The sequence below is a fragment of the Balearica regulorum genome, chromosome 1 (genome assembly GCF_011004875.1).
Source record: "Balearica regulorum gibbericeps isolate bBalReg1 chromosome 1, bBalReg1.pri, whole genome shotgun sequence".
NCBI lineage: Eukaryota > Metazoa > Chordata > Aves > Gruiformes > Gruidae > Balearica > Balearica regulorum.
The window spans coordinates 116732549-116876285 of record NC_046184.1 but is presented as its reverse complement, the minus strand read 5'-3'; the positions used below and the strand labels follow the sequence as shown (position 1 = coordinate 116876285).

Sequence of the window (143737 nt, the reverse complement as noted above, 5' to 3'; positions counted from 1 at the left end):
CTGAGGGGGGGCAGAGGTTGAAGCCGGGAGTGAAGTTGAGCCTGGGAAGATGGGAGGGGTGGGGGGAGGTGGTTTAAGATTTGGTTTTATTTCTCATTCCTCTACTCTGTTTTGCTTAGTAATAAATAAGATGAATTCCCTCTCTAAGTTCGGTCTGTTTTGCTCGTGATGATAATTAGAGAATGATCTCTCCCTGTCCTTATCTCGACCCGTAAGTTTTTTTTCATTGTACCTTTTCTCCCCTGTCTAATGAAGGAGGGGAGTGATAGAGCGGCTCTGGTGGGCACCTGGCCCTCAGCCAGGGTCAACCCATCACAGATGCTAAAGGATGAGGTTCTCTCGCCATCACCAGCCATCTCAGATGTGGAGTTCTTATGGCAAAGAAAGCATCTGCAGCCTCACCAGTGCCTGTATTTGGTCTTGGTGTTAATATCATTACTCTAAGCAGATGACCTAAGACCTATGTATTCCTTCCAGATATCCAGTGGTTCAGATTTAAAAACAAAGCATACGGAAAGGTGACCTTAGAAGCAGGCTGAAATTTTTTGCTACTGCAATGTCTAAATAGTGACTTGTGTTGCTACCTGACCCTGTGTGTGGTTTCTTCTGTTTGCTTAGCTGTGAGGGTGTTTTCAACTTTGTTTTTGGGTGATGTATTCCTACCTTTGTAAATGTTTGCAAGATGATTTGACATTGATCTTAGTTTAAAAACAAAACAAAAAACTCACCCAAAGCCAACACAAAAAACAACTTTACGGAAGTGCAAAAATAACAAAAACTGCCTTTGACCAAATGTATGAAAGGTCATAGTCATCAGTTTTTCCTTCTGAGTACGGATGCTCCTGTCGTTAGCGAGGATGCTGCCGTGAGTTACCACACTGCTGTCTGGTGCCACTGGGAGCAGTGATGACAGAAGTGGCGGCACAGGGATCTCTGGATCGGGCAGAAGCGGGCAGGTGTGGGGCTCCCCTGAGCACTGAAAGACCTGGCAGTGCCTCTCCCTCGCTTCCCGTCTGAAGCCCTGCGTACGCTGGAGAGGAAGAGGAGGCAGAGCAGGTTTCCCAGCCTGTGAATCCACCCTTCAACCGTTGGGGTACCTAAGCCACCTCTGCTGATACCCAACTGCGCTGGTGCTGCCGCAGCAAGGAGGGGAGGTCTGGGCAGCCCTTGTTCACCAGGGGCATCAGGGCTGTGTTTTGCCGAGGGGAGAGACTCACGTGCGTGAGCAGAGTGTCTCGTGGGGCATCAGACGGGGTGCAGAGGATGGGCAGAATCACTGATTTTGTCAGCTGGGCGTTGGGGAAGGAGCTGTGGGGCTGCGGGGCACCCAGCTGAAGAGGACCCTGGTCCCACTTGAGGGTATGGATGTTGCAGCTTTGATTAAAGATGAAAGGGTTAATGTCTTGGTTATTTTTCCATATGCCAGATAGATATTTGCTCTTCATTTTTATTAGAAGGAACTGGGTCAATTTGAGTTTTGTTTCTTGTTACTTTTAAGCAGTTTTGATGTCCTGGTTTACTCACTGGTGTGATGCAGCAGCATTCAGATCATGAGCACCTATTGATATATTTGTATGCATGACTTTTGGGATGAGATTCAAAAGTAAACAAACCATGGGAACATTTTTCTCTTCTGCGGAAACATAGGTGGTTAATTTTGAACTTGAGATGTAGTGATGAGATGAAATCAGGTGCGATAGAGTAAGTAAAAATACTGCTTTCATGCTACTGCTTTGTCTTAGAAAGCTTTGCTTTAAGGTACACTTTTCTCTCTGACTTTTTTCAAGAGGCTGTCTTATCTCCAACAATTAAATCATGGCTTTCAACGTGCTTAATATAGTCACCATCAGAAGCATAATTACATTTTGTGAAGGATGAGAAACACTAAAGATCTTGAAGATCAGCTTTGCTAGAACAAAGCTGAGTGGGGGAGACTTACAAACAAACAGCAGCATCTATGCAAAGGATTCAAGTATTCATCCACCTCGCAGCCGTTGTCATGGCAAGCCCCTCATTATTCCTGACGCCGCAGAGTGTGTACGCAGTTAAGCCCAGACAGGCGAGGGGCAATGCACGGCAAATACCTGGCGACTTCTCGGCATCGCTGGGTGAGACCTGCTGCTTCTGGTGCTGGGCCAGGAGGGGCAAGGGCAGTCGCAGGGCCACCTGCCTCTGGTTGCACGCTGGTGATGGACTTAAGCCTTCAAGAGGGATGGTGGTGGCTGAGCTGGTGAGAGCCGCCGGCAGCCAGGTCTGGAAGCAGGGTGGCCACAGGGACCCCACGACACATGGCCTCGGGGGCAGCCTTGTCCGCCCCGTGCATCGGGGGGTGTGTGGTGCTTTCCAAATGCTCACTGGGGGGCAGATCTCAAATCACTTTGTTTTTTCCCATCAATGTGCTATAGAGGAATACCTCCCAGAGAAGTCAAGCTGCTGTTGGGACGGTGTAGGACGGGGATAGGCAGCTGGGGACTCAGCCTGCAGTGCTCTGCAATACTCAAACCAAATGCTTTTGGTTCAGATAAAACATCCTAGGCTAAGGTGCTAAAACATTTGAGTAGTTTCCAGTGGTCCTCACTGTCTAGAACGTTCCTGTGACGCTCGCAGGTAGCGAATTGCTGGTGGTTAAAGCTCCTGAACAGAAAAGAATCCCACTCATTGTTTTAAAAGCATTTGGGTTACAGGGTGATGCCAAGTGGAGCTTTTTGACATGAATGTATCTGGTCATAACACCAGAAAAAACATCCTCTTGGTGAGATCTACTGGAAACTATTTGGATGGTAAATTTGTTGCATTAATACAATTTGGGTAATGGATGGTCTTTGGAAACAAAACTTTCCAAACAAAAGGAAGAATGTACTATGTCTGGTGCAAGAGTTGAACAACAGGAATTCACATTTTCCATTTCCTAGTGTGGAACAAACAAAGTAGGCTTAAAATTAGCAAATCTGTTAGTCATTGCATTGTGAATGGCATGATCGAGTAATGCCACTGCTTGGGGAAAATGTTTGTATACAGTTTTCTGAATAAAATGGACCTGCTGCTTGGTACATGGATCTCACCTTTGCAAGATGGAGCATTTGGCATCTCACACTTGAGCATTTGCATTTGTGTGTGACGGAGGAGTTGGGCTCCGATGACCAACAGGGGTCAGCAACAAGGGGTCCCTGGACTTATCTGCAAAAGACACTGCGGGCTGAGCCCGGGGCAGCATGCTGCTGCCTGGGGCGGCTTGCTGGGAAACGAATAGAGCTCAGATGTATTGATGATTGGTGCTTCTGCCTTGATGACTTTTTCAAAACCCATGCGTTTTGTAGAAATTTGGGATTCCAATGAAAGAACTACTCTCCCATAGTAAATTTGGGTCTTCCAAAGCGTTTTTGTCCAGATCTGAAATTTTACTTTTAGCTATCAGCTTTTCATTTATTGGTACCCTGTTTTCTGAGGAGATTTGCTTTTCAATAATGAGAAGGCACAGGTTCAGCCAGGAATTTTTAAAAGCAGAAAGACTGAGTAGTTTGTTAAAACATCTCAGTAATGAAGTCCAACCCCTCTACAAACATTGTGATTAAGGTCACCTCAACATTTGCTTATGCTGGTGTTATCCCTCAACTGCGAGTATGGCTTATCGCAGGCAACGAGCAAAGTATGGGCAACAGAGGTTGCTTTTTCAGCCCTGACTGAGAACCAGCATGGGCTTCAGCCTTGCTTGTTGACCGAGAAAGAATGGAAATTATGAGTTTAGCAATAGTCCCTTATTTAAAGCAAGAAGAATGTGTGGCAGCCTGATTTAAGGAGGGACAGTTTCACTCTGTGTCTAGCCCATTGTTTTGAGTGGGAGGGAATTCAAAAAACTGGGAAGGCTCGTTTGCTTAGGAGGAAAAGAAATGCCTAAAGTAATGAAAATATGCTCTGTGTGGAGAAAATGTCCACGTGTGGATATTTAAACGTGTGTATACAAATATACACATAAAAAGCCTGGGTGAAGAGGAGGAGCGCCGAGGGAGGGATCTGGGCGAGCGGGAGCCCCGGTAGGCAGGGCTGGTGAGCGCGGTGGCAAGCACGTCGGGGGCAGCACCTTGTCTGCTGACCCACAGCATCCGCGCACGGCTGGCGGGTGCTGTAGAGGGGCAACGTTTCTGTTCCCTGCATGCACATCTTGACTTGGGTTTACTAGAATTTCTTTACAGAGTGAAATTTTATAGATGGTGCAAGCAGGACAGAGCTTTTATTGTCCAGCAGTTCCCCTCTTTAGAGACAGTAGCACAAGAAGATTCTTGCTTTCTTGCCAGTCTAGCAGATGATGGTGTAGAATAAAAATGTTTCACAGCTCTCAGAAAGCCATCAGATTATGGGGGGGGGAGTGCCTTTCATGATCACAACTGTCAGCCGGTCTTCTGAACTTCAGAGAGCTGGTTCCTTCTCCTGAGCTTTCTGCTAAACTTGCATGACTGATATATCTCTGTTTCCCTTTCTTTTATATCTGCACACAAAAACCCCCAAACAAACAAACAAACAAACAAAACCCCAATATGCTGAGGGGCTGGGTTTTAAGGCTGGCAGTGAATCATCAAGGCATTTATTTCAGTGGACTGGTACAAAACTCTTGGGCTAGGTTTCAATATTACTCTCCCCATTACTGCCTTTGACTACTAGCCACGTGAGCCATTAGTTGATATGTGAGCCATTAGTTGATACATTCTCTACCTCTGCCTTGGGCTCATGTCTCCAAATGACTGACAATAAAAGTTAGACTGGAGCACTGACAGACTATCTACCACAATTAATCTCTTCCAGCATGCGTCTGAGGTTCGCTTTTAGCAATGTCATTAGGTGGAGCTACAGTCTCTGGCACTTCTCAGCGGCTCTGTCTCTGTCGTTCATTCATTCAACGCATTGAAGACGGATGATAACTTCAAAATCAATTAATTATTATCATCATTGCCTCTAATTACATTACGCCTAAACTCTGTGAGAGGTTTTCTAGGTAAGCGAGAGACAAGGTCTCTGCCACGAGGAAGTTACAGTTAACACATGATGCTGATATAGATAAGGAAGAGAAGGACTTGCCTTGAAGAACGGAGCAGCCCAGCAGTGGATCCGATGTGTAAAGCTCTATTTCACTGCTCTCCTCCTCACCTTGGTATTACAGGCCCTGCTCTGAGGTAAGGAATTAAGTGCTGATCAATTGAATTTGCATAACCTCAGCCCAAGGCAAGTAGTTAAGCCTTATGCTTGCAGGCAGGCTGCTTCCCCCTCCAGACCAGCGCAGCCAGCTCCTAACCCCCACGCATGGCTGGGACACTCTCGTGCAGTCTGCAGGCAGCTTGGGACACTAACTCCAGGTAGGTATTAAACAAGAGCCATTTTATTTGAAAGAGAGGAGAATTAGTTACTGATTTTTGGTAAAAATGGGATTTCTTGTCCACCAGTTGAGCAGAGACTTGCTGCTCAAGCCTCTGCAGCGTGCATTTCTCCTTCAGACTGGAGAACAAACTGGGTAGCAGCCATGTTAGCGCAGCAGACGGTGCTCATGTGCAGCAGGGACAGGATGCACGGCGTGAGATCCTGTATGGGATGGATCTGAACTCAGTACCAGCTGCAATAGCGGTGCTGCCGTACAAAAATCTGTGGTCATGATCTTCTTGTTTTCAACGCGTTTACAGTCCAGAGGTACTGCGTGATCTGAATGAGTTGGCTCAGCACCACGGCAAAGCAGAAACTCCCAACCAGAGTTATACTCATCCAACGCTACCTCTGTGTTTGCTTTTTTACACATATTTTTGGTTAGGGAAATGCCTCAATCATTTTAATGTTTTCTTAATTCACATAGATCACTATTGTCTCTAATTTCAGCAAGACATCAGGAATTGTCTAAAAGCACGTGGTGCTGTGCAAGGAGTGCCTACGGCAGCCGTGGCTGCTGGTGGCTGAGAGGCTGTGCCAAAGGCCACTTAGCTTGATGCTGCTTTCTTACCGGTGTTCGCTAAACATGTGCTCTGGTCACTCAAAATATTGGGTTAAATGGAACCAACCAGTTACGGCTGTTTGCACGTAAGAGCTGGTCAACGTTTCCTGGAAGAAAAGGATCACAGCTTGTATCTCTGTTTCAAGGTGTTTCAGGTGCTGAGTGTCTTGTCTGATATTCACGTCCTCTGAGTCAGCTCACACACTTTTGCTTTTTCTCCCGTGAAATGTGTGTGTCAAAGCGAAGAGGAAGCTGGCAGAAAACACTGGCTCCAGGTGGAGTAAAACCACTCTTAGGCTGACTTTTCTGTACTTTCTGTTCCCAAGCCTCAGGATTTAATTTCTTTCTGCTTGGTTGTGATCGGAGAAGAAAGGTATCCTATATGTGCTAACCTCGTGTACTAACCAAGGAATGATCTTGCCCTTCAGTTTATAAAGCTATAAGCAAGTCGTTAGATAGCCTGAGCAGCTGTCTAATATACAGGGCCCTGCGGCATCACTTCTGTTGAAGAAAATATGGGCGATGTGGCTCACACTTGCCTTTGATATCTGGTTTAGTTTACAGACACAGAAAGCCTTTTGCTCCTTCGCAGAAGGATTGAGCAGCAGGCGGTTTTCTTGCTCACCACTTCCAAATCACAGGGATGAGGAAGCCGGAGCTGCGTCGTGAGAGGGGCCAATGGGCGGCGGGGTGCCAGGATGGCCAGAGGGTCAGGCTGTGCCCAGCACTCACCCAAGGCGGAGGAGGGCAGGACAGATGCCAGAGAGCAGGCGCTATGTGTTTCTGTTGTGCAGACCCTTGCTAGGGTGATGGCAGCCAGGTTCTGTGCTGGCCAGGCTGTTGGGGTGTGGTGATGGAGACCAGCTTCACTGCCTTGTCCTTGTTGGGCTGATCTGGTTCCTCTGCTGCTGTTCGGGAAGGTATTTCTGGAGCGAATGCAAAAGCTCTGGCTGTGCCCTTGAGGCAATATGTGAGGTCTGACTTCCCTTACACTGAACTGGGAGAAAATTTACTCATGCTAACAAGGTTAAATCCCTGAAAAATTTGGAGATGAGATGCTCAGTACAGTGCAAATCTGTGCCAGGGCTTCAGCAAAGGCTGCAGGGGTGTAGCTGCATGTCTGGAGAAAGCGCATCCCAGGGGCAGTCCTGGCCCTCTTGCTCTGCCATGGGTCAGTGGACCAGAAACACAAAGGATCTCAGAGGCTTCTGAAGGGTAGAAATTTGCTCATACTGCTCGCATCTGGTGTTTGCTCAAGGGGAAAAACAGCACAGCAGGAAGATATGTGCGGCTGCTTCTGGAGACAAGCTTGTCTGTACCTCGCTGTAAAACGTGCAGCTTCTTTAGAAAAAGAAAAGGGGGGGGCGGAATCAGGACTAGTGCTGCCTGTGAAACACTTCCTTGATAACGCAGGCAAGGTTGGACCATATGTGATGTGCAACTATGGGAAGCCGTGGGTTGTATGGGGAAGAGAGTGAGCATATAGCTTTCATTATCTTGCTAAATTAATGGAAAGGTGTTCTGTACTTTTGCTTCTCAGAATACAAGGTTTCCCTTCCCCCATGATCTGGCTCTTCTGAATGGGTGCATTTTTGAGAATATCCTTCCTAGTGCGTGGAGGGCCCTCCTCTCCCAACATTACCTAGCAATTTAGTGCAAATTCCTGGGAGATTAGAGGGAGCATTTGGACAGTTTGCTGCTTCTTTATCATTAGGGGATGTTTGATCTTTCTTTCTTCTGGCAATAGTGCCAGCGAAATTGGTTTCAGAGCATAAATCATCTCTGCTTCTTGGTGTATTGGGAGATCTGCTGATAAAAATGGGTATAAAACACTCTCTGAGGAGGTTGGATTCAGTGGAGGAAAAGCCAAATGTTCATTATTATTTTTGCCTAAGCAACATATTGCCAAAGGAGAACAATGCAAACCTGTCAAGTTTTCAATACTTTCAACACTGGGAGGATGACTAAACCTCCAGCAATGTGGTGATGCTGTGGTGACTTCCAAAAGCCCTTTCTGCTCGACGCCGTGGCTCTTAGTGGGTCATTGCGAGTACAAACCCTCTGCTGCCCACACAGGTTTTGGGGGATTGGGGTGGGGCTTTTTTGGAGATCCTATCCTTTAGCAGCTGTCTGCTCTTCAATACCGGGGGATCTAGTTTGATTAGACATACTTTGTGACTATAACCTTTGAGTTTTGCCACCTGATTGAGTTGGGATTGTGGTTTGTCAGGCCCACGGTTTTTCCCCCGAGGGGAGGGGAGCTGGGCGTCGCGGAGGGATGGAGTGGTGAAGGGGAGCATCATCTGGGTACCCCTTGCTCAACCAGGGGTGCTGCCATGCCATAGGGAGAGGGGGCACAAACCACTGACCGCTATTGCGTAGCATGGATATGCTGTGTCCTTTTGGGTGCTAAGCTCAGGTTGTGATGTGTACGGCGCAATATCTGACAACCTCCAGCTTACAGCTGGAGCAGAGGTTGCACAGTGACTTGTAGATACCACCTTAGATGTAAGCAGGGAGCAGGGTGTTGGGGTTTTTTTAGTACTGTCTTGTCCTTACGGGATTGAGTGGAACAAGCGACAACGAAACCTGCTGAGTCATATGCTGTCATTTGGTACTTTGTACATCCTGAAACCTGCTTCTCGAAGGTGTGTGCTCTCTGTGGAAAAATGCCGTTCTGGTTTCTTAATGGAATCAGACATGGGTTTTGACTTCTGCATACAGCAAAGGAGGAGAAAGTTTACAGTATTTTCCACTCAATAATTAGTGTTATCATGACTCCAGCATCAAAGTATGGAGGGGTCTGTGGTGCTTTTCCACTGCTCTGTTTTCATAGGCTTTTTTTCTCATAATGTTTTATTTTTATGAGTATGTAGCTTTTGGGATTCCACCTGGTTTAAGTGAGATCTTCGGACAGTATCCTTAAATCCTCACTCAAAATATGTCTGAAGTGCTATTTTAGCCATACTTTGCTCAAGATAACCCTTCCTTTTGAAAGATGCATGCAGCCTCACCTTTTTGTGAACCATGACAGCAAACAAGTACCTAATCCCCCTTAGACAACCTGGGGAAAAAGTGTGGAGAGACTCTTGAGCAGATGACTCCTTTTGGCTGTGCACAAGCCGTGCAGACCTCCATGATGCTCATCCTCACCTTCCTCCATAGAGGACATAGAGAACAGGACCTTCTAGTGAGCTCAACAAAAATGTTGATCTAAGTGAGTTCTGCCCGGCTCCTGCCGAGCTCTGGAGGTGCCCAGCCATGCTCAGCGGCTTCCCAAGGAGATCTGCTGCTGCAGGGCATGCCGGAGTGGGCCAGGAGATGTGCTCCTGGGGACAATATGTCTGAGCTTGGGATCCAGAGTCTCATCCATTCTCCTTCTGCCTAAATCCTGGAGGTACAAGTACAGTCCAGTAGGCATTTGCAGGATACACCTAACACAGGCCAGGTAGGATTGAACTTCTTGTAAAACGTATTTTTGCCTGCTTGCATTTAACTTGCTGGTGGTGGTGTCAACAGCAATTATACAGGAAATGAAAGACAAGGATTTTGCTGCATCTTCAAAAAGTTGCTGACCGTATCACCTGCTTCCCAGGGCAGTGCCTTGCAGCCTGATTTGGGTGTACCTCAGCAGCTCCATGCAAGCTCAGACTCATGTCACTCTACTGAATGCAAATTTGAAGCAAATGCCAGAATTCAAGTCTCTCCCCTCCCAGGACAGGGTCCTCATCCACAGCTTGCAGAGTAGAAGGCCCTCTTCACTCCCCTGTGGAGCCAGGGCAATGATGTGACCCAGCCTCGGGAGGAGAGCACCCCACGCACATGGCGACAGCAGAAGTCCGCTTTGTGGGGCTGTGTCTTAGGAGGTGGGTGGAGAAGGCTTCAAATGCTTTGGGCCAAGGAGACACTCGCCCCAGGGCCTCGCTCATTTCTAAAGCTTTGAGTGATGGAGGTCAGGGCAGCAGTGTGACCAACTCTCCCAGGTGTCCTCAAGCATGGTGGGCTAGTGGCCATGTGGAGGACATGGGTTGGGACCTCAGAGGCAAGCATGGCTCCAAGGGGCACTGCCAGCCAGGTGACTGGGGGCTGGCAGGAGCAAGGCACCCAACTGCTGCAGGCCATTCTGGGTGTGCAGACATGCCTCTGCTATGGCACGAACAGACCTGGCATGAACAAGCAGGTTAGCCTGGGCACCTCAGTGGTTAAGTAACATTTTTTTTGTTTAATTGCAATTTGAGTGGGTTTGGGCAACATGCAAAGATCACCTAGGAAACCTCTGAAGGGTTAAGGGGCGCTCAGTTCCAACCCAGTATTTTAAGGAGCAGAATATTCTGAAGGAGGTAGAACTGAATTATCTCGGCAAAGGACTTGGGTTTTTTTGTCTCCTAAATGGATGCAAGAGTGAAACAAAGAAATCCCTGCCTGCACATATGCAGTGGATGTGTCAGTGGTGTCATCTGGGTGGTAGGAAGGGGTCCCTTGCCATTGGTACTTGCAAGGTCTAAGACCTGTGTTGAGACAAGGTGAGCTGAAAATGGAGGTTCTGCAAGAGGGGAGTCCCAGACATCTCCTCCAATGGATACATACAGAGCGGAGATGAGTCAGACGCAGGCAACGCTGTCTCAGCTGTTTCTGGCTTGCTGCTGTAATGCTCCTGATCGGTGAGGATCTGACAGTACGAGCAAAGGCAGGCTGGCCTGATCTCCGAATCGCCCATGGAGCTGCTCTTTGCGAGGTACCACTGGGAAACGCCTGCCTCCGCTCTGCCCCATATCTTCCCTCACCTCGGCACATGCGCCTCTCCCGAGGAACAAGTGCCTCTGCGTCAGAAATGAATGGTCACGCCTTTGCAGACCTCTTAGGCAGCATCCATGCCTAACTGGAGCGGGGAACCAGCCCCTGGGCAGTGACCACTTGCCGGTGTAAGGTGCCCTGTGACCGGCATTTACAGGACTTGTGTGGGCACAGGGTGCGTGCCAGGGCAGGGGTGCTGTTAGCCGTTCAGGTACCTCTGTTAGTGCAGCCCAGGGCAGCACACGTGCCTGAGCCAGCTTCAGATGAGGGGGGAGATGCTCCAGAGCACTCAGCCCTTGATTTATCCCTGTGCAGAACAAAGCTGGAGAAAAGTGGAAAAAACAGTCCAAGCATACCTTAGAGCAAAAAAGCTGCCTGTTTCACTGTTCCGTCTCAAGGGAACACATGATAGTTATTCCTCCCCTTCGTTGATGTGGCTTTTTAATCCATGGAGACAGGGGCAGCAATGCACACAGGTGGGCTCTGTCCTCCTGGAAGAAGGAAGAAATGCAATAGCTCCATCATGAGCTGGGCTCCTGTTCAACTGCTTGGGGCAAAACTTGGTCTCCTCTCCTTGTGCTGGCTCCAGGTTGAAGGAAGGATTGGGAGATTGCTTCCCAAGTAAACAGCATCTTTAAAAAAATCTTTTTGCGGGACTGACTGTTTGTAGGGGAGTGTGGTGCCTTAAAAAAAAAAAAAAATCCTCTGTTGTTTACTTAGCAGACTGTACCCATTTGAGGAAAAATATTACCCACCATTTGTTAAAAAAGGGAATTAAATATTTTGTGAGCAATGCACCCGGCTGCCAGGTGCCAAGGGCCAGTGCTGCTGGTGGCTATTGAGCTGTGGCCACCTGCGCACCCAGCACCGACCTGAGACCATTTAACATGATGACTGTGCTCCTGTCCCAGGAAGTGCTTATTCCCTGGCAAGACCCAGGCAATTGTGAAATAACATTGCTAGCCAGTAGGAACGTGTCTGGAAATGTTATGGCCATCTTTATGTATCCGTGGAGCATAACTATGACTTTTTTAAATGAGGTTCTGCTTATTGTTAGGTAACCGTGCTGCTTTCCATGTGTGTTTGCAGCAGTGCCCAGGGGGAACCGAGCGGTGAGGGCAGTAGAGCTGCGCTGCATGGTGCTGAGAAAAGGAGTCGGTCCTTTCCCCACAGGCACCGTGCCGTGCAGATCACCTGAAATGAAAGGAGCAGGAGCCACAGAACAGGTACTGCGGGAGCTGATAACCGTGGCTTGCTCTCAGGAGACGTAGTGCGGAGTGGATATGAATTTGTAGCTAACGGTATAGCCTTCCCACAACACTCGGTGAACGGTCAGAAGAATAAACTGCAGCATCAGTCACCGTTAAACCGAATTTCCCCTGTCTGGTCATTAAAGCAATGAGTGCTTGCTGATTGCGGATGACTCATCTGGATCATCATAAAAGTATAACACTCCAGCTTTTGTGCCTCTGCCGGCATCTATGAATTACTCTTCAGTAAGGGAATTGCATTTAACCTTGTTATGAGGGTCAAAAGCATCTCCATTCAGTGTCTTTTCCAAACGCTGCAGGTGTCAGCACATTTTTAATTTAACATTGTGGTTTTTTACGGTCTAAACTGTATTTCGCTGGCAGGCTGCAAATGGCAAGCCAATTTCCCCAGCTGGTGTCAATCCACACAGCTCTGCTTACTTCGCTGCAGCTCCCCTGATCTGTGCCAGCTGCAGCTCTGACCTGTGGCATCACTCCTGCTGCTGCAGCCAAGTGAACCTTTATTTTGCTGTTTCATAATAGCAGAGGTTGTGCAAACATAGGGGAGCAGGTGGTGCACGTTCTTGCTTTTAGGAATTGGACGTGCTTGCGTTAGTGCTGGAATATCAGCAAGTGAATTAGTGTCACACTCTCGGCCAGGTTTGCGAAATGTTACATGTGATTCCAAGTACTTTTATTTTTTGCTATCTGACTTAGGCTGCATTTGCAGAAAGCCAGTGCTGTGGTTTTCCTGAAAGCCCATCCTTTGTAAGATGATTTGGATAACCCTCAAATCCAAAGTCACTTCTACAGCGTTTGGGCTGAATTGGAGGTCACGTCCCAAAGGGTCCAGCCGGGAGCTTTAGCAATAGAGCCATTTGGTGGGAAGTCATTCTTGAGATGGGGGACGGAGCTGGAGAAGGGTTTGAAGCCCCATTTGTTCCCACTGCCCTCGGCTCGGCCGTAAGGAAGCAGAGGTGAGCAGGCAGCCCCAGCCTGGTGCCTGCTATAAGCTGAGCCCAGCTCAGGTAACTGTGGAACCAGAGGAGACCAAAGGCACCTTATGAGTTATTTCTCCCTCCTCCTGGACTGCCCTGAGCAGACCTTTCATTTCTTGCTCCGGAACCCAGCAAAACTCTGTAAGTAAGGGTTTGCATAACTTCCTGGTGATTTCCCCTGACTTTGAGGGACTAACATGATATCTATGGGAAAGTGCCAAAGATAATGATCTCCTGGACAGAAATATGTTAGACTTAATCTATTTATGTGCAAGAGCCGTAGCAGCAACCTTTCTAAGAAAGAGCGATGATTCATTGACAGAGTAAACTATATTTCCAATTCCCCATACCTACTTCAGTATTTCTTTCCTCAAAACAGCACTAAGACCAATTTAAAAACAAAAGACCTCCACACCTCCACCAGGAATATGGTTTCAAGAGATCTGCAAACTCTCACCTTCCAGAGAAAACCTGCATTTGCTTTCTGAGGGATCCCATCACTCTGCATGTCATCATTGTACTGAAGAAAATTAAAACTTTGGCTACTGACAGATCCGGGAGGGCAAAGAAACTTCTTTCCCGGAATGGTATCGTAGCATTAAGCCTCGCCTTTGTATATTGACATTGCTGTATAAAAAAATAATCTCCCTTACAGATGTCCTTTCAGGTCCCACCAAAGTCAAATAGAAGTTACACAGATGCTTCTAAAGCAAAACAGAATCTTCTCTCATGTCATGAGGACATAATCCTCCTCTTGGCTGCAATGGAGCCATGCTGGTGTGATGGTGGGGCAAGTGAGGTCCCACACAGACCCTGAAATCTCTTAAAAATAATCCTTGCTTTGGTTTGCCCAGCCCCATGACTTAGCTCCCTCTGGAGCTGCATCGAATGGAGCAGCTTTGCCGGAGGATAGCCCAGTGCTCAGTGGTGCGAGGAGGCTATGGGGTGAGGGGTTAGTCACTGTATTCACACTTTTCTTCCCATTCACAGGATGTTAGCAGTGGGATCCTGTTCACAGATCTCCTGATTTTAGGAATATGACTGCATATGTCAATTCCCTGTGATATAACAAGAATAAAGTAAACCCCAGAGGTGCAATGGTATTTCTAAGGGGTTGCAAGGAGGCTCGTTCCTTGTCCCCCTGCAGAAGGGGTTCATTCCCTGCCAGGTGGCCATTGCACCCCTTATCGGGTTGGTAACCTTCCTGCTGTGCTTGGGATGGTAGGTTGACACCCCACCCTTCACTGGCCTGGGTGATGGCAGGGGACTTGTCAGCCACCAGCTTCTGCTCCCCATGATGAGCTCCTGCCTTCCCCAGGGAAAGTCTGCTTGCCTCTTTCAGCGTGGGTTTGGCAATGCTGCCCCAACTTGAGTTTGGTGATACTGCCCAGCATGGCTCAGGTGCTCTCCATGGCCCATCGTCCTTCCTGCCAGCAGAGTGCCCTGCCTTGGGGACAGGTGACAAGAAATGGGGTCATTGCCGCTCAGCCTTGGCTCAAAGTACCTTCCTTGGGCACTGTTGCCCAGCCTGCCGCATGTCCCAGCGGCTCCCTCCCCATGCCTGCCTCTCTCCCAAAGGGGGGTCATGGTCACCAGGTCCACACCAAAGCGATGCTCCTCTTTCCCAACACCATCCTGGGTACTCAGCCATGGGAAGAGGAAGGCTGGGCCAGGAAGTGATATGATCTAATTTGTCCCAAATTTCTCCCACAAGAAGGAAGCAGGGCCTGACTGTTCGCTCTCTGCTGTCAATGACCATGCACACTCTCCTTTTGACCTCTTCCTCTTCCTTCTCCTCCCTCATCCCCTCTTGGACTCTCTCCAGACTTGAGGCAGCACTTTTCAGCCTGCTCAAGCTGCCCCAAAGTGGAGTGGGGTGCAAGCCTTCATTGCCCTAGCCCTATTTTTGATCCTTCTGCATTTCCAGAAGATTTAATTTGATTTGATTTGATTTGATTTGTTTATCAAGCAGTGCACTGTTTTCCTAATTAGCTGCAGCCCATCCTTACAGCAGCATCTTTTCCCAGTAATGCTCTAGTGTTCAGTTAAACTCTCGGGACACCCTTCTGTGATTTGGATGAGATCACACACCTGGGCACATGATTTCTTTTTATTCCAGTATTTTTGGTCATGCTTGGCCTCAGGCTGGTGCCGCTGCTCTCCTGGGGAAGGGAAACGCTTTCCCCAGTGCTGGGGGAGCAGTCCCATGCTGTCACCAACTCCTCCTCTGAATGTGGGCCACCCCTTCAACTTCTCCAATTTTCTTGGCCCTACAAACACTGTGCCTCATGACAGGCATTAAAATGCAACTAAAAGATCTCAAAGGGGAATGCTATGTGGGTGCTAGGGGGTGCATGAAAGCAAGAAATATCAGATCTGCCTCAAGACTTCCCAGAAGCAAATTGAAATTTAATTTTGCTACCCTGGAGGAGAGAAACTGAGCCCCCAGCAGCATGCAGGAGCTGGACCAGAAGCAAGGCAGATTTTTCCAGGGCTTTGGGCACAGCTCAGGACAGTCACCAGCACTGCCCACCCTCTCCTCCAGTGAAGTCTGCTGTACTCGCAGGCATCTCCCTGCCTATAGCCAGCCTGGGAAATTATCCCATCTTGTTAACAGCCTGCTCCTTCATTTGGATGCAGCAATGTCACAGGCAATGAAAACATTGGCTACATCCCCCACCCCACCAAAAACACAGAATAAAGCTCCTGAAAGCAGGCATGCAAGAAAATATCAAGATACTGCTTTCATTCATTCATTTCAATACCTCAGTCATTGTCTAAATTCTCCTCTCTGGCAACTGTCCTAGCAACAGCCCCCGGTAAAGCTGAGGAGCATCAGCCAAGGAAGGGCCACCCCCACCCCTGCGTGCTGCAGGCTGTTGAGAGTCTCCCGGCAGGGAACTGCCAGGGGCCACACCACACACCAGTGCGGATCTGCCACAGCCCTGAGGATGCCAAGGTCATGTTATCCCACATCACCAGCATCCTCTGAATGAGCTTAAATGCAGCTGCCTTGCAAAGCTAAAAAACTCATTTTATAAGTTACAGATGGGCATTAATGAACCCTTCTTTTGGCTAACTGGTGACTACAGACACTTCTTTCTCTAATAGAAAATAGGGGTTTAGGTTTGGGGTGGAGGGGTTTTTTTATTTTTAGGTGATGGGTAGGAGTTAGCCAGCGCTAACCATGAGCTGTTTGTGTTGCGTTCAAGGAGCAGCCCTGGAAATGGCTGCCTCCTTCCTCCTCACACCCCAAAGGCTGTAATGTCACTGGAAGATGGACTTCACCTCACATCATAACAGCTCCTAATCTCCGGGGGATTTTGCTGACACTATTGCTGTTTCTAAAAATGCCTCTATATGTGCCTACCTGCACAGCTGTGGTCCCTTTTCTAGACCCAAGAGCACACGGAGCACAGTGTGTTTGTGCGCGTGAGGGTGCAGGGCGGTGAGGAGGCGAGTGTCGGGGGTGCGAGGGCAGCCGTGTGGGGTGAGCAGGGGTAGCCAGCCGGGGCAGCAGGGCTGGCGATGCCCCGACACCCCCCGGCATCCTCCTCCTGCTCCCCTTGTGCTGCCCCCGTGCCCCCTCAGCACCCCCCACCTGTGCGCCCAGGGCTGGAGCCAGCACCTGAGCCTGCAGCGGGAGGGCGGCTGACAGCACCCACGCCACGGGCTCCTGCCCTCCCCCAGCGTGGTGAGTCTGGGTGTTTTCCTGTTTGCCTCTTACCTTTTGCACTGATCCCGGGGACAGGGGCAGTGAGAGCCAGGCTGCTGTCCCTGCAGGAGCCAGCCTCTGCCCGCTCACAACCCCGGGGTATTACCACGGGGGCTTTCCAGGGCTGACATCTTCCTAATTCTCTTTCCCCAGGAGGGGCTGGAGCCCTGGACCCAGCCGTGCTTTGCTGCCAGGTCTGTACCGAAACTCGGCGCAGAGGGGCTGGGGACAAGAGCGGGGGGTGGTGGAGAACTGGGGGGCTGCAAGAGCCACGGAGCTGCTGAGCCGCAGAGCTGAACTGATGGAGGAGAAGAGGGAGCCGGGGCTCTGCCTGCCAGGTTTTGTTTGCTGTTACAGCCGTGCCAGTGTTTGCCTGCTCTTTTGGGCTGGGTGTGAGCCCAAAGCAGCTGCTTTATCCTCTGGGAGGATAAACTTGGTTGCATATTGTTTGGGGAGGTTGCTGGGTTTTCCACTTCAAAATAACATGATACATATATAGTGTGTGTGTAAGAGGACTAAATTTCTATCTTGTGATCAGATAAAGCTGGTGCTTTTGGGAAGAAACAAGCGTACCCCACTGCATGAGTGTTGCTTTTTGAGGTGGCACGAGGACCTGAAGTGTTGCTCAGGTGTGTAGGGATGGATGGCCATGGGACTGGTTGGGAGAGGCTTCAAATTTGCTAGAGAAAGGTGGAGGCTGCGGAAGGTGCGTGCATCTTGTGCATAACTGCAAATCTATCCATAGAACCCTGCTTGCTTCTGGGCTGCGCTGTTGTCCCATCTCTGATAGGATCGCAGTGTCCTGGATGTTGCACTGTTGCAAAATTTCGAGGAGCCGGCGGGACAAAAATGGGTCTATCTTGTGCAATGCTCTGGCCTCCAGAAAGTTGTCTGACTTACTCATCCCTGCAATGAACAGCCAGGGAAATGAGCCAGGGACGTCAGTAGATCCATTGCTTTAAGGTGGTGGTGAAGCATGTCATCGGCAGAAAATGTGGGGATGTGGGCAAGGTGCTGTGCTAACTTTTGCTACTGGCATAGCACAGGCTTCTTTTGTGTGTCATCAGGTCATTAGAAGTTGCTAGAGCTATGTATTTTCTGAAGCTATATATTCTCCTAGACTCCCTTCGTTCCTGGTGCTTGGTTACCAATGCTTTTGGCAGCAATATGAGATTGCTGGAAATGTTTGCATGATATAAATTAGGTCCTTTGATTTGTGAGAGCTGAGAAAATTGTAGTAGGAGATGAGCATCTGTCATTTAACATCCACCTCTGTCTATGTGATAAATATCACATTTTAACCTCGGCAGGGAAGAAAAGTACAGCTAGCCAAAGCACATCAGTTTGCCCATCTAATGCTCGAGGACAAAATTCCCATCGAGCTCCAAAGCCAAGTATCACATCCTCTAGGTACATTACATGACAGAAAATCGCCTCTTTTTAAACTTCAGTGGTCAGCTGGGACCCTACAACATCTCGCAGCATGTGCTTCACTGAAGCTCAGCTGTTGGAAACAAGCCCAACTCAGACAGGGTCAGAAAGGACCGTAACAGAGCTGGCAGCTCCAGCTGGGTTGGGTGCACTCCCCCGGCAGCGGCATCCAGGCTCAGGGAGCAGCCTCCAGCCTGCCTTTGAGCAGACAGAGCCATTCTGCTTTGCCTTTGCTGGGAACCAGCCAGGTGTAAGTCAGTTCTGACATTTATAATGTATACAGAAGTTATATTAAATGCCAGATCTCCGCAGCTGCAAATTGCTGTATTTGAACTCGAATGTCAATTTACAGCTCTGTAGTGATATCCCTGCTGCAGTCCTACCTCCTGAGCAGCAGCGGTGTGGGTGCCTCAGCACCCAGACAGGCACAGCGTGCTCTCCAGCGGCTCAGCCTGGCCTGTCTTCACACTCAAACAGGGGTCAGGCTCCGCATCGCACAGACAGTCTCATGGACTTACATTTTTGCAGCTCTAGCACTCCATAGCTGTAAGCATCTGGATGTTCAAGAGATTAAGAGTAGGTTTGTCATTGCATGGTCATACTGGAGAGACATGGCCTCAGCCACATTCAGGGACAGTTTCAGAGATGGCAGATAGACACGATGCACATGGAACCTATCCACACTTGCCTGTGCATCTCCATCCTCCAGTCCCACAGTCTGTCCTGCTTCATAGCTCCAGGAGTAACTGGTCTTCCCTTGAGCTTGACTGTCACAGCCCTCCATCACGTGCAGCCTTTTTAAACCAGGGGCCTTGGTGGCTTAAAGCTTTCTTCCCTAATTCCTCCTGTTAACTGTTAAAATGCAATCCTGAGAGATGCCCTCTGCCAGAGGCCCCTCAGCCCTCTCCATCAGGAGGCAGCTCTCACAGTCAGTGCTGGGCCAGCTTTCCTTCCACCCCTCAGGGAAGATGCCACCATGAACAAAGTGGCTGCCAGAGGTTTGGGGTTTTTTTCACTTTTCCTTCAAGAGAGCAGCTTTCCATCTCTAGTAGGTCTCCCCTCCCTTTTGCCCAAGCCACAGAGATTTGGGGGAGCAGCAGGTGCTCCTACAGGGACGGTGGGAGGTGCTGAGGAACAGACTCTGGTGTGCTTGGGAATAATCAGAGTAGGACTCATTCTTCTCTCTACAGGGACCTTTGGGGTGTATGAGGGAACGGGGTGGGGGGTTTGGGTTGTTTTTTTTCCCCACCAGTGGAGTGTGACCACTGCAAGGAACAGCTCACCTGTGTAAGTACATCCCTGGGGAAACTTTTGCATAGAGCAATGTTCAGGTTAAAGGCATCCCAAGCAATATGGGCCAGCAGACTGAGAAAGCAAACATTGTCTAGGATCCTCAGATCTTCACTGAAGTTAGATCAAATGCATGGTTTTACACCTACTGAGAACCTGTTCATCCCATTCATTTATAAGCAATATTTTAAAATGCTTTGGAAGGGGTGATTAAGCTGCCTTCAGATGCTTTTCCTCCCTCCACTGACTGCAGAAACTGTAGGCTGTACCCATCTGGCCACACAGGGACATTATGGTGTAGGTCTGTCTCCTAGAGTCCTGCTTTTGGCCATTCCCCAACTCTGGAAACCTGCCTGTGGCATCTTGCCTGTCATCCTAAATTCACCCTCTCCATGAAGACATCACTCAGAGGAGGTCCTTCTCTACCTCCCACAAGAAATCCATGGCATGAGAAGGAGAGGCCACACGGCAGGTAGCAGAGAGGACAGGGATAAGCCTCAGTGAGCAAGGGCCAGCTCCAGTGGTGCTGCTCAGCACCACAGACCACGACCGAAGGGGCAGCGGTTCAGGTCATCGTTGACACCTAATGAAAGATGAGCTTGGGCAATGCCAGCAGAAGACCTGCACTGCTGCGAAACCCGCGCATTGGGAAGCAACCTGCACTGAGCCTATTGCTTTTCTTTTGGAGATCTATGTCACCTGTATTCAGTGTAATGGACGGAGAAGCAGCAATGCACCTGAGAGCAGGATGTGGCCCAGGCTGCTGCCAACCTTAGGGAATTCCCTCTGAATCCCTGGCCAGCAAAAAAGTTGCTGAACTGTTAAATTTTGCCCCAGGTAATTTTTAACACAGGCAGTTCACTGCTTAGTGCTCGCCCTCTCAAAAGAAGTAGGAGGGGTGACCTCCCAGCACACAATGAAATCTCCTGTGGGATGGTGTGGGAAGGTGACTGCAACCCCAGGTGAGGTCCTGACTTATCAGGATGCAACTCAGGTAAACAGGGATGCTGATTTAGGGCTGGGCACGATTTAACTCAGAGGTCCGCAGGGGAGCCCCATGAGGGGACTGGGGCAGTGGTCGTGATCTGCAGCCCATCAGCAGTCATCTGGGGAGACCAGTGGGGAGCAGAAAACCACTTTGGTTGTGGTCAAAACAGAGTTTCTGGGACAGTGAGATGTGACCATCAGTCATGGAGCAGGCCAGTGACAGAGGTGGCTCTTCCCAGTCCTTCATACTCCATCTCTAAACCAGTCCCAGTATGGATTTCAGAGGAGTTCCACAGGGCTTCTGCAGTGGCAGATGAGGCCTTTAGGCTTGCTGAGATTTCAGGAGGAGATTTTCTGGGGAACAGGAGTGTGCTCTCTCCCTCCCTTAACCTCTCCTCTTATTGCCATCTGATGTGGTTACAGAGATGGGGCCACTCAGCTCCCTGCTGTCTTCCAGCCCCGCCAGCGTGCAAGCAACCCAGAAGTGGGCAACACTTTGGAACCCTCAGAAACCTCCCAAAAGAGTATAGGGAGATAGCTGAGGGTATTCAGCCTCAAAATGTCAATTCATCAGCACCAGAAGTGTTGTCAGTGCTACTGATAATTATTATGAGAAATGATTGCCTGTCGTTCCGGAAACAGTTGAGAGATCCAGTGAAATTCTTCTTTGTTTTGTCTGAAAGTTATTGCAATGATTTGCAAATGGTTTTACATTTTACAGTGTCGACACGTTCTACACGTTTAGGAGGAGTAATCTCAGATAAAGGTTTAAACTTCTTTTTTTCTTCCTTTCCTTCTTAAAGGATCTGAACACAGCTGTGAAATGTGAATAGATTTTAACTATTAAGCCCAAACTGCCAAGATGTTATTTCCTGTAGCTTTGACTCATGCAACTGAAGAAATAAATTGGATCAGAATATTGTTTCATACAGGGGATTTTTGTCTCCCTCTGCCACCCCCAGGCTCAGCTCTATTTAAAGCCAAAATACCAAGGCATAACTCTCATGGGCGCTTATTTTTCCTGCTGGCAAGGCGCCTCATGGAAGGAACTGCTTGCTCGCAGCAGGGTGGGTCTGAGCCCACAGGAGCCTGGTCTGGGCACCCAGTGGTCACCCACTCACCAGGAGGAGTCTGATGTCATCTGGTGCGGGCTGGTGCCACTCGTGTCCCTCGGGATGGCACGGGTGAGGAGGACAGGGCTTTCTCCATAGAATTTATCATCCTGGGCTGAGCGCCTGACTTTCGGTGAGACCCGGCACCAAATCCGTGACTGCACAGCTGGGAGGTCTAGCAAAAGGGTTTGGACTAAAAATCAGGACATGCAGTTGCAGTAGCTATTAATTTGCATGTATATGTTTGATCATATTCATGTCTGCATTAATTCTGTACTTTATTCGGCCACAACAGCACCTGCTGGCACAGAATGCGCCGGGTAAATAACTGCTCTTCATACAAGGGACAGCGGGTCATAAGATCAGTGTCCTCTTCTTGCTTCCTCTGTCTCAGCATCTCCTTTTACAGCATTTATGCCATAACGAGGTGCAGACAATTCAAAGAAGCCTCCAGATACATCTCATCTACTGCAGTGTCATTACCGGCAGCGGGAGGCTGTGTGCACAGCTAAACTCCCTCCCGTTGCAGAGGTCCTGCACAACATCTATGCATCATTAATGTTGCCTGTCACGGAGGGGTGTAATTGCTGCCTAGGCCTGTTAGTGGCTTTCTGCCCAAGGGTTCATTTCATTCTTGATATATTATAAATTATTACAATATAGGTCTTCTTAAAAAAAAATAAAACAACAAAAGGTAAGTATGCTGAAGAAGCTTTTGCTAACATGCTGGCCTGCTCTCACAGATTTAAAACTGTAGAAAGCACTAACAGCCATCTTACATGATTACAAGATTGCTGTCACAGAAGTCACCTTGAGTAACAGTACCTCATTCAGATGTGCTAAGGGCAAAAACAGAGGGAGACTGTTGTCTTATATTTTCTAGAGACATTTAAATTAGGCATTGTAGTGAGATTGTCAGTCATGTTACCTGGCTGCTGAGGCTTTGGCAATGCAGTGCTGATTGATAGGATTGCTCTTAATAACTGATTTACAGCTGACATTGGAAAGGGGAAAAGGACCCTTCAGCTTCTTGTGTAAGACTGTCAATGCAGAGTGTCAAAGTTAGGAAGCTTTGGACGTTCAGGTGCTTCTTGGTGTTACCATCTCCTGGCCTATTCCTGACCTGCAGGGATGCCAGTGGAAGTCCTCCTAACCAGACAATGAAACATTGGTTGCATAGCAGTTTAGTTTGGAGGAGAAAGTAGTGAACCACCTGGGGGAGAACTGCCAGTCTGTAGGAGGGAGGATGAAGGGAGATGCTTTTCCTTTCCACCGCTGGGCAGGCAGTTGCTATAAACTCCCTCTGTATCCGCTCCTTGGGCAAATGCCCGGTGGGACGTTGCATTAAATTAGTGTGGGATACATTTCTGTCAGATGTTTGATTGCTTAGTTTTCCATGGTGTATATCATTATGAGAGCTCCAGAAGAAAGGTAAGACTCCTCAACAGGGGTGGACATGAGGAGCTTTCTGCAGTGGTTTCAGGTACAGAAGTTTTGTTTCCAAATTCAATCCCTAAGCTGAAAGTAGAGGAAAGAGGACCAAGAGAAGCCATAATAACAATCTTCAAAGCCAGAAGCAGTTGCTGCCGAGTGGGAGTGAGACACTCCTCATGCCTGTGGGGGCTGGGGGGAGATGCCATGGGCTTTAAATAGCAGCATGGGAGTCCTGGCTGAGGTATCCATGTGAGTGGCCAACAGCTGCAACAGATTGTGTGTGAGGACTGAGGAGGCTTTGCAAGGCAAGCGTTTATGGGGGGTGGACTCAGCCGAGTTGGCCTGGCTTGGAAACAGGAGGTGAAGAGATCCCTCCAGGCTGGTCCAGCTACCCCGAGGTAGTTTCCTTGCTGAGGAGGGGAACCAGTAAAGGGAGATAGAGAGAATCGCACCTTTATCCAATGATTTATCTGGCATGTCCCTGATTTTTATGCTTTTCTAGAAAAAACTACAAATAAGGAAGAAAGAAGTGCCAAGGACAGAAGAACAAGATGTTGGTCCTGTCTAACAACACAGCCCTGAATTCACTCCTCTCCAAGCTGCTTCAAGACTACCTGGAGCAGATGAATAGCTCTGCACCTTCCCAGGTCCAAAGTGCCAGCAGCAACCTGGAAATCGTCTACGTGCTGCTGCTGGTCGGCCTCTTTGGCTTCTTCACAGTGGGAGTCATGCTGACCAACATCCTCAGCAGGAGGCTGGAGGACTCCCAAGACCCCTACAACACCTACATTGCCACAGACATTTGGCACAAGAAGGACAGGGAGTATTTTCAAGCCAAGCTCATAGAAAATTACAAGCTGTGCTGTGTCTTTGAAAACAGGCTGGCCGTGGAGCAGCCAAGCACGCAGATTCCTGAGGCGAAGTCTTCCTAGCAAAATGGGAGAAAGGATTGCACTTTGCACAGGGGAAACCTGAATGATACCCGGTATGAACCAGGCTAGCTGCTTGCCCGTCTGCAGAGCCGCAGGCGATGGCCTCAATCACGCTGAATAACCATGAACTGATGGTAAAGCTGATGGCTCTGGTGATGCAAAAGTGCCTGGCCGCTAGTACCTTGTTGGAATCACTCTCAGGTCAAGAAGGAGGGGACACAGCAGGAGTATCATGGACTCATCAGCTTCACCTAGTGAAATAAGCAAATGTTGGTGTTCATTGCCAGTGTGAACGCTTGCAGTAGTCCATGTAATTAAAACCAAATTGGATCAAACATACGCTAGAGGCATTAACAGCCAAGTATAGTTTGGGCAATAATTTTCAAGTAAGACCAGTTTCTTCCAAGAAAAAGTAGCTGAAATATTTCATTTGCATTTTTGTCCAGCATAGAATAATAATTTTATAAAGTGTACAATGTTGTGGATGACCTATTTCTTCCAGAATCATGCACCTCTTTGAGATAAAGTTTTAGAAAAAGATTACAGGTTTTTTGCTGAAAACCATTTCTGTGGAAAAATGCAGGCTTTGGAGAGAAATTTTTCTATGACTGTCCCAAATTCCTAGCAGGTAACCGAGACCTGTCTTGCCCCCTACTTTTGGTTTTCTTTCTCACGGATAGGGGTTCATTCTGGCAGCAAAACCCACCCTTGTACAAAGATTCAGCAGCCCACAGGGTCTATACCATGCAAGTGTGTAACATTTCAAGAGTTTCAATCACATTTGATTATTGCGCAAGACCCTTGGTTGGAAAGTGAATTTCCATTCTGTGAAGAGCAGTTCCACAAACTGTCTGATATTTAATCACCATCATAGCTTATGTCTGTGCTTAGCGTGAATCCTGTGAGCACTTGCTCCAGCTCCCAGGAGCAGTCTCCCTCGGTACAGCTGTTCATCTATCGTGGTACCCAACGTGAGGTCCGTGCCAGCAAGGTTTTCCTCCTCACTCCCTCCTTCGGCGGGGCAATGCCTGCCAAGCCGTGGGGGGAATGGCGGCAGCCGAACTCGTCTTCTGCGGCAGCAGCTATCAGCTGTCTCTGTCAAAAGGGAGAAATATGGCTCCCCTGGACATTGCGTTACTCAGAATAGCAACCTCGCCAGCTTGAAGCCTGTTTTCTTGTTTGGGATCAAAGAAGAAATGGTCTGGGTGGGAGCGGGGGTTTATTTCTGCTCTACAGATACACATCCCATTTTTAGTTTCTGGAGAGGAAAGAGGAGTGGGAAAGGCTTGAAAGTCATGCAGAGCAGCCGCTTCAAAGGAAAGGCGAGGGCAGAGCAGGGGCAGATAGATACCCACATATTTGGACGGACAAGCGATACAAGTCACAGAACATCCCCTTTCCATACATAAGTACTTTTTTAGCACTGCTCTTTCATTAAATATTCTAGCCATGTTTGTGCTCCCGGAATACTTAGAACAATTAAAAATGCAGGGTATTTTTTTTAAAATATATTTATATGGTGCCCACCATTAAGCTGAGGAGAAGATACATGTTTACAATGTCTTGAACAGCTTGGAAAATCTCCATCAGCTTAATTATCTGAGTCACTTTTTCCTCTAGAGGAATGTAAACCAAAGCCAGGCTTTGGAAAAATGTTGACTTCTCAGCTTGGGCACTGCTCTTTTGGGATCTCATTGTGTAGTCAGTTTATTACTTGCGTTTCCCTCCAGCTGTGAGAGTGCAAATGCTCTTGCTTGCCGGTTCTCCAGAGGCAGACCTGTGCAGCATTGCTGACAACGTTTAAACTTGCATCAAAAATGGCTTTTAATTACATTAAAACCTTTGAACATGAAGCTTGTCAAAAAGGCTCCCTCCTGCAGCTCCCCCTCCACCCCAAGTGTTTTCAGGTATTTTGGATCTAGGCACTTGCTGGTCACCTTATTTTAATAGCCTCAGTGTAGTTATTTGTGACAAGGGTGATTGTCAGCATTAGTTGGCTTCCACTTTTTTTTTTTTTTTTGAGCTCTGCTGTTTTATTTATTTAAAAAAGAGAGGAACCACTGTGTCTTAGTCATAACACTTTCCTGTGCCACCAGGCTACAAATCATTCTTCAGTGGCGGTTGTGGACTCCCACTGTGGCCTTTCACATAACTTTTTAGTCCTGTAGTTCTCCTTTTTCCCCTATTTTTTCACTTGTACAAAGCAATAAAATATGAATTACAAACTGTGCTGTTGGCTTCAGATGTTTTTTTCTCTTAAACTCTTTCACAAGCTTGCAGAAAGAGTGCTGATACTCCCCAACAGGCACCCACTCACCCGTCCCCTTTCTACACTCTATTAACCAGGGCCAGGCCTGGGTGCTGGGATATCTCTTGGTATACCTACATCTGGAGAAATATCAAAATGTCAGGAACAAATTCCTCACCTCAAGTAAACTCCCAGGGTTTGCAATACCCCAGGCAAGCTTGGCTCCAGCGTTTGTTGCAGCGATCCCAGCTGCAGCCTTCGAGCACACGTTGCACACAGCTTGCCACCGCAGCCCCAGCAGCACCTGTCCCATGGGGGCTCGGGTTTTGTTGCACACACACACACACACACACACACACCCCCCCCCGAAACAACACTGAGCCTGGCAAAAGGGGAGAAATAGCTGTGGGGTAGCAGTCCCCCCAGCAAAGGAAGAAGATCTTGTACCCAGCTGGCGCCAGTGACTCTGCACAAGGCATCGGTTGGGTAGCTAGCCTTCATGGACTGCTCTGTTGATGAGATTTTTTTAAGGCTGGAAAGGATCATTCTGATCACAAGAGATGTAGGAGTACATGTCATGAGATCTTAAGGTCAGCCAGGTCTCTTTGCATGCACTCCTTGAAAAAGGCTCTGAAATCCATTTCTATATAGCTCTGGATTATGTAATAACAGTTTGGGAGATGTAAAGTGTGAGTCAAGCTGCAGCCTGCCTTGCTGAGCATCCTCCAGGGCTTGTAAACACGTCTCCCATTTCCTCTGTCATTAGCACTGATTCATGAAGGATGGCTGACAAGGGACCCATCTCTGACTTCATGTAATAGGAGAAAGAGCATTCACTGGCCAAGGAGTGCCTAGAAATGTGTGATTAGTTCACTTGCTCGTCATCTTTGCCATACACCAAAGGCCAGCAACAAACCTCTCCTATAATTACCATCACACAGAGCTCACGTTTTCCGATTTCCTGCTTGTTGGGGAGATTGAAGAATCTTAGACTGATTAGGCAAGTGTTGGACTTTCTTTGGCCCAAACTTTAAAAGTCTTTTGCTCAGGAAACATAAAATAGCCAGGGAGACTCTCAGAGATTTATTTTTCTCTGTTCCCCAATAGCTAAAGTGCCTGGCTTCATCAGCTGTGGCTTATTCTAGTCTGTAGCCTTGCTGCCAGTTGGCCTAATGCGCATACCTCCAGGCACAGGTATTGCTCTCTGGCTACTTATGTTTTTTTAGAATAGAAATCACATTATATATAGAAATGCCAGCATTATATAGAAATGACATTTTGAATTTAAGCCCTACATTGTTAACAGCCATATAGTAGTAATGCACAAAGGTCTCAAGCAAAATCAAAGCCCAATATAGCAGGTTTTCTCCTGTATATATTTTGAGAGGTTCTGTTTTGTACAGTTGCAGACTAACCTGGAAGTTGTGTGGTGCAAAGCCACACAGATAAAATATTTATAAGTAAATCAGCAAGTTTGCTGACAGTACAAAACTGGAAGGAGTGGCCAACACACCAGAAGGTTGTGCTGCCATTCAGCAAGACCTGGACAGACTAGAGTTGGGCAGAGAGGAACCTAATGAAATTCAACAAGGGCAAGCATAGGGTCCTGCATCTAGGGAGGAATAACCCCATGCACCAGTACAGGTTAGGGGTTGGCCTGCTGGGGAGCAGTTCTGCAGAGAAGGACCTGGGAGTCCTGGTCAACAACAAGCTCTCCATGAGCCAGCAGTGTGCCCTCGTGGCCAAGAAGGCCAATGGTATCCTGGGGGCATTCAGAAGAGTGTGGCCAGGAGGTCGAGGGAGGTTATCCTCCCCCTCTACTCAGCGCTGGTGAGGCCACATCTGGAGTGCTGTGTCCATTTCTGGGCTCCCCAGTTGAAGAAAGACAGGGAACTACTGGAGAGAGTCCAGCGGAGGGCTACAGGGATGATGAGGGGACTGGAACATCTCCTGTAGGAGGAAAGGCTGAGAGAGCTGGGTCTGTTTAGCCTGGAGAAGAGAAGACCGAGAGGGGATCTCATCAATGCTCATAAGTATCTAAAGGATGGATGTCAAGAGGATGGGGCCAGACTCTTCAGTGGTGTCCAGCAACAGGACAAGGGGCAACAGGCACGAACTGGAACACAGGAAGTTCCATCTGAACATGAGGAAAAACTTCTTCACTGTGAGGGTGACCGAGCACTGGAACAGGCTGCCCAGAGAGGTTGTGGAGCCTCCTTCTCTGGAGTTACTCAGAACCCACCTGGATGTGATCCTGTGCAACCTGCTCTAGGTGATCCTGCTCTAGCAGGGGGGTTGGACTAGATGATCTCCAGAGGTCCCTTCCAACCCCTACCGTTCTGTGATTCTGTGGTACAGCACAAATGCGGACAAGATTCTGCATCGTACCTCTCGAAGGGGAAAGTCAGTCTTCACGCCTTGGGGGAAGAAGATCCAGCGAAGTTTTTCACAAGGTTATGTGGCCACTGACTCATGGGTAGATGAGGTCTCCCTCTTCTCCCCTTTCCTGCCTGCCCTGGAAACCTGTCTGGGTAGCCCAGACTCTGGGCAACTCTGTGACAGCTGCAGCTCCACAAACATAAAGCATGACTTTTCGGGCCATGCCTGCAAAGCTGTTGCAGGAATGTCATCTGCAATGCCTCTACCGGAGAAGACTTCCCCAGCCATGTGTGGAGCAGGGTGCAGCATGCAGCAGGGCACAGCTACCCTTCTCTGGCAGCACGCAGTCATTTGCTGGAGTGCGAGTGTGTTTACCTGAGGATACCTCTGCGTGGGCTCACACAGAGTGTATGGGTGGCCCAAGCTCAGCTTTAAGATGGCCAGATACCAGCTCTAGCTGTAAGAAAGCATGAGTGTAGTGCTGAGGTTCAGACCAATACGCCATAAGCAGTGGCTAGAAGTTGTTTACATCCAGGCAGCACAGAGCCCAGGGAAGCAAGTCTGTGCTGATCTGTAGCTGCTCTGTAGCCTGAAGTGCACAACCTTCCCATAGGAAGCCCAAACCGAGGGCTCATCCTTTGCCTTCACTGCAAAGCCTTCCCTCCCCTCTCGCCAGCCTAGACAGCTTCAGGCCCTGGTTCTTATTTCCCACCTCATGGAGAACTTGCATCTGCAGCAGCTGGCTTTTCATTATACCCAGTAGATATCCTTAGGGCTGCAGGTATGAGAGATCAAACCCCTAGTATTAAGTAGTCCATCTGGAAAATACTTTACAGTCAAAGGCAGCCCGAGTGTGCAAGTCTGAAGTGAGTTTTCCCCCCCTCCTCACTTTATAGTTATCAGTGTTATCTTTATTTGCAGTTGGTTGGGTCAGACCTGCTACACCGGGAAACGTGCACAAAGACAAGCAGAAGGAAACTGATAAAAATAGAAGATATGAGCAATCAGAAGCAAGCAGAACATTCTTTACAGGCGATAACTAGAATTATCTTATGTAATATTTCTATGGCATCCTGTTTCATTTTTACACGTTGTTATCACTATGCCAAACTCAATCCCTAATCTCCTTATCCAGCTGGAGCCATCAGCTACGCATGTGAAACCTCCATGAAGTCTTTCTCAAGAAATTGCTCAGGGGACCAGCACAAATACGATTGCTTGGCAGAGGAGGCTGCGAAAGGTCACGCTGCATTTCACTGGTGAGGTGGGCAGGAGGCTGCTCCCTGAGAGCGGAGCTGCCCGCGCAGCTGGCTTCATGGTCACCTTCAAGCAGAGAAATGGTCCCTGTCAACCACCTTCTAATGACAAGAAGCAAAGGCCCATACCATGCTGAAATAGGCAAGCAAAGTACTTAATTCTTGGTAGTTCTAGGGCAAGGCTTGCAAGGATAGCTGTTTTTAAAGCCAGCTTTCAACAGCACCCACGAGTGTCCTTCAGATCAAAGAAAAGGGAAGATGTACATAAATATTGATGGAAAATGCATGGATGCTAAATCCAGAAGTGAACATTGTGACCATCTGAGCTGACTTAGCAGAAGACAGGCCAAAGACTCTAATGCAGGCCCAGAGGTTCTGCTTGGGCTACAGTGCATTATTTTCAGAGGCACGCTCAGGCTTGCCAGAATAATTCCTCTGCTCAGTCCACAAACTCCATGCACTGGACCAGGGGCCACCAACCTTCCAAGACCAAAGGCCAAGCAAAATAAAATGTGACACCTTAATGTGAGAGCACCTTCTCTAAAAAATACTTCATTCAGTAGTGGGCTGATGAGTGTGATCGCAGTTTTACAACAGGTACACCAAACAACCCGAAACACAGCTGACCTTCACAGAAATACGCTGTATGATTTTGATCAACATTCAGTAAATGGATTCTCAGTATATGATAGCTCTGATTTTGTTTCTAGGTGCAGTAGCTTTCATACAAGAAAAGCATAGCTTGTTAGCCCAGCTGTGAGCATTCATTCTGATTTAATCCCGAGGATCAGGGATTGATCGCCAGCTGCTGTTTAGCCCCATCAGCAGTACCTCTTCTGCCTCCCCCCTCTGCAATATTCACCCCTGCTCCAGGTTTCCCTCCAAACCACAACCTCTGGCCTTCAGACCCCCAGCCTCCCCCTTGGGTCCACAGGTCCTCACTGAGCATAACACCTCAGCCGAAGGGGCCATATCAGCAGAGGATCTAACCCATTGTTCCCAAAGTCTGAGCTCCAATTTCCTTTTTCCTTGTGACCTCCAGCTTCAAGAGTCAGGGTAATTTGTCAGGGGAACAGTTGATTCAGCAGCTGTTCTGGTTCACTGTTGTGCACATAAGTCTCGAGCCTGTGGTCTTTATTCAGACCCATGGCAACAGCAGGCTTAGGGACCTCCAATTTGATGGGACTTTTTGCCCTGACAATATTTTCTCAAGCCTTTATTATCAGCTTCCCACCTAACAATGCAAAACGAATCTGGGAAAAGAGTGCAAACAATAATCTCATACCTACTCTGCACCTGCAGGCAAGATCCCTTCTATGGGCTGCTCGAGCCGGAGCTCGCCCCGCAGGTGCCTCTGCAGCTTCACCCCCAGCAGTCCACTTCCCGGGGACTCAGGGGTGGATCTGACCCTGAGCTGCATGCAGAGAGCAGAGGAATAAAACATCAAATCCTCCCCATACTTTTATTCATTTTTCACCTTAATATGCAAGAGTTACGGTGCAGGAATAGACAAACACACTCATCAGTCAGGCACTCTCTGCCAAGGAGCTACAGAGATTTACCCTCAGGCAGCCGTTGGTAGGACTGACACCTAAAATTAACACTCTGCTGTGCTTCTATTTATTTCCTCCCATCAAAAAAAAAGTGAGATCTCTCTCTCTTTAACAGCAACAGCCCAATAGCCTTTCCATCCAAACCCTGACCTTGCAAAAGGGATTGTAACAGAATAAAATGCAATTTGAATAAAAATAAGCAAATGAGAAACATAGTGGTTCATGCTAATCCAAATTCCCAGTGGTGCTGGCCAGCTTGCTGCAGAATACAGGCAGTAGAAATAGGGTCATCTTTGTTCACAACAAATTATTTAATCCAACATGTGCACATTAAACAGTCTCTTCTGGGTGTCTTTATGTGCATGTTGCTCCTTATATCTGTTCATAGAAGCCACTGAAATGCAGAAATTGCCAGCCCCTTTGCATCTACCACCAAGTATCTCAAGGGCAGACTACCCCGGCTCAGATTTCTGACCTATTTTTTTGTCATTTCCCATATCCCACCAGGGGAACATGACTATGTCAACCCTGGCTATGTGGGGTAGCTCTTCTCCCTGGAGACCCCCCTGGCTAGGCTTGGGCAGGAGTGGAGGTAATGATAATTTCTCTGCTGATGGCAGTGCTATCATTGACAGCAGTGGGAACGGGATCTCACCCTGATTTGGACTCACCATGGTCAAGGAAAAGGGCATCACCCTATAGTATAGGGCATTACCACATCCCAGCGTGTGGCCTGTGAGGGAAACGACCTGGTCTGGTCTGAAGAACAGTGTTATATGATGTAAACTGATACCTTGTGATCTGGCAGTGTAAAAAAATGAGCAAAACTACCTTGCCTTGGTGTGTTTGGCATTTTGTGGCATAGCATATGGAGGCCAAGGCATAACTGCAATAAGAGCAGAAGCACTTGTTGGGCAAGTTAAATGGCAACAAATCCATCCAGTAGCTGCTCACAGGGGCCAGCAGCCATGCCAAAACCCCAGACCTGCTTCCCAGCTCTCCCACTAAGACACCCAGGAACTGGGGTACTGGGGACATCATAGCCACACTGGTGGCACCAGCTTTTCCTTCCTTCGTCCAGCTCCAGGTAGCTTTCCTCTTCCCTCCCAAACTTCCTTCAGTGGGAAATGACACAGGCAGTGCATTACCCTGCATCCGGCTTCTCCTCTTTATTTATCCACAGGAGCAGTTGACACTTTTGGAGATTTGCAGATCTGTGAAATTTTAGAAATTTTTGTCTGTGAAATTTTAGAAAAGGAGAAAAGGCATGTTGCAACCTGATGTGTTTATCAGTTGTGTTTCTGGTTTTATTCCACGTTACAGTTTCCATTCAACGAGGAGGACAAACCTGCACCTACTGCAGGGACCAGATCAGTGTGCACCAGTCGGTGGCCAGCTCCTGGCCTCTGAGGAAACACGTTAAACCCCAGTGCAGGTGGTTCAGGCTAACACATTTTATCTGGAAATCTTCAGGGGAGGGGGAAGAGGAAACAGGCAATTACAGCGGTGGGGACAACATGGGGCAACATGTCAATCTGCCTGGCCCGCTGCCATCGTGTGTGGCCGTACCCGGGTGCCTCCCTAGATCATGGCCCTTCACAAATACTCCTCCTCTGCTGACATCTCCTTCTTCCATTTTTGGGACATCACGGGCAGATCCCAGACAGCTGTTCCCAGCTGCCCAGCCTATGGTTTCAGAAATGTACAACTCATGGTCAATGTCTGAGAAGCTCATCACAGTGATGGTCCAGAAAAGCAACACCCTGAAGAGTAATCACAGTGCCACAGCTGCATCTCTGCCACTGGCTGCAGTCGCAGGGCAGCAAACACAACTTCTCTTCCAACACTGTTAGCCCTCTCTGTGCCCTCCTCTTCCCCTACTCTGATGGCTGACTGCAGTCAGGAGTGACACACGGGAGAAAAAAAGGTCTTTGCGAAGTCTCACGGATGATGCCATTCTTCAGTGTCCCACTGCACTTGGTTTTTCTGCTCTAGCTCACCTCCTCCTGCGGGGAGGGCACCGCTCGTCCTCTGGTGTCACCAACAGCCAGCAGCCACCGCCGCAGGCTGGCTCAGGTTGTCCCAGGGTGATGTCGTCCTCAGCAAAATCTCCTTAATGTGTAGCCTGTGGTGGAAACAGGATGTGAAGCACAGGATGGGAGTGGCGATTACTTTTATTGCTGTCCTGAAGGTGATACTACTCAAATCGTATTACCATGTGTTTTGGACAGGAGCCAAAAACGTGAACATCAGACCACAATAAATGTGGATCTTTTTTGTTTCATAGGTACAATTAAAAGGCAATATCCAGAATTGTACTGTCAGTAGGTGAGTCACAAGTGGCAAAACCTGGATGTGGCTCTGAGACAACCACCTCCTGAAGCAGTTACATCTGTGCAGAGCCCGCACGTGAAATTAATCAAGTGATGAAGCATGGATGAGTCCACATTATTTGCCAATGCCTTTGTATGAAGCGCACTCTGTTGCGAGAGGATGAGCCCTGGTGCTGCCACAGCTGCCTCCTGGTGATGTGGGGTCGCAGCAGCACTTGCGCAGCATTAGAAAATGAAATTTCCTGGCAAAGGGAGATTCTGAGAATGGCTGGAAAGCAGCAAAAGCTGTGGAGGTCTGCTACACTGGAGTACTGAGAAAGCTAAATGCATTTAGAAGGATTAGTCAATAAAAGTTGAAAAAACTAGAAAAAAGGAAGAAAGTAAAGAAACAAAGAGGAGCCTAAGCTTAACTGCCTGACACTTATCGTCAGAATCACTCATAAGACAATCAGTCTAATAACATCATTTTTGCCATTTGACTCACACTGTATATCTCACAGAAGGCAGAAGCTCTTTTCTTTCATCTGATGTATATTCAGTGTGCAAGTAGCTATTCAGGGTTCACCCCTGTTGTTGGGGAGGAGTATAGGGAATATCTAAAGGTCCTGTAGGAAAAACCGGTGAAGAAGGAGCGAGCCATGTGACTGAAGTGCAGTGCATGGGCACAGAGCAGAGACCCCTGAGCAGGTATGCCAGCACCAGTGTACAATCAGGGCTGCAATAATGTTTTGCATAAATACTCAAGGATTTAGATGAGCTTTTTCTCACACCTACACTTGAGCATGGAGAGAGAGAAACAGGTCACCAGATAACCAGGACTAGCCCAAGGACTGTTATTGCAACAGCAAAATGAAAGCTCTGGCTCATTCTCAGCCACAGAAACTTGGGCAATGCAATTTGTGACACAGTCTGACCTGTGTGAGAGGCAATGTGCACTGCCTTGCACTGGGGCCATTACCTACAGCCCTCATGCTCAGCCACTGCGAGTGAGTGTCCCTCCTCAGCCTCTTCCAGGAAGCCAAGATGACTCAGCCACCACTAAGAGGAAGCCGGGAGAAGAACACAGCAGATTATCGCCCTGCCCAACCAGGGTCCTAGGAAGGGTTTTTCTGTATAAAATAGCTCTATACTCTAACAAACTCTCCACAGCACTTGCCTAACCCTCTGCAAACTCAATATATTTCTCCTCCAGTGCTGGCTGCTCCAGTTCCCTGCAGAGCTGGTCCCCTGTTGGCACTGCGGCAGCGTGCCAACCTCCTGGGCATCATGTCCCTGCCTCATGGGCAAGCCAGGCCTGCCTCTGAGATATCTTGGGGCTCTCCAGCCAACAGCAACCCCCATGAGGACTGCTGGGGAATGAGCAGCCCTCAGCATCCCTGTCTTGGGGATGGTTCATTCCTGGAGTAAATGCTTGTCAGGGCATGACCTAGATTTTTTTGTGGAAGTCACAGGGCTAGCATGCAAAGAACCACATGAGGTTGAGGTTCTCAGTACCCCACTGTCCCCAGTGACTGGTGTGGGCTGTTTGCAGGACTCAGCCACGTGAGGAATGCTCCGTCACTCATCTTAGATCCAGACATTCCTTCATCCCACTTCCTGCAAGGCAGGCAGGTCGTCCTGGCTCAACAGGAAAGATGGCTTGAAGACATAATCCATCCCATGGGGGTGAGAGCATGGAAAACAAGCTAGCATGCTGCAGAGGAAAGTGTGCATGGGAAATGCTTCAAGTCTGAAGCTCACCTGGGCTTGTCTGGGCGCTTCAATAGCATGATGAATTTTCCGTTCCTGGCTTATTATTTTAAAGACATGTCTGCCTGTCTTGGTCATGTCCTGCATGTGCTTCCAGGTGTCCTTGGCCCCGGAACAGGGGGAGCATGGAGACTAGTTCAATTTCCAGCAGCCCCTAAACCCTCCTCCAGGGCTTTGAGTCTCACTATAGAGTTGGCAACACTCTAAAATCCAACATTTATGCAAAAATATGACTAAAACAGCCTGCTGATGTGTATTGTTTCCTTATGTTACCTTTTTAAAAAAATGAAACTTCAGTAATAAGAGAATCAGATCCTCAGCTGATGTGTCCTGGCCTATCCCCTATGAAGCTAATGGAAACTTCCTAGCTTATTCTGGGGTCCATATGCCTTCAGTGAAAGACTCTAAGAATTACTTCTTCTGGGCCTGCTGTTATGTTTGTGTTCCAAACCCGTTCCCTCATCCTTCATTCCTTTTTCAAAGAAAGGTGCCACCTGGCACTGGCACAGACTTCCAGGGCTGTGGGTGGAGGAAGGAGCCTGTCACCATTAGGCAGGTGCTGAGTGCTTCTTCCTGGTCAAGGGACGTGGTTGTGGCTGCGTGCCTTTCTCCATCCACACTGCAATGGGATCTAGTCCTCTGACGCACTCCCACAATTTCCGCCCTCCCCCTCACCTGGATATCTTATGGTACCCCAGCTCCTTCTTTCTCTTTATCAGGAATGGCATCTGGATGCTTCCTCTGGGTGATGTGGGAACTTGCTGTCCTGCCTTGGGAAGGACAAGTAGGAATTCTATATCTTTTGCTTCGGTATGAGTGAGGGGGGAGTCCATCTCACAGCACTTTTACTGTCATCAGGATAGAGGCTGATGCTAATCACGGTCATTAGAAAGCAAGCTCCTCTGAGGGCATGGTGTGCTGAGAGATGGACTCATCACCATTTGGGGTTACCTGTCTCTCCCCATTGAATATGGAAGCTCCCCACAGGGTCGCAGGCAGTGAAACAAATCCCACCTTTGGTGTATGCTTGAGCCTGCCCCACTCATACTCCCACGTTGTGCAGGGGATCAGATGGCCATCATCACCAATGGGTTCGCTAGCAGTGTTTATACATTTATGTTTCCATTTGATTTTGTTTCCAAGAAAAAGGACCATCAAATCTAGGGAAGAGATATGCAAACAGGTGGGTTTTTCCATCTCCACAGCTAGGTCAAGGGATGGTGACAGGAGCCACAAAGGAGCTATACTTGATGGGGCAAAAGGAGAAGGTGTGAGCCTCACCTTTCCCTAGCTCTGACTGCACTTCCTCTAAAACTGGAAAGAAGATAGCAACTTCAGTACAATACTGGGTCTAATCTGACGAGCCCTACAGAGAAGCCAGCTAATTAGCAATGCTGCAGGACCACGCTGACCCAGCTACGCCGCTCCCTGGCTGTCACCGGCGTCTCCACCCGGCTCTGCACCCCATCCTGCCGGCTCAGTCGCAGCCAGCCCGGGTCTCCGGCTCTGCCCGGTGCAAGACCGGACAGACAGGCCTGCTGGTGTTTCGTGCTTTCTGCTGGGATTTGGCTCTTAGAGGGATGGTGGCTTTAAACCAGTAGCAATCTTTAGCACCACATTTTGCTCCAAGAGCTGGGGGTTAGCTGTAAAACAGCTCCGTCAGCCTGGCAGCAGTGGGGGTTATACATGAATGGGGAAGGTACATGCGGGAGGTTACCAAACCTCTCTTTCCCCATCGTCCTTGCTGCCTGGGAGACCTCAGGTCTCCTTTCCTCCAACCAGTAGCTCCCTGCTTCTGATTTTCTTCCTACTTCTGCATTTGTTAGCCAAAGGTGCAGCAAGCCTAACGAGCTGCTGGTACTTTCAAAGCACTGTGTGTTATCCAGTGAAGATTAGACATGAAAGAATGAGTAGTTTGAACTGAGTCCCACAGCAAGATTTATGAATCTGTCTGACTGCAATTTAATAGCAAGAGCTGCTGCTGCTTCCCGAAGGCAGACATACCCTGCTGCTGTGGGGCCCTACTCACCCTCGCCTTTAACAACCCTCCTCCCTCCTGCTTTCCACGGAAGGAAAACCAGCTGGCTTTAGCACGAGCTCTCCTCCTCCCTCGGCTGCTTTCGGTTGTTCTGGTTGCATGAAGTGACCCCACGCCAGCAGTCATCTGCGGCTCCCGTGGCCAAGTCTGAGTTCAATTAGAGATGTTGCAAGCCATGGCTGGTGTTATGTGTTGATCCTGAAAGGGTACTTGGCTGTGAAGGGATGTAACTCGTGCTGTTTTGCCATGGAGAGGGTGTATGAAGGGAATAAAACACCCATGCCCAGCTGGCAGAACAGGATTAAGAGGCTGGGGCAGGAGGATGCAAGATGAAAGATAGCAAGGTTGCTTCATCCAGCATCTTCTTTCCTATTCCTGTCTACTTTCTTTCCCCATCCTTTCACCAGAAGGGTAAAGCAGGATGAGCAGGGATGTAGGTGTGCACTGAACAAGGATGCACAACGGCGTAGCCTCTTTCCTCTGGCACGCCGAGGTGGCATCAGCCCAACGCATCTGGGGGGAACTAGAACACTGCTATTTTCTTTCCCACTTCAGAGATTCACTGACTTAAAAAATGGCAGATCTATGACAAATAACCAAAAATCACCCCAGGCCCACAATCTGCTCTTACATGGTCTCTGTCCAGCAGTGAGCACCCACCTGCCCAGACCCTTATGCTTTAATTTGCCCAGTACTGAGGCAACTGAGTCCTCATCCATGTTATTCTCATCCCCTGCACGATAAGGGGACACATATGGCCACTTGCCCGGAGCCCCCACGTTGTACAAGCCTCACAGGCCCATAGTATCCTGTTACCACATTGCTTTGCTGACACTCCCTCATGCATAATGTGCCTGTGATTACTTGCTAGAGGCGAGAAGCAGAGGCCACTCCTCTCCTATGCTCCTTAAATAGTTAAATGCATTGGTCAGCTGGGAGCAAGCCTGACAGCTGAAAGAGGTGCTGCTCCCAGGACAGAGCCAAGTCTGCATGTAAGTAAGCTCTTTGATAGGTACATTTCATCGCTGTTGTTATAGTGCCTGGGGTGTCTGTAATTTCCTCTACATAGTGATAAGTAGGCACTGGTTTAAATTTTCATTCCAATTTTTCCATTATTTTGGATACATTTACTCGATTTTTTTTTCCCCTAAAGTGCTGTTCTCTGAAAATCAGCTCTGTTTAACACTCAAGCGACTAGTCATTTTTTTAAAAAAATTAGCTAGATATGACATTATACATGTAGCTCTGTGCATGTTTTTATATTTTAGCATGTGTTTGTGTGTAGGGAGAGGAGACGTTCATGCACACATATCCGCATGCATGGACTTATGCCAGCTTATGAGACAGATGATAGTGATGTATATCTCTAGTTGGTGTGGGGGGCACACCTTTGCACACAGAAAATGGTCAAAATGGAAAAACAATCCTTAGGTTGTGGAAAAGCAGTGGAGAGGGGAGTTGTTAGAAAGGGGGTGAATCCTATCACAGAAAAAAAAAGGCTGATTTTCAACCTGTGTATCTAATGCGATGATGGGGAAAAAGTGGCAATACAGATGTTGGAACCCTGGAGGAGTGCTGATGTGGCATCCCAGTATCTTTCCAGCATTGTCTCTGGGGGGGGGGGGGGTTAGCGTGCACCTATACACAGACAAATGACACACAGCCTTATTTGTACAAAACCATCTGAAGCCTGTTTTCTCTCTCATAGAGGCCTGGTGTGGCACAACAGCAGCCGCTAATCCTTCCCCTAGCTGCCAGTAAAGGCAGATCCTGCCCTAGACTTCTTCTTTCTCATTTTGGCATGAAAACTCGGATTCTGCCTTTTGGTGGTGTCGCACTTGTGCTTGCCCCCTGCAGCCTGCTGGTTGAAAATCCCCAGTGTGCTGTGTGCCCGGACTAAGAAGAACTAGGCAGCCGTTAATGTTAACGGGCAATAGTCTGCCCTTTCGGCTTGTTATGTCATTTGCCTCAAGCCTCTCATTATTGTTTTCTGTGAATTGGTACGTGTCATGTCATCTTTCTCTTGCATTTTGTACGGGAGGGAAAACTGTTAGAAAAGCATAAATGCGTATTCCCCCCCCCCAAAAAAAAATGTTTTCTGTTCAGACAGGATGTTAATGTAGTGAAGTGGCACATGTCTCAGCGATACCCACACTTGCAGATATTTTAAGTGCCAGTCCAAAATTTAACTAGTTTCACTGTTCTAGAGCAGAAAACACTGTATTCCTTTGAAAGCAGTGTCTGAGGAAATGCACATCAAAACACTGTGCTGTATTCAATTTTTAAAACCCAACAATTTGTACACATGGCTAAAGGAGCAGCCCCACTCCAGTGGTGGCAGGAGTCGGGGAGCCCATGCCAAGAGACTCCAAGGGCATCATGGAGCTGTGGTTCCCAGAGATCATCTTCCCAAACATGATAGGGATGGTCAATCTAGCCACTATCCTGTCTCCAAACAGGGCCAATAGCAGAGGTCTGGAGAAAAGCTTGAGGTGACCCATAAAGCAATACAACGGGTGCAGAAGAAACCCCTCAACAATATGCGGGCAGCGGTAGGCACTGGGAGTAATAAACACGGATAAGAGCATTCAAAGCTTAGCCTCACTTTTATATGATAGCAAATTAATATAGTTGTGGCAACTAGGTACAGGATAGTCTGAGGATGGGCAGAGGGTGGGTTGTTTGGGGTTTTTTTGTGGTGGGATTGCAGAAAGTTAGGAAGTCCATTATCAAGAAGAGTAAGGACCATTGGTGTATCCCTGAACTTTGGTCCTCCACGACATGTTGTAGCTCATCATGGCATTAGCCACAAATCCCAGGGCAGTCAGTAAAACAGAATAGGCTGGAGAGGCAGGGAAGGGAAATGTGGGTTTGGGGAGCAACAGAGAAAATCTTGTTATCAGAAAGTCAATTTACTTTCAGTAATCTTTCTCAGAATCAAACTTTCAGCTAGTGTCCAGCCAAGGCACAGATCTTTTTTTTTTTTTTCACATTGCGCCCTCTGAAAGGGGAACACCAAGACAGATTTCACTTCTGCAAATATTATAATCACTGATTTCTACTGCAGCCAAGTAGATGTCACCAGATTGGGCTGGGGTGGAGAAAGGAGTTTTGTAATCTACGTTCAGTTTACTTGGATCTGGCTTGGAATCTGGAAGGAATCTTGCCTTTCTATTTTTCTGTATAAACCAGAAATTCATGGTTAGCTAAAATCTATATTCTACCTGAACCGTGTGGTCCCACACACCCACTGTTGCTGCAATTCATTATATTCCCTGGTACATCTCCATTTCCCTTGTTGCAGTTGTAAATCTCCGCATGCCTCTGCCAATGGGTCCCCCAGAAGCTCTGCACTCCACTCACGCAGCAGTGGTTATTTGGCTGTTAATAGATTCCAGGCAGACCAGTCACAACCCAGCCAGCAGGGTAAACACGTTCATTAAAAGGTAGTAGTTGCAAGAAGGAGGAAACCTAACCAGGAATAGCTAACCTTAATCATCCAGGATGTTCAGGCAATTTCAGACACCCAATCGGCACTTCAGTGGTCGGGTGATGGGCTCATCCTAGCTGGACCAAAGAGGAAATGCCTGACTTCCCTGAGTCAGGAGTAGTGAACATCCCCGTGCGAGGCACGAGGAGGGAAGATAAAACATCTCCTGCCACCAGTGCCTGCAAGCAGGATGAGAAAGGGAAGGAGGCTGCCAGCTGGGAATGCTGGCTGCCCTGACCTAGGGTTCAGGCCACTATCTTTTTCCAAGGAAAACCTTCTTTTTAGTACTGCCAAATGTCTCTGGGGTGACTGGCAGGCAGAGCTGCTCTGAGGGAGCTTTCTCTAGTCTCCATCGGAAATTTTTCAAAGCTTTTTATTCTGTTATTCGTACCTAGCTCTTTAAATGGTTTCTGGTATAAGATTTAAGGGAGCTGTCAAATCCTTAGGTATTGTAAATCACCGGAGCTCTTGCTCTGCAATACATGGGGTTGCAGCCTCAGTTTGTACAGACCTTTTGCAACAGGAGAGCTACACACGTTAATCAGCGCTGGCTGAAAAGCAAGGAAAACTGCTACAAGGAATGTGAATGACTTTAAATTAGCAGAAGTTGCACATTTGGGATGAAACTCTTGGCTTTTATTTACAGCTGGGCAAGACTTCATGGGCAGATTTGCACAAAGCTTTTCTAAGATTATCACATACTTCCCAAAGAAGGGGATTTCAGAAAACCAAAAATTACGCATAAATTTGTATCAAAATTGGAAAATTGTTGCTGCCAAAAGAAAAAGCTTATTTTTTGCATGTAGGATTGAGAGATGGAGTCAACACTTTTTGAGATTTTTCAGAATGGAAGGGTTTAATGGTTTGCTTAGAGGCAATAATTTAACTTTCTCTTATGCTAAAAATGCCTTTGAAAAAAAGCTCATAAACAAAAAGGAGACAACCTCAAGAACCCTAATTTGGCAGAAAATAATTTCTCTCCCAAGTTTTCCTTTTCAACATGGTAACAAACTTATATCGGTTTGGATTCATTTAGTTCCTTCCCACAGCTCTTTTCTCTTTTTCAATTCAGCAAGTTTTACCGTGGATGACTTAGCACAAGCGGCCCTTCCACTCCAGAGCCAGAGCTACAATACCAGTATTGTTCTCCTCTACCCTTAGCGGTGTTATTGTTTGAATTATGCTGGTACCTAAGAACGAGTCATCCTGTTTCCATTGAGATAGTCACTGCAATTGTCAGCGTTATTCCCACGTCCTGGTTCTGATGCTACGTCACCAGCAAAACAAAGTCAGCCTAAGGGAGTAGTATGTGCCCCTGCATGTACACGCAGGTCCTCCACGCAGAAAGCAACAGCTTCTGATTCTCTGAATTCTTGCACTAACTTGCCACCGACTTTCACCGTGGCTTTCTGCACGCAAGACGTGCAGCTAGAGGATAGCCGAGCGCAGTTAACCGCACAGCAGAGGACAGGAAACAGTGGGAAGGACCTGAGCTAGAAGATACAAAATTACAGGTGTGCATTAACCAGCTAAGTTGGTTCTTTTGTTTTGCTTTGTCTTGCTTAGCTTTTGCAGCCAGAGTGGAAGCGTAAGATGGCTTTCAGCAACCGCACAAACGGCAGTTTGGTCATGCCAAATTTACTCCACATGTTTGTGGAACAAAAGAAGACCCTTCGGTTCAATAATTTCAGCAACCCAGCCTTGGAGATGCAAGAGGAGATAATGGCCTCATTTTACATCCTCATCATCGTTGGGTTTTTTGGCTTTCTTCTCTTTGTCATGATGCTCAGCAATATTGTTTCCAGCAAGCCTGAAAACTACATTGACTATCTGTATTCTGGGAAGCTTAACCCTCAGAGAAGCAAGGTGGAGCTTCCAGGAAAGGAGAGCAAAGACACTTTCATTATCAACAGCACTGCCTTACTGGAGCTGCAAAGGCAGGACGGCAAAAACAACCCTGGATCTGAGGCACTGAGCACAGACGCAGTCCTGAGGAATGTATGAAAAAGATTTCTTTTTATTACCATTCTTGAGCAAAAGGAGCCTAATCAGGGATTTTTTCCATTCGTAAAAGCAAGAAATGAGGACCTGCGCCAGGACAGCTACAGACCGGTCTTGTACAAGCTTCCCACGTGCAGCTGTGAAGGTACCCGAGTGAAACCTGTGTTATTTCAGCCCCAGGCCTTTGGAGAAGAGGCTGGAAATCAAGTCTTTGATGGCCTAGCTCTTTCATGGCTGTTCCTATCATGTGTTTTTATAGCTTGCCTCTTGGGAGAATGGAAGGCCTCCCTTTGCCTGCTGTTGCTTCAAGCAGGGCTGGTACGTTTCCAGCGGGGGCACTGCTGGTATGCCTGTTTGCTGTTATTATTTATTCATTTATTTATTTATCTGGGGGGTCTGAGCTGCATGTGAGCCCATCAGGTGGGCACTCTGCAAGCAGAAACAGCTGTACAGCCTCTGCATCCACCTTCACCATCATGCTGGGCACCCAGAGGTGGAGGCAAGCTGACCCACATATGGCCCTTCTGGAAGGAAGGTTATTTCAAGGGTCCGGAAGCACATGTCAGACTTGAACTTGTTTGTTTGCTTGGCAGGCTTGGTCTGCAGCAGGTTTTTGACAGTGGTCATGCATTTCTCAGCAGCTTTCTTACTGCATGTCAGCCCTTTAGCAAAGCCCAGGACAATGAGGAGGACCACGACATCCTGACATCTCTCAGGGTTCCTCCCAGGGCCCACCTGGACAGCATCGGGGCTGAGAAGCCACAACTGTAGCCCTCAGGGTTGTGCCACCGTCGTGTTAATAATCCCCAACAAATTCCTTCAGTGTTTAGTGCCAACCCCCTCATCATGAAATCCCACCAAGCCCTTCTTAGCCCTTGCTTCTTCCTCAGGTGGTAGGCAGTAAGCAGAGGGGTTCCATGGAAGTCTTAGGGTGTCTTCTGCAGGACACCAGGCCTCAGCAGACATAAGAAGGAGGGATTTGCACACCACACGTCAAAGGGGTGTTCAATTTATGTCCTGTAGAGCCCTGGCATACAGGGGTCCAGGACAGGCAGCTATGGAGAGGCAAACGTTGGCAGTGGGCCTCAGCTTGCTATACTTGGTCCACACATTCATCAGAAAAAGCTCTGGAGTCTGCAAATCAAAATGATTGGAAAGTGGTGGGGCAGATACTCCAAGAACTTTAAGGCATTTTGTTACAGAAGCAAAAATCCTATGAAATCCTATAAAATTTTATGCCTGTGGGGTGGGTGTTGCTGGTTCCACTCAGCCTCCTTTATGTTGCTGTGTGTGTTTGCTTTTTGTTAGTTAGGGAAAAAGTTCTCAACCATTTGGCACCCTAGGAAACATTCCTTCCTAACTTTTCTTAAACAGGTTTTTACTCCATCTGTAGCTTCATGTTTTGCTACTGCAATTTTGTTCTTTTTTTTTTTTAATGTATCCTTTGCTGCTATGATATAGTGTTGTTATTATTATTATGGGGTTTTGCCACAGTTTGGTCCAAGTCAACTGCCTGGAAATGATTTACTTCGTGTGGGCCATATCCTTAAAGGGAATTTCCACAGCCTGATCTTGTAAGACACGTTCCAAGGATGATACTTCCAGCTGATAGCCAAGATGAAATCCACACCGCTCTCTTGGTTTTCCACAATTCTTCCTTGAATTCCAGAGATTCAGCTTTCCAACACAGACATCTCCTTTTTTGGACAGGTGCATATTCCCCAGACACTGTCTCTAGCAGAGGCCAATGAGACAGTTGAGTTAGTTTTGGACCCCATTGCCTTTGGCTTTGTTACCATGTCTGGTTTAATAACCGCTCGGTTTGAGCCAGGATCCACTATTTATGCTCACTGCTCCTGATGGCGCTCAGTAGCCGTGCTCCCATTGCTGCAGGTCAGCGATTCAGATCTGAAAAATGAGAGGTGTTTTGAAGGTAGAAAAAACATTTGCAGTTCCAGGTTTGTTCCTTCTACCTGGTGTGGGTGTTTTCCAGAAGGTGGTGAGGATTGCTGTCCATTTTGGAAAAGGATCAATTTCTGCCCAGTGCCAGCATTGAGGAGACTTTAGCCTGACTTCTAGCAGTACTGGCAATTCCTCCTGCTTTGCAGACCCAGTTTATCAATTTTCCCAGTCATGCAACAGTGTCAGGAAGCTGACTCAAATCTCTCTTTCCATCGTGAGTGTTAGATACAGGTTTCAGACATCCATCACCCACGACAGGTTCTGTGCAGTGAAATTTCACCTCCTGCAGCAGAGCTAAAACCAGACCTCAACCGCTCAGGTGATGCACTTAATGCCTCTGTCCCCTTCCCAGACCCAGGCACACCCATCAGCTCTATGCCAATCCCTTGGCCTTGAAACATTCCCTTCTCTTTTTCCTTCCCCACCTCAGGGAGACACATACATGTGTATGTACAGTTTCAACCACATCTGATTCTATGATAAAAAGCTTCAACTCCTAAAGATGCCCCATTCCTAGAGAGTCCGGGCAATAGATGGCCAAGCATTTCCACCTGAAACAGTGGCTGTGCTTAGGCAGAAGCCGTGACTGTGATGCCACCAAGGGGAAGGCTGATAAGCTCAACCTCGGCGGAGAGTCCCTAATGCTGGAAACCAAATTTCGTCAGTTTTCACAAGGTGCCTCATCAGTCTTTGCGGGAAACCACCAGCAGTTGTGCTAGCTCTGTTCTGAGAAGTTTACGGCTCTTACTTTAAGTATTGGCTTAATTTCTTTCTAAAGTTTCCATCTTTTTCTGTTTCCATCCTGAGGCTGCCTTTGATTTTTGGCAAGTGCTTCTCTTACTGGTTCCATCACGGATCAAGAGATAAAATTACATGCTCTTGGAAAGTCTCTGACACCAGAAATCCTACTTTGGCATGGGACTTCAGCTAGTGTTCAGGATTTTATCAGACAGCTAGGAGGGAAAATATATTATTTAAATTGGGCATGGTATTTGTTAGAAAAAGAATCCTAATTTTTCTCACTCCATTTCAGACTGGAAGAGAATCAAATTCCCTGTAGAATAATGTTCTCCAGGGTTGGTTTTGGAAAAAAATTTTCGAACTTACAAATAATTTTATTTAGATAAAAATAAAATGTTAAATTTCAAAATTAGCAACTTAATTTTAGCTGCTACCTGTAATATAATACAGCAGTAGAAACATCCACTGCTTGCCTAACATCATGCCTACTGTTTATGTGTAATTTATCATGTTCTGTATTTCATTATGTTTTTATTTGGCATTTTAAAATAAAAGGTTTGTGATGATTTTTAGGTTGCATGTAGAATGTGGTGACTGGTAACCTAATAACATAATTACTACTGAAATGGGTAATTGGTATGTAACTGATAATTGGTATTCTAATTGCTTCATTAATAGGGACTTTGTTCATGGGTAAGTGGTAAATTTGTTATTTAGCTAAGCGGTACAATGGAATTTGGTGAAGTACCAAAAAAGTGCATCAGGGTGTGGGGGATGTCACTGCTCAGCCCCCACTTGTGTACCCAGGCAGTGATGGAGGAGCTGGCAGCAAGCAGAGGCCAGGCCTCCCACCACCTTCCCAGGGGAAGCGGGAAGCTGCTGAGCCTGGGCCTCCCCGTGGAATGCTCCACGTGCCACTGAGCCTACTATCCCACACCCACAGACACCTGGGGGGCAGGTAACACCCATGGCCGGTGCCCTGTGTGTGGGTGCTGGGTGCAATGGCTGTGTGCACTGGGGGCGCTGGAGGCAGACGGGTGGTCCCAGCGCTGATGCCCAAACCGCAACCTTCAGGGCAATGCCTTATTGCCAGAGGCAGGTCTTGCTGAGGGTGTTGAGGTAGGGCAACAGGGTGAGAGCAGGAGACTCCGGTACAATGGCTGAAGGATAAGAGAGTGACTGGAAGTGCCTTTTCCCAAATCCCAAATGCACTTGTGAGGCAGGGGCTATGCCCAGAGATTTTGTCTGGCCTTGCTAAGGAATGTCAGAAGTCTAAAATTACAGAAGGAGGAAAAGTCGCTGCCCCAAAGTGCTCCCTGGCTACATAGATATGGGGTGGGAGGGAAAAGAGAGAAATGTAACACAGCAGACTAAAGGTAGTGTGGGAAATACAATGCATATTTCTGTGTCTCAGCCCAGTGCCTTATGTGTGCTGCCCAAGTTTTTTAAATGATATTGAGATGCTGGGACCATGAATATTTGGTTTTAAAGCAGGTTAACAGGTGGTTTTATGTCATTCATATATCTATATACATATGGTTGCACTCAAAGAGTTGCAGTCAATGGCTCAATGTCCAAGTGGAGAACGGTGACAAGTGGCATTCCTCAGGGGTCAGTACTGGGACCGGCACTGTTCAACATCTTTGTCGGCAACATGGACAGCGGGGTTGAGTGCACCCTCAGCAAGTTTGCCAGCGACACCAAGTTGTGTGGTGTGGTCGACATGCTGGAGGGAAGGGATGCCATCCAGAGGGACCTTGACAGGCTGGAGAGGTGGGCCCATGTGAACCGCATGAAGTTCAACAAGGACAAGTGCAAGGTCCTACACATGGGTCGGAGCAATCCCAAGCACGACTAGGGGCTGGGTGAGGAATGGATTGAAAGCAGCCCTGAGGAGAAGGACTTGGGGGTGCTGGTGGACAAAAACCTCAACATGACCCAGCAGTGTGCGCTTGCAGCCCAGAAAGCCAACCGTGTCCTGGGCTGCATCAAAAGAAGTGTGACCACCAGGTCGAGGGAGGTGATCCTGCCCCTCTACTCCGCTCTTGTGAGACCTGGAGTACTGCGTCCAGCTCTGGGGGCCCCAACATAAGAAGGACGTGGAGCTGTTGGAGCGAGTCCAGAGGAGGGCCACAAAGAAGATTGGAGGGCTGGAGCACCTCTCCTCTGAGGACAGGCTGAGAGAGTTGCAGTTGTTCAGCCTGGAGAAGAGAAGGCTCCAGGCATACCTAATTGCGGCTTACCAGTACCTGAATGGGGCCTACAGGAAAGATGGTGAGGGACTGTTTATCAGGGAGTGTAGTGATAGGACAAGGGGTAACAGCTTTAAACTAAAAGACGGTAGATTTAGGTTAGATATTAGGAAGATATTACTGTGAGGGTGGTGAGGCACTGGAACAGGTTGCCCAGAGAGATTGTAGATGCCCCCTCCCTGTAAGTGTTCAAGGCCAGGTTGGATGGGGCTTTGGGCAACCTGGTCTAGTGGAGGATGTCCCTGCCCATAGGATGATCTTTAAGGTGCCTTCAAACTCAAACCATTCTATGATTCTATAAAAATGGGATAGAGGAGAAACCACTTCTCAAATAGTTAATTGGAAAAGGGCATGAAAGCAGTCCATCCCTCCGGTCTCACTACGTATCAGCTGCATTTTCATTACTATTTTCATAACCAGTTAGGCTCAGACCAGTTCATCGCTTTTGAAGGAGCCATGTCCAGGTGGAGACAGCCTGACAGGCTAAAAGTGTCACCATATCCTTCTAGGACAGCACCACAATACAGTGACACAGACCTTGCCCATGCCTAGGGCCTCGCAAGCAGAAAGGCTGGTTTGTACCTCCTTCATCCACCTTGATAAGTCCCTTCATCAGCATGTGAAAGCACAGACAAGCACTCAGCCTACAGCATCGGGTCGTCTGTCACTCACCATTTCACTTGATGCTGCAAAACCACAAAAGCCTGGAGAGACAGAGGAACAGTTTCAGGATTGTTCCTTTTAGGGGGTTCAAACTGAGGAATATCAAACCTAGTTTTCCTGGGCAACCCCAGCTGTACCTACATGTGTGGTCCAGTTCAGATGAGGACTGGGCTTTTGAAGTGCATCTCCTGACTGCTGCTGCTGTGCTTTGGGTTGCCTCATGGAGCAGTCTCAGAGTGCACAATGGGCTGAGCACCATGGCTTTTCAGCACGGAGCTGCTGCTTGCCACCGGTGACTGCGGCAGGAGCAGGTCTGAGAGGGACAAGGCAGACAGCGCTAGAGCCATCCTTAGCCTGCCATGGCTGGGACACCTCAGGGACCAGCCTGGTGAGAGAGGAGAGGATGGGAAAGAGGAGGATTATCCCTGCCTCACTCTTGTACCCAGGGACCCTGATGCTACCACAGTTGTTCCCCCACCCTGTTTCCTACCGGTATCCACTCACAATTAAAAGATAGCTAAAAAGCAAGAGTAACAAAAGCAACATGCCCTTTTTGTGTCTATCTCAAGGATGGCATCCTCCAACTCTTGCACAATTTAGTAAATCCTCTCTGGAGAGGAGAGAGGGAAATGACACCTTCAATTTAGGTAACGGGGAATATGATCTGCCGTTCCAGTGGGTGTCACGGATGGGATGCTGATCACAGGCACCAAGGAAAATTTGAGAATAAGATTTCTTTACAGGTAGCTCTTTCGACACTTTACATCCACTTGCTGAACAGTGAGGTCCCTAAATAAGCATTTTTGGGGACCTCAGGCCCTAACCAGGCCTCTAAACATGTGCACTTTTCAAAACTAATAAGCACTCAATGATTCCAGTAGGACAATTTATGTCAGCTTATGCTCCTGGTGTCTATTTATTAAGGACAAAAGCTAATGCTAAAAGAGAAAGGTATACCACAGTGTGAAATGCTAATAAAGATGATGTATTGTCATATGAATATGTACTGCATATCTGTGTTGGTTTTGCGTGGCAAGGTTTTGGTAGTGGGGGGGCTACAGGGGTGGCTTCTGTGAGAAGCTGCTAGAAGCTTCCCCTGTGTCTGATAGAGCCAATGCCAGCTGGCTCCAAGACGGACCCGCTGCTGGCCAAGGCCAAGCCAATCAGTGCCTCTGTGATAACATATTTAAGAAAGAGAAAAAAAACAGTTAGAGAGCGCTTTTGCAGCTGGAGAGAGGAGTGAGAAGATGTAAGAACATCTGCAGACACCCAGGTCAGTGCAGAAGGAGGGGGAGGAGGTGCTCCAGGCGCCGGAGCAAGATTCCCCTGCAGCCCGTGGTGAAGACCATGGTGAGGCAGGCTGTCCCCCTGCAGCCCATGGAGGAAGGATGAGGGGGTGTAGAGATTCCACCTGCAGCCCATGGAGGAAGGATGAGGGGGTGTAGAGATTCCACCTGCAGCCCGTGGAGGACCCCACGCCGGAGCAGGTGGAGACACCTGAAGGAGGCTGTGACCCCGTGGGAAGCCTGCGCTGGAGCAAGCTCCTGGCAGGACCTGTGGCCCCGTGGAGAGAGGAGCCCACAGTGGAGCAGGTTTGCTGACAGGACTTGTGACCCCGTGGGGGACCCACGCTGGAGCAGTTTGCTCCTGAAGGTCTGCACCCCATGGAAGGGACCCACGCTGGAGCAGTTCATGAAGGACTGTAGCCCGTGGGAAGGACTCACGTTGGAGAAGGTCGTGAAGGACTGTAGCCCGTGAGAGGGACCCCACGCTGGAGCAGGGGAACAATGAGAGGAGTCCTCCCCCTGAGGATGAAGAAGCGGCAGAAACAATGTGTGATGAACTGACCGGAACCCCCACTCCCCGTCCCCCTGTGCCGCTGAAGGGGGGCGGAGGTTGAAGCCGGGAGTGAAGTTGAGCCTGGGAAGATGGGAGGGGTGGGGGGAGGTGGTTTAAGATTTGGTTTTATTTCTCATTCCTCTACTCTGTTTTGCTTAGTAATAAATAAGATGAATTCCCTCTGTAAGTTCAGTCTGGTTTGCTCGTGATGATAATTAGAGAATGATCTCTCCCTGTCCTTATCTCGACCCGTAAGTGGTTTTTTTTTTTCGTTGTACTTTTTCTCCCCTGTCTAATGAAGGAGGGGAGTGATAGAGTGGCTCTGGTGGGCACCTGGCCCTCAGCCAGGGTCAACCCACCACAATATCCAAGAGTTTTTCTTATGTGTTCAGTCTGAATTTGCCATCATTTTTCACCTGGCTAATGGTTAAACCATAAAGGCTTCTTTTTGGGGGGGTATACCCTTCTTCTTATATCCAGTTTCCACATTTCTGCTCTCCATGTGATGCTGTTAACATGATGTGCCCCATCACTCATCTGCCTCAGCAAGGAAAGCACCCAGACAGCTGAGTTAGACACCACCGGCCATATTCGTCTTCAGACATCTTTTGACTTCAATTTCCCACTGTGTTAGGGGGAAGGAAAACTGTTCCAGAGGGGATGACAGGGACTGTGGGGTATCTCAATTTCAAAGGTGGGCAAGCAAATGCATGCCCTCATCAGAGACCAACACGTTTGTCCTGTTCAGCCCCATCTGGCAGGCTGATGATGCTGCCAGCATTTCCTCCCAGCCTTGTAGGTACAGCTAAGTGTAGAGCAATTTAACAGTCTTGTACTGACAAGCTTGTTCCTGTGGTAAAATTCTGTGTGTGCATCTGCAGGGAGGAGGAGGGACAGGTAAGAAACCAGATGGGTCAAAAGAGTCATCACTTTCTGCTGCTCCACAACCTTCCCTGGCCGAACACTTGCTGCTCTCACTGCGCCTGTGCACACTTGCACACTTGCACACTTGCATACATGCTTGCACACGTCTTCCCCTGACTGTTCCCATCTCCCCAGGCCTGCTGCAGCCCTCACTTTGCCATGTGCTCCTGTGCCCCCATTTGCCTTGCCGTGGCAGCATGGTGGTACCTGTCCAGCCTTCTGCTCTGAGCTTCATTTCAGCCTGTGTGTTCACATAACACCACACGAGCAATTTTCTTTTTCCCTCATAATCCCTTCCATTTCTCTGAAGCTATTTCTCACCCTTGGAGGGGGTGATGGTGTTGGTGTTGGTCTCAACGCAGAACCCTCAGGCATTCATCAGTAGGGCCAGCACAAAAAGGGAGAAGTGGGTGCACAAAGTGGGAAGCTACAGGAACTCTAGAAAACAGATTACTCCTAAAAATACTTCATCCTGAAGTGACATTTGAGGGATCACTTGTTCCTTCCGCCCTCCAAGGCCTGGAGCTGGGCAGGCTGAGGATGGTCGACCTCACACCATGGGTGCCATGCACCAGGCAGCACCTTGCACGCTACCGGGATTGGGCCTGCCCATCAGAGAGGCTCATGTGGGGGTCCAGCGGTCCTCCTTCCCCACATAACCAGACACCTCGGGTTCAGCCCTCTCCTCCACCTGGGGGATTTGAAGTCCACCTCTTCCATGAGGCCACATGCTTCCAGGGAGGGGGGGAATGGTTTCTACCCCTGGTCTCAAAGCTCAGGCACTGGCTCACTCTCCACGCTGACTCTAGCAGCTCCTTCCTCCACATCCCCATCCCTCTGGACCCCTTTCAGCAGTGCCTGGATGGCCCACACATACACACAGTGCCCAAGCACCCACTCAGTGCTTTGAGAGAAGGAACCATGATGTTCAAGATGAGCAACATCCTGACCAGCAGCCGCTAGTGGCACAGTTGCAGCCTACCCAGCCTGATGGGACCTTTGTTTTCCATGATGCCTTTTGATCAGCCACCTGGAAGCCCCTGCTGGTGCTGCTGCTGACTGGGTGTGATACCACAGAGTAACACTGGGGCAACAGGCGCGTTGTGAGCTCTGCAAGGATCCTTCCTGAGTCTTGAGACACCAGCATGTAACGCTTTGCAAATCCGCCTCTCAGGCACGTAATTCTCAGGAGCTGCTTTGCTGCTGCTTCAAAGAGGCAGTGCCTGCAGTATTTAAGAACTCTGAGGACACTGCATCTTAACATCCTTTTTTTAGGGGAAACATATTACAGAAAGTCTTACAACAGGAGAAAAAATAGTCAAGGAGGCCAGCCTGCACTGGTCAGTATGGACACTTTTCTACACTGGCAGCAGACAAAGGCAGGTGCCCTAGAGGTACAAACTGCTCTTAAGAGGTGATTTGCCCATCCACCAGCAGAATGGTATCTTTCAGGAGTTGTGTGATTCTCTGACCACCTCCTATGGGAAGTGCGTAATTGTGGTGAGGGACAAAAGGCAGCCAATGCATGTAGGGGCAAAAGATGGCAAGGAGCTGGACACAGGAACCCTGCCACCAGTCCCACCAGCGATCTACATGTCTGACATTGAGTGTTGCCCTGAAGTTGCTAGAGCCAATGGCCATGACCTTCTTGTTGGGACTTTGTCCTACAACTATCTCTATCCTATGGACATTGCCAGGTCTTCTTTGAAATGATTTATTATGAACAACAGGAAGGACTTTACTCTGAGGTCTGTTGAGAGGACCCACTCCTATAGGTGTATCCTCTCCAGTGACTTGATTGTTAAAGGAATAGAGAAGATGACCCCAAACAAATGGAAGGTAGTGATTAACAGAATGAAGAGATGGAAGAACTGCTACCTTGACACAATTTCTTAAATGGTTCTTCCTGCTGTCAGGCTTCAAATGCGTTTTGATTCATGTTGCATGAGTTACCCTGCTCCAGCTCTGCTGAGCCCTTTCCTTCAAAGGGTGTAAACCTGAGAAACCATGTGTCAATAGCACTAATAAAAGAGATAATTTTAAATCCAAATGTTTCTTTTTAGGTGTATTGCAAGACTAGGTTGATATGCGCTATGCTTGCTCTGGGAAGGGATAATTTACCTTTTCACAAAAATGGGCCAAAGCACACCTGAGATCCAGTTTAGCCCGCCTTCTGCACAAATTCCTCTGTTATGCGAGTCATGAGACCATGCCTCAGATGTAAATGCCCTCAATTTTGAGAAAGACTGAGTTGCCAAATGAATTCTGTTGGTCAGGCCTGTCTTTGACCCGAATAGGAGATCTGCTGCTGAGCAGGGAATATGCTGGACCGTGACTGACACCAGAGTCCACAGCTTAAAGAAGGCTGAAGAATTTAACGCATTAACATCTGATATCAGATCAGTAGCTCATCATACTGAGTACCTCGCTTCCAACTGTGGTCTGAAATAAACATTCCAGTGACAGGTAAAACAAATCTTTCTAAAAGGGAAGTTCCTTTCTGAAGCCTAACAATTAGTAGTTGGTTCAGGCTTTAAATCATGAAGAGTTCAGTCTCTCAGGATAAAATATGTCACTCATCATTGGAGATATTCTTTATCCATGACATCCATTACTGAGATGTAATGATTTCTCACAGAATTGAGTTCAAAAGATTATTTATGAGTGATGCAAGGCAGTATTTCTTAACAGCAGTTTTAAATGTGCACCTTTTCAAGTTCATTGAACACTTTTTTTTTAAAGCAGCTCCCAATTTACATTCTCTGTGTTGCTCATGACTGTGTATGTATTTATTGTGTACTTCTAAGACAGAGAACTAAACCCATAAAAACATAAAAGAATTAAGTTATGATTCACAAGTTTACTAAAACACTTCAATACACTGAGGCAAATCTGCAGTTTTTCTCCTGTGTGTGGAAACCATCTAAAGGAGCATTGTAATTTGGTGTGGCAGAGAGATACCTAAAAAAGGGAGTCTCATCTACCTTCAGAAGAATCTGTGCATGTAATTCTCTAGAGCTGAGTTGTGAATATACAGAGAAAAATAACCATCTTTTCTCAGCTTCATATTCATCAGCAAAAACATCTGCTCATTTTTTACAAATATGGATGTAGTAGAGAATGGAAAATTAGGTGCTTCAAATGCAAGGCAGAAAGAGTGGGGGGGGGGGGGGAAGGGGAGAGACTGGAGAGGGGCAGGAATGTTTTTATTGTCCTGATATCATGTCCCTGAAGATAATTTCCCATTGGCTTGAAGCAACAATTGCTCCACTAAATATTGATGAAGTGGTGTGAAATCAGCATGAGGAAAGAGATAGTTCCAGTGCCTCTTTACTGCAAGGATAGGCAGTAATTGCACACTAGCTTGGTTTTCTTAGGAAAGAAATGATGCACACCCAATTTTCCCAATGACTGTTTACCTTCACCCGATGACACTGCACCATACTATTGGGGAGAAGTAACAGCGCGCTATAGTCAAACCAGCACAAGCCTGATGACTTCATTGCTGTGTTCTGGATTCACATGAAGAAGAACGAGACCAAACCTGAACGGAGCAGAGTCCTGGACTGCTGCCTCACCACAGCTCAGCTTTACCGGTCTCTGCTGCCATGGCTTACGCAGCTGTGGGTTTACGGCCACATTGCAACACTTCTTCATCAGTTGGGTGTGTCTTCTGCCATCCCTGATGCGCGGTGGAGTCCATGGGACCAGGTATAGAATCACCTGCTTTCCATCCATTTTAGCAACGAGGAAGTATCAAAAGGAAGTAATTTGTGTCACAGGAATTTATCAGTCTTTCCTGGTTGGTATTCTTTGGTAAAACAAGGGTGAAGCCTCCATGAGGGGTTTCATGGAAACAAGCATGAGGAAAGAGGAAGTGTTTGGTGCCACATCTCCCAGAGAGTGAGGGAAAAACATCCTTTCCCTGCAAAGGGCTGGGAAAGCCTCACTAAACACCTTCACTCTTCCCAGCCTGGGAGGTTGAGGCCTGGTGAAACTTTTCTATCCAGTCCTATTTCGTGTGTATGGAAACCTGTGGGCAGGAAAAAGAATGGAGTCTGAAATCAAATGTACTTTGGTATTTTATATAAAATCCTCTGAGACGAGTCATCGTCTTTCTTCCTCCCTCCCCCTTTGCTGCTGCATAAGGGTAATTACAACCCATGTTTTCTACAAAACGTTGTAACCCTCTGTACCAAAGAAAAATATTGTGGCTCATACAGTTCTGACTCAACTGGTAATTTAGGATGACAAGCAATTCCTTTAACATATGACTAAACAAGCTAATAGGAGGATGTTACCAAATAGCACGCACCTTATTCAAGAGCACTTGAAATAGCATGGATGAGTCCAGTACCTTCTTGGTAGGACTTTAAATACTCATTATTTTATTAGGTTCACTAGCAGTAGCTCTTGTAGTGAGGCTCAGTACACTTGACCATTGCAGGATGTCAAAGCAAATCTCTTTGTTCCCACTCACAACTCTCTCTATGTGACTGAAATGCACCACTAGAATAAAATGATTAAAGTATCTTTGCATAAAGAGGAGAGGCAGATGCAAATGCATATGTTGATGAAGAAGCTATAACAGATGTCTCTCTGCTCTAAGCTAGCTGGAATGCAAATCACCTGAATTTTCATGATGTCTCATTGACTAATTACTTCTAAGTGCTTTTCCAAGCCTTGTCTTCATGGAAAAAACCCATTTATTTTCCTCCAGCTTATGAAGCAGGCCTGTAATAATTGGCTCAACACATTTTTTCCCCCTATTTTCAAGTCCTCTGTCCTAATAGCATGCTGCAACCCAGGGTACAGGTGGGACAAATGCACTTGGGGCAAGAGCCTACAGAGACCCAAGCCAGGGACAAAATGATGGGACAGGAGGTGTGAACTTCTGGGATTGAGTAGGCAGAGCGGGGTCCATTTTGTGCCGTGCCTGAGAACTAGAAGGCTGGCCAGGTAGTGGAAAGGCAACCAACATTGCTCAAAGCCCAGCCTCTGTCTCTGTGAACTTGTTCCTTGATAGGAGCAGCCTCACGCTCACAAGCCCTGGTCCTTATGGGGGACTTCAACCACCAGCAGACGGGAGGGACAACACAGCTGAGTGTAAGCTATCCAGGAAGTTCCTGGAATGTGTCGATGACAACTGTCTCCTCCAAGTGATAGAGGAGCCCACGAAGAGAGGTGCCATGCTGGACCTTGTTCTCACCAATAAGGAGGGCCTGGTAGGGGGCGTCAAGCTCAAGGGCAGCCTTGGCTGCAGTGACCACAAAATGGTGGAATTCAGCATCCTCAGGGCAGCGAGGAGGGCGCACAGCAAGCTCACTGCCCTGGACTGCAGGAGAGCAGACTTTGGCCTCTTCAGGGATCTGCTTGGTAGAATACCATGGGACAAAGCCCTGGAAGGAAGAGGGGCCCAAGACAGCTGGCTAATATTCAAGGGTCACCTCCTCCAAGCTCAGGAGCGATGCATCCCAACAAAGAGGAAGTCAAGCAAAACCACCAAGAGGCCCCCATGGATGAACAAGGGCCTCCTGGGCAAAGTCAGACGAAAAAAGGAAGCCTACAGAGGGTGGAAGCAAGGGCAGGTAGCCTGGGAAGAATACATAGAAACTGTCTGAGCAGCCAGGGATCAGGTTAGGAAAGCCAAAGCCCTGATAGAAATTAGTCTGGCCAGGGATGTCAAGGACAACAAGAAAAGCTTCTATAGGTATGTTAGTGATAAGAGGAGGATGAGGGAAAATGTGGGTCCCCTCCAGAATGAATCGGGTGACCTGGTTACCCAGGACATGGAGAAGGCTGAGGTGCTCAACGACTTCTTTGCCTCAGTCTTCACTGGCAAATGCTTGAGCCACACTGCCCAGGTCACAAAAGGCAGGGACTGGGAGAATGCAGAACTGCCCACTGTAGGAGAAGATCAGGTCTGAGAATATCTAAGGAACCTGAAGGTGCACAAGTCCATGGGACCTGATGAGTTGTATCCGTGGGTCTTGAGGGAACTGGCAGATGAAGTGGCCAGACCACTCTCCATCATATTTGAGAAGTCCTGGCAGTCGGGCAAAGTTCCCACTGACTGGAAGAGGGGGAACATAACCCCCATTTTTAAGAAGGGAAAAAAGGAAGACCCAGGGAACTACAGGCCAGTCAGTCTCACCTCTGTGCCTGGCAAGATTATGGAGCAGACCCTGCTGGAGACTATGCTCAGGCACATGGAAAATAAGGAGGTGATTGGTGACAGCCAACACGGCTTCACTAAGGGCCTGACAAATCGTGCCTGACAAACTTGGTGGCCTTCTATGATGGGGTTACAGCATCGGTGGATGAGGGAAGGGCAGCTGATGTCATCTACCTGGACTTGTGCAAGGCATTTGACACTGTCCCGCACGACATCCTTGTCTCTAAATTGGAGAGACATGGATTCGATGGATGGAGCACTCGGTGGATAAGGAATTGGCTGGATGGTCACACTCAAAGAGTTGTGGTCAACGACTCAATGTCCAAGTGGAGAACGGTGACGAGCGGCATTCCTCAGGGGTCGGTACTGGGACCGGCACTGTTCAACATCTTTGTCGGCGACATGGACAGCGGGGTTGAGTGCACCCTCAGCAAGTTTGCCGACGACACCAAGTTGTGTGGTGTGGTCGACACACTGGAGGGAAGGGATGCCATCCAGAGGGACCTTGACAGGCTGGAGAGGTGGGCCCATGTGAACCTCATGAAGTTCAGCAAGGCCAAGTGCAAGGTCCTGCACGTGGGCCGGCACAATCCCAAGCACAGCTATAGGCTGGGCGAGGAATAGATTGAAAGCAGCCCTGAGGAGAAGGACTTGGGGGTGCTGGTGGACAAAAACCTCAACATGACCCAGCAGTGTGCGCTTGCAGCCCAGAAAGCCAACCGTGTCCTGGGCTGCATCAAAAGAGGTGTGACCACCAGGCTGAGGGAGGTGATCCTGCCCCTCTACTCCGCTCTTGTGAGACCCCACCCGGAGTACTGCGTCCAGCTCTGGGGGCCCCAACATAAGAAGGACGTGGAGCTGTTGGACTGAGTCCAGAGGAGGGCCATGAAGCTGATCAGAGGGCTGGAGCACCTCTCCTATGAGGACAGGCTTGGAGAGTTGGGATTGTTCAGCCTGGAGAAAAGAAGGTTCCGGGGAGACCTTGTAGCAGCCTTCCAGTACCTGAAGGGGGCCTACAGGAAAGATGGAGAGGGACTGTTTATCAGGGAGTGTAGTGACAGGACAAGGGGTAATGGGTTTAAGCTGAAGGAGGGTCGATTTAGATGAGATGTTAGGAAGAAATTCTTCACTGTGAGGATGGTGAGGCACTGGAACAGGTTGCCCAGAGAGGTTGTGGCTTCCCCCTCCCTGTTTAAGTGGAAATGTTTAAGACAAGGTTGGATGAGGCTTTGGGCAATGTGGTCTAGTGGAGGGTGTCCGTGCCCACAGCAGGGGGGGTTGGAACTAGATGATCTTTAAGGTCCCTTCCAACCCAAACCATTCTATGATTCTATGATTTCCTTCTCTTCCATGTGGAGGAAGTATGGAAAGAAATGCACAGAGGAGAGAAGGAGGGATATGGGAACAATGTTCTATGTAAGAAGTGCAAAATAAGAAAACTGTTTTAGAAAACAAATACATCTCAGGGCCAGACTCATTTATATGATTTCAACTGCACTTAAATGTCAGTGTCTGACATTTCTTGTTGGCTAGCTCCAAGCCTCCCGGGGGGGGGGGGGGGGGAACATAAACCCAGGTTTTAGAAATCTTACCTGATCTGTCTCCACACACTCATGCAGGTTGTACATTTGTTCATTTTGTATGTGATCAGGAGGATGTCAGACACAAGACTGTCACAGGGTAGTCAGCTCCTTCATGTGAGATCTATCAGTTTCTCATTAAACTTAATTTGAAGGCTGAGGTTAGTACACAGTTAATAAATAGGAAGAGGATTCAACAAGTTGATGGATCTTCGGAAGCAATTTTGCAAGGACTGCGAAGAACTGGTGAAGGCTGAAACAAGTGCGGTTTGTTGTAGCTTAGTCTACTGGTTTCTCCCATGGCAGAGCTGGAAAGGGGACTATGAGAGTTTGCCGCAGTGCTCCGCTTTGGCCAGAGCTGAGGCCAGGGGGGTCACAGTCAGCAAGTAAGCAGAGAGGCTCAGAGTGCCACAGGTTAGAGCTGGGATCTAGGAGAACGGTGAAGGACTCCAGCCCAGACAGAACATTTGCAGGGCCTTTACTGAGAAGAGAAAGAAAAAAAAACCTGGAATTGCTGATCCCCAAGAGGAAGAGTGAGGAAGGAAGTGTTGGAAATAGTTGTTTGCATGTGAGGCACTTGGAAGAGCTGAAAAATATTTATCTCCCTGACTTGCAGCATAACTGCTCAAGAGCAATCTCTCCTGCCCTGGGGTGCTGCTCAGGGAGCTCTCCCTTCCTCCAGCACCAGTGTCGTGTTTCTGCTAAAAGTCTCGTGGCCTTCACATTTAAAAGCATTCAGTAGTACTAAAATCAAGCTGAGTTCATTTCAGCCAAAGTCTAAAATGGGTAATGAGAAAACAGTCCTGTTGAATGCTTCTTCACTTATTTTTCTCTTTAAGGATCATGGATACCCCACAGCCACTGAGCTCCTTCAGGCTGGAAGAGCGCTATTCCAGCAACCACTTGTCTGTGAGAGTTTATTTTTTCCCCTTAAAATCCCAACAGCTCGTTTCTTTATTATTACATAAGGATTTTGGCTTTTGTTTAAAAACACACGGCCTTCGTGTCAGTAAAAGAAAGCCTAACACTAGAAGTTTAAAAGCCAGTAATCCTTTTATTTCCTCAGTCTTCAACACTTTGCACTGGCGATAATGACAACATCTGATAGTGAAAGACCTGTGCACGTGAGGTACTGCGCGAGGTTAAGCTGCCCATCTATACAGCATGAATGGTCTTTTTGAAAAGAGTAATTTTACAGAACGGATGAGAAGGAGACACTTTGTAGTTCTGTAGGCACCAGAAGAGTGTGACCTGGCTCGCCTTCTGGGATGGGAACATCTACAAGAGGATCCTGTGTAGATCCCCTGCTGTCTAACAAGCTGCACGCTCATATACACTGAGCACTTCAAGGCTCTCTACCCTCGCTGCCTCCTCTCGCTTGCAGAAACTCAATAGAATTGAATTCTCTATTCCTCTTTTAAATTTGCCAGGACTAATTGTATAACCTTTCTTTCAGTAAGAAACCAGACTTGGAGGTCCCCAGCTGTTTTCTCAACAAGAAACTGAAACAAATCTGAGCTGCTGTCTCCCCCCAGTGTCAGCATATTTTCTTGTTTAAGGCTGCAACTGTGGCACATAGGATGCCCAAGGGTAAAAAAAAAAACAAAAAACAAACGTGCCGTAACCTATCCAGCGATAGCATACATCAAAACTCTGCCCTGGTATGTAAGAGAGCAGATGTTGGTTCTCATTTGGGAATGGATAAGATCTCTCCTTATTTTGGAAACTCTAGGATCTCAGCCTGCTGTGACACCCATCACAGGCTCTAGGGGTTATCTATGCTGTAGTGCTACTCCGAAGTTAAGGAAAAAGGCAGCCAGGGTGGACCAGGTTTGAAGTTTTATATGTACAAAAAGGTGTTCTGATTTGGCCTTAGAGGCAAAAAGGTGGTGATGTGGAGGACTTCTGAGGAGACTCCTCACAGCTGCTTTCTCCCCTGTTCAAGCCAGGGACAAAAAGAGGCTCCTTGTGTTAATTCCCTTCTTCTACATGTTTGGCATGGTAGGGCCCCCAGGTTTTAAAGCCAGTCTTGATTGCTTTGGGTGCTAAATGGTGCCCATCGCTTCGATGCTAAATGACTTGCTGTAAAGTAAGAGCGTGTACCTTTTGATTATGCTTACAGAGCAACTGTATTGACATGGAGAATACCTCTGCTTTCAGTTTAAAAACAAACAAAAAAGCCTCATTGTTACTATTGGTCTGGAAACATCTACTCTTGGTTGAGTCTCAACAAATGTAGATTGGGACCAATATTCAAAGGCAACCGGTGACTACACAGACCCAAGACATGGGCATGTGGCTTAGCTAAGTACCTTGGTGCATTCTCAATAGCTGTTTAATGGAGGTGGTTAGCAGAGTCTGTTCTCATTGAACACCACAGAGCCATTTAATTAAATTACCATTCAATTCCACCTTTGCATAGACAGATGACTGCTGAGACCATAGAGGGAAACTGCTGCTTTACCAGTGGCACTACGAATTCCCTGGCCTGGCAGTCCTGGGGCTGCCATAGCAAGGATATTGCTCTATCCATGGGTTTCTGCAATACTTATATTCCCGTCACCAAGGTGACCGCACGAACAGCGAGATTTTAAAAATCACTGCAGTTCCTGGTGAGTAACTCCACCACAGTGAGAGCATCGCTGAGCTTCAGCCCTATCAGCTGCACGCAAACTTAGTCCAGTAACGCTTGAGAGGGATACTGCAGAAGTGCACTGCTGGCACAACCAGAGCAGGCACCTCAGCCCGCAGCTGCAGGGAGAGGGCAGGAGCAAGCCATCCCAGCGGCCTCCCACATCCTGCTGAGCTCCCGGCTTCTCCAAGGGCTTTCCACCTCTCTTCTTCCCTCCTGTCCCCTCTCCACTGTCACATTTCAGCTTCACCTTAACTTCCAGAAGATACAAGGATGTAGGAAGTGCTTTCTAATGGAAGCACGAAGGCAAACGTACCTGTTGGTACTGCCACATATGCCTAGCCCTATATTTCTGTGAAAAAACCCTACTCTGTTGATTAACCTACCATGACCAAGTTAGCTGATCCTCCAGGATTTGGTGTTACTGCACATGCAGGAATAGCTAGTAATGGTAATGAAAGCCCTCTCTGCTTCATAGGCCAAGTATTAAAGAGAGAGCTGTACACAGTTCTCAGATACCATGCATAGCAAAACAACGTAATAAACCTCCTAGCATGAAACTTCCTCAAAGGTGACACTGATTTGCATTAATCTAAGGAAGTCCTAGGCAGATTCAGAAAGTGGTTTGGAAAGGCTGCCTGGAACAGCTCCTCTCCTGGGTTTGCTCCTCTGGATTCAGCAAAGGGCCGACAAGTCTCAGATTTACACCCTTGCAGGAAGGAGTGGCTCTGAAGAAGCTGCACAGAGCCCCCTCCATTTCCTTCTGTCTATCCATGAACTTTGTACACACCCATGACGGATTCAGAGTGTTTTTCTCTTTAAAACCAGCCACCTCCTTACAGCTAATCTTTAAAAACTGCCTCCCCTGCAGATCTAACTGTAGCATTTGAGTAAGCAGCAACCAAGATCAGTACTTTTTTTTTTTTATACAAAGGATATTTTATTGCATAAATAGAGGCTTAGAGATTTTGCTGTAGGTATAAAAAGTTGAGATACAGTTTAAGCGAATGTTACTCTTGAGGGTTTTATTCCTTTGACACATCCTCCATCTACAGGAAGTCTTCGTTCTCCCAGGAAAGGAATCCAACGCAAGCTGCCAAGTGTCAGAAAATCTGCAGGGTGGGGAAACAGCAGTGAGAACAGCAGGCACGATATGCTGGCAGCACATGGGCTAAATCTGCCTGCCCACGTGGCACGCTGCAATCGGAGCTAATCACAGCTCTGCGGTGCTGACACCGGAGAGCGTTTTTAGGATAGGAGAATTCACCTCTTCTCGCAATCTCATTATAGAAAGACACGGCTGACAGTCCGAGAGATGGCAGAATTCAGGAAGGACTGGGCCTCTGGTGGGCAACACTGGGTGATTGGGCAACCAGGGTATTTTCTGTGAAATCAGAGATGCTTTAATCCCAGTCATTCAACAAGGTCAATGTCAGATGCTGGACACAGAGGCCTGGTGGGATGAGCTCGTTACCCTGGTGCAGCAGTCCCCTGGGCTATGGACTCTGCCAGGCAGAACTCCCTGTGTCCCAACACTGCACACACAGCACAGTGCGGTCTGCTCATTACAAGTAGGCGGCTTGCTCACTTGCAGGGCAGCCCATCTCTCATTTGTTTAGCAATAAAATTCCATATAAGTTTGTCTGACTTATTCTGTAAAAACGGAAAGAAGTGTTCTCACAGCATTTTCCAGAGGCTAGCTAAACTGATTTAAAACAAGAGTTTAAAATGGCACAAGTCTCCCCAGAGACAAGTCCTCAATCTGACGCAAACAGGAGACTGAAAAACACCTTTGGTTTTTGCTGTTTTCTCTATGCGAATGAACCACTTCATTCCCATGGTTATTTCCAGGGCCCCATTTCTAGTCACAATTTCCAAACCCTGTTGCACAAAATAAAACATTGATAGGTTTCAAATCAAAACTAGTAAAGGTTTCTAAAAACTGAAACTCTCTTCATATGTGAGGTGAAGACCTCGAAAGGGGAAAGTAAGGTTTTTTAGTTTAATAAAGAGTAACATTACATCAAACACCCACTGAGCTTACAAAGGGCAGGCAGGAATAGAATTCCCATTTTGCTGCAGAACAGAGAGATGTGAAATAAACTGATACAAAAATCACATACCAAACAAGTCAGGGAATATAATCTTAGCACTAGTCAGCACTCATTTTGCTAATGGACTTGATCCAATAAGGCAATGATTGCTTAAACTTTGAAAACACCGGGAAGGAATTCAGCACACAGGGAATGAAAACACAAAACTTTAAGAACTTTTGTAATGTTCATTTTGCTCTTTTACGCAGAAAGATGTCAATTTTTCTCAGTGAAGTATATATGGTGGATGTTACATAGCATAAGCTGTAGCATTTCTGTTACCTTGGGAAGCTCCATGGAATGAGATTTGGCACTTCCAGCTGAACTATCTACAACTTGTCAAGTATTTAACTAATATGGAATGGCTGATTCTTTTATATCTTAATTATGTGATTTAAGGCCAAGAAGTCTGACTGCATCATCCTGTCTGTCATGCCTCTCATGCATTTTTTGCCCATTTATCCATCTCTTTGTGTATCAGGCTTTCCTGTGTAATTGACTGGGCATAAAAATTCAGGGAGATTAAAAGCAGAGAAGGAATACTGTGCTACGATCTCCTAAATCACGAAATATGGCTGCCAAATTTTCTGGTGGCTACCACAGTTCGTACAAAGAATGGGCATGATACGGGTGTGCAAATACGCTGAAGCATCGCAGGAGACAAATATTACAAGAACTCAGATAATGGTGATAGTTCTAATTGCACAATCCAAATGTATCCAAGCCAAAACATAATGGGATTAATATGTCAATGCCATTATCAAACACCAGGATGTCAAATAAATTCTATACCTGAGAGACTCTTCAATCATCCTTCTTCTCTACTTCTGTTCTAAATTTCTCTTCACGTTCCCTCTTCAGTTTTTCTTCAATTTTTTTGCTCTGGTACATTTTTACTCCAGCAAATGCTAAGCAAAGAATCAATGTTTTAGCTGCCAAAATGTACATCAGCAATGGGAAATTCTCCAAAGCCTGCAATGCAAAACAATATATTTAAGCAGTTACTGGAACACTTGGACAATCAAAAATGAATCTACAGGGATGCTATACAGCTTCCTACAGCAACAGCATTATTTAAAGCAATGATAATGCTCCTCTGTTCATGCTGGGGTTTTTTTCTGCAGGAAACTTTAAACTAGGCAGAAAAACATCTCAGGGGGAAAGGATAAAAACAAGTTCACTTCAGTCAAGTTTGTATATGAAGCCCCTTTGAACAGGTCTTCATTGCTTTTGCTTGCTTTAGAGCAAATGGACTATTGGCATGATCTAGAGCTGAAAAAGGGGAGGAACTGAATATCTTAGGATAATTGTAAAAGTGGAAATGATTCTGAACACTCTCATATGAGTGATGAATCCATGCATATCAGCTATCAGATGTGATCCCCAAAGACAATTTTGTGCTCCTAGAAATTTTAATCCGTGGTAGTTTTGCAATTAACTTGCCCAGATCTAGAAGGTATAGATAAATGCCTTTCAACTGGAAGAAAAGTAAAAAACCACCACAGCCTCCAATGACTCAGTTTCAGGAGTATTTAATGCCTAGAACCACTGAAACCACACAACATATTTCAATGTTATGAAAGCATGCTACTGTAAACGTACATGAAGTGGAAAATAAAATGCAAATAGGTAGCACTGTGAACTCAGAATACAAATATAATAAGAGCAGCTCAGGCACTCAGTGAAAGATGTCAATTCCAGAAGGATATTGAAGGTTTCAAAGAGACCCCTGGCCAGCAGGATCAGTCCAGTGGTGCATTGTAGGCTCACAGTGCCAGCTCCGTATTATCAAGCCTCCCAGTACACCCCTGTACCCTTAGCAGGCCTTCCAGCACCTCATAAAGCTGTTTGGCCATTGTCAAACTACTGAATTATAAAAACGTTTTGTATCCATACGCCATTAGTGTGTCCCCTTAAAGTCCACAAATTAGAGGCTCAAGTGGGGTCTTTTATAACGCTGATCTCTACAAGCTGCACGATACCTTTGACATCAGCAACCCACTCCCCTCTAATTTTGCAAAAAACCATCATACTCTGTCAATCTTCCCACATATTAAAAATGGCAATCTCTTTAAACCACAGCAACACCAGAAAGGTAAAGCCAAGGCTTGGGGTTAGCATTGCTGTCTTGACAAATGGTTTGATTTAACATGTTAAAATTGTTAATGCATGAGGTACTTGCTCAAACATTTCTGTACCTTACAAAAAAGCTTTGAAAGAGGAAAGCCAGGAGGAGCAGAGGCAAGCAGCGCAGAGCACAGCTTGCCTACCAGCGCTGTGCTCATGTCTAAAGTGTGAGGCCCCAACAGCAAGTACTGGGGCCAGCCCACAAGGTGCAAGCATGTATGGCAAAAAAGGTCAACAACAACAACGAGTCCTCTATCCCTGGGGTGCAGAGAGTGTGGTGGTTAAACAATCTTCACCTAGGCAAGGATGCCATCTTTAAACACAGGATCCACCCAACCACATCTTACATACATCTGCCCGAAAGAGCAGAAATTCGCTGCTTTATGAATGTGAAACATCCTCACCTTCCAGTTAAATGCCACCATCTTGGCTGCGTGATGATATTGTCCGTCCTGCAGCAGGCTGCGCCCAGCACCGATGAGCGTCACACTTCTAAAGGCACTGACTGGGGCAGGAGCATCTTGAAGAAATGGAAATTAGAAAAGAATTAGCCAATCTGTTTCTACTCAGCATGTCCACCCTGCACCCCTCTGACAAGCTCATCTGCTGCACAGCGCCTGGCAGTGTACCATTGCCACACAGTTCAGGAATGACCTACATGGGCCTTTTTGGAGCTGAGTGACAGGAGCAACATCCGTGCTGCTGAAGGACAGGAGTTTGACAGGCCCCGGGCAGGTGCCAGGCTTGCGCAGAGCAGAGGCTGCGCTTCCACCGCACACAGCACATCCCGGCAGCTGCCCAACTGAAAACACAATGCTGGCTGCTTTCGAAAGCTTGACTCGTGTGCACATCACACCACCTCACTGATGTTTGAGATGCAGTGGACAGAAGCACACCCAGAAGTGCTGTCTTGTGGTTTTTAAGCTCACCTGCCCTGTTCAGAGCCTGAATGCCTAATGAATCCTAGTATCTAATATAATTTACCAGATCCCTCTGATTTACTAATAAATTAAATTCCCCACGCAGCCCATAAGAACACAGATGCGAACCAACCACTCACTGGAACCCCTGAGTGGTCAACGTACATTTCAGAACTGAACTTCGGGGCTAAGAAATGCCCAAGGGGATGCTGAAGGCTGCAGCACACAGCCACAACACTGCCCTCCGGTCTCTCCTTGCTGCTCCACCAGTGCTAACATGGTTTCAGCTGCTGGATTTCAAATTAAGCACATTTCCCTGCCTGACCCCCTGAAGGTGTTTCCTGTATGTGTAACAACAGTCACTATCAAAAAGCAGGAGGAAGTCCTATAGCTTAGTCCAAATTTTCACCAGCAGCTGGGCTGAATAAATCACCACCACACCACAATAGCTGCTGCTGACCTTTCTTCAGAAACAGGGAGTCAAGTAAATGTTCTTGTAGCTCCTGCACTGCTCACCCAGCTTCTTCACAGACGCCCTTATTTCTCCAGCTAGGGCGTCCTGTTCTCTCCTCTTCCCCCAGCTGCAAAATCCTCACCCTGCAGAGACCATCCTGGAAACATCCTCACAGAGAGACACCACCAGAGATCTCTGTTACCAAGATCAAACTATACCAAAGCAGTGGCGTGGCCAACTCATTTGTCATTTGGTATTTACTGTGTTGATGCTGAGTTGTGCGGCTCCCTTCTCCAGTTGATAAAATGTCAGGGCAGCTGTGAACTAATGAGTCAGTAGTATTTCACCTCCAGAAAAACAAGCATTTTAACTTCTGAGATTTCCTCCAGAATTTCAGAACCACTAAGATTTGAAGTCCCTTGCCAGATAGTCACAGGAAAAATCCTGCATCAGAGCAGAATCTAGTTCTCAGTGCACAGTTCAGATGGCTACATGGTTCTCAGTGAAACCCAAGCTACACAAGCCTGGCCTGATCGGAAGGGACTGCACTGCCCCACTGCGGTGTCCTCATCTCAGAACACTGACTTGGGTGAGGCCTTCATCAGACAGAGTCTTCACTCTTCTCCTAAATTGCTGTAAATTCTGTGCTTCAGTCGGAATCAATTTTGCAACATGTTGTAAAAAGTCAAGAATTCAGCCATTCAAAGACAAGCTAGCATCTGGCATATGATGCTGAAAATGGGGTTTTAGTAATTTTTTACGTACAGAAAAAGTTTTAGACTCAGCAAATGTTCTGCGAGCCCATCTGTGGGGTCTGATTGCAGGGTACTGTCCCACCAGCAAGAAGCAGCAGCGTATAATGTGTATCACAGTGTGCACTCCTGTGAATACTCTTTGCTGCAAGTCTATGATTTAAGCATTCAGTGCAACACTTCTGTAATACTTCCGCTCTGCTGAGACACGAGCCTGAATCTGCCTGAATTGTGTATCCACCAGGAGTAGCTGCACTGGTCACAAAGGACAGGAAGTAAAGAAACTCTTCCTTTGTTCTGAAGAGTGAGATTTTTATCCAAAATGTTTCCTGTGAGAGCTGACACTTTTGATGGTCTGTCCTCACAGTGCCTTCTGCGGTTGGAACTGAGCAGGGAAGTGGGGAAACCACCACTCTCTCCATGTTGAATCTCGCATCCCCTGTGCCACCAGCCTCCAGCGGTCAAGCACTCTCCCCATTTTGTCTTTTGACTCTTCCAGTCTCCATCTTAAATTATTAAGAGCAGTTGAAACCCCAGGACAGAAAAAAATGGGTGGAGGTGGGGTATGGAGCAGGGAGAAGAAGGTGGGAAGAGGAGAGAAAAAGGTAGGATTCACTTCACATTTGAAAAAACAGCATTTGTTAGCACTGAGGTCGTCAATTCAAAAGCAAAAAGCTCGGACACTGTACTTTCAAGGTTGTGGTATCTTAAAAGCAGGCAGGCAAATAAACAGCTGAAGTTTCATGTTTGCCTTTTCAGAGGCAGATAAGGCACAGATAGGAGTTCAGAACACATCTACAGTCAGGCATTGTTCGTTCCCCAGGAAAATGCAAGCTCCCTTAACAAACACAGCGCTACTGGGAACCAAGACTGGGCCCCACAGAAGGTCACTATTACCTTCACTCACAAGCAAGGAGGTCTTGTGTTGAGCCACGTGAGAAAGAAACAGGAGCACTAGGCTCTGCCTGAAGCCCTGCCAGAGACCCCATGACAGACACTCCATAAGCTATCCATCACGTACTTATAGACTCCTATGCAGGGTAGGGATAAAATGGTATCACTCTCACACGTATCAGTGGCCTTCTTCACTGTGATTGCAGGATGCCTATTTACACTCAGACTACCTCTGTGAAGCGGATCAAACTAACGCAGATGGGAAAGAATGAGAGGGTCTGCCCGTACCACGCACCTCAGCACTGTACCTCAGCTAACCTCTGTTAGCTCCAAATGCTGTAAGGTCTTCTGGGTCCAGAGCAGGTGGACAGACTCACCAATGCAGCCCTCGAGGCTCGTGTCCTCAGCAGGGCTAAAGAGCTCTCAGGGAGGGCTGCACCAAGTCCCAGAGCTAGACTTCGGCTGATAGGACCCCCAGGATCTCTGCACAACGCTGTGTTGTGCAACACAGACCACCCCAGACAAAGGAGTTGGGCCTCAGTCAGATGGGAAGTCTGTGGTGGAGTACAGAATTGAATCCAGGTCTCTCAGCCACTGAATTACAGCTCCAGTCCACCACAGCAACCACATCGCAGCCCAGCCACTCACACCATTGCTTGCTTATGAAGCAGCAGAGTATCGACTGGCCTGCATGCACCAGCAAATGTCCACACAGGCATCTGTGCACTCACAAACTCACTTGAGTTGTCTTGGCTGAAAGTCTTACTCAGTCTGCCAATAATGCCATCAACAAAATAGGACTCGAGATATTCTTTTATCTACTGGGGATTTCTGAGCATCTCCATTTTATCCACTTTGTGAAAAGCTATAAAAACCATCAGCCTTGGAAAGCAGCGACCTACTAGGGTGATATGACTGCATTTGAAACGGACTGACGGCTGAGTATGTCCTAAGCTAGAAAAGGGTTTCATTCCACCTGTCTCTTGTTGCTGCTTTCTTTAACGCACATATTTCAGGAAGCAAAACACACACTTCCCACCTGGACAGTCACTGGAGGGAGTACTCACTGCTGCACCTGACCTGCTGTGCCATGCCTCAGGCTTAGCATGTGCAAGACAAGCCTCCTCAAAAAAAAAAGACTACTGGGTCATGGTAATAACAAAGCAAAAACATAGTAATATGGCAAAGCCCAAAGGCTGCAGAGAAACACAGTGGAAGCAACTGTGAGCCAGAGCTGCTGCAGTAAGAATCCATTACAAAACACTGCCACAAGATGCAGTGGTTATATTAAGACATAAGTACTCAGGCCTATATACATTTACAGCCTTTATGTGTAGGTAGGTCAAGATACCACTCCATAAAAAGACCTGTGTAATCACTCAGTTTATATCAGTGTCACTGAAAAAGAAATTCCTAAACTAAAACCAACTCAAGGAACATAAAAACCCATAATGCCATATAGGTTCTTCATACCTGAAGAAGCAGAAGTGAAAATATTAGTGATTCTTCTGGCAGCTCCTCACATGCTCCAAACTCTTGAAAAACAAGAACAGAGCAGATGGGATGTATCAATCACGGCGGCTGGATTAAAATCAAATCAAATCAAAACCAAAAATGTCAGTGGCACATCAGACTGTTCTACCATGGGTCCCGGGGACACCATTTCAAGCTGCAGGTCCTCACTTGCTGCCCCCACCTTGCCCTAGGAGGGTCTGCTGGGCCGGCAGCCTCCACTGGCCCCATTCCGGCCCCAGCTCTGCCCTGTTCACCCTTCCTGCTCCCTGCAGCACCAGTGCCCAGCACAGCCAGCAACCCACACACGCACTTGAAGAAACCAAACTTTTTCAACAAATGGTAACTTCAGATCCTTCTTTCTTACTTATTTGCTTCATTTTTTCTTAAAAAAACCCAACAAAACTCGGCACATTCATACACAGTAAAGCCCACTTCCAGGCGGCTGTGCATCGTACCCTGCGGCACTATGCCGACAGACGGCCGAATCAGCCCGCCCGTGGTTTATAGCCAGCCAGCGTGTCTCCGGCAGCTTTTAAACTGCACCTCGGCCGAGAGACCGCAGGTTACTGCGACGGAGCTCCTGCTGCCGCCTCGCACTCCCGCGGCGCCAGGGCCCAGGGCGGGAGCCGGGCCTGTGCGGAGGTCAGGCAGGCAGGGCGGTGGGCAGGGTGGCGGGCAGGCAGCCAGGGGAGGGCAGGACGACAGGCAAGCGGGGTGGGCAGGCAGGAGAGCAAGGAACGGGGGCGGGAGAACGGGCAAAGGAAGGTATGCTGGTCAGGAGCGGGCAGGCAGGAGGACAGGCAGGGGAGGCAGGAAGACAGGCAGGAGGGCAGGAAAAGGCTTAGGGGAGCTGAGGGTACTGTGGCTGGCAGGCAGGGGAGCAGGCCGGAGGGCAAGCAGCAATGCAGGCAGGGCAGGCCGGGTCGGGGGGGAAAGGGGGTGCCCCGCTCCTGCCCGATCCCGCCCCCGCCGCCCCTGTCAGCTGCCTCCCCCGGCGCCGCGGTCGGCCGCGCCAAGGGGGAGTGTGGGGGAAGGCCCAGGAAACGCGTCTCCTACCTCACGGGGCGGCCATGGCTCTGGGCGGGAGGGCGCGACAAACTACATCTCCCAGGAGCGGCAGCGGCAGCGCCCGGCGGGGCAGGGACCGGCAGAGCGGCCGCGTTCCCCCGCCTGGCTTCGCCCCGGGCGCCTCTCCCGGAGGCCCGCCGTGCCCGGGCCGCCGCTTGAGGCCGGAGTAGAAAGTAGCCTCCTAAATAATAATTCTGAGGTAAAAATTCCCACATGTCCCAGGGGTGCAGATCCGGGGGCAAAGCAGGCCAGGTCCCCATCCTCAGCTTTGCGGTGCAGCCAGCCTCACAGCCGTCTGCCCGCCACCGGGAGCAGGGCCGGGCCAGAGGCAGGAGCCGCTGCCTGGTTCTGGCGGGGAGCAGGGCCTGAGCGGGCCGGTCAGCTGCTGGGGGTGCTGCTGCACCTGGATAAGTTCTCCAGGGGTGCTCCTTGCGCTGTACCTTGCCCAAGGGGGCTCTCCGTGACTGCAGCACGGCCGTAGCGCCAGGGACCCTCCACCCGCTCGGTGCAGCACATTACCTGGGCCCCCGGGGTAAGGGAAGTCCCGCAGCCTTGGCCTGGAGCACACCCACGGCAGGAGCGGGGGAGCTGGCTGATACCCACGGGCCACCCGGGGAGGTGGGGGGGAAAGGGGACATGCTGGGTGGGGAGAGGCTCACCAGAAGGCTGTGCTGCGACCCGGCAACCCTTCCCCAGCGCTCACGGCTTGAGATTATTCAAAGGCTTATTACTGTGCCATCAAAAGGCGCATCTGGAGCATGACAGCAGCTGCTGTGCCAAATCTCCAGACCAGTCTCCAAAAGAAGCCAAAGCTTCCCAACAAAAGAAGCCCTTTTTCATTTCTTTTTAACATGAGCAAAACAAAATTGTTGGAAATGCAGTGCCAGACATGGCTGAAGTGTTTCAGCCAAAACTTTCTAAAAACAAACAACAAGCCCACACGATAGACAGCCAGCATGGGAACTTTTAGCTTAAGCAATTTATGTCTGGCAACATGAATAGGAGCTAAACCCAGAGCCTTACAAAATGAAGCACGTTTTAATACTAAAAGTGTCACCAGTTCTGCTTCTAATTCTTCTCTGAGAGCCAGCGTTGTGATACTTCAGCAGCACAGGAGAAGATAAACCATCTTGAAAACCCATTTCCCAGCCAGTGGAAACCAGTACCCACCATGGGAGTCCCTTAGGAAGCATAGCAATGGGACAGCTTTGATAGCTGGATATAGAAATCCCTCCTCTGAAAGCCAGAAAGGAGGATCTCAGTGGTTTACACTGAGCCCTGGCTGGTGGGATGTAGCCTGTGCCTCCATCACCTAGCTTGCATCCCGGGTCAACAGATTGCTCTAGAGAACCAAGGAGCAGCAGAAGAGACAGCTTGGCCAGCTATGGACTTGAAAACAGATGATGAACCTCTGGAAGCTGCCCTGGACAACCAGGACATGCTCCTAGATGAGACTGCTAGTTTAGCAGCTCTTCTGCTATAGAACAGGCCTTGTCAGAAGGCCATGAGTCAATCTTTGCTGCCAATGAATAATGAAATCAAAATGGGAGCCAGATCATTAAAAAAAAGCAGTTTGGAATGAATGTGTGTAGGTATAGGTTACCTCCTGTGATTCAGATCATAACATGTTCAGTCAATAGATGGAGATTTTGATATTTTACTGTACATTTTCAACTTAAGATGGGCTTAAGTCATACAGTTTGCATCTAAATCAGCACTTTTGACCACTAATTCACAGTTATTCTGAAGTGGGAGCATCCAGATCTGCTTCTGGATTTACAAAACACTTAAAAATATCAAGTTATTAATTCTATTGGTTTTATTTTCCTGAAGAACAGAATATCAATGCAAAGCACAATCATGCATTTTTCTTGGGTGTTCCCCGAACAGCTGTGCCAAAGTCCTCATGAGAAACAGTAATGTTGATTTCCTCAGCACTCCGTTCCACATTGACCTGTCTGTTAATTTAATGAACACTTTCACAGCTATTTGTAATTCCAGTGAGTTCCCTACACGTGGCTTTGTGATTTCCTCATTGCTGGTGTTTCCAAAAAGTCAAGGTGATCCAGGGGTTTTGTCCCTTGCACCCGAGTTTTCATGGATCACACACTTGAGGTCTTCTCGATTCAGAACCTGGCTTTTATACTTCTCGCCCCAGTCCTCAACGATGTACTGATGATAGGGGTCGTTGGAGTGCTCTCGCCTCTTTGATTTCACAGTACTCACCAAGATCGCCACAATAATGAAGGAGAACATCCCGATCATCACCATCAAATAAAGGATAACATAGTCAAAGTTTTCAGCATCAACCTTGGCTTGCAGTTTATCCGCTGCTTCCGTCATGTTTTTTCTCCAGCCATTCATGTAAGTGAGAAAAGTTTCCTTGAAAATATCTTCCACCGCCCAAGTAAAGTTTCGCATTTCAGCCATCCTTGCAAGTTACAGCTACTAAAGACAACATGATACTCGTTTTAATCAAATATCTATACTAAAACAGTTACATTGGTTCATGACAATTAAATAATAACACCTGCCACTTGCTAGTGAAAATGTATGACCAATTTTAGATCAGCTGAGAATCCCCATCTCTGAGTGGTTCAGTATGTTCAGAGACCCAAGGAGGTCTTACTCTTCTCCTCAGTCAGGTCACTTTTGATCTGTGGGAAGCCAAATACCCTTTGGTGAAATCCAGTGAGTGTGGCCCCTCAGGACCTGCGTTACAGGGGTTGAGGCACACTGTCTTCCCTGCTGAGGCAGTAGCTCTCAAGAAACTCAGAGAAAAAACACTGTCCTTTTTTGCTTTTCCTATGTAAAGGGGAGGGTGTGACCGCATTGCAGCCTGCTAGCCTGCAAAAAGCAAAGATTCTGGTACAGGATTTCAGTCTGATGTTCCTGTACAACATCTGTTCTTCAGCGGTTCGGGTCAACCAAGCCCTACAACGTGTGGCAAAGCTTGCACAGAAAGTGACTCAGTGCAGTGTTCAAGCAGTGATGAGCTCACTGCAGCCTATGGTAAGAGGTGGTGAATTTTTATCACTAAGAAGAAATTGTGGTGTCTTTCGAACTTCAGTTCAGCAGTCTGCTTTCCTCTGCTTGTTGGAGTAGCCTTGTGATATCAGCGTGCACAGAACAGGCATGCACGCACACAAGGACACAGGTACACATGCATGTAGGTCTCTGCAATTATATATTCACACACATTCAGTCATAGGGGAGAAAGGTAATCTAATGAAAGTAAGCAAGCTATAAGCAAATCCAAATACAAACTGCTGTGAAACTTGTGTGTGTAAAATCTCTCTGCTTTTTCTTTGATTCAGAACAAAAAGTACTATGTTTTTTCAATAGGAAATAAAGAAATACCAGCAGAAACTTACCTTTCCTGTGCCCTTCTTTAATGAGAGTCACGATAATGCTCAGGATTTTAAAACTCCACTGGATAATATGATGATACTCTCAAAAGGAGCAGAGATACCTTAAGTAGCCTCCAGCCTGCCCAAAGCTATAAGCAATTGTCTTAAATAAGTGACTTGTACTGCACGCTTTATGTTTATATTAAATTAAATGCTAAATCTAATCTCACCTGGAAAGTCAAATATTGGCTGACAGCTTACATCAGTCATCCTGTCAGATGCTGAGTACTACTCTTTATGCTTATTACTGCGTTTTCATATATTGTAAAAGAGTGCTGCTGTGCTTTCCTTGGGGTAAACATTGATGCAGCTCGATCTTTGTTGACCCAGACAGAGGAAGACTAAAGATGAGCTCTGGAAAATGATGTTGATAATAATAATAATAATAATAATAATAATAATAATAATAATTCCTTTGACTGATATGGGCACGAGAGACTAAGCACTGAGCAGGCAGTGTGAAAGGCCTGCCAGCCTGTCAGGCTGCTTAGCGCCCACGGTTTGTCTTTCCTTTTCTTCCCCCAGGATCATGCTTGTTAGTGACCAACCCCTCCGTGAAGCCCTTGCTGTGAGAAGCAGGTCCTCATACACAGCCAGGACCAGCCTCTCTGAGCTCTGCTCTGTGTGCACCTCACTCGTGATCTGGAGCAGGGAAAGACAAAAACTTACTAAAAAAAAAAAAAAAACCAGAATTAATTAATGTTGATTTTATTTCTAGCAAATAGCACATGCTGACACCTAACTGAAAAGCTCTGAGTCACACCTTAGAAAATAGCAGCGTGCTCAGTGAAATGAGACAACTTTGGTTTTAGTCAGCAGCGGTTCCTGGCCATGATGGAGACATCGAAGGGAGGGGGATTAGGGTGGGATTGCGGTGCAAAGTGCTGCTCAAGCACATGGGCTGGGACAGGCTTTTTGTAAAAAATACTTTCATTTTACAGGTAGTCCTGCCTAAGCAATCTACAGAGAAAGCAATTTCTCAGGTAGCTCTGCTTTGAGGAAGATAAAGGAAACATGGACTACCACTGAATCAATGGCGCATGTCAGAAAAAGATACGCTTTTGGTACGCAACACTGTTAATCCCTGAGGAAGCCCTGCTAGTGCCGTGCTGCTGACATTGTCATGGTTACTGCTGTCATTTCTTCTGGATGATTTTCTGTGCATGAACACCTCCCAGCACGGGGGCGAGCTGCTGGCAGCATTTCCTCTATGATCCCCCGCTCCTCTCTGGCAGTTTCCCACATGACCTCGGCTCGACCCCTCGAAGTCGAGGTATCTGGCACGCTGCTTCTTTTTGCGTTGATGAAAGCCGTAAGGCAGAGGGACCACGGCAAAATCCAACCTCCTACATTGGGCAGCCAGAGATGCGCCCCGGTTGGTCCTGGCTAGATACAGTCAGTCGGAGCCACCGGCATGCTGTTAGCAGAGCTCCCAAATGCGGGGCTGTAAGCCTGGCTATGGAAATAAGAGAGGAGCCATAGCCCTGGAGGTTCCCAAGCAGAGCAGCTTGGGAACTGCTGCCCTGGACTGCCAGTTACCGGGTGAAAGGACTTTATCCCTCCTTCAACCAACCTCTTCTACCATCTGTTCCTGGCCAGTCCTGTTTGGCCAATACTTGCAGGCATATAGTCATGCACACATGCCGGCAGACCCACATATATAAAAGATGCATATGTTGTCAAGCAGACATGAAATTTAACTGCCAACTCTGGTCTCAGCCACACCAGAAGAGTCCTTGAATAATCCTGTTCTGCCACATGTCCCTCTGAAGGTCACATTTGCCCAAGGTTTGCTTAGTCTTTATAGCAATAAAGTGATCAAGGCAGCGTGGAACTGGTTAAAAAGAAGAAGGGGCAGCCAAATGTCTTGGGCAGGAAAGATGACTGCATTAATATTTGCTGCATTAATATTTTGCTTAATATTAGTCTCTCAAATGGAGAGCAAAATGCTTCTGATCTCAATGGACAGAGGTAGGAATGGCTGGCTGAGCCTCCTGTCTCTACCCCAAGAATGGCTAGGTCATGGCAATCAGGAAGAGTCCCTGGTGACTGGAAAAAAGCAAATGTCATGCTCATCCTTGAGAAATGCAGTGCAGACCCAGGGAGCTCAAGGATGATCAGCCACGCCTCAAACCATGTGACAAGGGACAAATCCTTCTGGAAGCCATTATCAGGCATGTGAAGAACAAAAGGTGATCGGAAACAGCCAGCATAGATTTACCAAGGGCAAACTGTGCCTGATCAAGCTGATTGCTTTCTATTGCAAGGTGGTGGGAGGACTGTTTCAGTGGATGAAAGCAGAGTAGTAGTGGTGGCTTACCTTCGCTTTAGCATGGTTTCAGCATGGTCTCTCATAATATCCTTGTAGACAGATTGGGGAGATAACAGACCAGATGTGTGGACTCCAGAACTAGCTGGACCACTGTCATGGACAAGAGAGTAAATGAGAACCCATAGCAGCTCTGGATGCTGGCCTTTATATAAGAACCAAGGAGATCAGTGCTTTTACACCCGTCTGCCAGCTTCATCGCAGCTACTGACCATTCACTGATGAGGCAGTGCTGTGGCAACATCTGCTCTGGCCTCCCAGATGTTGTGGAGCAGGTGGGTCTATCCCGTGACAGGGTATTGTCATCAGCAGGAGGTACACCACATGTAAACGTGCACAGTATTTAACAATTAGTATAAACATTACAATGGGAGCTATTTTCACATGTCACAGCCCTGTGGTCTTGAGGGCATCATTCAAGGAAAACGTTTTCTTTTTAGATGTACAGTAGGCTCAGAACTGAATGATACTCGATTGTTCATAACCTTCATGACTGATAACCCTTCAGTGACTGTTTAGTGATGTTTTCATTTGTTAACTATTTCACAAATCCCTTGTTAGTCTTACTGATGAGATGGTGAAGAAGGTAGCAGACATACTGAAGATCTTGTGACTAGACCCAGAGCTCATAGGAGGGTTTATGTGAGTTCATTAGTAATTCATTTCTCCCAACATTTTGCAATATCTACTGTAAACTCATAAAAGGATACTCATAAATAAACACAAATATGCATACACATAGCATACATAGATCAGTATCCATAGGATTGGAATGGGGTGCTCAATTTTCTGTCTTTCCTGTAGAAGATACAATTAACAGAAGATTGTTACTGATGGTGGTCTGTGTTCCCCAGACATTTCCCTTCATAGGAGCTTCCACTATACTCGGTCTTTTTTTTTTTTTTTTCAATCCTCAATCAGTTATTTCCTCGTATTCTCTACAATAAACAGACAATCTTTACACTTTATTTTAAACCACCAGCTGATATATTTATACACAGCTTTTGCCATCTTCTTTTTCTTTCCCTTTCTTTAAAGTAAGGAAGTTAACCATACATAATTAATGAATTATAGGGTTCATTACTTAGGATCATTAATTTTATAGGATCAGTTCTTAGAAACAAAAGAATATAGCTGTTAAGTGTGATTATTGGAAAGGTATGAGTATCCTCTGATATGTACCTATGTAATTTTCTTTCAATGTTTCTTCTGTTCTGGTTAAAACATGATATTGTACTATTCACTGTGCCTTTCAGACCTCAAACCTTTGTATACACAGACTTAACCCACAATCTTCTCAGCCTTTAACTACTGATATGCTATACTGCTAACTACTGATATTTAGAGTGCTGATAGCATTTAATTAGTTTCCCCACTGCTTTAAACTTTTTACCTTCTTGATAGCCCTCCTAGATTCCTTCCGGTATTTATACATTTGCTTAAAAGAACATTAGTGAAATCGACAGTTCTGTCCCTGGGTCTGGCTGCTGCCTTTCAAGTTGTTGTGTGTTAGTGGATCACCCTGTAAAACAAAAAGACCTACCATCCAAGGCCACTAGGTTTTTATAGTTTAGCTTTAACTGTGACTGCTGAAACCTTTCCTCTTAAGATTACTCAAGATTACATCCATTAATTAAGTTTGAACTGTTTCTTTATGTTGATTTTTCTTTATAATCCAATTTTTACTGCATCTGGGGACATTTTCCAGCTCCTTCTGGTTTCTCATAACAGTGTTGGTAATTAAAGATGCTGCCTCTTTATTTTTTGTTTTGCAGCTGTGCTTCTAGCTAGGTCTTTTACCTGTTTCTTGCATTCTTGCGCCGAGCCTCTGCAGTGGGTCAGCATGTGTAAGCTGCCACCTCTCCAGGAGCTTTGACTTCCACCTCTCGAACATTTAACTTTTCTGCCTCTATTTGCCATTCCTCTAAGTAAATCATCATGGTTTCATTTTCTTTCTGCATTCACCCTATGCATGATGAATGTTATTTTCTTTCCCAGGATTAGGGAGTTAGGATTTGTACCTTGTTTCCTCTCAAGGGTATGGTTTTCAGCACAACTGGGAGTTTTGATGCCTTGCTCTATACAGGTTGGGTTTTCTTTTTAAGTGAGGAAATCCTTTTGCAACTGTTTATTTCTTATTTAACTGTCCTTCCATCTTTCAGGGAGCAGTGTTTAGGGGTTTCATTCTTAGCCTATTTTCCTGAGCCTTTGTCTGCTAAATGGTAAATACATTTGGTGGTTCAACGGTTGGGGTATTCTGTTTTTCTGAGAGACCCTGAGACTTAATTGCATGTTGTACAGTTTGATCACCTATTGTAACACTTGGGGTACGTTTGCGGAAGAATTAACGCCCATCCTTTCCCATAGGATCTGGTATGGGTGCCAGCCGAGAGGAACAGCTGATCGGCTGGAAGGTTGGTTGCTATTCAGAGGGATTTTGACAGGCTGTCCCCAAAATGTTCATAGCTGGTAAAAACCTATCTCTAAATATTAGAGTAACTCCCTGTCTGAGGATCCGTCCCTCATCACATCAGAGACCCACATCAGGATGCACTGTCCTTAATACCTCGTATTAAAACAATGAAAACAGTGCAGGCAGTGGAGAGGAACACCTGGAATGCACCTTTTTGACTAAAAATATGTTTGACAAAGCAACATTTTCCAGTTGTCTCTGAAATGAGCGAAAAAGCATTCAGAAGGAAAGCAAATTTTAACCATATTTTGTTAAGCAGTACAAGCATAAGCAAGGTTGTGAGGAAGACCCTTTGTGGCTATGAGAAAAGAGTGTATCTATGCATTTGGCAGTGAGGGACTCCAGCCTAAGCAGTTTCTCAACCCTGAGTGCAAAAAAAAAACCAACCAGGCAGAAAAGTCAGGTCCCAAACTCAGTGCCGGGATTGCACTGCAACTGAGATACCGGCACCAGCCACCCTGCCAAGAAATGCACCGCTCCCCTCAGCCCAAGATGCAGGGATGGAGAAACCATGGCCAGGCGGAGACTGCAGTCACTCAGCTTTGTTGCTATGGTTTTATGTGTTGCTGTTGCAAAAGCTTTAGAGGATAAATAAGGGTGTTGCCTACACATAGCGTTTAAATGAAAAAGCAAACACTAATATTTCACCATGTCCGATGCTTAGCTTCTAGTGACTTAAGGAAATTCACTCCTCAGCCTCTTTGAGATCTCCCTTCTGAAAGCAAGATGGAAAATAAGCACCTTTCCAGACAATGACCACAGGGACAGCTTTTGCTGGGGACAGATAGCTCTGAGGGAAGCATTGTCCAGCATGCTGTAGGTAAAGGGCATCCCCACATCAGCCCTGGAGAACATGAGCTGCTGAGTGACCTCCCCTCCCAGCACGGGCAATGGTGATGGTGCCCACATGCACTGCTGGTGAACTGTGCAGCAGCAGGCAGCACTGTGCCCCTCCTGTCTCCTGACACCAGAGTAAGGCTAACGAGGGCTACCTGTTATGGCCATTAACACCTCAGTGTGTGCCTGGGCACAGGCTGATCACCTGGACATGGAAACCCCATCCTGACTGCAGCCCAGGCAGCCAAAAGGGGTCTTGAAAGGCAGATTGGTCTGTCAGCTCCCAGCCTGACCTCTTCACACCACCACAGCCTGAGGACAGCGTCCTTCTGGCTGGGAAGATAAGATGTGGCATGTATGTGTGTCCCTTGGAGAGGAAAAGAAATCTGAAGTACCCACACAGGTTCCCTCCTAAATATCGAGTGTATTTTCCCCATACTTTCAGCTGTAATTAAAATATTGCAGCCTGCAGCTAAACTGCAGCGCATCGCCTGCAGTTATCTGAAGGCAAGGTCCTGCTCAAGGCCAGTGTCATGAAAAGCAAAGTTAATGGTAATAACTGACAGCAGCAGTTTTGCTCCTAACAGAGTAAGCTGAATCTGTCCCTTGGATGGGAAGCTGCAGGTCAGTTGCTTGCTGGGTTGTAGGTAGGAACCACAAAGCTCTGCAGACATACACGCGCACCCCTCCTGCATGCACAAGCGCACTTGGTACTACCCAACATCGCTGCCCTCTGCTCCTCACCCACACTCTCCAGGCCGTTACGGAGAAATACAACCAGTAGCTCAGCCAGAGCAGTTAAAGAGTTGAAGAGAGGGTAGTAAAGAGTTGGATGGGGAGTACAAATGTCACCCAGGGCAGCACACACAGCGAGGTACTGGCTGTGCCCACCTGTCCTCTGCTTCCATAGAGTATCTCTGAAAACCACAGACCATTTGCCATCAGTGGTTTGAACTAGCACCAATGGTGATATTGAGGTACCACTGCCCCTCGTGCCAGGCCCTCTGCCCTGGGAGTCCCTGTACAGCTCTAATGCTTATACACTCGACAGCTACACTCCTTGTCCTGGAAATAAAATTGCATTGTGGTCCATCAGCCTCAAATGTTGGGGTTTTTTGTCCTGGCATTTGCACTTATAAACACTCTCTGTGTAGCTAAAGACTGACTGAAGAGGGGTGTGCCATGCACTTCAGTTAACAGGCAGAGTAAGACCTTCTGAGACATTAAGGGTAGTGACTGCTGTTCTCACATAGAAATGCTTGCCCTGTGCAGAGAGCCAGTCCAGCATGAGACATAGCTGTCATCTATACCTGCACCTCAGTGTGACTTCCAGTGATGTCCACATCTGAACATGATGACAGATGAGTGTTTCTTCCTTCTGAGTGTGTTGGCTCTTTAAGTGTCTGGGCTGGGGAAGCGAAACAGCTCTTTATATGTTCTCTCCACTTCCCCACGAGGCATCCAGAGACAGGCAAGGCAGACTCTAGGTGGTGTGAGAGGGCTGGAGGTATGTGCTTTGGCCCCAAGCTGACATGAGGTTTTGTTTGGGATCACATTGGGTAACAATTCACAGACATTGCAGCGCAGATGTACGATGGTAGCAGGCATCATGCCACACCTGCTTGCTAGCAAAAAGCCATTTCTCACAACCAGACTCCCTGCACCCTGGGGTCTCCTTAAGAGTGTGCTGCTAATGTCGAGGAGTTTCTGGGGAATGGAAAATGGGAGAGGCACCCTTGCTGAAACCACATTTTATTGCAAAGTCCTGTCCTCATAAAATGGAGGAGAGAGGAGTAGTTACAGCAACAGGCAGTGGGTTTGGCTGGAGATCGTCGCGCTGACGGAGGTCACTGATTGCAACAGCTTCTCTGGGCAGGGGCAGCTCTGATGGGGCTGAATGCCCACAGTAGCATGGGTGGCTTCAAGTCTTGTTCCTTCTCCTTTCATATCCTAACCGCTGAGGGTGGCTTGTAAGCTGGATCCAAATCCTGACTCTGAATCTTTACAAAAGCACCTTGGCCCCTTCTTTCTTCACACAGCGCACTGCTAAGCTGTGGACCTTCTTGCCACAGGACGCTGTAGATGCGAGTTGCTGGCAAGCGTTCAAAAGCGATTAGATTGATTCAGAGAAGAAAAATGTATCAAGAATGTTTGAGTAAAAAGGCATCATGCCCATCACAGCAGGCTGCTGAGGATTATTCTGGGGAAGCGTGACTACATGTTTGCCCCAGTTTTATGTTCGTTCTTAGGCTTCCAGGTTTGTCCATTCCCTTGACTGATTTCTTCACAAAACCTCCTCACCTTGTCTGGTAAAGGGAAGGGAGAGGCAGGAAAGAGGACGGTGGGAAAAGAAAAAAAAGCATGTAGGAATCAACCTGTCCAGTGGACACCAGAGAAAACAAAGGGAAGGATGTAAAGGTCGCCAGGATGCTTCCATCAAACCTCCCTCCCTTCTGGGGGCAAGGGTGCCATGACTTGATGGAGCTTCAGATGGGACAAGGTAACTAAAAAGGGGAGGGCAGGGGAGCAGCCAGAGCCTTTCTAGGAGGCTCTGCAGGGGTCAGAAGAGAGATCACAACCTGCCACCCTCAGGGTGCTTGTGTGCCAGGATGTCCTCCTTGCCACAGAAGGCTAGACGGACTTGTGGCTGACCCAGGATAGACACATCTTTATGCTGCTGTAGCCCACTGATGTTCCAGAGTGAGCTTCAGCCCCAAGTTTGAAGGCAGCAATGTAGAGTGACAGCTGAGAGGTAGATCAGGACAGAGGTGCAGGGGTACTTCGGCCAGCTTTGGTACCAGCCCTCCCATGGGCTGTCCCTCCAGCACGGCCCAGATCGTAAGCGAGCTGGTTCTGCACTCTTGGCTCAAGTGAAGTCCAGGGAAGCTGGTGGGGAATTTGGATGAATTGGAGCAAGGAGAGCCTTGAACTGGAGCTGGAGTTACTGCCAATACCCACTTTCGCAGGGCTTGATGTTGTTAGCTCACATGTCTGCAGATTTATGGACTTGTTGCTGAAAAGTGGCACGTATGAGTGAATCATCTGTGTTCATAACTCCGCAGCAAAACAAGTGGTCTGATTCACACGGGCAGGAGAGTTCAACCATTTCTCTAGGAGGGCTGCTGCGACTCCTTAGCAAGGATGCATTTAAAGACACATTTTAAAGCACTGCTGTTTAGAAGACAAAGAACTGAAGTCAGAGATTAAATTCTAGCCCCACTGGTCTCTGAAAAATTACAAGACACATTTCCTCATATTACCAAGCACTGCAGATCCTGACAGCAGATCTGTTACTCGTCCAGTGGATATATCTACACAGAAAACTTCACCTGCTCCAGAACAACAAGCCGTGCGTTAAACCAGCTTGCAGCCATGTGTGAAAGACTCTTCCTCACACTTGATCTCTCCCTTACCAGATGCATTCAGCCAGTGATCAAGACTTGCCTCCTGCATGGCCACGAGATGCTTCTGCTCAGGACAGGCCCCCTTTGAAAGTCTGGCAGGTAGCTAGCTACCACTGCTACATTTCTCAGAGGCTGTGAGAGGAAGCACTTTCAGAGCAGCATGTCTTCCCAGCAGGTACCCTTGGGAATCGGTGACTGACAGAAGCTGGGAATTAGAGTGCTTGCCAAAGAGCTGCTTGCCTCCCTCTATCCAGAGCCTAGTGCAAACCAGTCCATTTTGCACAGGAGCCAAATGTCAGTGCCTGCAAACAGCGCAGTCTCACGTTAAGCAACTTTGTGTTTAAAACTCCACCTTTGTCCGTATGCCTACATGCAAATGCATGCCTACGTACCACATACATGTTTATATATTTTAATCTCTTCCATTAGTAAAGGCTATATGAGTGCTTTACTAATGAGCCGGGGAGAAGAAATGGACTGGAGGCCCCAAGATACAGCCTGAGGCTTGCAGAGACTGAGCTTAAGCTGGAAAGTCTGATAAGGGAGCAAGTCAGGGTGCAAATCTGTGATATTTAATGCAGGAGCAGAACAGAGCTTAACTCACTGCTTCATCCACACCTGTGCAGATGCAGCCCTAAGTGCAAGCTCAGCTTTCACTGCACTTCCAGGAGTGCACCAAGGCCTCTTCTTACCCAGGTACTTGGTGGGCAAATGCTGCTGGTCTGCTGGAGCTGCCGCTGGACCTGAATCTCACACCAGAGGAAGGCTGCTAGCCCTATCTCTGCTACCTGGTAGGGCTCCGCGTTCAAAACCTTGGTGCTAGTGAGCAAGTGCGTTGCTTGAGCATAGCAACTGCCCCTCAGCCACACAAGCCCATGTGGCTCTGCCACCTGTATTGGGAAAGAAGAGATCTGAGAGGTGCTGCTCTTGTCTTGTGGCACTTGAGCAGCTTTGTTACTGGTGGGGTCCAGGCACCGGCAACCCATGTGGAGTGTCTGCACCATGTTATGCTGCACAGGTGGGAAGAGGAGGAAACCACTCAGCACAGGTCATGCCAGTATTAGCTGGTATGACCACATGGTCACTGTGGCTGGGTGCAACTTGCTGACAAGCTCAGCGTTTTGCAGAAATCTCAAGTTAGGTCTCAAGCTGCTATATATTTTGTGTTTAATGCACTCCATCGTTGCATATTTTAAAAAAAAAAAAAGTGCTGTTTATTTTTCCCAACCTGTAGACCTGGATACAACCTAGTAGAGATGCTCATTGCTCATACTTGGGACTTTTATGGAGTCCTGTGATCGGGGAACCAGTTGATACTGCTCACACAGTGACAGTGAAAGGGGAAGCAAAGGCCAGGTCAGGACATTTTCTCGAAATAGAAAACCAGAGCGAGCACCCTACACAACCTCATGCAATGGCATCTTCTGAGCCCAAACTCCACTGTCAGAGAAAGTTACATTACACTGAGATTTATTTTGGTGGAAAAAAAATCTATGTTTTACACACAACAACGCATAGAGGTCATTGAGGCCAAAATATATCCTGAGGCCGCACATAACCCTGAGAGTTCTAAAAAGTAAAGACAACTGATCGTTTCAAGCCCACTGACAAGGAAGGAAAACAAGTGTGTCAGCACATGAGTTAAGAAATAATTGCTCATTTAACCTGGTATATATTGCATAAGCACAGGCACATTTCTTATTTCCTCAGCCTTCCTTGACCTTGGGCCCATTTGCTTATATGGCCGCAATCCAGTTGCGCAAACTGGCCTTGCAGTCTGCCCGCGTTCAGCTCCCGCTTCAAGCAGAAAGCCCTCACCTCCGGAGTGGCAGACAGAGGCCATCCACACGTGCACGCCTTCCCCATGCCAGCGTCTTTCCTGCGCCTTCCCTGATACCCGGCCTTGGCGCCACGCCGCAGCTGCTGGCTCGGGGTGCGGGGCTGGTGGCATGCAGGGAGACCCGGCACCCCAGCACCAGCCTGCTCAGGATCCTGTGCTGACCCCGCTCCGAGTGGAGCTGTCTCCCCGCCATCGCCCATCTGGCCCCAGCTCTCCCAGGAAGGCGCTGGGAGCCAAGGCGAGCTCCTCGTGCTGATCCGCTGGGCCACACATCTTCACACACCCCCAGGACGGCTCCCAGGCTCAAAAAAATGTGTGATTTTTTAGACAAACGACGCACTGTGTAACTCTGTGAGTATTCCCATGGTCAAGAAGCGCAGTGAGTCTGTGGAGATGACAGCAGCCTCCTCCCAGCTTTCCGAAATCAGCTGGAATCTTCCCATTGACATTAATCTCAATTTAGGAAGGCAGCTAGGGTGCAATTAAGTACAGCCTTGTTGGAAGTGGCTCTTACGTACATTCCTAACTTTAAGCAAATGCTTAAGTGCTGTTCTGAATAAAGATGATTTCCTGAACTAGAGCCTCTGCTGGGAGCTGGAGTAGATCCAGAAGAAGGTTATTCTGGGTAAGCTGCCTGAGGGATTTCAACAGATAATTTTGTGCATCTATATAGCACCCTATCTGGAGAACAGGGAGTAATCTTTTAATTGGATTCCAACCGATTAATTACCCTCCTGGATCTGCTAATGTCCAGTGCTCTAGAAACCATATTCTGGTATCTCCTTCAGAGGCTCCAGTAAAAGCTACAGTAAAGAGCCATGGACTGTTGATTCACCCTAGATTTTGAAAACACTGTGAATGTGGTGGCCAGGAACATGTGCTGCAAGTATTGTGGCATGGCATGAACATTTATCCCACCAAGGTCATGGAAGTACATTTTGGTCCTGCTTTCTTTTAGTTCCAGGACTATAGAATGTGTGGTTCCTCAAAGTGCCTTCTTTGAGAAGGATGAGTTTAGCATTTCTGCTGCTGCTTTTCACTGGCCATTCCTGAGATGGAAGAAAGAGGAGAAATTACCATCTTCATAAAAATTCAGTCACTTTTAAAATAAATCAGATATTTCATAGTGCCCAAGAATGTCTGTGGACCTGCACAATTGGAGTACACACGACTTTTTGTGTGTATAAGTATGTTATTGTTGTGGTTCACATAAGAATATGTTCACAAAATTTCCATCTCGCGTTGGTACCTTACCCTGCTTTTGTATTGACCCACATCATGCAGAGGTCTCATCGGCTCAGTGGGATGACCACAGTCCCCATGCTGGTATCTTCTGGATGGGGATGAAGCTGCCCAGAGCGGCATGGAAGGCACCAGAGTACAGCAGTCAGTGTGCCGACTGCCGAGGGCAGGTCAGGGCTCAATACCATGAGCTCTCTAGGACAAGGGGTAGTTTCATATTCCAGTCTAACGTGTTGAATGAAACTTCTGTTTTGTGCTCTTCTGCAGGGATTGCCATACGCTTGCAGTGCAGAGATTTACTATTTACCACCACTCCTCCATCACCAGAGCTAGCTACAAGCCCAGTGTTAAATGCAGCCCTCCAGCCGAAAAGCAGCGCTGCACCTGAGCTTGGACCCTGGGACATTCAACAACACGCCAGGCCCACACAGTGGCCTGTGAACTAAGGGACTAGATGTATCAACCACCAAGGTATCTATGCTGGAGGAGAGGAGTCTTAAGACACTTGGGTGCAGTGTGACTATGCATTATCTAACTCTGTGGGGGTGATCCTGGGTCTTCATTTCAAAGTACTTACTGCTATTGTAATGGCAGAAAAAAAACCCGTACAAAGTTCCTAATGCATATTACCTATAATAGACACAATCAGATTCCAGCTAAAAGGAGTTTGGTCCCACAAACATTAAAGAGAATAGTCTGGAATCAAATGGGTGTTTGTCTGTTTGTCTCCTCCTCATCTGCCCCAGATGCTTTCAGAGCCGATGAACTTCAGCTTGCTGTTCTTGGGGAGCTGGGAATCAGTAGATCAGGGTAGACTGCTTGTCTAGTCTTGGGTGTATGTGTGTCTGCTGAAATTAGCCTGAAAGATATCCCAAGTAAGTAAACATCACTAATATCGCTTTTTCCTATCACTGAAGCTTTTCAGCCTGGAATTACATCTGCTAAACAAGGACCTTCTATGGGATATTTTTTAAAAGGGAAGTTGTCCATTTACTCAAAGGTGCTTTAAAGAAAAGCAGCATTGGAGGTAAGAGAAGAGCAGAGAGAAAGGCATACATAGGACCTATCTAAAATATGGAATCCATACAACGTAATGGACAATGTTTTGCCTCGTAAAGTATCTTTTACAGTAACGATGCAAGAAGCTGTATCTTTCAATGGCAATGAAAGAAAACAATTCTCAGGCAGAAGCACCATCTGCTGGTGGACACCAATTCTGTTACTTCGCTTAGAAAGTCTACAGTGAAACTAGCTTAAGCAACTGCCTCAGAGACTGTCAGAGGTGCTTAAGAGGCATCTTTGAGGCCTTAATCCACATCCTAAATGTGATATTTACTCATTTTTCACACCAAATCCCTCATGGCACTCTGTTACTCCAGCCCCTAGCTAAGTAGTTTCACAAGCAGATATTTGCTTTGACAGAAGCAAAAGGTTCCTTACGTTTAGAAAAGGATCAGGCTTTCAGCCTCCTCTCACTAAAGTCAATACACGAACTTTCACCGCCTCCCAAGTATCACAAGTGTTTCTTCAGTGACAGCAGGAGATGCTTTTCAGCACTGGGCTACAAAGGCTGTGTGTCTCCATTTTGTCGAGGTCTTGGCTTTCAGCAAATGGAGATTTCTCTCTCCTCAGAAACATGCATTAAGGGCAATGTATCCTGCAAGCTTTCAAGAAAAGCTTAAGATACGGGACTGCGAGGGTGACTACATTTCACCCAGTGGATATGCTGAATGATTAAAAATTTCCTTGGGTTTCAATCTGAAGGGAAGGTAAAAAATCCCGTGCTATATATTATCCAGGAAATGGTTAATGAGCTTACAAATACACTATGTTGAGTAAGTTTCCTATGTTTCTTCATTAAAACTTTACTCCAGTGACATAATTCAGGAGCTTTGCTTGACAAGGATACAAAGCTGACCTTTCTGACCTCAGTTCCCTCAACCCAAGCAGGGTTCAAAACATGAATCCAGACATGGATTCAAATGCTGCAGACCATTCATACATCTGTATATCTGTATAAGAAGCTGAACTTCAACTATGCATATTCTTCCATGTTAATACATTTACGTTTGACCTGAGACCTCGGTGCTGTGTCACGAGCTCACCTCTGATCCCAGCCTGCAGTGAAAAACGGAGACGTTCCTTATAGCAAACTGATCCTCCTCCAGAAGGACTCCAAACATTCAAAATCCAAATGTAATAATGTGTATGGGTTGGCTGAAGAAAAAGAGGCTTGAATTGGAGGGGTCCCTGTCTCTGGGGTTTGATTTTGCCAGCCCAAACTCAGAATTATCATAATCTGCATACTTAAAATAAAAACACAATTTCTATAGCTCAGGGCTCACGTAGAGTAATTTCATCTTCTCAGAAGAGAAGTCTCAAACCTCTCATCAAAGACAGACTTACTCTTGAAACTGATCTGTAAAACTTACTTAAGTTTTTCTGCTTTCTCTATTCAGATTTTACTTTTGATAAGTATTCCCCTCATTGCTGAGAATTACCATAAAGCTAATAAACCAGTGAAGTGCTCAAGAATGGGTTGAAAAGTGATGTGTCAGTTGTGTACGCACTTATCAGAGGGACCAAACCTGTGGGGAGAAGATTGCTCACATTTCTTATTTCAAAGGCTCCATATCAGCCTGCATTTGACACACAGCACAAAGCCAGTTTTTTGACCTACAACTCTGGCTAAACATCATGATAAGTGAAAAGGAACCTGATTAGATATAAAAATATCTGGGTCACTTTTGCCAGTGGAGCAAAAGTGGATTTAATTCCTTCCAGAGACATATTTTCCAATAAATCAGGACAATGGGATGTCCCTTGCTTTTTCTCTTGGAGCACATGGGACACCACTGAGGATGCATGTCCCACCAGCTCCAGCTGGCATCATTGCTCTAAATGCTATTTCCTATTTGACGATCCAACTGAGGTCTTATTAAAGAAGTGAAATGTTTATCTTTCCCTTCAGATATCAGTCCCGTAACTGAAGTCTGGGTCAGCACTCTATGGTGACCCACCATGGGTTCCTCCTGTTTTTTTATGTATGCAGCTGAAAACTATGAGACAAACAGGCAGGCCATGAAGAAATGGCCAAATAGGATGAAGTGATGCTCTAACCCATTCAGTTACTGGCAGTTTGCTTATTTGGCTTGTATGATAGATACACTTCTGTCTGGAAGTCTCAAAGGTGCTTTAACCACACCAGCTCAGTCTTATAGTGACCGCTATTTTTGCTGGCATCTTTTGACAACCTTAGTGTATTTTAAAGCTTACATGTTTTTAGAAGATATTTGCTGAAAACACAGATACAGTTTTGCTCGTGTAACTCTCAACAATCTGGAAGCTTCCAGACGCGCTGCGTGTGGTGTGAGATTTTCTTTAACAAGTTGGAACTTTGAAGGAAGCCTTATCTTGCCAGGCAGGAACAGCATGAACCGTACCCTGCAGCATCCCGCAGCTGATAGGAGTCTAAGAAAGGGTAAGAACATTGTTTCTGAAGGACACAGACGCATATTGCCCAGAGATAGAGCCTGGCTGCTGGCACGGAGCCGTCTCTAGGTATGCCATCCCAGGAGGTCTGTGTTTGCAGGACTGCATGCAGTGCTCCGTCCTAGTATCCGTGGGCCTTTTTCCGGTAACAGGACCACCATGGACTTGAGCAGTTGAAATGAAAACATTGATTTTTATGACTCTCTTTCAGGAGAGCAACTGAAAGCATAGACCTTCAAGGATACTGAAGCGTGTAATACCTGTTGAAATCAGTGGGAGCTAGGAACCAAAATAGCTTTGAGAAACTGAGTGGTTTGTCCAGTCACTGAATGACTCTGTGATGGTACAAGAGGCTGAATCTGGGTCTTCTGAGCTGTGGCTGTCTCTGCTGACCCACTGACTCCTGATACCTCTGATATAAAGACTGATTTATGAACCCCATCCTGCACAGATCAGGCATCAAAATTCTCATTCTTATACAAATCCCTACATTACACCTAACATTCATGCTACCTGCATGATGGAAGTCTGCTTGAGAGTCCCCACAAATCTGACAGTGTCCTAGAACTGCACTTGTTCTTTTAAACAAGGATCCCTATTATTAATTCATAGATGAGCAGTATTTTTAATTGGACATTAATATCACATCATAGGTGGCTGAAGCTCACATAATGAGATGAGTAAGGACCAAAGGCTCATCTGAACAGTCCTGCACTTTGTGGAACTGCAGATCAGATACCGTGTCAGGAATCATTAATAATGGATTGAAACCAACTATCCTGTTTAACAGGAGGAATTCAGGAGCTCAGAGCCATCTTTGGAATAGAACCTGGCTTTTCCTAGGTTAACCAGAACCCCAGAACAACATTCCTGGTAAATTTTATGGCATCTTCAACTCTAATCAGGGAAGCAAATGAAATGCGTGTGCAGGACTGAGATCAAGATTCACAGCCTGCACAGCATCACAGTGAGAACTAGGCAGGAAACAGTAATCCCCTTATGAAATGTAGTCACCTTCCACCCCGGACTAAAACTCAAACTTCTCATCTTCCTTTTGGAAAGGGAATGGAGTCTCAGGCAGGTGGGTGGGGGGGAGGAGGAGGAAGCCCAGGGGCAGTCTGCATGGTTCCACAGCATTGTGAGATGGGTCTGTCAAACCCTTGTCCAAACCTAAAACTTTTGACAAGACGGTGAACTCCTTGTTTTGTTGCTGTTTCTTCAGCCAGCTGTCATGGTGATGGATCCAGTCCACAGAGAGGGTGCTAACGAAGTGCTGCTGTTGTATTCTGGAGAGCACTGCACGCTCCAGCACAGCACTCTCCCTCTGCCCCTACCGCTGGTTTGACAGGAACACCTGGGTGTGCATATGAACAAGTTCAGAGACAGACTAATCCAGAGGTTAGCCCATGGACATCAAAACCATGTCCCTCCTCAGGGCTTGCTCTAATTCAGAAATCAGGATAGCAGCACCTGTAGCAGATGAGCACACATCTGAGCTTGGCCCATTTGAGTTAACGAATAATTACTTGCTGACACAGTAACACATGAGCATCCCTCCAGCTAGGTGATAAACCATAGGCAACAAGGAATCAGTTGTCGAACTTCAGTTTTGATGTATGTATTATCTATCAATGAGTGATCTATTGAAGATGCGGCCTGAATCTGGGAGTCCAATGGACTGAAGAAGTTCCCCTGGAAGGGCAACTGCAGCTGCACAAGCCTGCTGGGAACACTGCAGTATATGGAGGGGAGCAGCTTGTGTGGGAATGACTTTCCCAGTTAGGTTAATGCTCACAGAGATGCTTACACATATGGGATTGCTCTGGACGCAAATGCTGAGCCTAGGCTGGTATCATTTACAGACAGAGGCAGGCAGAAGGTGGCATGATTTACGCTGAGACGGACTTAGCCTTTCCTCTGAATCCAGCTGAGCAGATCGAGGGTGCAGTTACCAGGATTCAAAGTGCAGAAAACTGAATCAATATTTTTCCTCTTCACAAGCTGGTCAGCGTCGGAGCTTGGCCACCCAAAAGGCTGGCGGCAAGGGTCACGTAACCCTATGAGTTGGCACTTTGATTTACTCGCCCACAGTGACACGCAGATTGGTCTTCACTCTTCCTCTCTGCCTACATCCAGCTAAGGAGAAAGCAAGCCAAAAGCTCAGCTCATCCACGCTGGGTGCCGTTTTCGGAAGCGACCACACCGTGTCCCCACAGAGCTGTACTTCCATCCCTCCACCTACCAGCAGAAGTGCATCCAAATGGTAGCTCATCTGCATGCCCATAAATATACCCCCCTCCAGCGCTGCTCTAACTCCTACTTACATGGTTAGAGCTGGCAGGAAAATGATTCTGACCTTCAATTGCGACCAGTCCACTCAGTTCAGGCCTGGTGAGGCAAGTACAGAGAGTCATAAAAAAAACCCCCACCCAACAAAAATCCCCAACAACATGTAAAGGTCAAAATTCAAGGTCTGCTGCTCATTACTAAGAAATAACACCAGAAACCTTCCTTGTTTGCATAATACATTTCGTGCTGAGACCTGAAACGTCCTGAAAATAAAGGTAAGCACTGCTAGCCCCATTTCACAGATGGGCAAGCCGGTTGCCAAGCGCACGCAGAGGCGTGCGGCAGACCTGAACCCAATTAGGCTCCTGTCTGTTCAGCCTCACCCCGCTGGACCACACTCCCAAACTTGTGCGATTAGGTGACAATGTGGGGTTTTGTTTCCCTCTGCTCTTAAACGTAATGCCTCCCTGGCTGAGGGATGGAGGTGAGGCGGCTCCCACCTTGCCACAAGCCGTGCTGCTGTGCCCTGTCCAGCTGTCTCTGCAGGGTGGGAGCAAGCTGCCTCCCTCACCTGCCTGGGTGCACATGCCTGTGAGCACCCGAGCACGTACAGAATCAGAGGTTTCAGAAGCACCCAGCCCACTACAGCAACCTTTAGGACACCTCCATATCTGTGTGATCGGTTGTGCGCGTGGCGACAGCACTTCTGGAAGGCCAGAGTTTGCAAACGTGTATCTGGAAGGGCAGAGCGATGTGGGCCATGACACCTTACCCCCATCCCTTGTCCCTTCAAACACAGCATATCTCTTCAAATGCTGGGCACTGCAGGTAGGACATGGAGTCCTACCATCTACATGTCCGCAGCCAGGCGTGCCAACCATCTGACACCCAAGGGTGGGACCTCTGGGCCCACATAGTCCTCCCTAAATAGGGAGGAAGGGTTGAGGGGAATGGGGGAAAGAAATACATGCAGGACTATGATTTCACAGAGGGAAGCTCCAGTGGCCATGGGATACACAGAGATCCCGGGCCAGACCAGCTGCTTAGGGAAATGCAATATGGAGGGCTGTGCCAGGAAAAGGGGAAAGAGTTAAAGGACACCTTCAAGACCTAGAGCAGGAGCAACCACTTGAGATGGGGAAAGATACTTCTGCCTCAAGTATGAAGACTTTCAGGAAGCCCACAGACAGGAAAGCCCTTGGATAAAAGAAAGATAACCCCTCACCTGCCAGCAGGTTGCAGCAGATTTGAAGGAAAACTCACAGGTCTCATCAGAGAGGATGGCAGTGACGTGTCACCACATCCATGTGACAGTGGGCCTCATCTTGCTGTGGATGCACCACCAGCCTGGCAGTGATAGTCACTCTTTGGCTAGGATCATTGCTTCCTGGCAGCAAACTGTCTGCCCCTAGGGCCAGACCACCAGCTCAGCTAGGCACCCATGCCATGCCTCCACCTTCCAAGGTCACACCACCAGCCCTTCCATCAGTCAGTCCATTTAGCATCAAGGACTCTTCTGCCAAGGAGTCACCAGATGACACTACCAGTTTTGGTGCTCCAGAATAACTTGCTGGGAACTCCACTATTCCCCAGGACGACCCCCAAAAATATGTCCTAAGCAGCAAAAGAAGGGAACCAGTGAGTCTGGTTTTGAGCAACATAATTTTATATTGATGGATCATGGTGGAGGACCCCAAGAAAGAGCCATGGGACACAGCTCTGCATCCCTAGCTGCACAAGTGGAAAGCCAAAGGATGGGCTCCTGGGATCAGATCCAAACACAAATGTTCACTCCTTCCTTTACCACATAGGCTTAAAGTCATAGCAATACATGGACTCCTGCCCTGCACGTGCCATCCTAGTGGAAAAGACTGTCTTACTCAGGAAAATCATAGCTGCCCTAGCCTCCTTCACCATGTGCAGGCATTTTGTCTCACACAGTTTTACCATCGATGGCGCAGTCTGCTCGCTATGGGTAGTACATGTTCATCCAGGCCTGAATTGTGGAGAAACCCAGCATCCTACCCTCCCCAGCAGACCAGCAGGCAAAAGCTTGACCACCAGAAGGTCCGCAACTGCGTTAAGGGAGGTCATGGAGTAAATTAGGTGGAGCGAGCGGTCTGGAGGTCAAGTGGTACCTCATGCAGCAACAATGACCATACAGAGCTGGAGAACAGATATCACAGGAAATGCCTGCCAGAAGCTGAATAGCAGCACTGAAATTCCTCCCTGTAGAAGGCAAGGAGTGGGCTCTAGCTACCAAATCCAATGGGATTTTTTCTTTCAGGTCACCCCACTCCTCCACAGATCAGCCTATTTCTGCTTTGATTATGTCAGTCCAATAGCATGCTCCTTGAAAGCCCATGGCTCCAGGAAGTCAGCCAGGCAAAGTGGTAGGAGGCTGAACCCTATGTCCTCAACATCAAAGCTGAGCCCTTAAACCAGAGGCAGTCAGGCCATCAGGGTCAGGGATCTCCTTGAAATGGGGCCAGCAGGGTAACTGAGGACCATGGGGCTCTGTTTCAGCTCTATTTTTTTCTCAGTCCTCTTGATTTTTATCATCTTTAGGGGGGGATGCCTCCTGTACCCTCTTTTACAGGCTCTGATACCACAGACTTTAGAAGTGGAAGAGCGAATAGCCCTTAGGCCGGAGTCACTGCCATAAACAGCTGACAGAGGGATCTGAGCTCTGACTTACAACTTGTTTAAGAAAAAAGGCCAGGACAGCATGTGGCTTGTGATAATGCTCCCAGCCTTTCTCCCAGTGTGGTGACCCATCTCTTCTGGGTACAGTGAATATGAATGGCCTCCAGGATTGCACATTGCCCCAGCGATCAGTGAGGAACTTTCTTCCCTGCATGGTGCCCCATGTGAGCTGCCTTGGCCCCTTCCCTTCTGGTTAAGCAAGACCTGCGTGGTGTGTGTGATGTGGGGGGATCTCTATGGCAAGCCTGTCACTGCTGTCGGTCCTCTCTGCACTTTGTCCCTCCCCATACCAAGCCTGGACTACTATGCTTGCAGCTGGAGTTTCTCACCACTATGAGCTGGTCCTCAGCATAAGGGGAGGTGTAGTGGGGAGAGGGCTGACCAGTCTGCATATCTTCCCTGGGGTTGTGCTCCCAGACGTGTGATATAATTTCAGCTGGCTTTCAGGAATGACTTCTCATCAGAAGCTTCTCTGTGTGAGGCCGATGCAGATTGCTGGCCCTTGACCACAGGAAAAGGCTTTACACTTGTCAACCAGAAAGTATTTTTACAACACTTGCCTTCCTCTGGACTCGTTGACCTATAGGCGCGTCCTTACCTCTGTCCCTGGTGTCTCACCCCATGGACAAAGCATCCCCACCATGTCCCATCCCTGTCTCCAACTGAGCAGGACCAGCTGCTCACCCCTGGGGCAAGCTGGTGAGGAAGGTGCCCCAAGTTTGCACTCAGCTGATCTCCCAGGCAGCTCTCAGGCACCCAAAGACACATTTGGCAGGAGCTCAGGATGTGACTGAACTCCCCATGGTCATTTAGGTGGAGGCTACAGAGGGTCACACAGCACTGATAAAGATGAAAGTGGAGATAATTACATCATGGAGACTGATATCTCGTGTCAACAGTCTAGAGAGTAAACACTTGGCACGGGTGGCGGGCAGAGGGCTTCCAGGAAGCACAGGCACAACACGCACAGTCGGCACTTCTGATCAGGGTGCGTGAGGGCCACCTGCAGTGATCAGAGAGGCCCAGGTACAACCAAACCTTTTGTGATTGCCGTATTTGGGGGACACCACGGGGCAACGCACATCTTGCCTATGAGCTCAAAAAGTGGGAGATGCTTTGCCGTGTCCTGGACAGTGGGAACAGAAGGGTAATCCATCCAGTATATGGCCCTGCTGACCTCCACAGTGACAGTGGCACGGTGCAGTGACCTGCTGCGCCACACGGATGTGGCAGCATCACTCTCCTTACCGAGCTGCATGGCAAAATCAGACAGCAGGCCTGCTCTGCAGTGTGGTCATGGGATCACAGGGCAATTCAAGTTGGAGGTGACCTCAGGAGGTAATCTAGTCTAGCCTCACACTCGAGCACAGTCAGCTAAAAAGGTGTGCCTGGGGAAGGTAAATTGAGACCGAGGGTAACTATTAAAGAGGGCTTGACAGAAATGCTGTGGGGATTTGTGGAAGAAATGCCATACACTGTGGATTTCCATAGAGGGAGACAGATAGGGTGCTCTAGTCCTTCAGCAGAGCACCTCAGAGAGCAATGCAGATGCAGCCAGGAATACCTACATTTGTTCATTCACGGGTTCTGCTCTGGAATTACTGCTGGAATGACTTACCCTTACTGAAAGCATGTGGCTTCATGGCTGCAGGACCACTCTCCTCTCCAATCTCACCAAGCGCATGCCTAGTGTCAAGCCTCCTACCAGGGCTCCTAGCTACGACTTCTTAGCACTTCCGCTGCTGCTGGAAGCTACTAATTTCTGACTAATTGCTTATGACTGTTCATTAATGCAGGTGACCTACAAGTGTCCTCTCAGCAGTAGAAGCATGATACTTAATTTTAAAGCTTTAAACATTCTCCACGCATGTCTGCCACCCCAAAATCATGAAAAAAAACCCTGCACCTTTATCTCACCTACAACTTGTAATCACTCTTGGTCCTGAGCAAGCCTAGCTTCCTCCACCTCCCGTGTGGTGTCCGCCAGTGAGATCTCTGTGACTGCAGCCTGCACTTTCACCAACGATGGTGATCTTCCTGGCTTTTTTGACTTGCACATTGTGTGGACGTAGCCTCTATACAGCTCATAGCTCAGGAGTTATTTCTTAAGGGTTCCTGATATGTCAGCTAATAAGTTGCTTTTGTGGAACTATTGTATTTCTTTCCTTCTGTTATTTTCTTAATGGCTTGGCTATTAAACTAAGACAACTTCTTCATGTCGGTAATAATCCAATAACCAGATGTAGTCACACAATAATTATCTCTATAGGAGACTTCAGTAGGATTCATAAGCTACTACAGGCCAGCTCCAAGCCCTTCACACAGATCAAGTAGATGTTTTAAGCAGGAAAAAGAAAAGTAATAACAGAATAAAGATACCAACTCTTTTAATAGCACTCAGTTCTTCTTGTTTAACTGGACAAACAACTCCCTTTTACACACAAACTTCTTATACACATTTCAAGAGACTGAGTTAACATATTAGAAATTTAACTTCAGCATTTTCGGACCCTTGGGGACAGGGCTGTTAATACAGCTCCTAATTTTGTGCTGACATGGGATAAAAGGGACAGAAATTAGTTGCTAGCAGTTGGGGTGACTGGTCATTTGTGCTGTGATCCTGCAGGCTGTTGAACATGAATAGCGCCCTAAGACACCAGGAGACATAGAGATGGGTTCAGAAAGCAGGGTAACATATGATTGGGCTTTCCACTGATTGTGCCTGTCAAATTTCAACCCTCAGCAGATTTGCTGTCACCCTTCTTAGAAATGTGGTTAGACATTTTTCTTCCCAAGCTGGAAAATATGTGGAGTTTTTTTCCACTCTCCCATAATGTAAAAGTCTTTGCTAAAACTTCCACTCACACACGCGAATTTAACCTCCAGGCAAATGCCAACCATGGAAAACTCCATCTCCAAAGGTGAGTGTTTTGGAAAGTTAGGAGAGTGTGAAATATAGGGGCCATAATGGAAACTATTCCTGCAATAGTAGGCAAATGATTGTATTACCATATTGGTTTCCTTCTCCACAGTGTTTTGTGTTTCAAGCCAACCCTGTAACGCACAGTGCACTGAAGACAAACAAAGCCAATAATGAACTGACCAAAATTCAATGTTATTCCAAGAAACATAGTTGAGGTGAAGTAAGTTATGTGGAATGGAAGTTGAGGTTAAGTGAACACAAAGACAAAGGAATTTGTGCAGTTTGGGGTATGTGTAGTAAATATCTTTGCCTATGCATCTGGTACAAATTGGAGATTGCCATGCAGAAAGTGCCTACCCTGGGCCAAAACAGTGGTCGGTCTTAAAAATATTTCAATTGTCTTCGAAAACTAAATATTGTTTCTCTAGGATTTGTGTTTGTGTAGCTTCAAGATATTCCATAGGGAACTCTGTAGAGTGCCAATGTTAAAATAAAATTACCCTGCTATCTGAGGCAGAGCTGAAAAGTTTAAATGAAAAGCTCCTGTACCTCTGAGCCAAGGTCCCTGATGAGACTTATGGAGATGGCACTTCCAGAGAGAGGTGTTAGTTGAGGAGCAGTAAGTGCTCCCCATTCCACCTTTCCAGCAGACTCTCTTTCTTCTTGTTAGCTGTCTGCTTCATGGCTTTTCTTTATAAACCATGGTCTCTGCAATTTGTTAGTTTGCCCTTCCCTATACACTCCTTCACTGAAGGGAAGAGAAAGGACAGACAAGGACTGCAGAGATCCACAAGCATTGGCCAAAATGCTCTTACAAATCGCAAATCCCTATTAGGTGCAAAGCTGAGCTGAGTAACTTTTTCTTCCCTTGGGCTGAGCACTCCTGACTCTGCTGTTAGTTGTCCTTCCCAATTTTGCAATATCTTTTACTTCACAGCATGAGCTGCTTTATGATCACTGGCCGAAGAGATACTTGGAGCCAACCATTCTGGGCTTGTACTTGAGACAGCAACATGGGGAGATTGATCCTGTTAGCTTTAGTAAATACAGGATGGACACCTGCATTAAACTGCTCACATTAGGCAAGAACGAAACAAGTGGGTTTTGGGGTGTGACTCATCTGGCCTAAAGTAGATGATTGATTTAGGATAAGATGAAATGTGCTCCACAAGTGCTTATTCGTCTTTATTGACTATGAAGGGGATGCAGGGTGACTAGTCCTTCTGGAAATGCCCACATTGTCAATATCTGCACGTGACCAGATGGATCCTAGTGATGCTTTCTGGTGGAAGTCAGGACACTGACCGCATCTAACAGACAATGTCCTGATTGTCGGTGTTACCAACCAGCGTGTTACCATTACTGACTTCTGTTCTTTGTTCAAATGCTGGAAAAACTTTGAAGCAAAGGGAGGCTGTGACAGCTGGGTAATGTCTACTGGCTTCTAAATGAAACTGTGGGGCATTTCAAAATCATAATTTCTTGATGATTTCTTCAGCAAGACAAGTATCAGCATAACCTGTTAAAATCACCACTTTCATTGCTGTAGGAACCTGAGCTCTCGGCGAGACACAAAAATCTAAGCCCAGGAAGGAAAAAGAGAACATGTATGGTACGAGAGCATGAAAAAAGAGAGACAGGAGGAGGAAAAAAGAGATATATGGGAGCAAATAAATCAGGAGAGGCAAGAATGAGAAAGGAAACCACAGAGGAACATAAAAGGACTCTCTCTGCCTAATCCTTCCCTAGTCCCACACATCTGGTATTTCCAGGAGTAAACTCACAGCCTGTATGAAGAAAATGGCAGTGTGCTCCTAAAATGTACCAGGGTCATCAGAGATCAGAGGGTTCCTCGCTTGCTACTGGTCCTCACTGTCTTTATCAGACACATGGGATGTCAATGTTCTCTGAGATCCAGATGATCTTCTCTCCTTTTCACCCTGTCCCTTACAGCAATTTCTTCCTATTTTATCTGGTTTTGCAATTTCCATCTGCAATTCATGGGTCCCAAAAGCCATCAGATTTGAAACCCCAAACCCTCCCTGACAGAAGGTGAGGCCATGCTTCCTTTCTCACCCTTGCAGGCAGTTTCCTTGCACCCTCACAGGTCTGGGCATCAGGCTTACTGTGCATCCACTGAGTCTTGTTTCTCTCAGTCCCCAAGAATTAAGGAGCCTCCCCCATTGCTAAAGAATTGGGTGAGGGATGAAGTGTCTCCCCACAGTCTGGGGATCCTGGATAGTAAAGGATGAAAATGCTTCTTTGTCTCACATTAACTTCACAGCTGTTTATTTCTAGGCCATTACAGACTCTTACGTGTCCTGTTCCCTTCTTCAGCTGCTCTGTTGTTCTGCCTTTGGTTTCCACATCTCTCTGTGGTGAGAGATCTGCTAACACAGAGGTCTCACCTGTTCAGACACTCTCAAGCATTCAGCCCATGCTGCAGCTCTCTGAGGTGGGTGTACATCAGTGCAGCTGTTCAAACTGTGTGCCACCACCCCAAGGATGGGGACAATGAGGTTTGGGGAAACCAGAAGAGGTTTGGGAGTCTGTGGGAAGCTTGGGAGATCTCTTCTCTCTCTCTCTGTCTTCTCACTAATTCCTCTGCCCTCTCTTCATGGGATGTCTGATTTTCTTGAGTGACCTGCACAGGAAGGACTCCACTGTGCAAGGATGGCACAAATCACTGCTGGCCTGGGTCCCATTGTAGCAGAAGGATGGGACATGAGGCACAAGAAAAGAGTCACTTGGGCATCTTCATTTGCAATTGCCCATTTCCACTCCCTCCTCCTTCAGTTCCCTGGGAACATGGGACCCTGTCCCCAGGCTGCTCCCCTTTTGACACATTTACCCTACATGTGCACACCCTGACATTTTCTGGGCTAATCATACTCCTCTGCACAGATTGCTGTCACTCACCAGAGTCTAGTTCAGGATGATCTTTTCCCATCTGCAGTCACTGTATTTTCTGTCAGAGTTGCTGCTGCTCCTTTCGTACGAGCTGTCTGCCATTTCAGTGGTGGAAAAACCTTTTCTCCTGGTTCCCAGAGCACAGCATGGGGGTAATAAGGGCCAAGAGGAGCTGACATTTTCTTCTCTAGTCTTCACCTGGGTCTAAGATGTGTGATTTTCCCTTGCAAAGGCCAAGGAGATCTTGCCTCACAATTGAGTGTGGCTGTAACAGGTCACTGTCCTTCAGGTCAGTGGACTGGCTGTACAGAATAGACACCAGGATAAGATACTATATATGGATTGTCTCACACCTTTTCCCTCTCTTGGACCCAAGCTCTGGTGTTGCGACTAGCTGCCAACTGCACGTTTGCATTCCCTACATCCCTCAAGGAACTTGGCCCCTTGTTTCCACCAGCAGATAACATCCCGAGGCCTCAGGAAAGCCGTGCTGGCTGGATGAGGAGCAGAACAGCAGAAGCCATCCCTTGGACAAAGTTGAGAAGGACTGGAAGGAAAAAAGGCTGATTCAGCTTCACAGTTTGTTGGTCAAGGCCAAATTCTGCCTACTCACATCCATGCAAGTTTGTGGGATCCATGAAATTCAGCACGGCGCTCTGCTTCAGTGAGGCGCAGGATATAAATATCTTGGTTTAGGACTGGAAAGACAGACAGACAGATAGAGGGTTTCAGCCTAGTTTCAGTGCTGCAACATGAGCTTCCCCAAGGAGCTTGTCTGAACCTAGAAGAGTTGTTGGCTACTGCACTGAAAGATAAAACAGTGAAGAGCTAACATGGCTTATAATGATTTGACTGAACCCAGATGAGAATTTAAATGCTAGTTTCCTGTGAGCCCAGCTGCAGGGGACTGCTGGGATGCAGCACACCAACTTTGGCCCGTCAACACTGAAGTTCTTCTGAGGCTATCTGGCCCATGTTCACTCACTGGTTAGGTCAGCCATTTCTGAGCCCAGGAAAATGCCAACCCACCTCTGCTTCCAATTCTCAGAAATGTTAGCTAAACAAGACGCAGAGAGCATTCAATTGAGAGTAAAATGAAAACAGAACAGGGCAGGGAAAGGCGTTTGTTGTTGCAAACAGACTACAAGGCCGATTTTTATAAGTGTCTACATGTATTGTAAAAACTACATGATAGATAATGTATGAACTTTAATGCGTATCCTTCCAGTAGATAAGAAAAAGAAAATATAGTCCCTGCTTCTGACACAGTGACTCATGATGCCAATTGCATGTCATTGGAGTCCAGAGAAAGACTTGCGCATCATAAGAAACAGCAATGGAAATAGTGCCGTCATAAGACACCCACCATGCAAGAGTACTGGGCCCACCGAGTTCAAGTTTGGTCACTTGCAGTCAGATCCAGTGATGCTGTATGTGCTGATCAGAGTCCCACATGAATCCTCCTTTACAACTTTACATTGTGAGTATCGACAACCACTACTGTTCTACCTAACACAGAGTTAAAATTATACTGATGCTACACCTACCATGAGCAAAGGTAGATAAAATCATGGTAGCCATGATATGATAACACCTTCTGGGGAGATTTTCACTGCCACAACTGTCAGGTAAACATTTAATTCCCTCTCATTTTTTTGATAGCTATGCAGCTAAACATCTCTTTGTGCCTTTGAGAATCATCACTGACACTGCTACTACCACAAGAAGATAAATTAAGAAGACAAAAACAGGCAGACATCTTTGCACATGCATCTTTACCCTCACACATCTACCTTATGTTGATGGCCAGAAGAGTGTGTTGGAAATATAAAGGTCTGAGATACATATGGAATGCACTTTATGTTTACCTTCTGGAAATCTCAACTGTCCTGGACCAAAAATCATTACTTTCCTGCTTCTTTTCCACCATTTTTATTACACTTACAGTGGCTCTACCACTGGCACAATTTAAAATAATACATTTCCAAGGCATGACAACGGTTGTGGCGGTTCATTGCTGCATTTCTAATCATCTCATTTTGCCCTGCATCTACATGATTTAGAATTCTTTATGGTGCTCTATAAATGGGTCTCCATTAAATAAGTCATAAAAATCTTTTAACCTAAGGTCAATGTTTGGCTTACAGTGACTATATTTAAATATGATTAGTGGAACTCTGCATTCTGATTAAGCAATTCCATATAAAGTAAACTCACTGTAATTGAATTTATTTTAAACTGTAGGCAGAGTAGGAGATTCACATTTCTTTAGTAAAACTGAGGGGGTGGGAATCTGATTTGATTACAAAAGTAAATATAAGATCATATGATTGAAAAATTAATAGCTTCCCTTATTCAAATTTAATATGTTAAAATAACTTTAGAAAAGGCTCAAGGCCTGAAATATTTGACTACTATTCAGTAAACCAGCCAAACAGCTTAGCAGAGTCCCCCCCGTGGAAAATCCTTGATTGACGTTCTGCATGATAACTGAGTACTTAGGTTTTCAACCAATACCTTTATGCAACTTTTTCTTACACATTCTTAGGCATTTTGAACAGCTGAGAATTTATTGGGCTTTTTCCTGTTGAAAAAAATCTTGTGGATATTTCAATGGAGTGTTTATTGTTAACTGAGTTCAGACTCCAGGGAAAACTAACATTTTCTACCCTAGATAAATCCACACTGAGAATTGGACAATGTCACAACTGAGTCCCATCAAATAGATCACAATGGGTCATTTGTGAGGAAATTTGGTGAGGAAAGATTTGTCTGAGGAAGTCTTGAGTTAAAAAAATGTAACTCTATTACATCTAGTGAAAAATATAAAGTACATTTTCCCCAAAAAGTAATATGTGCAAGATCCATTGGAAACTTGGCTTGAAAATCCTTGTTGTGTGGGTGCAGAATGTCTAAATTATTCAGAGTGTTTGCTGGTGGGAGATGGAGTGCCATTCCACTGAGATACCAAATAAAAACCATTCCAGGTCACTCCTGAAAATTACTCCCCACTAAAAGAGCTGAAGGACAGAGTTCAAAAGAGCCAATAGTTTGAAGTTTAATTGCCTCAAGTCCTATACGTGTCTCTGTACTCCTTCACATATTGTTACCATCTAGGTAATAATGATAATGTATCCTATTGCAGGAGACTGAGTTGAGTTTTTAATAATTTCTTCTGGTAGAGCCTCATGCCTCAAAAGGTCATGGGCAATGCAGTACTCCGGATTGCTTTGGGTCAGAGCTGAACACTGAAGGGTTGTGGAGAAGCAAAAACACGCCTGTTTGAAGAAAGTCTCCAATATTATCAGCCAAACACTTCTTCTTACCTTTAAATGCACGTTAACAAATTACCAGAAATTCTGAGGTGTTTCTCTGAAGTCTTTATGCATTTAAGCCCTAGAGAGTATAATAATAGCATTCAGTGTAATGCTGTCAGAGAACAAGGATATGTCCAGAGTTAGGTTAGGATATCCCCCATGCTGTAGAGGACAGAAACACCCAGAAGCACACACAAAACCTCCGGTCATCATTCAACGTCATTATTGTCATTTCTTAAGGATTCTTTAGCATCTAGCAGCTAATAATCTGTGCTACCCCAAGCTGAGGTACAGCTCCTTCTGGACACAGACATTTCTTTGATACAAAGAAAAATGATAGCATGAGCAGGTATTGTCAGAAAATCTTGTACGATACACACTGTAGTTAAATCTCTGATGAGATCTTAATGCTAGTCTCATTGTCATGAGGGCTACCTCCATAGTAGCAATGACAATCTGTGTTGTCCTGTCAGAGGGGTTCAAGTACAATCCCTTCTCCTTTTGCAAGACCTCCAAATGTACTTCCTATAAAGTAAGTTGATAAACCTTTAGTTAATGTTCAACTTGTCCGGTACCAAAACTGGTAAAGGATTGTGATTATTGCTCCATTTACTCCGTGCTGATTTCATGCAAGCCACAGACGGCAAAGCAGTGATTTTCCCTGCTACACAGCCCAGGACACAGGTTATGGGTAGAGGTTTACCTGTTCTAAGATGATCAAAAACGGAATCCAAGAAACCTGCAGACACATACACAACCGCTCAAACAATGGCAGAGTCCTCAAGAATGGCAGGTTCGCCTCAGGGATTGACCTGAACCTTCCTTTCAAACACCCACCTTTCAAATGCAGAGCCTGCTCCCTCTTAGGAAGCTGCCATGTCACAGTTTGCCGAGGGTGGGTCTCAAGATCCATTTCCCCACTAGATATCCACAGCTGGAGGATGGCGTTGGGAAAGTATCCCTTCCCAAGAAGCTGAAAACCTTTGCTCGTGACTTGCAGCTACTTTTTTGTGATGCACACATTATTCAGAGTTGCCGTCCCAGAAGGTCTCTCCATGGCTGGAGCCGGTGCTACACCAGGATGGTAGAGATTCGGACTACTTGCAGCTACTGAAACAGTCATTAATCTCCTGCTTCAGTTGCTCATATCTTCCAAGTAATTTATACAGAAGGTCAAATAGATGTCTGTAAGAGCTGGAGAAGGAAAATACCACCTCTTAAAACTCTCTTACACTGACCACTTCTCTTCTTTACACCAAGTTGAATTCAAACAGAATAGATATGTTTTGCTGGATCTGAGCAGCTTGCTGCCTCCAGCAGTGTCAGAGGTTCATCTGTGGAAAGAGTGTAAGAAACAGGGCATATAACACAGTTCTTCCTCTGATACACCTTCTGCATTTCTGGCAATCAGTGATTTACCATTTGGGCTGGAGTGTGTAGCCAGTGTTTATTAACTACAAACCAACCTATCCTACATGAATTTGTCTAATCTGTCTTCTAACTGATTTAAACCTTTGGCCTCCACAATATGTTGTGATTAAGAGTTTCATGACTTAATTACACACTGAATTAAAAAAGTCCTTCCTTTGGTCTGTTTTAAAACCTCTGCCTGATACTTTTATTAGCTTCTCCTTACTTATTTTATTACCAGAAATGATGAGTAAACCTTCCCTGTTCCTCATTCTTCATGATTTTATGGACCTATATTACTATTCATCTCTTTTCCAATCTATTAGTCTCTTCTCCTGCAGAAACTATTCTGTATTTCTCACCAGCTTTATTTCCCTCCCTTCTTTTTCTAGCTGTGGGAACCAGAACTGCACATAATGGATTTGAACAGAGGCATAATCTACTTCAGTTTTTTGTTTTAGTTCCTTTCTAATCATTGCTACCCGTCTTTCTCTCTTTTTGACCATCACTGAACACTGAGCTGGCTTTTCAGGGAACTATGCAGTGACTCCCAGACCAATTTTCTGAATAGCAGCAGCTAGGGTGGCTTTTTCCCCCATATGTATTATCTGCCATGTGTGAATATTGTAATTCATATGCCATTTTATCAGTTGGTCATGCAGTATTGTCAGTGCCTTCTGAAACTCTTTGCAGTTCACTTTAGTCTTTAAAGCCGTACATGATTTTTGTACTATTGGTGTAGGAACGGCTGTAGAATTTCACTAGCGGTCACTGCTAAGTGTGATGAGCAGCACCAGTCCCAGCTGACGTCCCAGCTGACATCCCAGTGGGATCCCACTGATGAGCTCCTTCCATTTTTCCTTCTTTCCATTTTATCCAATGACTCCTTTGTTTATTTAACAGCCTGTGCTGAGTGGCCTCGTCAAAAGGTTTTCAGAAATCACTGTTATCTGCATGGTTCTCTATTCCACCAGGTGTGGTGGCTGATGTAGGTGACAGAGAGCACATTGTAAGCATCAGTTCAACTGTATCGACTTGGTTTCCATTTGTACTCTAGGGTTTAAGCCATCTAGTCCTGAAAACTTGTTACTAATCCTTTAATAAGCTGGTTGTTCAGCTCCTTCTCCTGACATTTCACCTTCATACAGTTCCTCAGGTTGTCCACTGTAAAAATATTCTCCTGCATGGGAACTTCTATATGATCCACTATAGAAAATGCTATCATGATAAAGTTCAGTGCTACAGCTGTTGCAAAGCACCTCTCCCCATTTTTTCAGATAGTCATATACATTGGTTCTCAAAGCACCTCTTGCTACTGGAACCATACAGGCAACAGCAAAAGGATTGCTGTCCCTACAGCCACTCATTCCTCACAAGACACCCAAGCCTGTTCTTCTCTGTCCCTGCATTAGCAGACAATCTGATGCGCAACCTTTCTCTCTTTCACTGGCTTTTCCTCAAAAGAACAGTCAGAAATTTATTTAAGCACTGTACTTCTGTTATCATCTGCCCAAGTTGCAAGGAGTGCATTTTTTTTCAGGGAATCTTTTAAGAGTTTTCCAAGCCTTAGCCATGAAGAAATAGTTACCCCCTACCTGTTGGCCAAACAGCTGCTATGATTTGATTCCTGCTCTTTTCTTTTTGGTTCCTATTCTCCTGGAGAATTGCTAGCTATTGCTGAAATTTGTATTGTGCCTGTTTTTATTAATTCATCAAATGCCAATGATCTGGTTCCTCATTCTGTTTGACCAGCTGTTTCATATAATCTGTTGTTACAACTGGCTTTAAAAATCTCCCAGGAGGAGCACAATAACTCAAATTTGTCAGATCTGCAGTAATTCATGAAAGATGACTAGTATGTGGAAATCCACATTTCTTAAATGCAAGTATCAAGATACCAGTCCTATTGTTGAAACCAAGATGGGACTTCCAATATAACCCACTTGTCACTTGCAATTCCCCCCACCCCCCTTCATATTACTGTGTAGCCTGAAATTTTCTGTGTTTGGTCTTAGTCCAGAGTTCAATGTATTTCCTTTTGAGAGAGAAGAAAATCTGTTCAGATTAGCACCAAGCAATCTGACCAATTAAGAAAATCACTCAGATGTGCCTTATACTCGGGTAACTCAAGAAACGTTTTCTTTAAAGCCTCACATTTGGCATGTGTCTAAGAGGAATATGTGGTTTGCCTTGATAGAAGAAATATGGTAATGAATGTTCAAACATTTTCTACTGTGTAATTTGTAATTGTCCTTACTGGTTTAGCAATAAGTATATAAGTATAATGTTCAGAGACTTTTTAGTTATGGTTATTTGACTGCAACACAGACCTTTTTGTTATCTTATTTGACTCAGGAGTTACATAAGATGTCATTTGGAAACCACTGTCTGGCATTATACAATGATGTCAAATGCATATATCTTGAAGAGAGTCTCAACATTTTCTTTACAAAAACCGTGGCTCAATGCTTTTTTCCTGCAGCGCGTCCTCACCTGCACAACAGTTCCTTATAAAACAGTTCAAGCTCGTGGGCATAAACTCCAACGTGAAATAACAGGTTTTTAAATCCATTCTGGTATTTATGGGAAGTGTAGTTAAATGCAATTAGAGATGCAGCAACCAGTTCTTTCATAAATCTTGGATTCCCTGATAGCATAAAGCAATATAGCATCAATGAACAGTTAGTTATATCAGTTTAGGCCTCATCTTCAGATTTAAATGGTCTAAATATGTTTGATTTCATCCAGCACATGCAGCCTGGTAGCATGAGAGCAGTTATGTATGTGTGGAGATCTCCTAAAGGCAGCCTAAGGTCATCCCTACACAGTAAAGTACAGTGGACATCTCTACAAAGTAAGGAGGACACACAAGCTGGCTTCAAACACACTTCACATCCACACTACATGGCCTACACATCCATGTCCTCCTTGGAGGAACCCCACTTGAGCTGCCCATTGGACACTTGGCTTCATCCATCCTTCCTGCATGCAGCCCGCTGACAGTGCATGCTGGCCACTGAACTTCAAACTCCTCTGCTTTAGAGCTAGAAGTCCACCTGGCCACCAGTCCTCTGGCACATGCATGCAAACAGTGTTGGGGGGGAGGCCAAGTCTAGATTTCAGAGCAGGTTCGGAGCCAGAGTGTGACACAGAAGCTGACGTTAGTTCCACAGCCTTATGGGCGATGGCAGGTAGGGGTCAGGAGTGATGGTGAGGACTGACACAAGTAGTCTTAGACTGCCCACCTCACATGGCTGAGAAGCAGTGTGTTAACAGCTGGCAATGGAAAAAAAAGATCATCTGTGGGCAGAGGAGCTTCTGTCCTGCTGGGTACTCCAGAAGCACCTTATTAAAGGAACTAAAGGGTATGTCCCACCTCTCCCCTCTACACCTACAACAGCTCTTCCAATCTGCACAGTTTCAGCCCGTGCAGCAGCCTGAAATGCAGAAGATGCAGAAGCGGGCGTACTGCCCTTTAGCTCTGATGTCTAATCCTATGTGTCCTAAGGAGACAGGCTCTTCAAAGCACCCAGCTGCTGCTCCGTGGTGTTGCACATCACTTGCTCAGAGAATAAGGAACATCTTTTAGCTTCATTACCAGTAGGTAACCCTGCTGACTTTAGATGCAGTGAGATCCCTGGTTTAGCTTCCTTGTGGGAATGAGTGCTGACAAATAAAACATAGCCAACTTGCGGTTAAAGCACAGGATCTTTGCTCTATTCCTGGAATTGCAGCAGATTTCCTGTGTGGCTTTGGACAAGTCACGTAAGCCAAAGTATTCAAACCTGGGGCCAAGCCACTGGGCGCTCAGCAGCTTGAAAATCAGGTGTTTGTTTATTTGTCTAAGTTTAGATTTAGGATCCTTATTTTTGGCATCCATTTTTTTTTAAATCTTTGGCCTACGTGTCTCAGATTCAACACCTATATGGTCATGTTATACAGCCAGCCAAACCTCCCATCGAGTTCGGGGGGAGCACTGCGTTCCCTGGATGTCATGCCAATTATCTACGTACGAATTTATGTGCCTCTCTTTAGTTTACAAGGCTGATCATGTGGGGATTCATCTCTCTGAGCCAATAGCTTCCACCTATGAATGAAGAGGACCCAGGAGTGCACTTCTATCTCTTCAGGCCTTTCAGAGGCTCAGCATGTTATGGGTGGAAATGCTCTAATCCCTTATCCAAACAGAGAAATGCAAAAATGATCATTTGTCCTGATGTTTATTATACCTCTGTAATTACACTTGATTTGGACAGTCATTGAATATCCCTTTTGTATTCTCAGTGGGGAAAAACTCAACACTTGCTGAGCAGAAAGGTCTGGCAGTTGTTCTCATCCTGAAAATGAACTAGATTTTTTTTTTTTCTAAAAAATGAACCCCCAAATTTGCCTGCTAGTTTTTTGTTCCCACTCTTCCCCAAGATATAAGCCTTCTGTCAGGATGCAACCACCAGAAAATATAATATAAGACCTTTTTAAACAGAAAAATGCAAGGTAGAAGTCCAAAACCACTAATTATTTTTCATTCCTTGTTTTAAATAACCTGTCAAAATAAACAAATACCTTCTAAGCTGAGACTTTCTACAGCAATTTTTAGTCCTGGCTGAATTTTAACAGCCAACTTATAACAACAATACACTCTTATTGGTAGTGGCATGTATGCTACCACGGTAAAAATATTTTCAATGTGCAGACACTGTATGGCATTTAAATAGAAATATCCTTTTTATTTTTGCTGACAGACTCCTCGGGCAAAGCTGGCTGATTGGAGAAGCAGAACTTTTATTAGCATACCCAGGGGCCGGCTGGCTGGATGCTAAGGTCAACATGCTGCTCTCACATAGGAGGGGCTTATCACGAAGGAGGAATAGGGTATCTAATCTTAGTCCACATTAAGACCTGCATAGTAGAGCCTAACAGAAAACACCAATGATGTATTTCATACCCCAGAGGATGGAGGACAGGGTTTTTCTTTCCAATATGCAGTAGACCTGGCAGATATATGGCAAAAAGCAGGTACAAAAGCAGGCAAAGTCTCTAAAAATACTGGTGGCAACTGAGATTTCCTAGCAAAGTGGATTAAAAATCCAAGGGAATCTTTAAACCAAATATTGGCTTTTGTAGAACAACAAAACCAGGATAGTGTTTCCACTCAGCCATAAAAGTTACTGCGGTTGTGTAATCATGTTGAGTTGTGGCCTTAGGAGAAGTTATAAAGCAGCTGCAGCAAATTAACTTTTCAAAAGTTATTATGGATTGGATGGAATCTGGAAAATTCCCCCATGTTATTTTTTTTAACAGAACTGTAAAATGAACAACCATGGATGAGATCTCATCTCAAGCCTCTCACCCTGTGCACGCACAAACCGGAAGACTCCAGGGGGAAATGTAAAGCCAATAGCTCTCCTCCCTTCAAAACAGACACCCCCATCCCAAAAATGGATGAACATCTTTTTTCCTCTCTAAGGGCCTGATCCATACCCCACAGAATTCAGCCAAAGGAATACCACTATGGGGGCCTGGCAGACCTTAAACAAGGCATAAATTTGTGGGGTGATCTCAAATGAATGGCTTCTTGCAATACAGTTGGGGATCCTCACGCCTGAGAAAGGGATGTGCAACACCAGAAGAAAACCCATGGGATGGTTGCCACAGCTGGCACAGGGGCAAATTCTGGATTCAGTGGGATGCTGTAAATTGGAAGTCACTGGTTCTCAGGTTAAAAGACAACACCCAAATCTCCTGGGTTCCAGCAAGCCCAGAGCTCAGCCAGAGCAACACCCACTGACCTCATCTGGGAAGAAGTTACAGTCACTCAACTAACAGGAGGCACCTTGACTCTCTAGCAGGAAGGAGCTGCCGACCTTATCCAAAATGTACTTTGGGAAAGAACAACACAGCCTTGCAGACCACCTTGAGGCTGCTTAGCCTGGGGAGTAAGTAGAAAGCAGAGGGTCCAGGCAACAGCAGGAAAAGAAGCTTCTTACACGGTACTGTGTAAGAAGATGTGAAGTAAAACAAAAGAAGACATTGGCATCATGGTCACCACAGTCACAAGTATTTGTACTAGAAAATTTGTCATTTGAGATGAACAGGCTTGAAAACTCCTGGACTGAGCTGTGAGAAAACCGCACAGTAATAGTCAGAAACATGTGGGGTAGGGGGAAGCAGGCATAGTAGAAAAGAGCAGCATGTCTTGATGTTTGAAATGAAACTCGTACTGCAACTGTTTTAGGACAAATGCCTTACATCTTAACCCATAAAAGCTCTTGAATGAGATCTTAAAGAAGCAAGTCACTAGAAATGCATTACCTCTGACTTTTTTCCATATTCTCTTGCCCAGTCAGTGGTCAGAAATGTACATACCTGTCATTTGACTCATCATGTATAACAAAATGTGAAGCACTGGAGTGATTCTAGGACCTGGAGTTCAAGGTTCTTGTGGCTGCACGAGGTGACAGTCTCAGAACACTTGGGTTCATATTTGGCCTAAACACAATAGCAAGAGGTCAGTGCTTCCAATGTATGCACCTGAATTAACAATGCCTATAGTACCCTTAAGAACAGGGTGCACGTCACTTCCATGTCTATTCAAAGCCAGGTAGTGTAACAAATATAAAGGATCTGGCCCATTATAATAATAATAATATGTGACGTGCACAATGTTTCAGACCTTCAAAGTGTTCTCTCAGTATAAATTAATGACTTCTCACCAACACTCACATGAGATAGGTAAGTATTTACACAAATAGGGAAACTAGGACCCCATTCAGAATGTATTTATAGAGTGACCTAGTTACATTTGGGCATGTTAGACCACATTCTTGCCTGAGGACAGTTTTCAGATATGACACAATTTGCAAGTCACTGAACTACAGATGTAGTGTTGTGGATGGCCAGACGGTCAAGCTCCCCCATGATCGTCTTTCCTGCATTCAGTCAGAAGGGTTGCTTCAAATATTTTCAAGTATTTACCCCAACCATTCTGGAAGGAGAAAGCTGGGTTTATCTACCAAAGAACTTGAAACAGAGCACACAGATGCCTTGCATACAGAAAAAAAGCCTTTGCATACAAAAAAGCTTTTGACAAAATGTGGACTATTTTTAATATCTGCAGATGAGCCTCCCTAGAGGCAAGGAAAGATAGAGGTGGACTGAGGGACTAACGGAAACTAGTGGCACTGCTTTTTGCAAATTAGTTTTTAAAAAATGTCAATTTTCAGGCAATCATTAGAAAGTAAAAGAGTTCAAAGTCCCTTCCCTCTTTGTGTTTCAGAACTCAGATCTTGCCTGTTTAACTTCCCACTTGTCTCCAGCAGTGGTCTCTTTACACTGCCTAAGGGCAAAAGCCTTAAAAGAGCCTCTGAATTAGCGATGGCCATCCTCTGGCCTGCAGGCCCATGGTAGCATGTGAACTACTTACAAGGGATCTGGGAAAAGTGACTGAGGAGAAGAGTTGTCACTGTATTTATGCTACGCTTCACCTCTGTTAATAATTTCGTAGGGGTCGACTAATTGGGAGACATTGGAAAACACTGCTCAAAATGAGCTTGTAATGCCATTTATCAAAATATCAGCTGACCTATTAAAGGATACAAGATCTCCTCACAGGCATTGTTCCTCATGAAGCAAACAAAATTACTATGGAAATAATAGTTTGCTGGTAGACTTATGAGTTATGGATAGATAATATGTAAAGTACTACAAAAGCAGGAGGTAAAAAAAGATTATCATAGTGTGATCTGAATGACTCTAACCCAAATTGGAAGATAAGGACAAATAAACCTGAAGGATGGGTGGATCATCCCCACATGGCATGACAGCCCCTTTAAAGTCAGCATGTGACTATTCTGCACATCTGCTGGAGGGAGATCCTAAAATACACCCACCACACACCTCCCCACCCCATCATTTCCAGAGTCTTCACTTGGTTGCACACACTTCCTATTGCTTCTGGCCCAGAAATGGGGACAAAAATTAGTTCAACTGCAGGATCTGGTTTGCATTGTTTGCTCTTGATTTGCTCGATGTGCAGAGGGCAGTGTTTTCAAAAAGTCTCCATGACACTACAACTGTTCTCTAACGAAATGTCAGTGGGAACTTTACCACTGACTTCATTTGGGAACAGCTTTAGGTCAATGCTAGGCTCTTTCTGGAAAAAAAAAAGAAAAAAAAAAAGAAAAAAGAAAAAAAAAGAAAAAAGAAAAAAAGAAAAAAAAGAAAAAAAAGGAAAAAAAAGAGTAGCTCAACAGAAAACAGCAAAAAGCCCTCAATCTTTGTTTTCCTTAAAATGATGTCTTGTGAGTGCGTTACAGAGTGATGCCAGTCCAAGGGAGGCAGGAAAGAATGCTGAGAGACAAAATGCAGAGTCTCCTCTAAATATCAAGCGCAGAAAACAGCCAGTGACTTGCCATTTTTACAGTGTATAATCGGCAGGAAGCTGTCACAGATGCCCTACATTCTCCAAACAATGTTTTGGTTTCTCTTTCCCTTCGGAATATTTTCTGAGAGCCCCCCTTGCCAGCTATCTCATCAGTCCTCTGGTATTTTCTCCTGAGGCCTTCAGTTCCTCATCTAACCATGCCCTCTAACATATAACCCTTTTCACACATCAAGGTCTCGTTTCACCTTTCTCACTTTCCTTCATACCGTCACAGTTTTAATTTAGGTCACTTCATTTTTCCATCTCAGTGTAAGCATGTGATTGTGTTTAGGAATCTGTACTATCCTTATTGGTATGAATGATGGTTCTCATTTCTACACTAGTCCAGTAAGGATGAAATCTTTCCAATAAAGAATCTTCCCTAAAGTGAACACCAGTTCCCAATCACTTTATTGAAAGAAAATTATGATCCCATTGCTAAGACCTGGATTCCCTGTAATGTTAAGTTTGTACTTGCTATAGGCCCCAAACCTTATTCAGAATCAGGGGAAGTTTTTGCATCACGTCCAAAGGACTTAGGATTGCATTACAGCTTGTTATGGCATAATTTTGTTTTCTCCTACATGAACAGTCTTGTTCTCACTTACTCCTGCATATTTCTGCTGGGTATTGTATCCTCACAAGGGATGTTGCACAGTAACAAGAATTTTCGCCCTCAAATATACCTTCCTTAAAGCCCACTTACTGTTTTTGGAAAGTGCTCAGTTCCTTCAATTGTTTTCCTATCAATAAACTTTCACTTATTAATACGTTCTCCATGCTAGTGGCAGGTTTTACCTTTAGACTAGGCAAACAGAAAGGTAGTTGGACCATGAAAATGCAACTGCTACTTAGCTTTGTGCTAGCATGAATGATTTTATGGATGCCACACTGTTCACTTCTGGCACTGAATGGCTCAGTAGCTGAGATCATATGCAAACCAGCTGCTCTTCCAGGTGACATATTCATTGTCCCTATAGGCACACTCCACATCCAAACCCTATGCAAACATTCTACAGGGAACAAAGCTGGCTCATCTCCATAAAACATTCATAGGATTGGAACAGGAAGCTAATGCATTGTGTGCTATATTTTTCCTCTACGTTCCAGAGAAAAATATCAGAAAAGAAGGAAGACATGGCCCATTAAGTCTGCAGTGCAACCAGGTTGCAGTCATGAACTGAGAACAGGAGCTGGTCACCAGCTTCTCGAAGACCTAGCCATAAACGGGAAAAATAAAAAAAAATCAATGGATATGGCCTCAGTCTTCCTAGCCACATTTCTATCCAGTATGAATTTGGGCTACTTCAGCAGAATCAGAGTAGATCACTGAGGGTCTGTCTGGCTATAGGCCTCCTAAGTCCAGACTTGCTCCAGGTCATTTTAGTAAATAACAGTGTACACAGGCCACCATTTTCCAAGTGACTTATGGCTGCCTGATACCTGAATTGATCTGAAAATCCTAGCCTGGATATCTTCAGTGGCAGCAGAAAATTACTCTCTGCTTCTTATATACATTGTCTGTTTTAATAGACTTCCTACAAAAGAAACCTCTTGTGTCTCCAAAGAAAATCCATACACTTTTCTAAGGTGACTTTGTTGTTCATGAATGGTGCCTGTGTGCAGCCAGAGTTCTCTGCTTGTTACAAATAGGTCCTAAGCTACATACATTAAAAAGCAGTTTTAGAGCAAGAAAATAGCTTGAAAGGAATGAATGCTTAAACAGAACACCATCTAAAGAATCATTCATGCCAGCTCAACAGCTTTATTACCCCTCAGTCTACTTTATTGCAGGCTCCAAGAAGTAGAAGATACGGATAATAGCCACTCATACCTTACATTTCACCCTCAATCAAAAAGCTTCTTTTTCTGTTTTCCACTTTTCATAGAACAGCCACTTACGTACTTGCTGAAGGCAACTGCCCACTTCTTACAGAAACCCTAAAAAGATGCAGTGGTGATGCAGTCATACTTAAACAATAGCTTGTTTTACAGAAGAACTGTTTGTTATATACTGTTTATAAACGAGTCCCAGGCGTCTTTTCTTGCACATACATCTGCATATAGTCATCAGTTTTGGCAAGGACAGCATGGAGTGTGGTAAATCAGCATCAGTCGGGCTCACAGACTATGCTGGAATTTGTCATTGCAGAGGGCTATATGGCTTTGACCAATAAAAGTAGTGAAGCGATGCTTCTGCTATTTAAGAAGTTTAGTTCATTTTGAAGAAAGCCAACTAGGCCCCTGGGTTCGGCAGTCTAGCTCTTCAAAGGAGGTGTTTTCAACCTGCTTACCAAAGACCAGTGATAAAGTCTCAAAAAGTGAGTGCAACAGGCTTGTAATTACTCTTTTCTTTAATGTACCTCACCCACAGAAGCAATCAAAGGAACCAACAAAATGGGGGGAGAGTGGATCAAAACTGCAAGAGTTTTTTAATTTCATTTTAAATTGATTGCAAGTGTAAACCATCATCGATAATACACCAGAAGATGCTGCTTCTTAAAGAAAGGGACAGTGACCTTCAGTGAACCAGGTTGACAGGCATTGTCCTGGCATCTCCTGGTTATCTTGGCCTTGCAGAATAATTAGTACCTCAGACATGTCCTTCTCATTCTCTTGCACTTTCCCATCATCAGGCCAGTTTAAGCAATGGTTCTTCCAACCAGTTTGCTGACTATTTAGTTTCCTAGATACTTCCACTGCCCCACATACAGAAAGAGGACTGAATGTATAGCGGTAGCAGCTTGACTCTCAGCACGGGTTCCTTTCTTTTTCCGGTGCAGTACTTGACTCACAAATGATCCTGATGCATCATTCCTCTGCTGGGAAATGGCTGGATTTGTTACTGCTGTTACCCATGGGACATTATTACTTACTATCGTACCATGTTGCCTAAGAAACTCAGTCTTCAGGTTAGTATCTCATTGTGCTAGGAAGAGCAAACTCCCTGACTAAACTCTGGTCCAGACACTTTATGGACAGTGACTGAAGACAATAAATGGATGTAGGTTAGGGATGCCAGGAAGTAAGGAGAAAATACCTCAGAGCACAGTCGGCAGCAGTCATAGCGTACCGCTGTTGTCACAGCCAAGCTGCTGTCACAGAAGCCCAGGGATGCGGAATCTGAAACCAAATAATGAAGTCACTTTGCAGGTTTTCCTGGGAAGCTCCCTCACCAAAGAGGCACTATGTAAGAGAGCAGGAAGAACTCAGATTAAATCTCTAACATTGACATCAGATTCTGGCAGCAAAGCAGGTAAGAGATGACTTACCACCAAACATGATGCTACAAGAATGAGGGAGAGAGGCATCTCTTCATCAGGATAGTGTGGACAAGAAGGTTAGATGTAATAGGGAATAAGATCCAGTGTACAGGTTGAACAGAAAGAATTGGCACAGTGAGCACAATATTTTGTAGACTACATTCTCAATAGAAAGTTATTGGGTAGGGTGGTGGGTAGAGTAAGGCCAGAAAAAGGGTGTTGTGGCACTTTGTGGGGTGGAAGTGCAGGAATTGGGCTAGCAGATTTTGGCCTCATCTCCTAAGGAAAGAATTTCAATATAGTCATACTGTCCAGGTGTTAGTGTCACTCTCTTGTCCTATTTCATAATTTTTGCATCCATTGATTAAGTTCAGCCACATCTGGCAGGTGAACAGGCATCTCAAAATACAAAAGTCCTACACAGTTCATTAAAATAGAAGGCAGGCAGAAGACAGAGACCCTAGAAGAGTCTTTGCCTTGAGCAGACCATCCACGGGCTGCAGTATGAATTCACTCCATATAATATGGGAGAGAAAGAGGGCATATAAATGATCCCAGTGACCTAAGAACTTCCATTGGATGCTGCATCTTCCTACATACCAAAGTCAGCCTCCAGATACAAATCCATCAGAAAACAGGATACTTAAGTTCAAATATTCATGGAACAGGGTAGCAATGTCTGTACATTCAAGGTGGCTTATATTAAAGATGGCTTCATTCCCATGTGCTCATGTTTTCCTGAACCCATGCTCTTCTTCCACCTAGAAATTCTGCCTATTTTTAGGATATTTCATTTTCAGGACTCCCTATGTTTGTTTGGATTTCTGGACCTCTGGCAGATGCAGGGAGACCTGGGCAGCAGAGCTGACAGGCTTTTGTACATCCCAGATACTCCCACTATATGAGTACACCCCACCACACAGCAACAGTGCCTGACTAGCATCTATCATTGTACAAGACACTTAGCTGGCAGGTAGATCTCAGTTTTCTGAGCCATATCAGAGATGCCTGAACAAGTGTTTTATAGCTGGTCTTCACACTTAATAAAAGTCCCACATGTTTTGGAAATGTTGACTTTGCCGAGCATGTGCAGAAGAACATTCTGTGTATCCTGTGCCTCCATGCTCTCATTCTGTAACCATAAAGTCCATATTATCACGCCCAAAAAACCTCAAGAGAAAACATGGAAAAGCTGTATATAGCTAACAAGGACATTCTAGAAGATTTTTACATAATCCAGAAATGAAAAAATGATGCAGAGACTTAAGCAATAGATGAGTAGAGGCAGAAAGTGATGAAGGCAGAGATGAGGGGGCAGAAGGGCTACAGGAGTTGTGATGAGGGCAGTAAGAGTCCGGGTCCAGTGATGCTGAAGGCAAGGTGGAATAGGCACCAGCAAGGCAGGCAGAAAATTAGTTTGGGCAGAAGGATTTGGCCTACTGTTGAATCTCCATTTCCTGCAAGGAACATGTTTTATGCACTATGTAAGGCAATAAGGGAAAACCAAAGGAGGGGTATGTCATATAAGCCACTTTTGAAAGCCTTTTTAATAAAAGCAGGTTTGAGCTGCAGAGCCTCTGCACCATGGTGCTGGCATTTCCACCTAGCAGCAGCATTCCCAGCCACCGCCAGCCAAGCAAACAAACAAACAAACAAACAGCTGCCATGTTGTTTGCATTGTAGATGAACTCAGAAGAAAATACAGCTGCAGTTAGTTGGCATGCAGCTGTTGAATTAAATCCTTTACTGCCCCGCTAGTAGAGCACTGAACTGTGGCTTAAGCTGCAGTAGCTGGATTCAAAGCAAGGGGCGTCAAGGAAGGGGTTAACCCTACACCTGTGTGCATGTTCATAATGCATATTTTTTCCTGAACACATTATTAGTCTGTTAGCTCATTTAGAGACCATAATGAAGTCATTATGATGCCACCAGTATATTTTGCCAGAAAGCTGGCAATCTTTAATCTGCTTCCTCTACAGAATCTCACAAAGGAAGGGAGAAACCAAAACACTGATTTCAACTAACAATGCATTATTTGCAGTGCTGGGTCCCAGCACATGCTGAGAAGAAAATTCTTTTGTTTATTCCCCCCCTCCTTCTGATGGATTTTACATAACAAGCAAGGCATAGAAGATCCCTCAATGCAGCACAAAGCCACTCCACCTTTTACATGCTTTTCATTTTCTCTGCACCTTCCTTTGACCTTTTCTTCAGCTGAGGCAACCAAAGATGAAGTTAAAAATTCTTTGAAAAAATCCCTGGCTAATGAGTTGCCATGTATACATGCATTGCCTGTAACTGCACGCTGCCGCACTCGTACCTTCTTGGGGAGACAACAATATACACTTAGCAGGGATTTCTAGAAGTGTGCTAGGAAACAATGGTTGGCATGCCAACAAAGAGGACTTTCTGTGGGAGTCAGGGGAAGGTAAGGGATCTGGACTAGGACAAAGACAAAGAGGGGATAATCCGCCCCAGTCCAGTTTCACACTCACGAATGCATCTGCATTTACAAACAGCAGTAAAAATAACTTTTGTCAATCCCTGCTTTTGTTTCCCGATTAAACAATCTCACTGATGTTTCAAGCTCACCTGGGTAGCATTCAAGGCAGATGCCCCAAGGGACTGAATGAGCTGAGTTTTCCCATTAGCAATGGCTGGGATGTGACTGGGTCACACTGCAGGGAAAGAGCTGAGCCACATCTATCCAGCCCTCCATGTGTGAGGGAATGTACGTCTTTTATATAAAAAACAGAGAGCTGAGCAGCTCAGGAAGCTGAGTCTAAGGGCAGATAGCTACTATGACCATTGTCTTTTCTAGGGGCCCGATCTGAAGTCCAGTGAAGCTTCCCACTATTTTCATCACCTAAAAAGATTACCAGAGGGAAGTAATTTTACTAGTACCAACAAAATGCTGAAAAACTGCACAAGAAATCCTTCCACGATGCAGAGAGTTAGTAAATTCAATGACTTGGTCACAGTTAATTGCCAGATGTTCTGCTCACTAGTGAGTCCTCCTGAAGCTTCAGTTCAAACTTTTTTCTTCAGACAATGGTAACTTCCTGAGTTATTAGATCATACTGCACAAAGGTGACTTCTCACAGGAGCTCCCATCAGCCACACCCAAGGACTGGTAACAGCACAGCAAGATTAGCAAAAAGTTGGGACACCAGTATACCTGAGCCCACCATCCTGCCTCAGGTGGCAAAAAACTGCAGCACAACTGATACCTTCCTGCGACTAAAGCCTGCAAACAACCATTTTGTCATGATACCCTTGTGTTAAAGCACTAGCAGCACAGCTGAATGCCAGCAGAGCTACTTGCTTTTGGTAGATGGTGCACAGCTGCCAACAGCATGCTGGCATGCCACAGTGAGCTATCTGAGCATCTCCTCCCAGCGCACCGCTGCATCACAGCCCTGAATTACTGCTCCTGTGCTCTCTTCCAGTGCGTTGATGGTGCACTGGTGAGAGAGTTATTAGTGGGCCCTAAAGTGGGATAAAAATGAAGATGCATGCGTATGCTGAGGGAGCAGAAAGCACTGAGGGGCAAGGAGAGCACTGTGAGCAAGTGTGGATTGAAAGAGGAAGAGGCAATGAATATATCGTGGGTTGCTTTTCAACAAAGCAAATAATTTATGTTCTCTGAATTTATATGTGGCACATACTGCACAGCTGGGGAACTGTGATCAGATAAGAGAAAGAAGAATAGCCTTGGACTTAAAGCATATGAGCAGAACCAGACAATATGACTCTCGTAAATGGCTTTGACCACCCAGCTCACTTGTGGGGAACCTTTGGGAGGGCTACTTGAAGCTGTAGCCTCCAAGATAAATGGGCACTCCAGTGCAGAGGAAAGGAGAAAGCCAAGGATGGTGAAATTTTCATCCTTGATCTCTAGGGACAGTCAGCAGAGTGTGTGCGTGTTGCCTATATGGAAAAACTCTGGCATTTTGCCACTCCCTGTGGTCACATCTAGCCCTGAGAGGCCCTGACAGCTTGTGGGCTCCCTCCTGCTGTGACCACAGTGCCTGGGCATACAGGCTCCTTGCAGAGAGCCTGGGGACAATTCGATGGCTCTGAAAGATGGCCTTGACAGCAAATGAACTCAGACTCAGAGGAGTGCCTGGCCCCGAGCAGCTGAGCAGGACATGAGTAGGACATCTGCACTCCCACTGTAGATGTTTTTCATGTTCTGTGCTTTGAACATGGTCCCAGAGCCACTGACCAATTCTAGAGCTAGAATCAACGTTACTCTGGAGATGCCTTAACATCCACTCTGTGCCTGACAGCAGGGAGTGCTGAACTTAGCACTTACATGCAGGACATAAGCACTAGATCATCCATTGCATCCTGAAGTGATGCAGATACACTACACAGCTTCCACGGAGTTGGTACAGAAGGAATCCCAGAACATAACCATGATTTCAACACAAGGAGATTTTGTGCTGGTCTATCCTACAACCTTACAGTCAAAATGAAGTAGCATCTTCTGGCTGTCAGGGCTGACAACCAGGCAACTGGAAGCTCTCAAGAAAACTTAGAACCTGCCAAGTCACCATTTCCAGGTGGGAAAAGGGCCATACCCAGGAGGAAATTGAATGACAAATAATAACAAAAATAACAGATGTATAGCAGCCCTTTAGAGTAGTGAAACTGAGACTCCAACTGAGGAACTTTGGCTTGGGCTGGGGGGTGGAGCTGCCCCCAGCCACACCATAGGAGAGATGCACAGCATCTTGGTGCACCTACAATGGTCAGGCGGTGGTGGAGGGGTAGCTGGGAGAAAGAGTTGGTGGCAAGGTGCCTTTTTTGTCACCAGTGCTGAAAGCATAGATTTAGGTGCTTGAAGATCAGGAGCATCAATTTCTCTGGGCTAAATGCTCTATAGTTACATCAGCTCACAGTATTGGAGAACCACTTGAATATTCTTCACTCCTGCATTCCCTGGCAACACCCTCAAACATTGCCTTTCATTGATTTTAACAAGTCAGATACTCAAACACTGAACTGATACTATCAGCAGTCATTCAAGAAGAGTCTACCAGTGCAGGGAAATGAAGAGAGAGCATCTGAGGCCCAGGTTAATCCCCTGATGCCTAAGTCACTATTTTCACTATTGATATATATTTATTAAATTAATCATTCTTTCCTAGCACTGTTGATTAAGAAGAAAATTTGCACCAATTTCTTGCTAACCTTGTTAATGATGAGGCAGGTTATTACTAGAAACACTCTTAAACGCACTTATTTTTAATTTTATATATGCTATGTATATATCATATAGTTTGTAAATATCCAATATGTAAATTACACTTTAATTTTGTATCTATATATCCCTCTCACTCAACATCACCTGCGTCTATGACATAGCCAAATGCCTTAGGTACTGCATCATCTGCAATATTTCTAATGCTAGTATCTCCTGGGCTTGAAGCCAGGCAGTTATATGTGTACACAGGTAGCAGCAAAAACATACAGAAAAAAGCTATCTCTATACCAAGACTGTGTATGTTGGAAAGATTAAACTTCAGTCTTCTCATGCTGCAAACTTGGCTAAGAAAACTCTACATTTAAAAGAAGTAAAAAATTCTGCTTGAAGAATTACTGAAATGTCAAGCAGCATATGAAAGGGCTCTGTTTTCAAGTCATCTCCGTGCCCTAACTCCTTTCACATCCCTCAGGATTATATTTTTTTTTAATTGTATTAAAAAAAAAAAAAAGGCTCAGTCATCTCAAGTGTATAATTTAAACGTCAAGTTCCTGCCTGGATTCACATTTTCTAGTTCAGTTTTAAATCATTGAAAACAAATTGAATGGGGTGCCTTATTTGGCAAGCATTGCTGTTCACCTACCAACAGAACTTCAGTGTGGTCCTCTTCTGCAGACATTTACCCATTGGCTTGATGGGGCCTACTCAGGAGAGGAAGGACCTTTCAGGCCTGCTGCATATCCTTTTGTCTCATCCTGCTATTAAATCTCTCTGGAAAAGAAACATCAGCATTCTGAAACCTGATACTGTAGAAAATTCTGTAGTGCTTTGGACCCTGTAAGTGCCAATTCATGTTGTGCTTACAGAAGTGAAGCAAATGGCTTTTTCCCCTCAAATAACATAATAATTGCTTTCTCCTTCTTGCACACAGGACATTAAACAGTTGGGCTTGTTTGTCATACAAAATCAAATTAAAGAGAGCATGACAAGTTAGTTTGTGTCTTCTCTAAAGAATGAGAAAGAACTGATGCTCACGTTCCTGCCAGCAGCACCCACTTGTCTACCCTGGAAGGGCCAAATGCCTTTTCCCAAGGTGAGAGCAGCTCACAGGTGCTCTCCAGTCCCAGGCATAGAGCCATGATTTACCTCTCTGCTATGGCAAGCTAACCCTGGCCATGCATTTCAAGGGTGGAAAAGTCCTCCACCAGCATTCCTGCGTCTCCCTGTTCCCGTGTCTCTGTGCGTCCTCCCACACCACACTCCCTGCAAGCTGGATCCGCTTATAGTTTCCTGTTTGGAATTGGAAAGCAAATATTCCCCTTGGTCTGCTCCCAGTATAACCACTACCAGCTCCAAAAGTCCTAGTTAACTTCTGCTCTGTCCAAGCAGGATGTTCTTCCAAACATGCAGCTGCTGATCCAGGGGGCACAGCCATATCCTGCTGAAGAGGAAAAAAACAAATGCCAGAGTTTCAGCTGCATCAATAGAGGTAGTCGTGGTTGCAATACCATCACAAGCCCTCCAGGTTTGAGCACTTCCACAACAGACTCGTAGTACTTGGGGAGGCCCCAGCACCTTGAGAGCCATGGCTAGCTGCACACTGGAAGTCCAGCAGCATCCCAGCTGTATGTCCTGGTTACACGGAGCTCCATGAGGCATTTCCCAGCACTCTGAGCCACTGCCTCATCCTTCTTCCAGAAAGACTGTTATGACGGCATTGTCCTGCCCCAGATGGAGGAAAAGAGAAAGGCTGGAGGGAAACAGTGGTGATGAAGAATGGAGCAGATATTAATATCCTTGATGATGTCTACATTTTATTTTCCCTTTTAATTTACAGCCTGGCGTTTCAACTGCAGTTGCCATTTCCCAGATTGCACCTGGTTTGGGAGTTAAAAAAGAATATACTTTTTGTTGCTATTGGCCCGTAGGTCAGACTAGCTTGCTCTAACGTTTCTACTTGTCATGTATGTACATGTGAGTTTAATAAAGTTTGTTGTCTGTTTAAGCTCTGGTTTTGTCTACACAATTGTAGGGAAGTGGGAAGCTGTCACTATGCCAGAAGTTGTCTTACTGAAGTTTAACAAAACAGTAAGCGATCTAGACAAACCAATAACATGGCACCCTGTGTCCCCAAACCAGCACGCACTAAAAGCTTCATTAAAATTGATCTTGAATTCAGCAAGTAAATCAACACTCACCCAAGACAATACGTTAAATTAATCAGGCACAAAATACCCCATACAGATCAGCAGGCCAAAAGTTTTTTAAAAATAAGCACAACAGAAACTTTCCGTTCTTGATCAATATCAAAAAGTACCATGATGTTTCACCACAAAGCAGCACATGTAATTAGCAATCAATTACTCATTAAGATTGCCCCATGAAGCAAGCGTGTGAGCACATACAACACCACCTCTAATTCCCTTTGGCTCACTGGGCTCTGGCCTTATTTCATTATAAAAGCACTTCTGGGGTGTGCAAAAACGCAAAAGAGCTCCTTCAGGCCCCGGGCCCGCTTCCTTGGCTGGCAGGCTGTGGTGGGTACAGCAGACCATGACCAGGAGAGTTGGCTTCCTCACACTGCTGGAGGACGAGCCCTCTCACTGTTGGCAAAACTGCCTTTTCTGCAGAAACCCCAGACTTTTTCGGTGCGGATCCAGATGCCACATCAGAAAGAGAGAAGATGGCAAGGTCTTCCCTGGACTGTCCCAAGCTACCAGTGACTGTGTCACTGGAATACAGCCCAACTTCTCCTCATCTGTAGGTCTCTGATCTCCCCAGACCTTAGTGCCATCTGTAACACCATGCAGGAGCACGGCCATGTTGCCCAGGAAATCCTCCCCAACAAAGCAGCAGTGAGTAATGTTGCAAGTAATGTATCTTCAAGGTTTGCAAACCCTTGAAGGGAAAATTGATGGCACCACTGTGGCTTGAGACCCCCATCCTCTGGCATTATTTCCAGTATGCCCCTGCTCCTGCCTGCCTTGTTGGGCCATGACCTTCAATTAGCATCTGTCATGGTCAGCCTGACACTTGATTTTCCAACACCAGATGGGCCATCCATATTTCTAAGGTAAGATTTCCAGGACAGCCACACATCATGTACCCCACTTCTGTGGTGCCAGGGGCTTTTACCAGCAAACAGCTCCTCTAGGTGTGGAGATGCCAGGCAAAGATAGCAGCTGCCCAGAATCCCTGCAGACAGGAATTCACTGAGGGAAACACATGAGGGGCTGTAAAATAGACACAGATAAAATAGCCTGATCACTTAAAAAAATTTTTAAAAAAGAGGAAAAAAAAAGATTTGCTGGGACCCCTGAAATGTGAACCCCTATCTCCATGATGTTCAGTGACAGGAACTCTATGGGAAAAGACTACTCTTGCTGTGCAGTATGCTGCCCACAATTATGGAGCCTCATTGATACAGAGATCTAGAAATTTCCTTCCAAAGTCCACACGGTCCTACAGAGTTAAACCAAGAGTACCCAGGAGATAATGTTTCAGAAAGGGTGAGTTTTAGCTCCAGGGGGAGATTTGGATGGTTGAGCAGAGTTCTTGGTAAAGTGGACTGTAAGGTCCCATTTCTGAGAAATTACAACAAACAAGGCGTCAGTAACTGGGAACTAAGACCGTAGGCATCCTTCTTAGCAAATCCTGCTGTCTTAAGAAGTGTTGCTGGTCCTTAGTGTGACACACGAGCTGGGCAATGGCAGCAGGGCTCTCCTGCTTCTGAGAGCTGAGCTCATGGGTTTGGAGCCAGTGCAGGCACCTCTGCAGAGTGCTGGGCTGGGCAGGTGAGCCCCAAGGTGTCAGAAAGCCTGCTCAGACCCGGGGCTGGTAATATGGGTTGAAACACAGCTGCCCAGGGAGCATTTAGGAAAGGGAGCTCAGCCAGCTGACTCATAGTCTTTTTTTATGCCCCTGGCTTTCAGATAGACACCAAAAGACAAAAAAAAATCTTGGCACCTCATTTGCTAGGAGAACAGCCTAGAAGTATTTATTATTAAAAGGAGTGATTGAGCAGTGACATTCAGCGTTTCCATTTTTCAATCGTTTCTGGGTTTTTTCTTCTTTTTTTCCTTGTGGTCTTTGTAAAAACACCAGAATAATAGCAATTTATTAAGAACTGGCATTCACTCAAAATAGTTTCTCTTAATGTGAATGCTCTTACTGACATTGTAAAATTTATTTACAGTTTCTCTTTTTTCTTCTGTTCATTGTTTGGATGTACCATAGGACACCAATAAAAAAAAGTTATTTATGCTAAACAGATGTACTGTGAAAAGCCAGATGCAACATGGATGATAACTAGCAGCTGGGCAAGCCCTAGCCGATAAGCTGCCTTTGACTATGGATTTCCTTCATGCCCACAGTTGTTATAGCAGTTTTCTCTGTCACTCACTTCACTTGCAAGTACACAGAGATGCTTACAATGGAGATCTAAGTCCCCATTACTTCCAAAGGCTGAAGAATAAAGTGTGAGTGTCACCTCCAAAGTGCTTTCTCAGCCTCTCCATGCCTCCTGATGCCTTTCCCACTTGAAAAAAAAAAAAAAAAAAAAATCCACAAAACCCCAAGGAGGGTTTAAAACAAACCAACATGAAAAACCCTAATATAGTGTGCAGAAAGTTGACGTGCTGCCTGGATTTACCTCAGACACATTAATCTCCAGAGCTGGTCCCACCAGGCCAGGTGGAGATTGTCCTCACACTGCCTAATGCTTGTAGGTAAAGCATACACATCATCATCTAGTCCTATTCAGAAATGGCAAGGCAAACCACAAACACAGCGTGCTCATAGCAAGATGTACGTCAAACTGCATCCTAGGGTGCCTCAGATGGATGCAGGCCCATACTTATAGTGTTTAAGATCAAGAATGGGACAAACACATGAAACTATGTAGTGCCCAGGGCTGCCAAATGCCTGCTGCCTGTGCATTCAGTGAAGAAGGAGGCAGGAGGAATGCTACAGGTGTGCTGTACTGGGTTCATCATTTCTTCTCCCCTTTGACCAACTAGGGAGCCAGGGCCTGGAGAGTAGGTGGTCTGAATCACGTGTCACTCTCTCAGCCAAAGACATCAAAGTAGGCAAGCAGGATACAGCTGGATATTCCTGCGTTCTCCTGAATATGACCCGTGCCTGTGGCTCTCCCGCACAATTCATTCCACTGACGTCGTCCAGTTCTCATCCTAGAAAGCATTCATTTAACTCAGAGGGGAAGAAAAAGTCAATTAAAAGGAAAAAAAGTGCAACAATGAATTTTTAACATATTGTCCCAAACAGAAATCTGGACCAGGTGCAGACCTATGATTAGGATCAAGCGATGGGAAGATGTCCAAAGCGTTCAGCTGAGCTGATTGCAGAGGCCTGGCTTTGAAGGCGGTATACAATGAAGCAACTCATTAATAGTTGGACTTTCACCTTCCTGGCAATAGATGAGTCATGCATTTGAGAAGGTCAGTGCCTTGGATTTTAAGAATGGAAGAGAAGATCGGGATTGTTTACCCTGCAGTACACAGGCCATACAATATTCTTTCAGCATTAAGACTGCATGAGGCTAATACCCCCATCTACTTAGTGCCTTAATTGCTTCTGCATGATTGGGCCAGGAGGGAACCACTGACCCAATTTGCAGCTAGGCATGCCAACCTCAGTAACAACAGCAATTTGCTAAGACCTATGTATTTGTTACTTTTCTTATGTTTCTCAATTTCTTCATCTGCAGCCAACCTCTCCAGTTCATAAATGAGATGCCATTAGAGCAATCTGATCCCTTGTTTACAGGATAGCCCATGTCTCCACGTTATGACTAAAGCCCCAGGTCAGCAAAATGATTAACCTTTTGAAAAAAGCACAAGTAGTCTCACTCTTTTTCAGCACATCACTTGGTGTCACACTCAGAGCATCAGCAAAGGAAGAGTTCTTTACAGTATGAGGTAGTTTGAGCCTGTTAGGGGAGCAGCCACAAGGACATTTTGGCTCCTATTTTCAAGGCAGAGGGAAGCAATGGTTTCATTGCCTGATAAGCCAGGGCAAGAGAACCACCTGGCTGCAAAGCTGGGCTTTCTGAAGAGCTTCACACAGTGTAAGATGGGGAGAGCAATGAGTGCACATGGTATCAGGCTTTTGAGATACTTGTAAAAACAAGAATTCTGGTGTGTGCTGATATGCCTGACATGTGAGATGCGCAAGAGGGGTTTGTTGGGAATACCAGAGTAGTGTGAAAAGAGCCTAAAACTGAGAGCTACGGAAATTTTCTATGTCCTACCTGCCAGCAAGTACCAGCCTGCCCTCGGAACAGAACTGGTTTTGAGTATGTGTTAGCACACTGCTTGGACAGAAATGGTTGATAAATCTTACTGAGGGCAATTAATGAGGGAAAAAAAAAAAATATAGGACCAAACAGTTCTAGGTCTTTCCTCCCCCCCGCCCGCCCCCCCTGCCCCCCGCCAAGGAAAGCAAGAAGCATACAGAGAAGCTTCCAAATAATACAGTTAATTTTCACATACGTCTTCCACCCACTCAGCGTGGGTGCACTGGAATGATTTCGCTAGCTTCTAATATTTCACTTGCAAGAAAGATCCCTGCAAAGGAAAGAAAGTGTCCAGGTGACAGAGTTCCAGATATTCACAGCTTCGTAGCTTCTCCTTCAAAAAGCTTTGGAAAGAGAAAATGCAGACCAGCCTCCCAAGTTGTATCTTCTTTCCTGAGGTAGTCCTTTGGCCTTTTTTCCCAATGCTAGGTTTGGAAGACATCTCTACCCCCTTGGGAGAGAAATTAAAACCATCGGCTTTCCCAGAATAACCACATTTATACGAGCTTCCCTTCCCTAGAGAAGGAAAAGGACTCAAAACCTCGAAGATTGTTTTAGAACAATCTTTTATGGTGCTTAGCCAGAAATTTCAAAAAGGGTTCATGTGGCCATAAATCAGCTGAACTGGTCAACGTGTAGAGACAACTGACCAAAAGACTCACCCAATGCTAGATGATTCGCATTTCTGAGAAAGCCATGAAACAAAAGATTTTGCCTTAAAAAGCAATGGGTTCCTTAACTTTTCTCAGAGTCGTAACACACTGCATGAACTTTCATGATTACAAGGACCGACATAACTGAATTAATGAAGAAGTATATCCAGAGATTTCTTTCAGTGCTAACAAAATGACTAGTACACACCAGGTGACCAAAACCTCAACATCCTACACAACCATAAAATTCTTGCCCAAATATTCTCACAAACATCTCTGTCCTGCTGAAAGACGATGACTAGCATCTTTTTGTCTGGGATATCTTCTATTCACATAGATTTTTATGTCAGGAAACTGTATATTTTTCTCCTTTCAAGTTGAGTTCCTCTTCTCATGGCTACAGAGGTCATTTTTCTGGAGGAGGAACTAATGATGCTGCCTGTCTCCACTTATATTTTACATGCAATTGACTTTTAGAGTGAGCAAAGCCCTTCTGAAAAATCAGTAGTCTTGAAGACATATTCACTCGAGATGAATACACAATGGGGTTTTTTTGGAATAGGGAAAGTAGCTTATCCCCTCTGGTTTTAGGAGTAAATATAGATACCAGCAGCAAGTACTAGGGACTTTCAAAAATTCTGAAGAATCATATTCTGACTGGATTCTTCACTGCTTCTAGATATGCTGTGAATTGGGAAGAGGAGCCTCTCACACGGTTTTCCAAATGGGTTTTGGTGCCCTCAGCTGATACAAAAGAAGCAAGGGGAGTCCTTTGTGTTATCCTGCCTCTTCTGTCCTGGGTTAGAGTACCTAGTGCTTTATTTGAAACTCTTCTTGAGGAAAATATCCTTATGCTTCTATCTCCATTGATGGATGGCAGACTCAAGTTTCCATACAATGTTCAGAAATAGATCACTTATAATGCCAGTGGCCCAAAGACTACAACAGCTTTTACTGCAGTGTTAACTAGGAAGTAGAGGTGTTGGCACATCTCCCTTAAGGAAGTGACTCCATTACCTAAGCAGTCAAAGACACCATCCTCAAAGCATCCACAACAGGATTTATCATGGCCACAGTGAATGATAAGATCTGGAGAGCTCACATGTAAGTGGAAAACCATAACATATAGATATACTCCCCTTGTTCCCACAGCTCAACATCACATCTCAGTGGTGTAACTCACAGTGTCCCGTGACTGGAGATGTTCACAAAGTTTGCAAGGCACCTTTTCTTCTGTGGCTGCATTGCAGAGTAAATTGTGTGAAAAGAGAATGCCCACTAAACAGGGCACAGTTCAGGCCCACACCATATGACATATGACCATAAGGTATGTGAATGTCACTCAGGGCTAATGGCTGGCAAATTACATTGTTTTGAGGTGCTCCTTCTTCTGGTAGATCCACACCTGGATCATCCTGGTTCATGGCACCTGAAATGTCTTCAAAGAGGCTATTATTGGATCTTCCTGGGTTCTGTCTTGGACTTGATGATCTTAAAGGTCTTTTCCAACCTAAATGATTCCATGATTCTATTCTCTGATTCTACAAGACAAGCAGCTGAAGACCCCAGCCAATGAAAGCTGCATCCTCCATTGGGTCATCAAAACCCATGTGAGGCAACTTTGCAAACACAGCACTTTATTTTTGGCTTTTCGGTCATATCATTACATATCACCTTGGCTTATGGGCAGATTAACTGATTAATTCATAGACTGACTGATAGAAGACTGACAGCCTTCATGGAAGGCTTCATGCAGTGGTGATGCAGGACTCTGTGAGATATAACTTGAATGCCTCTACTTGTTTTAAACATCCTGTTCAACCTCTGGTTACTATGCTTAGGGAGACAGCAATGCAAATGTATAGGTAAAGCAGCAAGGACTTTTACAAAGCCACACAGTAAGAGCTGGAGCTGCACAGATCAGCTTCATGAGTTATGTTGATTTCTAGGAGACGGCCCACACGTATCTGATGCAATCTACTGTCCAGGAAAGAGATCATATGAGGTGATTGCTCAAGATAGCAGAGCACTGGGAGTCAGTGACCCAACAGGGCCCTTCCAGTTTAATATTCCAAAATTCCTTGAAGCTTCACATAGGACCTTGGGCAGAATGCTTAAACTTTGCAAAGAAGGTTCTTGTTCAGGTGGTTGCTGTAATAGATAGAGACGGTGGAGCACTTGTATTTTTAAACGTTGCCCTCCACCATGAAGCTAACTGGTTTGTAAGGATCAACAAGTCAGAGCAAGCATCTCCCTCTTCATGAACAATGCGGTTAGCTCTGCATTACAAGGTTTCACCAGTGCTTTTTAACTACTGGGTGTTTTTCTAAATTGAAGACCAGGCACATTGGTCAGCAAAATGAAAAGACAGAGCCCCAGGCAGTATTCAGTTCATAAGTACCTGCCAATTTGTTTTGCAATTGCACTGTTATTTAAAAATGACAGTGTTGAATTAAAAAAAGTTTCAGCTGGGTATGGAACTTTGCAGCTCCATGGCAAATCTGCCAGGGCGCTTTATCTGCCAGCCCATAAAACATTTTGCGATCGAGCATGCCAACCTAAATTAACTGGATTTGAGGTCAAGCGGCATTCACAGCTGAATGCTCTGCAGACACCCTGAGAAGGAGCAGCAGCAATACCCCCTTACCTGTAAAGAATAGTGGTAATAAATAAATAAACGAACAAACAAACAAAAAAGGAAAAATTCACTCACTGTTCTCATGCTCTTTTTTATGAGGTTGAGCAATATTTATTTGAAAGCTGTAAAACCACAAGTACTTGGCATCTGCCCTCTTTGATCACAGCATAGTTTAATGTAGGGCAGGGGCATCATTTAGCTGCTTTTAGCAAAGTTAAAATTGGCCCTTTGAGTCATTACATTTTTCTCTAAAACCCGCCTGTATATGGATATGCTGAGCCACCATTTTATATATAAATATATAAATACAATATATATACACACACCTCCTCATGTTTTTTTCCTTGGCTCATCGACATTGAGGCAAGTCAATTGAAGCCAATAGACCAACCACTGGCAAAAATGACTGAAAGGCTGTCAGCACATGACATGACCACAGATGCAGCCCTTAGCTTCCTTCTGCCTTAGCTTGCAAAAACAGCCACTTGCCATCCAGCTCACACACAGGTACTGAAGCCTGATTAACATCTTTTAAATAGATTGAGGTTATCATATAAACAGATCTTGTAAAATGCAGAAAATTATCATTATTTTACCAGGCCAAATCCTGACATCATTGCCATTTTCCACTGAGAGAAGAAAATTATCTTGGCTTCAACAGTAGTTTTGCCTCACTAAAAGCTGAACAAAAACAGACTGAGAGAGGACTTCAGGATCTGTCCAGACATGATTTATTGTTAGGACAGACAACTCATACTAATGAATTTCACCACAAAATAGCTTGGCTTCAGATTGATCTATCTGCCACTTAGTAGGCCACCTATATCAGGTTGGCCAGTCTGCAAAGCTATAAAAGATGAGGTGGCCTGTTCCTTTGCACAAAGGAAGGACTGTGTTAATGCACTGGACCAAGGGACAGATGATCAATTGACTTGCAGTTGTTTGGTGTTTCTCCTCTTAAAAATTGTCCTGGGCTATGGACGATCTCAGGGGTCAAGAGCTCTTCCCACCTGGTTCTTCACTGACTCTTCCCAGCTTCCAACAGGTCATTTGTATTTCAGCTAGCACCAGGCCCAGAACGGCTCTATTCTGAAGAAAGTAATTCCATCTAAGAAATTACCTTCATCAATGAACACCATTTCATCTAAGTAGGTCGCTTTGTCAGCAGTGCTAGGGTTTTAATGGTAGTGTTTCCATTTCAAGACAAATGCCCCATACACTGATGGTTGTGGTATCAAGTTTGGCAAGTGGAGTCCTAAATTCAAATCACCCAGACTGAAGCACGGTTTGGCATGAAAAACATCAAGTCTGCTTTGGGCAAAGCAGGAACTTGAAACCGAATTTCCTATGTGCCAAGCCAGTAACTCAACCATCAGGCTTTGGATCACATAGGCCTTGCCCATGGGCCAACCAACCCTGAAAGCAACTGTGGGAGGAATCTTCCAGTCTAGTTCTAATCACTGTAAGAGGAAGCAAACTGACTTTTGATTTCATGATACCTGACTTTACAACCTTGGTTCTTTAAGAGCTGTCCCAATGCAAGCTTCAACAGTTGAAGGTCTGGGTCAGTTAAGTGCTTTCTCCTCTCCCATCCTGACAGACATGGGGAGTATTAGGGGTTATTCTTATCTTACAACATGTTCACATGATTTCCATTAGATTAACTTGGACCACCCAGGTGGAACCAAGGTTCTTTTGGTTTTGTTGTTCAAGCTGGGTGCCCACCTCATTGCATTTCAGTAATATAAAAACTATTTCAATATACTTAAAATTTACCATTTTTCAAATATTCAGAAAACACTGGAATAATTCCAGTAATATTGGAAAACCTAGTATTGGAAAAGTACAGCCCTTAGAACTGGCAAAAATTACTTCTTATAGAGATTAATCTATGTTTTCCATGTTTGTGTTTTCTAGCAGAAAGTAGATCCTGCACAGCATGAACAGAAAATCATCACTGTGTCTGGGTGACTCATGTTTAAAAATGCTTCCATCCTAAGTCCTTTCGTCCTTCTGGCTGAAGAATTAATCGGAGTGACACACAAATTTATCACCTCCAGCTGCATTGCAACAGTCCACTGCATCTAATCTTGGAATAGGAGAGATCAGGAAAGTCACCCAGCTGATCTCTTGCATGAGATTTCCAGGTACCAATAATTTTAGAGAAGCCAACACTTCCGCTGCATACAGATCTGGAGAACAGAAGTGAAGCCAGTTTTCACATACTTCTTTTTCACTGTTTATCACTGCATGCGTTTGTTTACATACATGCTCCTTTAAGGGCTGAACTTTAAAAGCATGAGAGACTCACATTCATGCATAGTTAGTGGCAACTGAGCATATTTAACACCACTGAAATTCTCAGTATGCGTCTCATTAACAAAGGCCTAAAGTACATGAAATTTAAGCAAAAGAATAAAAAGCTTAGTTTATTGCAAGCAATATCCATTTTTCATAGTAAACCCTGCTGATAAGAGCAAACATTTATCTCCTGTGAGAGTTTTTGCATAGCAGGATAAGCAGAAATATCCCTTTGCCATCTAAGAATGAATAGCATTAGGTGAGGTATTATAGTGCTTGTCATCCTCAGTGCTATGTTAGAGTGGGAAAGATGGACAAATACTTTGTGCCTAAGGGAGTATCGCTACACAGTTATTTCCTGCTTATCTGCCAGACCAGCTAAACAACCAACTAATACACAAATGAAACAAGAAACTATAAATTATTCACAAGCTAGCTGGCTAGTGAAAACTTAGTACTGGTTCACCTAACCCCTTCTAGTGGCAGCAGCTGAAGCAGCCTCTACAGGAGAGCTGGGGGGCAATTTGACTGGGCCCACTGGGTTATGAGGCACCTGCCAGAGCCCATTTGGTCCTTGCTTGCTGCACGCTTCCTGTACAATGGGTAGGACACGGGGAAGCGGGCAGTGCTGTGAGCAATACATTAATGGATCATTTCTTCTGTTGATTTTGCAAGGTGGCTCACCAGAGATTCCCAATCCCACCTATAGTCTTATGGAAGCTCTACAGCAGAGTAGTCAACCAATACCACTTTTGAGGTGGAAATTAAGTTCTTGGAGCTTCAAACTTATCTGGGATGTGGGAGAGGGAATTTTTCTGCTGACATCCTTTTGCTGAGACAACCTGACCCTCTTCTATTTAAACCCTTCCTCCCCTTGAGTCCCTGGGCAACAGCTTGGGAAATGGGGGTGGGCATCATGGCCAGCTGGACATGTCATGATCTCCATGGGATCACCCCAGCCCAGAGTTACCTTCAGGCTTTTGAAAACATCTGTCCTTCTCGCAAGCTTGTGAACAGGTCTTCACATTGCTGAAAGGTTCATAAACTGCCTAGGCTTTTCTTACACAAAACAGGGTTATTCTAGTCATTCCCAATGGCCCCTCCAATTCTGTAATACAAGCCATACTCTCAAAGACAGCAGAAGGCGGCCCCAGAACCACCTGATAGTCTCAAACAGCTCTAAGGCTGAGTTGGCCAATATGGTTCTATGTCCACATTAACAGATAGTACAGTGGTCTTGTTTTTCCTCTGATAGCTGATCATCTTGATTTCAAAGGTCAATTGCCTCCCCACACTCTCTGCCACGTGTAGGCCCACATACCTATGAGAAGATATCCACTGACATGCCTGAAATATCAGCAGGCAGCATAGATGAACAATTAAACAAAATATTTCCTCTCCCATGCAAGACAACTATCATCAGAGGCAACTCCCCTGCCACTCACCTACTTCAGTTCTCCTGCCTGTCCCCTTCACCCTGCATGTCCTTCTTGTCACCCCCATTCCTGCTTCTGTCTCTCAGTCCTTTGCAGACAACACTTAAAAAATCCCTATCAATCAGGGCTGGAGAGTTGCACAGAGGTGACTGGCAACTAGCAAAGTCAGACTAGAAAGAATTAGCTGCAATGGAAAGCAACAATATCAGCAAAGGCTAGAATACCCTAAAAGTCATAATAATATTTAAGGCTCCTCAAAGCTTGGAGCATACTTGGTCTGGTTTTATAATAAGCAGCTCTCAATGTGAAAAGAAAAATTGCACTAGAAATTGAAAGGGTGACTAGTAGCCAAGTAAGAATACAGAATCACAGAATCACACAGAACGGTAGGGGTTGGAAAGGACCTCTGGAGATCATCTAGTCCAACCCCCCTGCTAGAGCAGGATCACCTAGAGCAAGTTGCACAGGATCACGTCCAGGCGGGTTCTGAATCTCTCCAGAGAAGGAGACTCCACAACCTCTCTGGGCAGCCTGTCCCAGTGCTCGGTCACCCTCACAGTGGAGAAGTTTTTCCTCATGTTGAGATGGAACTTCCTGTGTTCCAGCTTGTGCCTGTTGCCCCTTGTCCTGTCGCTGGGCACCATTGAAAAGAGTTGGGCCCCATCCTCTTGACATCCACCCTTTAGATATTTATAAGCATTGATGAGATCCCCTCTCAGTCCTCTCTTCTCCAGGCTAAACAGACCCAGCTCTCTCAGCCTTCCCTCATAAGAGATGCTCCAGTCCCCTAATCATCCTCATAGCCCTTCACTGGACTCTCTCCAGTAGTTTCCCAACTTTTTTGAACATTTCTGGGGAGCCCAGAAATGGACACAGCACTCCAGATGTGGCCTCACCAGCGCTGAGTAGAGGGGGAGGATAACCTCCCTCAGCCTCCTGGCCAGACTCTTCTGAATGCCCCCAGGATACCATTGGCCTTCTTGGCCACAATACACAGACACTTAACACTTCTCCATTAACAGCAAGGGCAGCAAAACTATAAAACAGTTATTGCTAGTTCAGTGGATTTACAGCACTGAGAAAGCTGTTGCTTTTCTGTCAGAAAATGACTGTTGAACAAAGGAGGATGATGGAGTGATGTATGGATTTTCCTGAGTCCACACCAGCACGCCTGTAAGGCACTAAGATGGAGTGGCACTGCACAGCGTCCAGGCTGTGCTAGGACATCTGCAGTGCTCCCTCAGAGACCACCTCTTCTCCTGGGCAGGGAGCAGGGGAGAGCAAACACAACAGCGCTGCATGGCAGGGAAGGTGAGGAAGGCAGACAGTGGTCTGAGTGGGAAGGAAACCAAGGGAAGTCAGCTGCCTCGGACCCAGGAGAAACAGAAGAGGCTGAGGATGTCAATGCAGATGAGGTACTGGTGAAGAAGAGAGGGGGTAGGAGGAAGGAAGGCTCAGCCCAGTGGCAGATCTTCACAGCTGGCCAAGAAACAAATCCCAGCCACATGAGCCCCGCATGGGGACAAGGTGCAGGAACCAGGGAAAAGCATAGTCCCAAAAATACTGAGGGGGACGTGCACAGGAATAGTTACCACGATATAAACTAGGGCGTGCGTTTCCAGCCAGCCGGCTGCTCTCTGATTAGGGCTTGCACACACATGCTGAGCCTTTCCCACAACCACCAGAGGTTAGCTGGCCTCATCTCCACTGAGAGGCAGGGAAACCACCCCTGCTTATCACAGGGTAAGAAAGTGCACATGAGCAGCACTTGAGGAATTGTTCCACACGTTAATTAATTAATTTGTCTGTGTTTCTGTATCTTGGGCTGAGTCACCTGTAAAAGATTTTGTCAAAGGGGTATAGCACCCTAGAGGAAAGAAACTGACTCTGAACTCTGGAATCTTCAGCTACAGTCAGACAGGTTTAGAAACATTTAATAAAAAATTTAAACCCCACCCCCCCACACCCTCCCCCAGAACAAACCAAAAAACAGGACAGAAAAAATTCTTACAGTTTTCAGCTGCTTTTACAGTCCTGGAAAAAGAGCAGGTAATCTGAGGAAGGAGAAGAAAGGTTAAAAACCATTGAAAGTACAAAGCCAGGCAAATAGTAGATGAACCAGAGTGGGATTCATGTCAAGAAAGCAAGCTACAATTTCATTATGTGATTTTACAATAATTTCAGTTGATTTTAATAGGCAGACGACCTCTCAATTATATTTGTCATATCCTTGCAATGTCCCAATTAGCTGCTGCTGCCAATGTCTAGCCATGGTGGCTAAATGTATAAATCAGCTCTTGACTTAATCACCAATTATTTGAAAATCTTTTGTATAAGAATTCTATGTGCAGAAACTGGGTAACAAAATAAAAGGTCTAGAATACTTCTAAACATTTTGTTGTGCTTCCAAGTTAAAAATATTTTTTTTAAAAAAGGAGAAAGAAAGAATGAAAAGGAGAGGGAATTAAAAACTAACATTAGTCCAAACCCTTAGAGAGCAACATTTAACAGCTTGAGACAAGTAAAGCATACAGCATTTGGCACTGAACAGTGCACTACAAAACAGGGAACGTACACTTGAACACATTTCCAGATCTCCTAGTAAGAAAAAATACCTACTGCCCAGAGAGGGTCAGCTGAAAGGATTCCAGGCTGAGGCACATTTCCTAGAGAAAGCTATTAGCCAACACGAGCTCTTTGAAAATGCAAGAGGTGACCCTACTTTCAACAGTACAGCAGGAATGATACCTAAATGCTCACAGACCATGTCAGAGGCAAAATAGCAGAAATCAAGTCCCATTTCAAAAGTAACATTTGGATACTCCCCTGTGATCAATGTTTTCAGGTCCTGGAATAAACAGAGTAATACCCTTTCACTTACTTACACTTTTAATATTCCCTGCTGTCATTTTGACCCCTGCTAGTTGAGATTCAACTCTGCTGCTCATGGGCACTGGGAATCTGTTCACAGCTCTTTCACCAAAATGAGCACCTCAGCCAGACTCTCCGAAAATGCAAGCTACCACCCACCTGAGTCCAATAACGAACAGCAGCTTTTCTTAGCCCTGGGATTCAGCCAGTCTGATTTATGGTCCTGACAACAACACAGGGAAGTGGTCCATCTTAGCTTTTGAATACAGGCCTGACTTAGAGGCAAATCCCACATATTTCTGAGGTCTGACACGCGGTTTCGTACTTTTCGTAAGAAATAATGCTGGTATCCTTGGGTTCCATGTCAGAAAAATGAATGTTTGAGTCATTAGCAGATAATATAACAAGTTATGTGGTAGGAACAGACATCTTAATTACGGATGCAAAACCACCACTGAGAAGTTGTGGGGAACAAAACTTGTGCTGCTACATGACTGCACCCCTTCTTGTGTGAAATTTACAGATGTGGAAAATACATTCCTCGGACCACGAGAAACTCTTAGTACTAGGTTCCTTTCACAAAAAGAAACTTGAGAAGATTCATACTGTTTAACCCAGCCATCTTGTTTAACATGGTTAATAGAGTTACTAGGCATGATTTCAAGTCAAGAGATTTTTCAGACTCTTCAACTGCCATGCCAGAAGGAGCTTAATGTTGGGTCAAACTGCATGAGCAATGATAGAGGCACTTTACTGAAGGAGTTTGCTACATTGCATCCAAGGAAATTGCCTCAGAAATGAAATATCAAGACAGCCATTAGCTTTTGGTGATGGTCCCACTAGCAATTACATAGCCAAGCAATAGTCAACACACACCAGATTTATTCAGGAGGAGTATTTTTTCGCCCACGTTGTTGGCATTGTGGGTTTGAAATCTATGGCAACCAGGGGTATCAGTACAGGAATATGAAGATCTACAGCCCACCAGAACAATTCTGAGCATTTGTGGCCAGCTCCTGGGAGATTTACATGGCTCCTTTCTGGGATATTTGCTAGCCTCTCCCATCACTTCCTCCTAGGGACACATGGGGCACAGAGCATCTAAGAAATCTCTTGAGTTACCACTGCTGCCGGAGAAATTCATCTGGCTCACAACGTACCCAGGTGCTGACTCCAAGAAGCTCTCAGGAGAAACAGGGAAGCCAACACAGGCCTCTTCCATGAGAATACTTTTTCTAGTCTGCTTCAGCAGGAGCAGACCAAAGGCAGTTATTTCAAGCAGCCACATGCTCATAGCTTCCTACTTTCCTAGGTGTCCCTCAGGACACACAGACTTGCCCGGATGCATGGGCTGAGTAATGCATGAGCTACCCAAGAGCTGTCCATGAGTATTAAGAATTGTTCTGGTTATTGCAAGGTACAGCTTAGTGAGTAGCTTAAGGTTATTATTGCAAGGCTGAAGAAGTTGGGTACCACTGACAGAAATAAAAGAGCAATGATCAAAAGGAGCAAGTGTGAAGCTCTGTGGGCTGGCAGCAAAGCTAAGTTGTCCGCATGGTATTCATGCCAAGTCTGGGCAAACTGGCATCTCCCATTGTGCAGTTGACTAGGGAGTCACAATCTGGAACTCCTTCCTCTGCGTCTCAAAATGGGTTATAGCTTTAAAACATGAGTTTAAGAGAAAAAGACAGCAGCATCTTTACTCCAAAGGGCTCCACCATGGGATTGTGAGGTCCTAGCTCTAAATTAAGGCACTGAGGGTCACAGTGAAACAACTCCACTTGTATGTGTCACAGGTAGTTGCTCAGGGTCCAGTTTAGTTCCCAGTTGTGGTCATCTGGAGATGTTCCTCATACAGGTGACACAAGCAGCCTATAGAAGTGGCATAACATCAGGCAAAAACAAAGGCAAAATTAAAGAGAGGTCATAGAGTCAAAGGGTGTTGTCCTGGTTTCGGCAGGGATAGAGTTAATTTTCTTCCTAGCAGCTGGTATAGTGCTGGGTTTTGGATTTAGGATGAGAATATTGATAAGACACTAACATTTTAGTTGTTGCCAAGCAGTGAAGGACTTTTCAGCTTCTCATACTGGCCTGCCAAGGAGAAGGCAGGGGTGCCCAAGAAGCTGAAAGAGGACACAGCCAGGACAGTTGATCCAAACTGACCAAAGGGTATTCTATACCATATGATGTCATGCTCAGTATATAACTGGGGAGTGGGCGGGAAAGCAGGGCAGCTCGGGGTCTTGGGGAGCGTTGTCTCCGGGTGGTAAGTAATTGTGCTGTTCATCACTTTTGTATATTCTATTTATTCATTTTATGATCATCTTTCTTTTCTGCCCTGTTAAACTGTCTTCATCTCAACTCATGAGTTTTACTTTTTTTTTTTTTTCCCCCGATTATCTCCCGTACCCCACTGGGGACAGGAGGATGGGGGCGGGGGAGTAACTGGACAGCTGTGTGGTTGGTTTAGCTGCCAGCGGGATTAAACCACTACAAGAGCAGCTGCCCTGCAGTTCACAAATAGCTGCAGTGGTGCCTGAGTAACCTTATAAACAACCAGGCTTTGGGCCCAGCAGAACAAAGCCCAGCCAGAGATAACTTCGGTGTTTCACTGCCATTTATTTGTTACCATCACCCTGTGCCTCACAACTAGGCTAACTCTGTTCTCCTTCAGCGCCTTCCATTTCAAGCCTTTAGATTGCCTCAAACAAGCTGTCAGAAATAAGGTCCTCTCACTACGCTGTTCAAGCTAGTGAAGTCAGAGGCAAACAGAAAAACTGACAACTTGAGTGAGGTAAAGACATACTGCAGCAAATGCACTACCAGCAGCTGAGGGGGTAGGTTTGTGTTCACAAAGCCTCCAGAAAGGTGCTTATCCCCTTTCTAAAATTCATACTTAAGTAGAAACATTAAGAAAATCCATTTATCTGCTCACCAATCAGTACAAACTATTGCGAAAGAATGTGAGAGGGATTATCTGAGATACAAATACATTTTCTTAGCTGCATGGTGTTCATGGTAGTGTATCAAAGGAGTTACTCAATGAATTTGCCATGTCAATAATTCTTCCTTCATTGTGAGGGACTGGGAGAACTACAGTACTAGAGGAAAACAAAATACTCATTTTCAATAGAAGGGGAGGTTGTATTATTATACTGGGCTGCTTAATCTTGTCTCCTCCTAAATATACACATTGTGCTTTGCACAATGGGCCCTGATCAGTGGTGGGGCTTTTAGATGCTTTGATAATAATAACAAAAATGAGTAGCAATTAACAAGAAATTGAATGGTCCCAGAAATTACCCCCCATAAGTCTGACTGCTGTATCTAGTCGTAATGGTACAAATATTAAGAAAAATAAATTACTGAACATCTGGAAAATAAGAGACTATTGAGCAATAAGCAGCACAATAAATCTGGTCAAAAAAGATATGGCTGCCTTTTTTGACACAATTTAAAAAATGGCTGCAGTATACTCAAAGCAATACATGCATTACAGCTACATTAGCCTCTCAATAAAACATTTGTTCCAATGCCAAATAAAATCTTTCCTTTAAAAAAAAATCATGAGTCAAATTAACTTTTTTGGCAATAAATAATATGAAGATCAGAGCTGCTAAAGGACAGGAAAGAAAAATACTAGCTAGCATCATTTAAAATACAGTGCTAGTGATACCTAAGAGGTCAGTCTTAGACCATGTGTTTTTTAATAGAGTATTTCATTCTGTGCCATTTAGATATTTCCTTCACTCTCCTTGTAATACCATATGAGATTTCACAGAAATATATTGTTCTGTGTTGATATTTTCATTGTCTGGAGCTGAGGATCAGGAGGGAGGAAGGGAATGAAGGAGCTATTTATTCTATTCACCCTATAAATTCAAATAGCTTTTGAATTTTTGCATAATCTGTAACACTTTTTAATCATGACCTGGAAGGAGAAATTCACGGATGAGGAATTCAAGTTGGTATTACCTTACCTCCCACTTACAGTGCCTTCCTCAAATTACCAGCAATAAATCCATCCAGACCAAGTCCACAGCACAGCAAAACACATGAGCATACGTTCAACTATTGGCACAGCCAGTAGTCACTGAACTTAAGTAACTGCATTTACACTTGGAGGCCTTCTTATATCATCAGGTTGCATTAGCTACTGAGAACTCTTTCCTCTATGCAAGGATGCCAAAGGTCCTAAGACACCTATCATCACCTGCAAGAGCAAGAAAATTCTGCTGTGGATTTTGCAAGTAACCAAGAAGAGGAATTAGCACAAGTTCCTACTAATTGAAGCATTTAAAAATAAGTGAGACAAAACTCTAGTAATTGCACTGTAAAGAACAAACCATCCTCACACAGACCTGGAATGGGCATCCTCAAAGATCGGGACAGTGTGTGAGCAGGGCAGAGCTATCCCTTACAACGTGGACTTGAGGAAGAAAACTTTCCCCAAAAGGCTGCACCAAACCCCAGTGTCTTCTCTCCCTGAAGGGAAAA

General features: G+C 46.1%; 4 protein-coding genes and 1 long non-coding RNA gene across 12 annotated transcripts; 3 read left to right on the top strand and 2 right to left on the bottom strand.

The window, feature by feature from the left end:
• The first annotated feature begins 18553 nt into the window (after window positions 1-18553).
• Window positions 18554-26109, top strand: KCNE1 (potassium voltage-gated channel subfamily E regulatory subunit 1). The gene has a single exon (XM_075771411.1). The coding sequence runs from the start codon at window positions 23531-23533 to the stop codon at window positions 23909-23911; it is 381 nt and encodes a 126-aa protein (XP_075627526.1). The 5' UTR covers window positions 18554-23530; the 3' UTR covers window positions 23912-26109.
• Window positions 26110-52484: 26375 nt separating this feature from the next.
• On the top strand, window positions 52485-53235 carry C1H21orf140 (chromosome 1 C21orf140 homolog). The gene is given in 2 exon segments (XM_075742923.1): window positions 52485-52621; window positions 52623-53235. Coding segments are annotated over 2 exon segments (750 nt in total).
• Window positions 53236-62646: 9411 nt separating this feature from the next.
• SMIM11 (small integral membrane protein 11) lies at window positions 62647-71652 on the bottom strand. Of its 2 annotated transcripts, none has more exons than XM_075771389.1 (5): window positions 71538-71652; window positions 70440-70501; window positions 66351-66466; window positions 64612-64791; window positions 62647-62838 (listed from the first exon to the last, which is right to left on the bottom strand). In XM_075771389.1, the coding sequence occupies exons 3-4, from the start codon at window positions 66369-66371 to the stop codon at window positions 64624-64626; spliced, it is 189 nt and encodes a 62-aa protein (XP_075627504.1). In that variant the 5' UTR covers window positions 66372-66466; window positions 70440-70501; window positions 71538-71652; the 3' UTR covers window positions 62647-62838; window positions 64612-64623. The 2 variants fall into 2 exon arrangements, with proteins under 2 accessions (XP_075627504.1, XP_075627513.1); XM_075771398.1 differs by lacking the exon at window positions 71538-71652 and adding an exon at window positions 70937-71479.
• A 1349-nt stretch (window positions 71653-73001) lies between these two features.
• KCNE2 (potassium voltage-gated channel subfamily E regulatory subunit 2) lies at window positions 73002-143528 on the bottom strand. 7 transcript variants are annotated; one of them, XM_075771363.1, is made up of 3 exons: window positions 124376-125992; window positions 123672-123799; window positions 73002-73997 (listed from the first exon to the last, which is right to left on the bottom strand). In XM_075771363.1, exon 3 carries the CDS (start codon window positions 73977-73979, stop codon window positions 73605-73607), a length of 375 nt encoding a protein of 124 aa, XP_075627478.1. In that variant the 5' UTR covers window positions 73980-73997; window positions 123672-123799; window positions 124376-125992; the 3' UTR covers window positions 73002-73604. The 7 variants fall into 7 exon arrangements, with proteins under 7 accessions (XP_075627478.1, XP_075627439.1, XP_075627470.1 ...); XM_075771324.1 differs by lacking the exons at window positions 123672-123799; window positions 124376-125992 and adding an exon at window positions 143221-143528 and having other exon boundaries at window positions 73002-77381; XM_075771355.1 differs by having other exon boundaries at window positions 123672-125992.
• Window positions 75900-79757, top strand: LOC142604499 (uncharacterized). The gene is made up of 3 exons (XR_012838361.1): window positions 75900-76023; window positions 77328-77563; window positions 79656-79757. It is a non-coding gene; the product is annotated as an uncharacterized LOC142604499 (long non-coding RNA).
• Window positions 143529-143737: the final 209 nt, after the last annotated feature.

Excerpts from the sequence above, each read along its gene's own strand:
- KCNE1 (XM_075771411.1), top strand. The coding sequence starts at position 23,531 with ATGTTGGTCCTGTCTAACAACACAGCCCTGAATTCACTCCTCTCCAAG.
- SMIM11 (XM_075771389.1), bottom strand. The coding sequence starts at position 66,371 with ATGGTGGCATTTAACTGGAAG. Across the intron at positions 64,792-66,350 it reads TGGTGGCATTTAACTGGAAG|GCTTTGGAGAATTTCCCATT; the intron begins GTGAGGATGTTT and ends TTTGCATTGCAG.
- KCNE2 (XM_075771324.1), bottom strand. The coding sequence starts at position 73,979 with ATGGCTGAAATGCGAAACTTTACTTGGGCGGTGGAAGATATTTTCAAG.